The 144,179-nt window shown below is 40.1% G+C and overlaps 3 protein-coding genes across 7 annotated transcripts; 1 reads left to right on the top strand and 2 right to left on the bottom strand.

The window, feature by feature from the left end:
* Positions 1 to 8,143: 8,143 nt before the first annotated feature.
* Positions 8,144 to 49,953, top strand: fam49al (family with sequence similarity 49 member A, like). Of its 4 annotated transcripts, none has more exons than XM_036566365.1 (12): positions 8,144 to 8,637; positions 27,259 to 27,351; positions 35,584 to 35,664; positions 40,532 to 40,653; positions 40,996 to 41,101; positions 43,450 to 43,586; positions 43,743 to 43,820; positions 43,957 to 44,073; positions 44,252 to 44,331; positions 44,525 to 44,651; positions 45,628 to 45,698; positions 47,377 to 47,548. In XM_036566365.1, exons 3-12 carry the CDS (start codon positions 35,595 to 35,597, stop codon positions 47,438 to 47,440), a joined length of 972 nt encoding a protein of 323 aa, XP_036422258.1. In that variant the 5' UTR covers positions 8,144 to 8,637; positions 27,259 to 27,351; positions 35,584 to 35,594; the 3' UTR covers positions 47,441 to 47,548. The 4 variants fall into 4 exon arrangements, with proteins under 4 accessions (XP_036422258.1, XP_036422256.1, XP_036422257.1 ...); XM_036566363.1 differs by lacking the exon at positions 35,584 to 35,664 and adding an exon at positions 36,062 to 36,141 and having other exon boundaries at positions 8,146 to 8,637; XM_036566364.1 differs by lacking the exons at positions 8,144 to 8,637; positions 35,584 to 35,664 and adding exons at positions 13,756 to 13,784; positions 36,062 to 36,141.
* Positions 49,954 to 79,010: 29,057 nt separating this feature from the next.
* trit1 (tRNA isopentenyltransferase 1) lies at positions 79,011 to 125,213 on the bottom strand. Of its 2 annotated transcripts, XM_036566359.1 has the most exons (11): positions 125,043 to 125,213; positions 106,654 to 106,794; positions 103,187 to 103,285; positions 102,925 to 103,055; positions 100,720 to 100,862; positions 100,512 to 100,623; positions 94,932 to 95,044; positions 92,741 to 92,818; positions 81,812 to 81,921; positions 81,363 to 81,480; positions 79,011 to 79,616 (listed from the first exon to the last, which is right to left on the bottom strand). In XM_036566359.1, the coding sequence occupies exons 1-11, from the start codon at positions 125,199 to 125,201 to the stop codon at positions 79,414 to 79,416; spliced, it is 1,407 nt and encodes a 468-aa protein (XP_036422252.1). In that variant the 5' UTR covers positions 125,202 to 125,213; the 3' UTR covers positions 79,011 to 79,413. The 2 variants fall into 2 exon arrangements, with proteins under 2 accessions (XP_036422252.1, XP_036422253.1); XM_036566360.1 differs by lacking the exon at positions 81,363 to 81,480 and having other exon boundaries at positions 79,475 to 79,616.
* A 5,479-nt stretch (positions 125,214 to 130,692) lies between these two features.
* Positions 130,693 to 134,283, bottom strand: myclb (MYCL proto-oncogene, bHLH transcription factor b). The gene is made up of 3 exons (XM_036566358.1): positions 133,933 to 134,283; positions 132,568 to 133,225; positions 130,693 to 131,360 (listed from the first exon to the last, which is right to left on the bottom strand). Exons 2-3 carry the CDS (start codon positions 133,169 to 133,171, stop codon positions 130,708 to 130,710), a joined length of 1,257 nt encoding a protein of 418 aa, XP_036422251.1. The 5' UTR covers positions 133,172 to 133,225; positions 133,933 to 134,283; the 3' UTR covers positions 130,693 to 130,707.
* Between the last annotated feature and the right edge of the window lie 9,896 nt (positions 134,284 to 144,179).

The following is a 144,179-nucleotide window of genomic DNA, read 5'->3' as shown; positions in this document are numbered from 1 at the left end:
AATGCAATGTCCACCTGTTTTGGAGTTTCCTCAGTTGAATAAGTTGAATAAGTTCAGGTCTAGAAAAGGAAGCTGATGTCTTGTGACCAAGTTAGATGAACATACAGCTATAACACGTATTTATCCATCACTAGCAAATCGTACAGACCAGTGCAATGTAAAAAGACAGTATTTACACACTACATGCATAAATAACCTTACAAAGACATGCAAAAACACTATATTTAAAGAGTAATACAAACTCACATTATTTGTAATACAAGCTCACACTATATACAAACTCACACATTCTAGCAACCACCTAGTAACACCCTAGCAACCACTTAGCAATAACCTAACAACCAAGGCAACCATCCAAGCAACCCCTGGCAACAACCAGAGGTTTTGTAGCAACCACATAGCAATACCTAAGCAACCACCAGAAACACTGTAACAGCCACCTAGTAACACTAAAGCAACCATTCGGTATAGCATAGCAACAGCCTAGCAACACCTTAGCATCCTCCTAAAACACTATAGCAACCACATTAGATGTCACAGCATCACCCCATAAATCACATAAAGTATCATAGGAACCACACAGTAATACCCTAGCAACACACCACCTCTCAACACCAAAGCAACTGTCTGGCAACACCCTAGCAACCAAGATACCATAGCAACTGTAGCAACCACCTAAAACCACATTTTTTTCTACATTATGTGTATATTGCACACAACCAGAATCAAACAATTGTCATCTTTGTATGTGAGCAAGCAAGTCAATATAAAAGTGTTTTATTGTGTTCAAATGATATTTTTTTATTGTGGAATTTATTTTATTATTTTTTTTAAAGAAAGTGCAGGCAGGTGTGCTGTCCATTTTTCCTTGCTTCGCCATCTTTGTGGAGAAGTGTGAATTGTTTTCACAGCGGAGGATTCTCATCTCTCCCCGTTTACCCTTCATTGCTTGCTAGCAGCTCAACACAGTCACAACATTTTACACACAGGGAGCCAACAGTGTCCTGGGTAATCTGATAACAGATGAATTACAGGGATAATCCACTCATTGCTTATTACTTCACATTATGCCTACCAATGTGCCTTAACTGTGGTAAAATCACTGTACCACACAGACTCTTGCGGCTTTTTTTATCTAACTACAGGTGTCATGCTTAAAAAGCCTTGTGCACACAGTAGAATATGGTATGTGGTTGTGAGTTCTCATCTACACACTTTTTTTTTACATTTGCACATGCATCAGATGACACTCCTTTGTGGCCACCCCATTTCACACATTTACGAGTGCGATGAAACACCTGTGGACCCGCTTTGATCTAGAATAACATGCGAACGGCACGTGAGATGTGACAATTGACCCAAAAAAATAATGGACAGAACATGAATTATGGAGGCCTCAGCTTTAAGCTTTGTGGAAGTAATTCCTTGATATAAATATTTCAGCAAACAGGCACCATTTTTATGTGCCACTGCAGTTACCAAAATATGAGATGTCAAAGCACACATGCACCATTTGAAAGGAAAATAATGGATTTTGTTTCAATAAGTATTTCTAAAATATATCATTTATTTTTTATTAACCAATTGCATGGCAATGCATAATGGTTAATGCAATGCGTTTGAATTGATGTATTCTCAATACGCTGCATCTGTCTAATCAGTTGATTACCATAGACAATCATTTTCACATGTTTCTCTGTACTTACAAAAAGAAAATAAAACCTGTTGTCTCCACATGTACTCACTACAGCACCTGCCCACTGGCTTCTCCTATAGATTTGTTTAAAGTTAATGAGTTTTCTGTTCTTTGCTATGTGCAGAGAAATCATTGTCTGTGGTAACTGACTGTACAGATGCATCAGACAGTGATTGGCCTTAAAAGTGCTGCGGTATTCCTTTAAAGGGTGCAAGTAATTCAGAATTTCACAGCTCTATCTAAACAGTCTTATTCCTGGACAGCTCTCTGATTGGCCATTATAAAAAGAATCTGATAAAAATATTGTCAGATGATAACCATGTGGTCTGTGAGTGTCTCTTTTTTTCTAGCTTTACTCACACATGCACACACTCACACGCTCACACACAGCATCACAGCCAGCCATCTCCAGGATCATGGTGTGCATCCACATGAGTGCCAGCCCAGCTTCATTTTAGCACAGAGCGTCCACCGTTTTACTTACTGGCGTGAAATACACATTAGATAGGAATTCACGCCATCTCTCTGGGGTTCACAAGGAGGCCAAACACTGAAAAAATCACTCTCAGACAGCTGGGCTGTTACAGTTTCACAAGCCACTACAATATTTAGGTCACTGGGCTAATATTCCCATAATCAAGTGAGAGTGTAGGGGGGGGAGGGATGTGGTGGGGGGTGGGCATACGAGTGTTGCTTCAAAAACATCTTTGGATGGAGCCTGAAAACAACGCTATATGATGCAATAGCAAATAGTTAGGTTGTAATAACCTGTGCAGATTTAATAAAAGTCTAAATGTAGTACTTTGAAATAATCTTAACAACCTATATAACCTCATAACATTTTTGTTTTTGTTTTTGCACCAGGTTTATGTTATCCTGAGACTTGAGACTATGTGGTAATTACATGGAAAACAATGCACTGTCTATGTCTTCTTAAAGGACAATCCATGAATTTTTACAAAATTGTGCACAATTCAATCAGTGAGATGTAAACAAGGTCATTCAGTATGTTTTCATTTAAAATGGTGCATTGTGGAGAAATGTACAAGCTTAATTTCTTTACAGTGGTGGTGACAGGAGCTAGGAGTTGCAATGTCTACAACAAAAATATAGCCATTTTTACTATTCATTGACCAATGAACCTAGACATGTCTTCTGAGTTTTTCTATGTAATGTTGTTACTGATAAATAGTGATAAATTATGAGGTATTATGGGGGACCATTTGCCTTACACCCTGCATATATCTCTCCAACATGAATGTTAATAAAAGCATGCTTGAGGCCAAAGCCTTATCTCAAAACTGTCATAGAAGAATGTCTCAGACATCAAATGTGTTACTATTTCATGTAATAACTTTCTGTGACGTAGCTTTTAGAGCAATGAAATGCTTCAGACATCTGGTTCCCATCATCACCCCTGCAAACAATTCTGACACAGTAAGTTTCTCTAGAGTGTAGTATAAATCTTAATTTTTAAAAAAGAAATTTCGAAAAGTTACAGCAGAGTGATATGGAAGTCTGGACTCATCAGAGAATCCATGCCACTTGGCTGTGACCAATAATTAATGTTAATATTAAAAAGAAGACGAGACTATGTGCATAAAAGCTTTGATCACAAGGTGTGTTATGGGTTCATTTGGTCATGATACAAAACTGCTATCTTTCTTTAACACTTCATCTTTCATTTCCTATCAGCCACAAACAGTGTTATCAGCACAGTGTGGTTAGAGTCTGTCATAAAACAGAACAGCAGACAGATAAGATGATAAAGAGAAGACTAGAGCAGCCAGGAAATTGTAGGTATCCCAGTCTGGCCTTTACTTTCTGACTAATGTCACAAGGTGCAACAACACTCCTGTTCACCTGGCAACAATGCTGGTCTACCAGTGACATCAGCAGATGACATAGCAGGCTCCCCACTGACCTTTCACAAGTGTGGCCTTCAGTCAAAGCATAGCTGAGCAGTGCATGCTGGTAGGCCGCTTCACTACACCTCACGTTCGACCCAGGCGGCCGAGCTGCAACCTGGGGGTGGTGACGAGGAGGCTTGAGTAAAAAGACTGAAAAGTCTAGTTAGTTGAGAGCCACTGAAAAGTGGCCAGCTTAGCATAGCTTTGGTTTGGTTGAGTTTGTATTTATTTGGTGTGATTAAAGAAATTCGGCTACTGCAACACTGAACCCTGCCTCCAGCGTCCTCCTTGAGCCCGGGGTAGCACATGCCGTGCTACAGAATCTTTGTGTAGTTTTACTATTTTATTGTGAATATTTCAAAAGATGCTAACAATTCACATGATAAACTGTGGCAACTTGCTTGGGTAATCTCAAGGGGGCGGAAGTGATGTCATAATGAGAACATCTGGGAATATCCATGGGAGATTAGGGGGTAAGTGTGGGTGGGAAAGTAAACTTCTTAAAGTGGGAACAAACTGAATGTGAAATTTCTAAACCCATTCAAAGCCTCATGAAGACAGAGCTCAAAGTAAGGGGCGATGGTGTACTTGTCAATGTGTCTGACTACAACAACCTTGTCATTAGCCCATGGATGTAACACAAGTTCTAAAAGCTAACAATAGCATTTCTCAGCACACTTAAAAATGAAAAAAAGGATTAAAAAAGAAAGTTCAGTATACAACCATGAACACTCAAAGAACCCTTGGCATGATTTCGAAAAGGGTTCTGTATAGCTCCAAAAAGTATTCCGCTATTGTTACAATGTCATCCTTATAACAATAGAAGAACGCTTTTTGGTGCTATATAGCACTCCTTTCAAAAAGGTTCCATATAGAACCACCTACAGCAGATTCTCCAACAATCTGAAGAATGCTTTCATGATGCACAGATCCCTTTAAGCATGCCAAAAGTACTTTGAGTGTTCATTGTTCTATATAGAACTATTTTCTTAACTAAAGAACCCTTGAAGAATCATATCTTTTAAATGTGTAGCTAGCTTACTTTACTTATCCACTATGCTCTAGATGTTTAAAGAGCACTATTAGAGGAATTTGGGGGTGGGTTTTAGAGGTGGTGTACCCTTGTTTGCCACAGTTCAGCACGAAAAGTTTAACAATTTGCTCCCGACATGTGTCTTCATTACGAGATCTCTGCTGGCCATTGGGCTGAACTAGATTAAGCATGCTGCAAATGTCCAAAGCAATGCAACTCTGAGGAAAGTCATCAGTAACAACAACACATTCAAACAAGCCTTTCACATCACCCAACCATAACTGAAAATACACAATGTAAGTTTCAATGAAGTATGCTAAAATATAGTAATCCATTAAGTATAACAGTGTGTGTGGTTGATACTGACACAAGGCTAAAAGTGAAACCCCACGTCAGATCCTCTTACTGAGATAAAGAGAAGTAGACAGGAAGGCCCATTGTTATAATTAGACCCATTTGTCTCATTTGTCTATTTTGCCCCACCACAAAACTGTTCCCCGCTGAGTGTGAGGATGCCTGAAAGCATTTGTCATGCACACATCTCTCTGCAGTATGTGGGAGTTACCTTTTCAGGCAATTTTTGGTGTTTTCTGCCTTTGACATAACAATTTGCGCACTTCCTTGCTCTAGGTGATTCACTCTAGTTTTGTGCTATCACCCTGGTGGCACTGGCAAGGTTTTAAAAGCATTCAGAGTGCAAGACTCTTTAACAATGGCTTTCAACTTCTTCATCAACTACCACCTGTGGGCAACCATTAAGAAAAGACATTAACCTCCTACAATTCAATAGGAAGGGTCGCATGGTTGATTGCATTGTGACCAAGTTAATAGCAGGACAAAGGCATTGCTTCAGTGCCTGTAGTCTGGGGGGGGGAAATCCTTCAGCATTGGGAGGATGCCACAGAGGCCTGCTGCAGTAAAGCTGGGTTAATGTCTTTATGTAATGAGATACTAATGTGGAGACGGGAGGCAGCCTTTACATTTCAAGACAGGTGTCAATAGTCCATGTTAGAGATGACAGGAAAAGCAAACAATACACTTAAAGTTGTAGAATAATAATAAAAGTGATCATCCTCTGTCAGCCACAGGATTAATATTGACAATAATGACTTACATGGTAGCACTTGAATTGAAAATCAGTGATCATGCAAACTTATCACATGCAGTATCCAAGGACAGCTCAAGTTTAACAACATACAATCATTCCATATGAGTAAGATAGATGTTAGCACTGCAGGAAGCCATTGAAGCGGGCACTGTGCCAGTGCATTCTGGAGGCGTGCTCAACAGATTATAACAGTGGGGCATGACTCATATATATGCTAGATGCAAATATACCAAATAGCTGTTGCACCAACTGGTGAAGCATCAGAAGTCATGTCTGAAATAGGTCAAAGTCACTACATATGTTATATATCCAAAAGCATCCAGGCGCCCCTTCTAATTCAGTTACTTTAAGGCATGTTTACTGCAGACACAAGTGTTCCATGTACATAGTTATGATTACATAACTGCTTAGAAAAGCATTGCCAGTACAATGGAATGCTCTGGAGCACACAAGCCAAAGATGTCCATGTGCAATGCCAAGCAAGAGCTACAGGGGTGTAAAGCCTTTTGGACTGTGGATGAGTGGAATCAGGTTTTTGGAGTAAGGAATCATTATTAAACGTCTTCCGGATGAATTGGAGCACTGTTTGAGAATCAGACCAAATCACACTACAGTTGTTTGTTGTATCTAGTGGAAATCTTTCCCAGAAGAGTAGAAGCTGTTAGGGCAGCAACGAGAGAACCAGGTCCTTGTTAATACCCCAGATTGTGGAAAAAGCAGGTGGATGAGCAGGTGTCTGGATACTTGGGGACATACAGGCCCAGATGTACTATGGTTTTCACACCAGTTTCAGGCACATATAGGACTTACTCTATCTTTGCATTATGTAGTGTTAGGAGTCTTGCCCAAGAACTCCAATTAATGATATAAAAATAATACACAATAACATCTATCAGTGAAATAAAAGTGCATTTTATTACTTATTCTGAAACCATAACACAATGCCTACTGATGTGAGGTATGTCCTTCACCAGTGTTCTCCAGCAATGTAAGAACCTTGTGCTACTTTGGTTTAAAATGACATTTTACTGTGACATTTAGAGAGGCATGCAGAGGAAAATACAGGGTGTCTTAAAAAATTGACATGCATTTCGTAGTCTAATAACAGCTAATTCTCCCTCAAATGATCTCAAATTTTAAAAAAATGTGTAAAAACTAACCAAGTTTAATTTTTACTGTTTTTTTTTTCCAGGTTGAAGAATGGCGTTCACTAGAAATGAAAAGGCATTTTGTGTGTTAGAATATGCTCGAACACAGTCAAACAAGAGTGTGCAGCGTGCATTTTCGAGAAAATTCAATAAAAATGCACCAACTGTAAAACAGATTTGGACATGGCACAAAAAATTCAGAGAGGAAGGCTGTCTGTGCAGGGCATAGGGATCTGGACGACCACCAATACCGGAAGATATTACATTTGTGAAGCTGTGAAATTGGTTATAAAATCTACATCCCTCTGAATTTCATTCGAATTTTGATCTTGTATTATTCAACAAGAAGCCTATTTAATTTCGTTTGCCTGGGACATGTAGTTACTCAGATATTCACATCTCAAATCTCACATCTCGATTTTTTTGGGACACCCTGTACAGGACATGTAAAGCTAATTAGTTTGTGTATGTTTTTACCTTGTGCATTATCACACTTGGCTAAAAACAATAGTCCTTTGCGGTGGGGGAAGGGAGATACAATTGAGAAAGCAAAGGACAGAGAAGGATAGAAAAATGGAAAAATGAATGAAAGGGTGAATAGAGGGATGAGACACTCATTTGGAGTCTTGCCCAAGGACTCCTATTGGTATTGTGTGGTGTGGTGTGCTTGCCTGGCTAAATCCCAGATGAACCCACCACACTATACCAACTGCCATTGCATATGTCTGGCCCATATTACCAAACTGTACATATTGAAAGTTCAGAAGCATCAAGTATTGACATGAGCCCTGTTGTGGCCCATGCTAGGACTTGTTAACCCCAGACTGGGGGAGAATGGGGCAGGGGGAGGGAATGTGACGCAGGCTTGCCGCCGGCCACGCGGGAGGAGCAGCCCAAACAATGGCCATTGAGTTCACACACTCCAGGCCAGTTAGACACGGATCGTTTACCCAGATCCATCTCTATAGCGACCAACCACCAGCCCTGGCCTTTCTGGGAGCAGCTTCTCACACACCTGCTGGTGGGGGGCACTGTATGGGAAAGGGTTAAACACCCCCCCACACACACAACACCATAAACACACACTCTCGCAAACACACTATACAGTCTCACTCACTCCTGCCAGCAGGCTTTGGAGATGTCAGTTGTTAGTTGGGGGGAGGGGGTGTGAAGGGGATAGGCTGGTGGTGGTCTTTGTAAGAGAGAGAGAGAGAGAGAGAGAGAGAGAGAGAGAGAGAGAGAGAGAGAGAGAGAGAATGAGCGAGTGCAAGTGAGAGGGAGAGAGAGAGCGAGAGAGAGAGAGAGAGAGAGGACAGAACAGAGCGTTCTATTTCTCATAGCGGAGCAGCTGCTGAGCAGAGAGTGCAGAGAGACATTGAGAGGAGAGAGAGAGAGAGAGAGAGAGAGAGAGAGCCCTCACTCACTGAGCAGAAGCGAGAGAGCAAAGCTAGTAAGAAGGAGAAGAAGACCGACACGCGCACACACACGCACAGAGGTAGAGGCAGGCACTAGTCGCGTGTTCAGAGAAGCCCACAGTCGTGCAGCTCTACTGGGGAAGTGAAAGGAAAGAAAGGAGTGCTTCTTTTTTTCACCCCTCACTTTCTTTTCCCTTTGTGTTCTCCAGAGGGGGTCTGCTCTGTTTCTTTTTTGCCCCTCTGTTTGCTCATTTTTGTCCCCCACCTCCTCTTTGTGGCAGAAGACAGAGCAGGAGCACCACAGCCTCCCTGTAACACATCTCACCGGTAAGCACTATCATCAGTGTTCTTTCTTCAGTATTTTTTTTCAGCTCTGCAAACTGTTTCTCATTATTCTTGAATCTCTGGTTTGATTTTATTCTTGAATCTGGTTTGAGTGGTGCTGTAGATTAGACCGGTATCACATGGCTGCGACCGGTGCCGGTGTTGCTATGCCGGCATCCTCTGCAGCCAGCCATTGAGAAAGGCTAGAGTGGGCTGAGATGCAGAAAGGAGGGAAAGAGGGAGGGACGGAGGGAGAGGGAAAAGGAAAGAGGGAGAGAAATGAGTGTGCTACTTTTCATAGCCCAAAGAACTGGGGCTCGTCCTCCTTCGCTGCAGTGCATTGTAGTATTGCAAACAGTTGCATTAACACATAACATGCACACATACTCATGTGCTTGCCCACGTTCAGCATGCTCTGCAGTGTATCCATGCTGTACAATGGATCAGCATCATCCTCTATACATATACCCCTTCTTTATTTAGCCTCCTTTTCAACAGAGTAGATGCTGATTCTGATTCTATTACAACAAAAGCAAAGACACAAAATCAGTGAATCAGTGAGAAATAAATCAAACATTTAACCTAAACTGGCAGTTTCCATAACAACACAATGGGTACTGCATGCATTCTTTACCAAAGGTGACCATTCTCCAGTGTAAGAACCTGGTGTTGGTTTAGTTCAAAATGACTAAATTCTCTCATGTGACATTTAGGGGGGCATGCAGAGAAAAACACAGAGCATGTAGAGCTAATTAGTTTGTGCTTGTTTTCACCTTGTGCATTCTCACACCTAGCTAAAAACAATAGCCCCTTTGCAGGAGGGGTGGGAACAAATGGGGTAGCAAAGGAGAGAAAAATGAATGAAAGGGTGAATGGTGGTTGGAACCACTCCTTTTTTCCACTCATTTGCCTGGATGGAGAGAATGAAAGAGGATGTAATTCACACCTCAAGAGAGATGAGGGAAAGATGTGTGAATGAAGTGACAAAACAACAAGACCCCTCATATATACATACTACATGTCTGAGCCTCTGAGCCTTGTGTGTTTTGAGGAGAGAGAGAGAGAGAAAGAGAGAGAGAAGGAGGGAACATGATGGTTTTTGGTTGTAAGTGTCAAAACCAAGCCTTTCAAGCAGGCTGCAGCATAACCTGTGCTCTCCTCGCGTTTTCCCCTCAATACATTTGCAAGGGTGAAAATGTGATTAAGCTTTCACATTGAACCATTTCCATATTTTTCCTGTTGACCATAATACAATAATATACATAAGTGCCTATACAGGAATACATGATATCAGTGACCCTATCTACTGCAGATTGCACTTATACACAATATAATGAGAATAGAACAATACACCAACAGCTGTTGTTAGTGATAACTGTACTACTGTTTGTGAGAACTGTAGTACAATGATATAACAACATCTATGATTTCTGAAAAAAGTCTATATGTTCTTATATTATTATATTCTACATATGTAGCAGAGGTTTTTCCATGAAACGTTCACTCAAATGTGTGTTTCTCACATATAAAACCAGCAGAGCTTGAAAAGATATTTACTCGTCTGTTGCTAGGACACTCCCTTTGAACATTTTATAGGAATGCTCTGATTGGCTGCGGCAGCTGATGCATGTTTCTCACCCCAAATCTCTACCCTTAGTCCATGGAAACATGCCTGCCTCTGCTTCCTTCTCCTTCTCTCTCTCTCTCTCTCTCTCTCTCTCTCTCGCGCTCTCTCACTCGCTCTCTGCCACTGGCTGTCTGTCTGCCTTTCGCCTCCAGCCTCTCTTCCCTCCGTCTGTCTGTCTAGCTCTCTTCCAGCAGTGTCTTTGTAAGCATCACATTGCTGCTGGAAACATAAGAATGCATGTCACAGAGCAGGTTCATGGAGTACAACGCCTTTCAGTGCCCATCTCTTCTCCCACACTGTTTAGAATTGCCATAAGCTGTACAGTAGCTCTATTGCATGTAACAACAGTGAACATTAGATTACCTTGTTCTAAAACCATGGGAGATGATATGAATGGATAGAATGGATCTTAAAGATGTGACATGCATGCTTTTTTAAGCTAGCATTCCAATATCTGCCCTCCTCCCTTAGTCTTTCATAATCTCTCATATTTGCAAGTACTTGTGATGCACATGCAGTTTGGTACATTTGGTGCAGAGGTACATTCTATCATCAGGAATATAAGTATAGATTTCGAGCCACAATAAAATAATATTAAAAGTAAATAAAAATACACATTATATGGGAATGTAGTCAGTGGCATTATGTACAATATAATATGCAGATGGTAAGGTACAATACAGATAAGACAATAGAAGTCTATTGGTCTTATTCTTGGTCTATGATTTATGGGCATTTTCTCCCCTACTTGTCCATTTCCCTAACGCTGTTCATGGAGAGAAATGATGTTTTTCTGTTTTGTCCCAAACATGAGGTGGCACTGGAAATGCACTCGCAAATCTATCATTCATTGTTCAGAAACAGTGAATATGTAGTTCTGGCAACTGGGTTAAACTGTGTTTCTCACAGGGTTAAATTGTGTTCTCACAGGTTTAATTGTGTTCTCACAGGGTTCACTTTGAAAGAGCTCAAGACCACCTCTCACTAACTCTCTCAGTATGATTGTTTTGGTTCACACCGAATGTGATTGCAATGTTTCCACCTGTGCAGAAGAACCACACCAAATGCTAAATGCACCAGGGTTTCAAATAGATGAAATACTGTACTTATAATGTGAAAGTGACCTAAAGGGCAAAGCGATGGTGAAAGTCATTTCAAAAGTGGGTGAGAGGGTTTAGCAGCACTTCTTTACTCTGAATTTGTGCAGATCATTAGTGGACATGATAACTGATCTGACATGTTTATGAAACAATGAATGCGAAAGTGAATGGAGGGATGAATCTCTCCATTTCACAACACATTCGTGTCTGTCTTTGGAGCAGGATGTTGCAGAGCCAAACCAGACTGATGAAACACTCTAAAAAATAAAGGTGTCCAAAGTGTTCTTTGTGTGATGCTACAGCACTTGCATAAAGAACCTTTCAATAGATGGTTCTTTGGAGAACCATTTTTGCAATTGAGATGTGTGAGTGTGGAGAACCTTTTTAAGTTAATAATCATGTAAATGTTCTAGGATGAATTGGTAGAGAACCTTTTACACTTGTGACCGGTGACAGTTAACTATGGATCCAAGTGATGAAAAACTCATTTACCACTGGTTTAATAACGAGTCATTCTTTTATCGATTTGATGTCATGAAAACTACAGAAAGACACTAGTATTCCCAAATGTTTATATATTGAAATTTTAAGGATGAAGGATGAATTGATAAGCAAAATTGATATCACATTTGTTGTACCTAGCATAGATGAGATTGTTCTTGAAATGTGACTGTTGAGCTGAACTAGTTAAACGCTCTTGGTATTGCTGGCAGATATCACAGCTGTACAAAAAGCTGCTTATATGGAACTTTAGATGGCACAGACAAAACAGTTTCAGGTCTTAGGAAAAAACAGAAATAAAATCATGTCCGAGCTAAGCTACAAGGTCTCAGACATTAGAATTAGTGTAACATTCACAATTGCATTCTATATTACTAGATTAATCACAGTTTTTTGGCCAAATTGAAGATAACAATTTACTACAATCACTTTTACTGAACTGTACTGTTATTATGTTCTATAATTCCCAAAGATTAGGTTTCAGTTCACACGCTGTCACTGTGCTTTTTTGACTTCAGTGTCAGTTATCATCTCAAAATTCCCCCTCCCACACACAAACGGTTTAAGCATTCACTGCAGTTATTTTCCATCTGCTCACCTGAATAAGAAGACTCTGTTACTGGCACAGGCCTAGATCTTTTACATTTTGTGAAGGTTCTTTAAACCTTCCAAAACTTTTTCTCACTCACAAATCCTTTTTCAAGCATTGTTCTTAAGTGGTTCTTCTATGGCATCACTTAAAGAACATTTTCTGGCGCCTTTTTAAAGGTGGAGATGTGAGATCACAGATGGCTTTGTAGACCTGGACTGAGGTGAATGTTTTGTCTGATGCAGAAAAGTCAAGCAGTGCTACAGGTTCTTGGTGTTAGTGAAGATGTGTTGAGAGCATGATGGTGGACATTTTGCATGTGTGCTGGTTGTTCCTTTAATATGAGCTATAGGCTGAGCTCTGGAACATGAGAAACAACAGCAGAGAGAAGGAATGCAGTGGGGGATTGTTGAGCGATACATTAACCTTGAGATAAGCTTTAACTGTCACTACTGCAGTATGGTTGCGTATGTGTGTACGTATGTGTGTGAGCGTGGGTGTGCTCCACTCGATACAAGAAGAACTTGGCGCAAGCTGCTTGAGGGCTGGGGTTATGATAAGGTAACAAACTTTGAATCAGAATCAGATTGTTGGAGGGAAGAAAAATTTTGAATGAAAAATGAAAGGGAAGCTCATAATCTCTGAGTTTTTGAACAGGCATTGTTGTGCCTTATTATTCTTCAGAGTAAAATGAAGCTGTCAAGGTTCTGTGAAGAGATCAAATATCCATAATATTATATTCAAAATAAGTCATGTAACATAAACAATGTCATGTAATGTCATGTAACATAAAACACTCCATGAAGCAATGTAGCTAAAGTATGAGGGCAAAGTGACAAATTTTGGAAATGCAACATGCATACACCGATCAGGCATAACAATATGACCACCACCTTGTCCATTTTATCAGCTCCACTTACTATATAGGTGCACTTTGTAGTTCTACAATTACAGACTGTAGTCCATCTGTTTCTCTGCATACTTTGTTAGCCCACTTTTACCCTCTTCTTCAGTGGTCATGACCCCCATGGACCCTCACAGAGCAGGTTGGTGGATCATTCTCAGCACTGCAGTAACACTGACGTGGTGTTGGTGTGTTAGTGTGTGTTGTGCTGGTGCAAGTTGATCAGACACAGCAGTGCTGCTGGAGTTTTTAAACACCTCAGTGTCACTGCTGGACTCAGAATAGTCCACCAACCAAAAATATCCAACAGCGTCCTGTCGGCAGCGTCCTGTGACCACTGATGAAGGACTAGAAGATGACCAACACAAACTGTGCAGCAGCAGATGAGCTATCGTCTCTGACTTTACATCTACAAGGTGAACTGACAAGGTAGGAGTGTCTAATAGAGTGGACAGAGCATGTTAAGCTTTTATGTTCGTGTTTGGAGATTATTGAGGTGTCCAGAAGAGCAGAGGTAGTTCTGCCCAAAGGAAAAAAATATATACATTTTCAGGTGTCAGAAATCTGGGTTCATGTATTCAAGTCTTTTCCAGTTAACATGCTTCTGTAGTAATTTGCTTTTTAATGGCTGTAATGGACCTTGTTGACCAGATTGCTGTTTATGTCCTAATAATTGCTTCAAAAACTGTGTTTTGTCATTCCTCAGTGCAGTGCCAAGTATTGCCCCTCTATACCATCTGAAAATAGGGCAAGTTTTAAAGAGCATAAGTGGAAAAACAAAGTGAAGAAAAAACTCCAGAAACCAAAATCTTTTAGCTTGGCAGTTTTCCATATCTTACTTATTGTTAATATTTTATTAGATGAAATGAATAAATGTATTAGAAGCATTAAAACACTTCACACAACTGAAGTTAATTCCATTGGCACAAATGACCAATTAATGTTGAGGCTTAAGTTATACTACAGTAAGGAAGTAGCACACTTATCACTGATCATTGATCATGATCATGATCATATATATATATATGTATATGTACAGTGTATGACAAAAATGCATTTGTCAAATATTTTATTTTAAAAGTATTTATTTGTATTTGTTTTTATATTTTTTCCCTTTTATGTAGTTTCAGCAAAGGTTACAGATACAACTAAATAACAGAATGAACAGTACTAACATCTGCGTTTAGCATTGTACTTTGCATTAACCATGTACGTATTCAGTAAGAGCACTCACACAAAATATATTTCAAATAAACAATATATGAAATCATCAAACTGTATTTTCACAGTGTATCAATACCTGCAACATGCACTTTTCCATGGCTTTTGCCATGTTAAAGGTTCATTTGCTGATACTTAAAATTAAGATACTGGAATACAGATTCATTTCAAAAGTTATGCAAACAGTGAAGTGTGGCTATTTTCATACATTTTCAAATATATTTGAAAAATATATTTACATAAATTTATCTTTGTATGATACATTTCTGTGTGTAATATTACTCCATACATTTTAAAATAAATGTATTTTAAAATATATTTGGTTTAAATGACAGCATATTCTGAAATATATTTTAGTGTTTGGAATGTATTTATAGCAGCACTATGCTACAAGACAAGTTTACATAATCATTAAACTGATACATGGCCTAACCACGCGATAAGAGAAGCATTGGGTTTGTTCCAATTTGCCTACTAAATACTGCACACTGATTGTGACCAAAAGCAGTAAGACAGATGCTTTATGTGACCAGCACAATATTTCTCCAGTACAACAAAGATGCCTAGAAGAGAACTGGCCAAATATTCCAGTATGCAACCATATCTTCACTATATGCTGCATTCCTTAAATGCAACTCGTACATTTCGAGATGACATAACAATGGGCAAAATCCCCATGCGGTCATGAGGCCCTGTAGTACTGTACACATTGTTGATGGTAATTGTTGCACTCTCTATACTGCACTATACATTACATTGATAAGCATGCAGTATGTATTGCTGTCAGAAAAAAAAACTCCAAAAAAAGTAGTTATACAGAAGGGAAAACATTCTTAACTTTTAATGTAAGTTAAAGTAACACAATTTTATTGAAAGACATTGTTGACAATTTGTTGTTCTATTTGTCATGGAATTTTGACATGTAAACAACAGGTGATGTTTTAAAATAAAAATAAATAAAAGAAAAACAATGCAAATGGTGAGCAGTGACGATATGCTGGTACAGTGTATGCATTACACGGAACACATTATGCTATTTCAAAGTCACTGCTTAGCCGTATCCTCACCTCACCAACTCCACAGACCTTGAGCTGTCTTTGGCAGGAGGCTATGTTTTAGCACATTGATGTACAGCTACATTTGGACCAACTGCAAGATTTTAGAAAAGCACAGGTGAGAGGCTCTTCTACAGGAAGAGCTGAAAGTGGCCGTGGCAAAGAGAGGATACTGACGAAATCTCTTGTGCACACTGTGGGCACACACACAAACTAGTGTATCTTTCCTCATCCTCACCCAGGGCAGTTCAAGAGCTCTATGAGTAATGATAACAGGCATTTTGAAATACAGTGTCTTTTTAATGAGTGACACATGCATGATAATCAGCCCTCTAAAATAAGTCTGTAACCGCTTTGCAGAGCTTAGCACTGAACACCAATACATACAACCTCTCACTTGTAGCGTCAGATAAGCTTAACCCCTAGAAGTCACAGCACCAAAAAGAGCATGTTGTTTTTTATATTTATTGTCAATTATTATAATATTTTCTGCACCTAATCAGCACATTTGTTATTGTTAGTAGTCTTGTAGAGCCAGATGTGAGCTTGTAACACCATGAAGGTGGAGCTCAAAGTAAGGGTGATGGAGCGACCGACAATCAATGGACACCAAACCTTTCATTAGCCCATGAATGTAATGTGAGCTAGCATAGCTGAAAAGTCCTCCCAAAAACTCCAACTAAGCATGTAGATCATAATAAACATTGCCTCTTTCAAAAGGAAAACAGTTCCATTAAACCAGATTATACTTTAGCTTTAGAAGATGTCCGAGATAAACATTAACAGCAGATTACTAGTGGCTGTAGTTATGATGATACAGCTGCAGTATATGTAATGTGGAAATAACTGGCAGCTATGTACAGAAAAAGAAGAGCTATCAGATTTGCATTCGTGCTAAATGTACTAGAGGAACTTGGGGGTTGGTTTCAGAGGGGCTTACACTTGTTAGAGGAGGATTTCAGGGCAATTCAGTGGCAAAAGTTTAACACGTTGTCTCCAGATGTGTATATAAGTTCTGAGATCCTGACTGGCCCCACAAGAAGTCCATTAGTAGAACGGGAGATGTTTTATGATGATTCAAATTTGTTGAAATGTGCTTTTTTGTCATTTCTTGACACTGAAAAACAAAAAGACAGAGGTGCAGACTTAAATCTGTCAACACGTAAAGTGAACCAAATAAATGTAATGCATTACATGACTATGCAATATATTTGCATATTCACATTTAAATAGCACTGAAAAAGGACAGGAATGACTGTAGACTTCTAAGAATTATAAAGACAGAAAGTTTGAGGGGGAGATGAAGCAGCATCCAACCTATATTTATCCATGCATGAGTAAGCACAAGCTGACCTCCACACACAAAGTCCACCAGCTTCAGACCAAGCTCAGCAGCATAAGGAGAAGATAGGCTTTCCGGTTAAAGTTAATTAGAGATAACTGACTTTAAGGTGGGACAGTGAAGTAAGATAATTTCATAGTTACATAATGAATTACATTTGCATTCTGTTTATATTCTGGATCAGGTAACAGGTTTGCAGTTCTGACATTTTGATGTGAAAAAGGAAACAAACATGGCAAAAATGTAAACGAGTTTGTCTTTCTGCAAAACAGGAAATGCATAATAATAGTCTCGTTCTCAGAGACTCTGTCTAATTTGGCAGAGCTGACCGGCTGGTATGTATTGCACATTAAGATGGCCACAACTATCAGTTGCATTTTAATTGGCTATCCACACGTCTGTGTGGACACAATTCTGTGCTCTGGTACCCAAACAATAGTTGATGGTTGGTTATTTTGCATGTGAAAATGGCCCTTTCCTGTCAACGTAGGCAGATCTTTTGCAAATTAAGTGACAAGACTATCTGATGCACCAAACTCTGATGATAGGCAGAAATCTGGCTTGCAAGACAAGCACAACAATAAGTTTTTATCAAATTCAGATTGAAAGTTTTGTCAACACTTTTTTCAAAGGGTTACAACTAATTAAACAGTTCAACAAAATGTAAAGATAAGTTTCAAGGAATATACACAATACTGAGTTACATTCAATTACATATTATTGGGAAGGATAATTTAAGATGGGACACATTTTGGTCAGCAAGGAGGTCAGATTTCTACTTGATGTTTAATAATTTTAAAGATGAAGCACAAGCCAATTTGCAATGCTCTTTTAAATGCTCAGCTGGGGAGCCTGGCTAGCTTCTTGTATTAAAATACTTATTATCTCTTACATCGCTGAAGGATTAGATGAAACTAATCTGGAGAGTTGTGTGTGGCTCAGAGGGTTCGTGCTGGAGTGAAAGTGAGGGTACAGTCCCAGCAGGACTGCAGGCCGCACGCCCAGAGAGAAAGCTTCTCATCTCCTCTCATCTCTCATCATCCGTCTATCTGTGGGGCCCAGGGCTGTGGAGTAGCGGGCATAGAGGGTGCAGGGGGGCAGCCTGGCAGCCACGCCACCTCACTATCTGATGAGCATGCAGTGGATTAAGGAGCGAGCTGCTGGCACACACTCAAACTCAGACACACTCCGAGAGATAAACAAACTCAAACAGATACACTGAGATTAACACACACTTTTAAAGTGGGTCAGCGCATCATATTAATAATAAAACTCATATCAAAGTTTTCTCACTCTCTCACTCACTTACTCACTCACTCACTCACACAAACACACACGTAAACATACACACACACAAACATGCGCATACAGGGCTCCAGTAGCACAACCGTCTGCCCTATCATCAGGAGATCACCAGGAATCCAAAGTTGAATCTCATATGGTTTCCTACCCAATTTGCAATGCATTACATATAGTACTGGGCTAAAGTCAGAGACCACCCTGCAGTTATTTCAATTGTGGTCAAAACAGCCACTGAGTACAAGATAATCCACTTTTCCAAGTAAATGATAAATCACAGGGAAACAAGTAAGAAAAACAGGAGTCCCCAAAACTAAAACGATAAAAAAAATCATTAGAAAATGTAGAAAAAATCATGCAAGATCTGGTAGACAGTATAAACAGTAGTTAAAACTCATCTTAGGAGAATATCAAGCTCCACTCTTGCATCAGATCTAAAAAAAACCACAGGTGTTTCAGTACATCCTTCCACTGTGAAAAGACTGACCACCCCAGAGTCCAGACCTCAGCATCATTGCAAGTGTCTGGAATTCCTTGGATTGTGGAAAGCACTTTAAAAAACTGAAAGCAAGTCTCCTGAAAAGAATGAAAGCTGTAATAGAGGCACATGATGGACACACTAGATACTGAAAACTCTGATATCATATTTAATTGTCATGATTTTTTCTGTAATTTCTGTAAAATACGTCTTCTGCTTTTTTTCCTGATGCTGAAAAGGAACTTGTACTTAATGGCTGTTTTGACTAGAAATTGAATAAATGAAGGGTGGTCTCTGGCTTTTGCACAGTACTAAAATTATCAAAAAAAAATCTTCCAAACAATGTATAATATCTCTAATAAACAGCCATTTGAGATACAGTCTAAGAAAGCATAATTGGCCTCACTCTCTTTGGGTGGGTAGGATGGCCCTCCCTCTCTCCACATCACCCAGCTCAATGCTAGACAGCTCAGGTGTCTGTTAGCTGATGTAATAAAATTGGCAGTTAGTGTTCTCCTCCAAGTGTGTTGAGCTGCCCAGAGTTAGTGGCAGGAAGCATGTGCTAGCCTGCACCTTTTAGTTAGTTTGTAGCATTGGTAGCACTGTGTGGTGGAGAACTAGCTAATGGGTAAGTATTGGCAAAAAACTAAATTGAAGAGAGAATCAGAAGGAATTGATTGTGTGCATACAGACACACAGGCATATGCACACATACGCATGCATTTAAACACATATGTGCTCACAAACACACACCCTCATAAACACTGTCCTTATCATATCTCTCTCCATGTTTTGCAAACTCAGCTGTCACCTTTTGATTAGCTTGGTCATGAGTCCAGTTAAAACAATACATTAATCAAAGGCAGTAGAGTGCAAGCTTTTGTCAATGATATGCAACCCCTGCTGCTATTAATAGCTGCGTACTCTATCCGTTGACCTTGAGCAGGTGTGTTCCTCAGAGGGGGAGCGAGAGAATGAGGGAGATGAGGAGATGCACCACATGCACACACTAACCCACACCCTTCTGGGTGGCTTGGGCTCCATCCGCAGCTGCCAGAACGACTCAATCAGGAGATAGCAGAGGAGTCCTTTTATTTACACTCTTTAGTTGTTGCAAATAGTATATAGCAGGAGATAGCACAGAGGACAAGGGGCCCATAATGTGGAGAACCCAATTTTCCTCACTTTTTAAAAAAATAAAATAGCTTGATGTAGTATGTAACACTTTTCAAAATGCTGTTTACTCTCCAGTTCAGACAGTCCATATATAGAAAACTAAGCTGCAAAAACAACCCATTTTGAATCCACTGGTTTTGTGATATCACAAAAACCAACACATTTACATATGTGTGCCTATTCAGCTTACAGCAGTTTAGCCGTGTCCATTCATGCTGAAGTTATAAGGAGTGTTTCATTTGGGATTGCTTTTCGTATGAGGCACAATACAGGACAGTCAGAACACAGCTTCTTTACATATATCAGTTTTAACAGTTTTCACACAGTAAAAAATAAATTTAGCAACCCTTATTTTTAAGATTGGGCCACACAGAGAGAGAGCATGACAGAGTGACACCACAAGAGTGTCCGTGTGTGTGTGAGGGGATGTGTATGAGGGCATATTACATGCATACTGCTCATTCCTAATGTTTAATGGCACTTTCCTCACATTTACGTCAACAAAAGGGCTCCTCACTAAAAGGTCTCAGAGGCAATCTGTTCTTTGAGAATGTGGAATTTCTGCAGCCTTGAGGCTCCAGTAATGCTATTCAAATACCATCACACTTTCTGAACAGCTAATGCATGCAGGGGGAAAACCATGCATGGCAGTGAAACCGTTACAGTAACCCATTTATCCAGAACAAAGAATCTCTTTATGCATTATCATTGATACACTATTTTATCAAAAGAAAACTAAACAAGACAAACAAGGAAACAATAATGGTAACAAAATCTTGTGCATTTTGCTGCAAAACAAGCTGATTTTCAATGTTATCTATTATTATAGCTACGCTGTTGTGACATAAGACAACTAAAGATGTATAAATTCATTGAAAAATCTCAAAATCGTCTATTTCCTGCTGCATTAAGAGCCTATCGTCATCATACATTATCACTGGCTTTTTTGTCATAAGGCAGGTAAAGATGACATTGATTAATTCCCAAATTTTGCAATGAACCAATCAAAAATCACTCATTAAAAAATCCTGAGAAAAGCTTATAATCATTATGAATTATTATTGTTGCATCTCTTTTGTCACAAGACAACGTAACATGGTATCAATCTATCGCAAAATTCCAAAATCTTCCAATTTCCGTTTCAAGAAATGCTCAATGGATGAATCAAGTGAGCAGAAACATCAAGGCCACGACCCATGTCTCTGTCTCCTTGCTCTATTGTTAGCCCTTGCGCCATAGCTTACAATGCTAATTTTCAATCAGCCTTTTATCTGGCACCATTCTCTGCTCTCAGCCGTTTTCCTCCAGCCTGTGGAGGAAAGAGGGAGCGAGGGGGGAAGGGTGGAAAATGAGGAGCGCCCCCTCCCTCTCCTCCTCCTAGTGCAAGCCCTAGCCCTCGCTCGGCATGCTTCACAGTGCTGTGGTGCTGAGGACAGCGCTGGATGATGACTGGCCGTCTCAGCGCCGTTAGCTGTAGCATCGCATTACCAGTCAGTCTGAAAGGCCTGGATCAACCTAGCCCCGACACTGCCACCTCCCATCAGCTCTACAGGCAGGCTCTTTGTCAATATCAATCTCCCTCCAGCTGCCTGCTATGCTAAGCTAGTGCTCTGTCCACAGCACCAATGACCACGCTAACGCCCTGTGCAAATGTGCTCCTCTCATGCCAGACAGTGAGAAGGAAGGATGGAGGGAGAGGAGAATGAAGAACAATCAGCATCATCCTTGAGAAGCCTTGTTCAGTGACCAGAATTAATGATAACAGAGTACCTCACTTCTGAAAGATAAAAAAAAAAAAGCCTTTATGCATTGGCCGTTTTGTTCTCTGAGCATTTCTCTGTCCGTCTTCCCTCACGTCATTCTCTCTTTCATCTTTTGTTGAGAAAAAAAGAACTATACAGTCCATTGTATCTTGCATTGTATTTGTTTTAAAGGGAGCACATGTGATAGAGGCATTTGGATGGATGTGCTCATGCCATTCTGCAATAGAAAATCAAAAGAATTAATGAATTAATCAATGGGCCAGTCGATCAATAAGTACTCCACTCAACTATCAGCATATGAGGTTGTAAAGGTCACCCAGTTCAGTTGATTTCATTGTTAGTCACTGAGATCCACTGCAAATTACAAAAATGGTTTATTAACTGTTATACTAGCTCATCATTTGTTTTTTAGCATTACTGATTTAATGAAAATCTTTAATGATATCACATATTATGATATAATACTATCATAGATGTAAAAACATCTATTTCACTTATCATTTTAAAGGCTGTAAATGTAACATGTATTTGTGAGGTCCTGATGCTGTGGAGCAATGGCTGTTTCTTCTCTTTAAATGACACACAGAAGTGACTTTCATGCTTATAATTCCCCCTGGGAGAAACTTCAGACTGCCACACATGCATGAGTTCGAAATCCTTTTCTGCATGTTTTACTTATTAAAAAAAGTTCTGTGGAATTCAGAGGTAGATGCATGTGAAGAACCATGACATATTATATGTTCATAATTTAACAACTCTGACATTGTACACTGGACTCCTTAGAACTTTCCTGAAAATGACCCAGCAAAGACAACGGGAAATGTTCCCTTCTGGAACCCACCAGCATATTAATGCGCCATAAAAATGTGTTGTTTAACATTTAACAAGCTGTATGATATTAAATCAGTCATTTGTCATTAAGTTACTTGTCAATCATGGCTTATATCTAATTACATCACCTAAATGATAAGGCCTGTGCAGAACAGCTGATGCAATGTAAATGTTTATCCCATCTTTTATGTGTAGTCATCAGCAGGGGTAAAATATAATATAAAATGACTAGAATGACGACATGGATAAGAAGAAGCAAACTGAATGGACATAAAAGCAGTTACAGAGTCCTTAGTACTAGACTTCAAAAAGGAATTTCATTAGGGTGTCTTATTGAAATACAAGCAACAACATACAACTACGCACAGCCATGTAATGAAGGCAATTTACTTATGAGTTTACGTATGAGTCATGCCTTCTTTTTCTTGATTGGTTGCTAGCATAGCATGTGCAACCCATCAGACTCACTCCAGTGAATTCCGTAGTGAAAATGCACCCAATCCAGACACTGCGGAATTCATGGTGACTGAAATAGAGACTTCTGCTGCAGTAATAGTACACTGAACAAGCCCAGACTGGAAGGCAATTATATATTGCTCAGCACTAAAGCGTGCTTTAGAGAATTACTGCTGCCACTGTGATAAGCACCTTTCCACAAATATCACATACAGACCCTGGACTTCTTTTACTGAAGACATAAACATCATCGTCAAGGTCTTTATATAACTTCAGTCTTTCGTCAAGCTAAATTGTTCTTACCATGGCATTATGTTGTTCAAATCAAAGGCAAGGGGACAGCAGCTCTGGACACAAGGATAAAAGCTCAATGCAGCACATTTCAGAAAGAGCTGGTCATTTTATTGCATGCCTTTTAGATTAAGCCTCATTGGAATGACCACAACTGAACAGATTGTGGTGAGAGCATCAATATCAGAGGTTAAGGTTCACTGAGAAGTGGATGACCTTGCTGTGCCATGCAGAATCATGCAGACATCTATTTGACCCACAACATAAGAACCAGACCCACCATGATAGGCTTTTTTTTCACTATTTGCAGTTGCCCTGTTAACCTAATCTTATCATCACTGGCAATTCAAAGACTTTGACAAAATCTCCTTTAACTTATCTAAGTCTTCCTTGACATGTGTGCATGTTAGTAAAAAGGATTAGCATGTGGAAACTGAATTTTCTTTAGAAGCACTATGTTGCCTTTGTTCATGAACACTTAAAAATGTTTTCAATTACATTGTAGTAGTTACATGCATTTATGCAGTACTCTTTAAGATTACACAGCAAAAGAAATCATTTCAAAATTGCAGTAAATTACAGGCTGCTAGTGGCATTACTTTTACAGTAAGTTACTGTACCATATTAACAGTAAATAACAGTAAAATAGCAACTTTACTCTGTGACACCACAGTCACTTGGACCACAAGATTACTATGGTATAGCTGTATTCTGCTGTTCACTTACATTTATACACTAACCTGCTGTATTTTTACATAACAACTGTAAAGGTAATGCAGCTCAGCAGCCAGTAATTTACTGTAAATTTACAGAAGAAACATATTTTAGTCCTATAAATGTTATTTTAAAAAAAACAAAACATCAATGAACATATTTATACACTATGTTTTGCATTGTTTATGCACATCTGAAATATGTATTTTTAAACATGCAAACAGACACCCGTTTAACAGACATTTTAGCTTTGCTTATAATTTGCACAAACATGTCCAAAAACTTATTTCTGGAAATACCAACCAACAACAAATGTTTTTATTAAAATAATTATAAATAAAAATTTACTGTGAAACATGAGTGTTAAATATTGAGAAATCCTTAGATTCCTTTGAGGTAAGAATAACATGTTAAAACTGAAGGCAAAATGGCAAGGAATCCTGGGTGCTTTTTAAGTAACAGCTAATTACTGTAAAATTGAACATTTCAATCTCTTTAACATGAAGCCCGACACCATTTTTTCAGCACTCTGTTATATTTAGGGAATACAGTAGCTCACTGCAAAATTTTTGCAGTAAATTTACAGCATTTTTTTTTCAGTGAATGCACTTCAAGCATGCACATATAAGAATGGAATTCAGATCCCAAAGGGCCTATTATTGATTTATATCATCAGAATAACAACAAATGGTGACTGAAGTGTGAAGTGTATTCTTCTTCATAAGTTTTCTTGTTCAAAATGGTAGTTTGTGACATAAAATAAAAATCTATGTTTTTCCTTTTTTGTTATTCCACATTCTGTACATAGTAAAACAGCATTGAGAAAATACGTCGTTAAAGGAGAAGAGAAGGTTAAAAGGCAGAAATACTCATAGCATTAAAGCGTTCAGCAGTTCACTGTCAGGCTCCACAAGATTTGATTGATGCAGAAGTCAAAGTCTCAAAAACATCTTTTGACCTCTCATGACCCTTTTTGACCTTTGATATCTGTTAACAATACAGAGCAGTCAATACACTTCAATGCATTAGGCTTGAACTCTCCCTGCCCTGGCATCTGAAAAACAGGCGAGCGTAGAGAGAGACATAAATAGGAGCATATCCCCCGTCACCTCAAAACACATTGCTCTGGTTCTGTCACTCCTGCTGAAGATACAATAGATCATGTCGGTGCTGCAGGTCATGTAGAGCTGCAGTGTGGATGCTGTGGGCAGCGGCAGTGGCCTTCAGGCCGGTACATGGGCCAGAAGCCACGGCAGTGAGCCCAGTCTCAGATTTATGGGCTGGACGCTGCTGTATTATGTATAGAGCTCACTGGCTGCTGCTGCTGCTTATTTAGAGACTGTGTGTGTGTGTGTGTGTGTGTATGTGAGTGAGTGAGTGTTTATTGGATGCGATGGCTGATTTATAGACTCTGGTGGCAGAGACACTTATGAGATGAATCAAACTGTGACTCATCTGTGAAATACACCCCGCTGCCCCACTAGGGGTTAATCACCTCATTGTCTTGTAGTTGAAGTTGCATGCTTTAAAACACTGCTGAATAATAAAGCCCTCATACAAATGTAATTCAGAATTTTATAAATGTCTAATGTCTTAGAAAGAGCCATTTTATACTTATGAATTTCCCTTGTGTTCAGTTAGAAGACAGAATATTGTCTCTCAAAACAAAATCTTGTATTTCAGAAATGGTAACTTTGTAGGAGAAAGAAAATATAGTTGGTGTCCCGACAAAACCTACTATATCCAAAATGGTACATTCACAGGAGAAGAAAAAACCTTCATAACTTTGAATGAAAGCTAAGGAAAAATTGTTTCTTTCCAAGAAATCTTGGAGTAATTCTATTGGTCCATTCATCATAAAATGTTAACACATTGTATGAGGCAGTTGGTAATTTCTAATTGTGTAAAAAAAATAAAAGCGACAAAAAATGGACATAAAAGGTTTTGTTTTGGAAATGATGATATGTTAAAAGAATGGTTTGTCAAAAAATCAAATTTATACAATTTTTCACTTACGTCCTAAATGTAGTTGATCAGCCAAGATGCGTTTGGTGTCCAAATTTTGTGTCTTTAGTTTAGTGCTGGAGCTACAAGGCTAATGTTGACCTCACCATCATTGAGTGTGTTTGGGTTTACTTGGTTTGTGAAAAGCAGAAAATGCAACCAACTTCAAAGACTGAACTTTGGACGTGTTTACATAGCATGGAAAAATATTCTTGTGCTATATATAGATATAGACAGAACAGCTGAGGTTGTAAACAAAAAATAAAACTATATGCAGTTATAAGATTTTGATATGACGGTTACAATAAACAAAAATACATAAGTGCACAATTGTGTTTTTGGTAGCTATTTTGGACCCGACACTGTCTACCATGAGAATGATACCAATAAGGTCACCAGTTCTGAAGACAGAGAATACATATTGAATTGCTTGATCTTCAAGAAACTCTCTGAACTCTGGAGGTTCTTTTTTGTTGTTGAATTTATTGCTGAAACTAGAGACTACAGTAATTGCAAACAGTCTACAGGTCTCCTAGGAAACTGATTTCCTCAGAACATCCCTTTGCTTCTGCATGACGCAAGAGCAAGATGCACAGTGTCAATAATTACATCGGCACACTGTCACACCCGCCCACAACAGCATGAGCGATTGTTGAATTGGTACCTGCAGGAGTACAGTGAAAAAGGCTTTCAGCTGTTTCTGACCAATGTCCTTACAGAAGGGCCAATGGACTTTAAATCCTCCAACATACTTCTCACCGACTCTCTTACTCCATTATTCAAAGCTGTGCTGGGCTGTAGTCCAGTATAATTTGGTTAATTGAGAAGTTACCAAGTGGCCTTTCAATTTCACAGCAAATGCACTGTCTGACTGGCACTCCACAAATAAGAATTAAAAGCTTTCACTTGTCACCACTCATTCAACACTGTACCTCACTTTGCTATTAGAAGTTTGCTCAGAAGTGCACAATAAATACAGTTCTCATAACTTTCATTTTCTGTGAATGCTATACTATCCTGTATGTCCATGTCCAAGCTATTTTGTACCTTCTCTATTTGTCTGGAAAATGACATTTAATGCTGTACGTTCATGCCCTGTGCTAACACAGATCGCAACCTGGCTAAGACGAGCTCTTAACTATGTCTTTCTTGCATGGCAGGCACAAGCAACAAGAGGGCCGACACTATATTTAGCTCTTTTTCTTGTTCCCATACTTTTTTACAGTCACTTCTGGAAAACACTGGCTTACCACTTCTCCTGTTTCTTTCTCAGGTGGTGGATGCTGATGCTGTGATAGTGGTGGAGGAGCAGACGGGCCCCCAGTGGATGCAGTGAAGTGCTCTTTGAGGAAAAGTGCAAGCAAAGGTATGATCTCCCAATGGCCCAGCTGTGGCCTGTACAGCCTTCTGTCATGTGGCCATATGGCACAAGAAGTCAGGGAACAAAATGACTGGAGGAATATAAAAGAAGTTAAAGGGTCACAGTGACTTTTTTTTTTGAAGAGAAAAAAACATTTGTATTCAGCAGGCGTGCCGTATGATCAAGCAAATTTTCGGATCATTTTCTAGCTAAAAGACCATGACAGGGAATCAGATCAATACTAGCTTATCATTGCTGTAATATAACCTCATATGCACAGAATTTAACTTAATAGGGAAATTTCAAAGTCAATCTGAAATCAAAATTGACCTTTTTTCTCTTGTTAGTTCATGCTCCTGGGTATATTAAAGAGGAATACAACCAGGTGTTCAAAATGTCTACATGCCAGTCAGTAATCACTGAGATGTAAACAAAGTCATGGTTCGTGGTTCACCGTACAGAAACTTACTAACTCAGATTACATCACAATGTTGATGACAGGACCCAGAACTCGCAATGTCTATCTAATTATTAGCTTTTTCACTATCCAAAACAACCAGTGCACCTTCATGTCTTCTGAGTTTTGGGCTTTCAGAGACATTAGGTGCTTTGGACGTCTTATTCCTATTGTCACCACTGTGAGATACCCTGATTCTGCAAATTAGCCTTAGAATAGACCATATTTTATCAAACCATTTTGAACATCTTTGTTTAGATCTCAACCATTACTTGAACAGAAAAGATAGAAAATTAATGGAATTCCCCTTTAAGCATGATTCATCATATCATTTAAAAGTGTTTTCTCATAGTCTTTGATCATAGTGTAGTGGTTTTGCTTGTTTTGATTGTCACCGTACACTAAATAATAATAGTAACCAGTCAAGTCATGCGTCACCACCCCCTCTAATCAACCAAAAATTGGAAATGCCTCACAGTACGGCAGGAAAATGCATCACAGTTTCAAATTCACACTGACTTTAATACACATTCATGTAAAGAGAGTATCTTACAAGTAATATATTAGTGTATTATAATGAGAGTGTATCATAAGTAATGGAGGTACAAGGTTTGTAAATGACAGCAACATTATGCTGTATGAACAAATACTGTGCAGTTGCACAGAACAGAATATTAAATGGTTTTCTTGCTTAACTGTACTAGCACTGTGCCAAAATTCAAACAGAGACCATGTCCCTAATAACTTATGCACAAAATATTTACAGTTATGCAATGCACCAGTGTGAAAACCCAGCCAGCCTGCTAGATCAGAGTGAAGGGGTTGTGCAAAAGCAGGCCTTTGCTCTAGTTTCAGCCTGAAACAGTGGAGGCAGCGAGTGCTTCCAGCCCCACTGTGGCGAGGCAAAACCGCGCCTGCCAGCCTAACTTCCTCATCACAATCAACAGCCTTTCTGTTAGCTTCACACTGCACCTCACCACTCAGACCTCACTGCAGCAATCTGTACTACACGGATGGCATTAACGATTGTTCCTTCCTACCTTTTTGTTTACACTTGAGGACATGAACAAGCTCAAATGGCTGAAAAAAAAAAAACAACGTGAAAAAGAAAGTCAGTTTGTAAACCTGACAAAAGACAAAAAAGGAACAAAAGGTCGGGGGCTTTTTTAGCAGGGTTTTTCTTTGCGGAAGCTGAATCGATGGCCGCGTTACACCAAATTCAGCTCGGAGGGCTATTTTTTTTTATCCACAGGAAGCTACAGTTAAAGAGTTCACACAGTCAGTAAAACCAGCCCTAGTTTAAAACACCCTCCATACCCCCTCCCCTGACACAGGACCACAGACTGATATTTCTGTCAAGGGCTGAAAAACACACACAGGTTTGTTTTTATACCTTGTCAGGACATAGTGTCATATATACTCTATGTCCCTTATGTATACAGTACTGTGCAAGTCAGAGACCACCCTTCATTGATGTTAATTTACAGTCAAAACAGCCATTAAGCATATAAATGTAGTTAATTGTTTTTCTGAAGATATTTCTGGGAGATTAAGTATAAGATCTACTTCCATAAAGAAGAAAAAAGAAAAGGAAAATAAGTGAAAAACAGGAGTTTCCAAAACTGGAGTTCAAAAAATCACTAAATCATATGGGGAAAAATACCTGATAGACCACTAAGACTGTCCCCATTAGATAAACAGCACTTAAGGCTTTCATCTTTTAGAGAGAGAAGAAAATGAAGCTCCACTCTTGCTTCAGATCTGAAAAAATCCACAGGTGTCTCTGTCCATCCTTCTACTGTGAGAAGACAACTCAGTATCATGGGTCTAAAAGGATGAGTGGCTGTCAAAAAGCCATTACTGAGAAAAGTAAATAGACAAAAAAGAAGAAAATTTGCAAATTAAACAAAGAAGCTGATGGTGTTTTCAGAACAATGGACTGGCCACCCCAGAGTCCAGCCCTCAACAGCACTGAATGTGTTTAGGATTATTTTGATTGTAGGAAGCAGAAAATGCAACCAACCTCTAAGACTGAACTTCGGAGGTGTGGAAAAATATTCGTGTAGATTTTTTTGAAAAACTGAAAGCAAGTGCCCCAAAAGAATGAATGCTGTAATAAAGGGCAAAGTGTTGACACACTAGATACTGAAAAATGTGATATTATGTTGAGCTTTTGCGGTGCTTGTGTGATTTTCTTGACCATAAATGACCATTTTGACTGGAATTTAAATGAATTAAGAAATTAAAAAAAAAAATTTTCTAAAGCTTAATTCTAAACCTAGCCTTTACCTTAACCTCTCGAATCTCTGTTTCTGTCTTTTACTTAAAAAAGAAACATTGTATTGTTAGCCTGTTTTTATTGTAAAGTGAGGACATTTTTGCCCTGAAAATATATGAAAAACAAACACACGCACACACATGCACACACGCTCGCACAAACACACACGCTCACATACAATGTGCCTTTAAATAGCAGTCAGAAAAAGAGAAGTGTGAAAAGAACAGTGAGATGTTGAGTGCAGAGACATTTGAAGCGCATGTAGGACTGCGCACTTTTAAGCCTGAGTGCTGGGGACTGCACAGCACCGCTGTCCTGAGGAATACCTCCACAAGAGGAAGAGATATAGCACAGCCATAACTAAAGAGAGCAGAGGAAAGCAAACAAAGAAAGGTGGGAGAAGACGAGCAGAATTTGGCTGGTAGGTAACGGCAAAGGACCACAGATAGCATCATCCCCCATGTTACTGATAGTGTTGAAGGCTATTGCTATTCATGCATTATGCTAGTACGTGCATATTTGTCCATTGATAAAGGCTATGATGAGAAGTAAGAGGCAGTAATAGGAGCTAATGGGCTCCTAAGTGGTTCTTCGAAGTATGGTTCTAGGCAAAACCTTTAATTGGTATGTACCCTTAAAAATACGTGCCAAAAAGAGTTCTTCGTGCGATACTATAGAGGATCCTTTGAATGAAAACCATTTTTGTAATTGAAATGTGAGTGTGAAGAACCTTCTTACCATTTAAAGAACCTTCACATAATGTAAAGATTACCGAAAAGAATGCTTATTTTGATATAGAACATTTACGTTATGTGAAACCTTTAAAATGTTTACAAATCTGTTTTTTTTAACATGTTATTTTATGGAACCAAAATGGTTCTTCTATACACACACACATCATCTAAACCGCTTATCCTTCTGGGTCGCGGTGGGGTGCTGGAGCCTATCTCAGCTGTCATTGGGCGGAAGGCAGGATACACCCTGGACAGGTTGCCACTCTATCGCAGGGCAGACAGACAGACATACACATTCACACACCTAGGGGCAATTAACCATGTCCAACTGGCCTGACTGCATGTCTTTGGACTGTGGGAGGAAACCAGAGTACCCGGAGGAAACCCACGCAGACACGGGGAGAACATGCAAACTTCGCACAGAAAAGTCGGTCGCCCGGCCGGGAATCTAACCCAGGCCATTCTTGCTGTGAGGCGACAGTGCCACCCACTGCGCCACCGTGCCGCCCCTGGTTCTTCTATAGCATCGCTCAAATAACCACTTTGGCAGCTTTTTTTGAGGGTAGGGGAGGAGACAGCAGCTAAAACTTTAAACATTTGCCATCTGCTTCTTCTACTGTGGTGAAGACAGCTTTTTTAATATAGAAAGCAAAACAATCACCAAGTCTTAATGCAGTCCAAAACACTAGGCCTGTGATTTAATAGGCATGGAAGTCATTTGGCAGCAGCAAGGTGCACTGCAGCTCTAAGCAGGTGCACTCTGGCTGGTCATAATAAGTTTTGGGAGAGACGAAGAGGCTTATAGCCGATGAAAGTCCAAGCCATCCAGAGATAGAGGTGGGAGGGAGGGAAAGCTGAGCGGTCCAGCCATGGAAACAGAGCTCTACTGGTGGTTGCCAGGAGACAGGCAGTGATAAACAGGCTGGGGCGAGCCATCTCTGTAGTGTTCATGAGTGTGTATGTGTGTGTAGAGCTTAACCACACACACACTGCAACACCATTTGATGCTAGTGTGAAGCTAGCAACCATTTCAGATCATGTTTGAAAGTGTAGCCTCTTAATGCATTTAATGCTCAGTGTTTTTGTCTTTCTTTGTGTGATTGCAGTATGCAGAGGTGATACTAAGCTCCCCATGTTACTAATGATTATAAGCGCTAATACTGTACATTCATTAGGCTAATGCTAATATGTACACTTGTGTCTCCTGAGAAAGAGTGTAATCGGTTTTCATTATATTAAGAAAGTCAACTGGGAGCTCTCACTGATCTCTACTCTCATGTTGAGTCCCTTGAGATTTCAACGTGCCAAAGCGCCAGCCCTCTTACATATGGTGTAAGTGTAATCTGGTGGCTGATCCTCAGTGGTTATGCATCTGGTGCATTTGGCCCATCTTGATGATTAGCTGGTGTGAATATACATAACAGAAATAGTACAGAAAATATATATGCATATGGTCATGGTCATATACAGAAAAGTTATTTTTTTCTGGGCAGTATGTGTTTATTTGCTCAGAGAATGCAAATAATATTAACACTATAAGTGGTGGTTTTACATATATCAGTGTGTTGGCTTAACCATTTACTAACCTCTCCCCATTAGCAGTCCAGTATTAGGTGTAGTTATTATCCAAAACCTGGTTTGGCTAATCAGTGCTTGATTAAATTAAATCAGCTGTACTGCTGATGGAATTTAAAAAATATATGTAATGGCTGGAGGCATCAAGGAGAAATCTGAAACCAAACCTCTGTTCTTCTCAACAGCTCACAACATCAACTACTTTTTTGAAAAAAAATCTTGTTACTTTTTACTGTATTTTTTACTGTAGTTTATGTTTACTTGTGTTTATTCTGCCATTATATGGCGTTTTTACTGGCAAAAACATGTTTACTGTGATCACTTATTTTCTTTGGTGCCTAAGACCTTTGCAGAGTACTTTATACATGATCATGGCAAGAAAGGAGTTAACAGTCATTTTTATACGTTGCATTACCCAGCATTTTTCTCACTTCAGTTAAACATTACAAATTGTCACATAAACTAATTGGTGTAGTAACAACAACAGCAATGACTGACAAAAAGTGACCTTAATTGCTTTTTTTAATTATTACTATGTCAGAAGGAAACTTAAGTGTTGTAAACCAACAGAAAAACGCAAGTCAGTGATTTATTTTCATGTTGGTATTGAAAAAACTGCTGAGTAATGGGGAAAAGGCCCTTGCCAGACTGTGAATTCTTACAAACAGCTGTGCATAAATCCTGCCTTAGATCGCAGTAAGCAAGGATATGTTCCTTTATACTGTTAGTACACTCACTGTTTTAACCATGAACAAATAAAACGTCCTTATTTTGATTTCCACTCCAGCTAAAGACATTATGTTGCACTGACAGTGACAGAAAAGCAGCATTGATTGATGCACAATATAGGCAATATAGTATTTAGGTTCTCACACAGATTTAATATGAGATCATTCAGTTAAAATGGCCAGTCCAGTCCAATGTCACTTTATAAATGACATGAAATATTTTCTTCTTCTTCTTCTTATTATTATTATTATTATTATTATTTGTTGTTGTTGTTTACTTTTCATGGTCTCTTATTCATATTCATATCTGCTGAAGTTTGGTTTTGGAATCCATTTGGATGACAATTAATTACACCAACGATTCCGCAAAATCTGTAGCACCAGCAAGTGCTCACTGTGTGGCATCAACATTTAAATGTATCCAAACAGAGAAAGAGCAAGAGAGAAAATGTCAGCTCACCACCGAAGCTTCATTTCCTTTCTGGTTCCTCCTTTATATATAGTGCTTGCAAAAGTATTCAACCCACTTATAAGTCTGTAGATTTGTCTGGTTTACAAATCACACTAACAGATGCATTGTTTGTCAGCTGATCTTTAAAAAATATAAAACTGAAAAATACTGCTTGCACACGTGTTCAACCCCTTTAGACCAGTACTTGGTAGAGCCACGTTTTGCTTCAAGAACAGTCTGTTGGAGTAAGTTTCTACCAGCTTTGCATACTGTCTGGGTGAGATTTTTGTCCGTTCTTCCTGGCAGAAATTCTCTAGGTTGTTCAGGTTGATTGGATGACGCTTGTGGACTGCAATTTTAAAATAGTGCTATGGATTCTTGATTGGATTGAGATCTGGACTTTGACTTGGACATTGTAAAATGTTTCCCTTTATGTTGGTCAACCATTCCAGTGTTGCTTTGGCCCTGTGCTTGGGATCACTGTACTGTTGAAAGGTGAGGTTTCTCCCAAGCTTTAGTTTTTTAGCTGACTATAGCATGTTGTCTTGCAGTATCTTCCAGTATTTTGCACCATTCATATATGTTTCCATTTTAACAAGCTGCCCAGTCCCTACTGAGCACCCCACAACAGGAACTGCCACTCCCATACTTCACTGCTGGGTGTTGAAGAATATGAAGAATATTGAAGAATAGGCAGTGTTAGGTTTGTGCCACACATGTGGTTTTGAATTTTGGCCAAAAAGATCAATTTTGTCTTATCTGACCGCTAAACCCTATCCCACATTTTAGCTGGGTCATGCTGGTGCTTTCTGGCAAAATCCAGCTGTGTTTTTCCTTCAGTAATGGCTTCATTCTAGCTTCCCTCCCATACAGGCCAGTTGTATGAAGAGCTTTTGATATTGGTGGACCTTCAGCCCAGTCTCAGCCACTGAACTCTGGAGCTTTATCAATGTAACTATTGGCCTCTTTGTGACTTTAAGTCCCCTTCTTGTTCTGATGCTGAGTTTTGAGAGACAGCTTTGTCTAGGCAGTGCCTGTGTGGTATGATGAGGCTTCCATTTCCTCACAATTAATCCAACAGTGCTCAGTGGGATATCGAAACACACGGCATTACTTTGTAGCCTTCAACCATCTTGTGCCTGTCTATAACTTTATCTCTCATCTCCTTAGAATGCTCTTCATTTCACACACTTCCTTCAGATTCACAGTTTGACCAATGATACTTGAATAAAAAGGTCTTTTATCAGAAAAGGTAAACGTTTTTAATGATTTACAGGCCAATTGTAGGCCAAATGTGTCCTTGTTAGGGCAATATCTGTAAAAAAAAAATGGAGATTTTTTTCACAATTTTCACTTTTAATTAATTTTTAAGGGCAATCTTTCAAAATAAAATGAGGCAACACAACATATCAAAGTGTCATTTATAATCCAGACAAATCTTATGGATTATAGGAGTTGGATATTTTTGCAAGGCACTGTATACAATACTGACCACCTCTTTCAATACTCTGGCGCCTATAGCTTCTGCTTAGGGCTGCCTGTTTGCACCAGTACACTTTTAAAAACAAAAGTTCCTAATTGGTGCTTGGCTTGGATGCATAGTTTAGCTTAAATGTAAGGAATCATTTTTAATTTTTGCAACATATTTTGGGTTGTTTCACATGCAAAAAGTTTCTTCTCACTCATTCATGGAAATGATCATTTAAAGAACTGTCTATTTAAAGAGTCCACTTTAGGAAACCAAAAGTGGTTCTTCTATGGCATCCAAAGTTTTTTTAGTACCTTTATTTTTGATAATGTGTAGTACTGAAATGAAAAGAGAATAAACCATTGTATAATGAAATAAAGAGCCACCTGGGATGCACTTTTATGTAATGTAAAAGCTCAAGAGTGATGTCTACCTTTTGTCTCACCTTCTTTTTGTCTAGACACAGACTAATTAACCGCTCTTGTATTGTGAAAAAAGAGGTTTCATTGCTTTTGCACTGTATGCATCTATTTTCTCCCATACCCAGGTTTGCCGGCCATGGGGAACCTCATTAAGGTCCTTGGCAAGGATTTAGAGAACTGTCCACATTTTTTTCTGGACTTCGAAAGTAAGTGTCTGCTGCTGTGTGGTGTGTTGGTGGTGCATTAGTGTGTGTGTGTGAGAGATCAGGGTGGATGTGCTGAGGTTGGTGTGGAAAGAACACATACGAGGATGACTGGCAGTGTGATGGACTGGAGGAGGTTCTGTGGGTGCTTGCACTTGTTTCTGGGGAAGTGTGTTTAGAATCAGAAGGGAGCAGAGAAGAAGAAGAAGAGTTTGAATGTTCTACCATGACATCACCCCAAAAGCCCCTGCTCTCCTGATCTCTACAACACTATCTAGTCCATTCCATCCACACCCTACGCCCTGTACGTCCCCCTGATTCCACGCACGCACACAAACACACCACACACACCTCCCTGACCCTCCATCACCCACACACCTCTCCCTTCTCTCTCTTCCAGGGGGCTCATGGGGAATCTCCTGAAAGTGCTGGCTTGCGCCGAACTTGAGCATGGCCCAATAGTTTTCCTTGACTTTGAACGTGAGATCATCAGCTTCTTATTTTTGAGTTTTCTTTCTTTCTTTTTTTCCTTTTTTCAAAACATTGCTCCTCCCCATTCTCTGTCATCTCAGGTTTCATTTCCTTTTCTTCCCCCTCTATTCCTCTATTTGTGCATAAGTCAATGGCATTCAAGAGTCTCTCAGTGTCCTCAATTGTGGTCATTGTTTTTATCACCAAGTCTAGCGGTAAATATTCTTTCAAGAATGCCATGCTTCTTTAAACGGTTACACTGGGAGCTAAACACATGCACAGTAGCCTCCATCTAACTTTATGTCTCCTCACCTTTCGTCTATGCCTTTTCCAAACGCCCATGTCATCTGTTCATACCATGAGGATGTGTAGTGCGTGTGTGTGGGTGTCGGCGAGTGACTGAGCGACTGAGAGAAGGGAGCATGTTGAATGGCTTGTGTATGAACTGAGGAAGTGGGAATGGAGAGCAGGAATCTCCATTTCTCTCTGTTCTCTTTTTTACTCTCCTTAACGTTTTTCTCCTTCCCGAGTAACCACTCTTTGTTCAAAACCTGCACTCCTCTGCCAGCTCCACCTCTAACACCTCCACTTTTCTGGTGCTACACCAGCTAAACCTGCATGAGTAACCAGTGAGCTCAGACAGGCTGCTGTCCACTCAGGCTTTATGCTGTCTGGCTAAAGCTCAATTCATTAGTTGTAATGAAATAATGTACAAGCTAATGCTTTGTACCCAACGATTAGAACTAATTATGACAAAGTGGCCTATAAATCCCCATAAACATCTATCACATTTGTACTTCCATGTTACAGCCACAGCTATAAAGAAACAGACACAGTTCCGTTTCTTTGTAGCTACTGTGGACAAGATTGTCAGAATATTGGCAAACATCCCTTTCGAATGGGATTTTTCAGGAGATTTTTCATGTGCAGCAAGGCATTAAGAGAATGTCTTAATGCCTTGCTGCCCATGCTGTCAGTGCCTTAGGAGGCACTGTTCCCTTACAGAGAACAGAGAGTCACATATGTTTAATGTGTGTAAGTAAGTAAATAAATAAATAATTACACGTTTTTCACATGTGATCTCATATTTTTTCACATGCAAACACATTTGGCTTTTCTGTAAGGGTTGTGATGAAAGTACCTGCTACCAAATCATATTTAAAACATGCTTCAAAGACAGCAATATGCCATGAAGTTGACAAGATACTGACATTACCAAGACACTGACAGCTTATCAGATTAGCGTTTAGCTGTGATAGCATTTGTTTTCTAAAAAATCTTTTAGGAAGGCTAGGATAAAGTTTTATATTTTACAGAAAGTCAACATTCACCCCACAGAAAGAAGCTCTAAAAGCTCAAAAATCACCCACATTTCACTAGGTTTATTGGCATAGATACCTTAGGATTAGCTTACCATGATCTGCCTTGTATTAGCTAAATTAGCTAACACACACTTACTGCATAAAAACAGACATAATAAAGAGCTGCTGGTCGCTGTTCTAAAAGAACAAAAAAAAACTAAAAGACGACAGTAGCTGTTTTTACGAGTACTGTAACTATTAGATCACAAAACACAAATACACTTTTAAAATAACTTTTATTTACAACACAATGAACTGGCTATTTCTTGTGACAAAATTCTTAGTTGGCCAAATGGAGGAACCACAGTAGGCAGCATTTTATGCAAATATTTGATTAAGTAGGCAGCATTTGTTTCATTTCAGGCTAGGATGATTAACATTAGCATGATGGCAAATTCAACAATGTTGTTGTTGCTTCCAACTAGACTAGTTTTAATTAGCTACAACATAGTCCAGGTCATTAGCACTGCATTTTAAACTGAACGTTCAGTCTAAACAAACATCACTTTAGTCCACTGTAAGTAATGTCAGTATGTTGACAAAAGCCGACATTGTGTGCTACAGTTTCTCATTATGAACTGTGTTTTGAGTTATGCTCTCTAAAGCTTGTCCACCCCAGCAACAGTAGCTACAAAAATCCGCATTTGTGGGTAGACAGTGGATAGGTCAATCAGCATTTTGTAGAGGAAGTATGGTGATTGATGTTTATGTTGTTGCTATTTAGAGTAAAAGTAAGGCCAAAGGTAGCTTTATAAGAAGGAATTGGACAGCAGCCTTTACTGCTCTGTACTGGACAGGAGAATGGTCACCTCTGTCATGGCTCTCGTTTCCCTTTCTCATGGTTTTAATAACGATTCATCAGCCCAAAAAACTAACTGGAACTCACTGCTGTCAAATGAAACCCTGTTATCTCCAGTTTGACAGTATTAAATTCTTTTTACATAAGCTGAAAGTCAATAGTCACCTATATGCACTTTTACAAAAGACAGAGATGCTAACTGAACACTTGTGAACCTTCACAGAAAGATTGTTTTTATCTCCAAACTGTAAAGTAACCCTTCCCTAAAGATCAAATGCAAAAAAAAGCAAATAAACAGAGCCTGAGGTGGGATGACTGAGAGGATCCCACTGGCAACGATGCTCAAATTCACTGTGTGTGTGTAGGCCTGGGGTAAGCACTGCTGTATGTTTGCTCAGCTGATAGCACAATGGCTGTTAGCCACAAACATGTGCAAGTGTATCCATCCAACAGGCACAGATGGAGAAAAAGAGAGAGAGAGAGAGAGAGAGAGAGAGAGAGAGAGAGAGAGAGAGAGAGAGAGAGAGAGAGACTCTAATAGAATAATTATGCCAGGCTATATTACAGAACAAAAACTGTGACTGTCCAGTGAGAGTAGAGCTGAACATTAAATCAGGCTGTGAGATGACCTCTCTTATGCAGCTTATGGGTTTATTAGCACAGTTCATTATCTACAACACATGCCTCCACATAAAAATGCTCTTGGATATGAGGAGTCATCACTCAGCACGTCCAAAATCATCCTATGCAACTTGTGTGGGATTTTTGGAGCTGTACATTTTTTACAGTGAGTTCAAAACTCTCCCTTTTCCAATATATGTAAACACCCACGAGATATGCACAATGACAAAGACATTACCAATAGTGTTACATACAGTTGTATGCAAACTGTAAAAGTAATTTCCACAATTTCCCTTGATTTTCTGAGATTTTGTACTTATTTTCAATTAGAAAAAGTGTAATTTAACCAGGAGCATTCAAACTTTTGCAAATGACTGTATTGTGATTGCATCACAGCTTTAAATTTGTTAAAACTGCATTGTTGCATTAATAATGTAATAACAAAAGATTGGCTTTTATTATTTTGACCAAAATATTTTGCATTTGCTGGATTATGTGAATACCTTAACTCATCAAAACACTCACAAATACATCAATCTGGAACTGTGATTGGTCACATTGATCACAGCACATAGGAAAAAAAAAGCACTGATGGAGGAGAAGCTGCATTTGTGTATTACAGATTTTTGTAATATTTGTACTGGGATAACGATTGACAAACGATATACTGTGTGACCCTTAACACCCACTGGCATAAATAAACTGACCTGTATTGCTGAACAGATGAATATGTGGCCCTGACAGCACACACTGCAGAAAGCATGCTTGTGACATTGAGTATTCTTCACCTTGCTTGGAGAAAATTGTTTCCATAGTTATCTGGTTAGAAACTACTGAGAAATAACATCATGAATAAGCTTGAGTAAAACCCAATATTCGTTCAAAAATTAGAAATCCTGCTTTGGGTGGCTAAGCCCTTTCTGGGCTCCAAAAAGGAGACAAAGCAGTGCAGATAAACCAGACTTTTTTTCTACAATGTGCCCAACCAAGGCCTTATTAGTCACACCCAACCCAGACTCCCCATGGTATCTGCTCATCCACTCATCTCCCCAGATTCCCCTGAGAGCTATTTCAACTCCAACAAATCCTCCAATACACTCCAACAAAACCTAAATCCTCCTCATGTATTTCAGACTCAGAATAACACTGTAGTCATTACCAAACTAATCTGTGCGGATTTATAAAACCCAGCTCTCTATGCCTTTGGACAGACCTCTCTCTCTCATTGGGTGCCAAAGTCTGAGATGGTAATCCAATATTAACACCAAAATTAGCTCACAGAACAAACTCTTTAACTCCCTCTTTGTTCAGATCGGACTTTAAAAGTAGCCTCCATTTCTGATCAGTGCCAGAAACAGGGTGTGTTATTTGGTTCGCTGCCATCAACATGAATCAATGCTAATGTAACTACAAGGCCAGTTAAAGCCAAAGCTATATGCTGCCAGTGAGAAAGGAACGAGGCGAGCCTGTGTCTGACAGAGGTGATAAATAATCCAGGTGGCCAGAGGAACCTTAACCGGAAAGGACAATGGTTGTCTTTGACATTAATTCATATTTCTATTGACTTCTATAAATTCTGACACTCCGACCCTGTTCCGTCCGCACTCTGCTCCTCTAGATGCCCAGCCCACGGAGGCGGAGACGGCCGTTTGGAACCAGGTCAGCGCAGTGCTGGAGGAGGCTCACGGGATCCTAGCAGAGTTACAGTCCTACAATGGAGCGGGGCAAGAGATAAGAGAAGTGAGGGCGCGTCCCTAAAGGATAGATGGCTGGAAATCTACTATTTATTCCACTTTATGAATAAATACACATTAACGGGTTGGTTTTATAGGCCTGGTGACATATGCTTGGAGTACTCTGGTATAGCATAAGTGGGTACATGGGGTTTACTCAGCTGCAAAAGCTCTCTCAGATCAAAGGCAACATGCAGTGTTAGCTCAATTAGAGAAGCACAACCAACCAGTGCTGATAGGGTCTTGCTGCAGTCCAAGCTTATTTACCTACACTGGACTGGGCAATTGTATCACAGCCTCCGCTGATAACAAAATTCTAAATTGTGTTTGTTTTTGTTCTTCTCTCCAGGCTATTCAGAACCCCAATGACCTCCAGCTACAGGAGAAAGCCTGGAATGCTGTGTGCCCCCTAGTGGCCAAGCTGAAGCGGTTCTATGAATTTTCACTCAGGTTAGGTGAGTGGGCAACAATTATTTATTTATTTATTTTCCATTTGGATTTTTGTAGAAAATAGAGAAGGCACCGGATTAACTGTATTGGGCTAATAAAAGGAAAAAAATGTTAGATTGTATATTGGAGGAGAAAAAAACAATGAATCCAATCCAATCATCATCATGTTAGCTGTATATTTCTTCTTGTGGGACAGTAGTGTTTGAGCAGTTTAGCATCATAGCCTACATTTAGATGCTCAGGTGCTTCAGTTAAAAAACAGCTAAATTTAAAGCTTAGTGGTTTATAAAGAAAGAGACATTGCACTGCATCAGCAACTTCAACTGAAGGCTTCAATATTGGTATCAGAGGAGGAAAACTGGTATCGTGCCATCTCTACATGAAAGGATAAGTGGGTTTGCGTGCCCAGGGCTTGAGCCAACATGGCTGCAGAGCGCAGGGACAGTGCTGGTGCAGATGAAAGAGCGCAGGCAGCTGCTTCTCCTCCTCTGCGGCTGACCTCGCAGCAGCGTTACCATGGATACCGCAGCGGGGAGAGTGTAGACTAGGCAGAGCTTCCGCCCTCCATGCACGCTGAGTATTCGGCAGATTCGCAGGGTGATAACTGCTAGCCTGACACTTCTCCCGTGGCTGTGCTGACTTGGAGGCAGTATGCTATTACGGCCAGTAATGCCGCACTAAAGCCTTCCCCGACGGGCCACAGGAGACCACCTGACTCAGGAGAAACCCAACACACACAAAGTCAATGAAATAATGACTTTAGGAAAAAAAGACACACACTGCGCCCTTCTCAACGCATCCTGGTATCCGTCCCTCCATCGCCGCATTTCCGGTCCCCAGCTAACGGCTCTGGAGAGTCAAGTTTCTTAGCAGGCCTCTAGATAAAACATATCAGCTTGTTATTTATGGAAGGGCTGCTGCATATTTCATGAGGAGGAGGCATAGCCCCTCTGGAGACATGCTAAAGCATACTAATGACATTAATAAACAGCTCAGCTCTGATGGCTGAGCTCAAAAGCCTTCATTACAGACGGTGGAGAGATAGATACCATGAAGAGCCTCTGCATACTTTGTTACAGTACAGTTGCAGTGCAGGGATTACACTTTGTGAAATGTATCAGAAATTGTATGTATTTTCACTTTTTTTTCTCTCTTTTAAGTATGATAAGTATGATATTTCTACATATCTTGTGTTGGGGTGGATTTTGTGGAAATCTTTGCAAACTTGCAACCATGGGTTTTAAATAGGGATGCACAGCAATCGGCTAATTTATTATTTTAAGTTTGGTCAATCTGTGTTGTAATACTATGACGTAAATTACATGAGCCTGGTGCATTCACGCTGTATTTGAATACTGCTGCTATGCCTATACCAAAATAACATGACAGAATTATGCATGACAGAATAGCCAGTTTCCTCTTACTTCCAGTGGAGTGTTTTATTTGAGTTATTTAACTAGGCAACTGATTTTTCATTTCCTTATGTAAAATACCATTGCACACACTGTAGGGCAAATAAAATTGTTTATATTGAGCTAATAGAAAGCACTGGAAATATGCTAGTGTGTTTAATATGTTCTTTTAGACCATGTAAATTAAAAGGCTAATAAAAATTGGCAAAAAAAAATCAGAATAGACCATAAAAATGAATGATCAGTGTATCCCTAGTTTCATGGTGACAGAACTTCCCCATTGTATGTTTAATTGTATTTAATATAAGTGAGTCTGTATCATAAAGATGTATATTTAAACAGTAAATTTAATACTTTAAATTGCAGTAAAATGTGTGGGCTATGAATATAAAAGGGGAGTCATAAACGCTCATAAACCCTCATAAAGTGTTTGTGGGGCAGGGGTCCACAGGACTGGAGCTGGACCCATTGTCTGTAATGGAGTACTCTATTGCAGACAATGGAGAATGAGACAATGAAGCAGAAATGTTTAAATTTGGCATACTGAGAAATTCAATCATTTTTTTTCACCGCAAATGATGCTACGGTACAGGTTACATGTAGGCTGTTGAGAGATTTAGTTTTAGTGGCATTTAGTCAGAATTAAGCATAACAGAGGCTTTTAAATAACTGATACAAATTTGCAACAGAGGGTCTCTGAGGGCTAACCAAATGTTTTCATTACAAAAAGTCAAAATGTACTGTACCACTGAGAACCTGAAGACGATGGCTTCTAGTGTTCTGTCTCCTGCAACACTGCAAAATCCTGCAGCCACAAGTCAATTAAGCACAAATGGTAGCATAAGACACAAATAATGAAATCAATTTGGCTTTTAAAAAGCTACCAGTAAGTTTACATCGACTTTTATGTGATGCAATTTTGTGTAATGTTCATCTTTTAGAGAATGCCCTGCGCAGCCTGTTGGAGGCCCTGACGAGCCCTCCATATGCCCCCATGCAGCATCTGGAGAGAGAGCAGGCTCTGGCTAAGCAGTTTGCAGAGATCCTGCACTTTACCCTCAGCTTTGACGAGCTCAAGGTGAGACTATCCCACAGCTTTCTGTGAGGAAATCAACTCTTTCTAGAGAACTAGTCTTTCAGGTAGACAAGTTATGTGTTTTCTTTGTAGAGGTTTTGCACATGACATGCTGTGAGATTAGCAGATGTTCTGAATGAGTTGTATTGTCTCTCATAGATGACAAATCCAGCCATCCAGAATGACTTCAGTTACTACAGGAGGACCATAAGCAGGAATCGGCTGAACAATCAGCAGGTAACCAACTTTGTGTCAATGCTGCGCCAAGATGGGCCGACGTTTATGTTTCTGCTGATCTGGACAGGGTTATGTAAATTAGTCACGTGTGGAGCTTCAGAACCTGCAAACTAACCAATATTTGTTCTTACTGCAGTTAGAGGCAGAGAATGAAGTCAATAATGAGATGGCCAATCGGATGTCGCTCTTTTATGCGGAAGCCACACCTATGCTGAAAACCTTGAGCAACGCCACGACTAAGTTTGTGTCAGAGGCAAGTGAAAATGTCGTCTTCATGTACAGCACTGCTCCGGGGTAGTGACATGTTTGTCTAACAAAGCCAATTGTCAAAAAGGAAGAAAATCCTACACCACATTAAGAAGCTTTAATGCTGTTGCCCTCTAGAGGCTGTCACTGGTGTTGCATTGACCCTATATTGTGTATTATTACAGAACAAGACATTGCCCATTGAGGACACCACAGATTGCCTGAGCACTATGGCCTGTGTGTGTCGGGTCATGCTAGAGACTCCGTAAGTTCATCTTTCTTAGAAGTTCTTTTTCTTTCTTTATTTCTCAAAATGTTGCAGGTCTTGACTGTTTCTGTGAGCGAATGCCAAGAGTAGCATCTTATCTCGTTTCATATCCTGCCAGCATTTCAAACCTTATCTGCCTTTTGAATTTTGTTGAAGGCCTAACTGACTTGGCGCTGTTCCATTTGTGCAGGGAGTACCGGTGCCGTTTTACCAACACAGACACCATGCTGTTCTGCATGCGTGTGATGGTGGGCGTCATTATCCTCTATGATCATGTTCACCCCGTGGGTGCCTTCGCTAAAACCTCCAAGATTGACGTAAGAGACTCTGAATTCTTCATTTATTTCCACACTTTCAAAAGAAGAAAGCATTTTGGCTACAGCCACATTACAAGCCATACTGCCATGTTTTGATTTCTTGCTCAGATTTGAATCCTCTGCCTTGAAATCTGACTGTTAAGGCCATGTGATCTAATGATCTAGGAGCATATATGAAAATGGCTCAGATCTAGATTTTTGTGTTCACATAACCCTAAACATGGTCACATATCTGATATGTATCCGATTAGGAGAACATATGAAAGTGGCTTAGATTTAGATTTTTATGTTCACATAGGTCTAAAAAAATTAGATCTGCCAAACCTGATGTGAAAAAAAATTCTGAATTTGAAACTATCTGTTCTCTTTAAGGTTTCATGACCATGAATCTGATATCCATCCTATCCAGGAGAACATATGTAAATGATTTAGATCTAGATTTTTGTGCTCACATAGGTCTAAAAAATAAGATCTGCAAAAACTGATATAAAAAATTCAAAATTTGAATCTGTCTGTTCTCTTTAAGGTCGTATGACCACAAATCTAATATGTATGCAATCTAGGAGTATATATGAAAGTGGCTTAGATTTAGATTTTTGTGTTCACACAGGTCTAAAAAAATCAGATCTGCCAAACAAGAATTTTAAACTGTCTGTTCTCTTTAAGGTTGAATGACCATGTATCTGATATGTATTCTATCTGGGAGAACATATGAAAGTGGCTTATTCTCTTTCTATTCACAGGTTATATTATTGTTCTGTTTGCAGTACACAGCTATCCTTTGCCATTGCACTGTTCATTTAGCTCCCTTTAGTGATGTGGAGCAACACGTATGCTGTGCATGTGTGTGCTGTGCAACAGAATTGCTTATTAGGGCATGTGTGGCTGTGTGCACTGTCACAGTAGGGGTGAGTTTCAGAAAGAGGTTGACCTTTCTCTAAAGCAGTATGTGCTTGTGGGTGTCTGTGTTGTGCAGATGAAGGGCTGCATCAAGGTGTTGAAAGAGCAACCTTCAAACAGTGTGGAGGGACTGTTGAATGCACTGAGGTGAGTCGACTCATGTGTGCGTACTGTACTATATGTTTAAAGGGCCCATATCATGGAGAACTGAATTTTCCTTGCTTTTTGAAGCAAGAGAGTTTTGTATGATGATAGTATGTAAACCTTGTTAAAGTTGTAAAACATACAGTTCACCCCCAGTTCATACCGTCCATGTTTGGAAACTAAGCTGCAGAACCACATCATGTATCTGATACGTATTCTATATAGGAGAACATATGAAAGTGGCTGTGATCTAGATTTTTGTGTTCACATAGTTCCAAATAAAATCAGATCTATGTCAAATTTAGGCCAAAATAAACAGTTTTATTTCTGCTAAACACAAATAAGAAAATATTGTATTTGTGTGGAAAACTATTCCACTGCAAGCTGTGTAAGACTGCATTGAAATACAGGCTCAAAAAGACCACCAGTGCAGTAGTAAAGACAAAAATTCAAACCCATTGTTTTAAATTAAGGTGTGCACACTGACGCACATCACAGCGGAATGTTGGTTTATGTACATTCATTATAAACAATGGTTTTGATTTGATTAGATTTTTGGATGCTGCATCGAGCAACATAGTGTGTCCATTGTGTGGTGGCCTTTAGCCAGACTGGGTCGAACTGCTGTCTCTGAAAAGAGCAATTCCACTGACATGCAAAATGACCGATCACAGGGATCTCATTTACTTGCTACTTATTGTTTTAAACAAAATTCAGAAAGAATTTCAGGAATAACTTGAAACATAATAGCATGAATGTTTTCTGGTTCAGCGACTAGGCCTGTATCTCTCTCTGAAAGGCTTATCTGTAGAGCTGCAATTGCTTGCTTTTAGCCTTTAACTTCACAATCATTTGATTCCCATTGAACTGATAAAACAAGTGCATGGAAGCATGGATAGCCAGAGACTGTTTAATTTCTCCATGAGAGGTGAGATGCTAAGAGCAGTGGTGACTTTAGTGTGCAGTTTACACCAGACAGTCTGTGCAACTCTGTGGGCTAATGGATTACTGAAACTCCTCTGCAGTGCACATTTCACACTTTAAACCACAGCATCTGCTGGCAACCGCACCCCTTATTACACTTGTGAATGCTTGTGACTTGTGTTGTGACTAGATGTGCAACCCTATCCAAAACAAGTCTAAGATTATAACTATGAGACTGAGTTAAGACTGAAATAGAGTCCTCTACAAATATGGAAGAGTGTGATAATGTATTAAATGTAAATAAATATAACTTTTTAAAACGGTGGTCAAATTGTTCACCAATATGTTGTAGTTGGTTAGACCAGAGACTAGATTACAAATACTAAAACGAGTCTGAGATAATAGAAAAATACTGAATATGAGCCCTTAAAACATATTTTTGACATTTTATGAAAATTTAAATGTTGTACACGGATCAGGTGTCATAAGTCAGTCTCTACATGTCCTGTTAATTAATGTCAGTTTACATTATCTGCCATATATGCTGTTATTTCTGAAGGGAGGATGTAGGAACTAGGAACTCTGTGTCAGATACAACACCTAAAGGGCCTAGACCAGAATGAATTTTCAGTGGAGAGCTATAATTTAGTTGATACTCAGCTTTATGTGTTCAGAAAACCAATATATTCCAAACCCTGAAGCTTTTAAACAGGTTTCCTGTCATCTAACACTCTTCTGTACCGCTTCTCACCTGCAGGTATACAACAAGACATCTAAATGACGACAGCACCTCGAAACAAATCCGCGCTCTACTTCAATGAGAAGCGGCGCTGTTCGGGAAGAGAGGGATGAAAGCAAGAGGGAACGAAAGAGAGAGAACAGTGGAAGTGACTGACAGAGAACAAAGGATGATGGCTGGCAGTCTTGGGTGAAGCAACCTCAGAAACCTGTTTGTTTACAAGAATAAAATGCAAAATTATCTCAATTTCAATAACCTAAAAAAAGATAGAAAGAAATATGAAAAAGTATATAAATATATATACATATATATATATTGTCAATTGTTCATCAAGTCTCTGATTTTGTAAAAACATGAGAAGAAGATTACAGAGATATAGATACATATATATATCTAGGAATATTGAAGTACAAACTGGAACAGAACCACGGCCTACCAGACGTGAACACTTAGAACTTAAAGACGAAATTGAATATATTAAAACCGTATGGTCAGCAAAGATGAAAATCAACATCAAAAGGGTTCATATACTTCTGGAGAGTATTTTTGCACACAGAAAACAACGCCAACTCCCCCCCGTTCATTATACAGATTTTTGAAATGGCTTAACATGATGTGTATAGTTCAGCTCTGTTTCCATGCATCGAGACTCCATTGGATTTTGAACACGTTCGCCTCTTCATCGTTGACATGCTTCTTCCATTGCAGTTTTCTGGTACGATTGCGCTCTATTATATTTCTTCCTGTGAGTTACAGGATCCGTGACTCAATCACGTCATGCTATTTCTGCATTTCTCGACAGAAACCCACCAGTGATTATAAAAAGAGATTGATTTACGTCGCTGTATATACTCAAAAAAGCACAGGATAGTTTTGTAAAGAAGTTAAGCATTTTGTTAGACTTATTCACTAGTGCTGTACAGCAATACTCAACCGAGGTAACAACTGCAAAGGCAGTGATCCGTTTTTCGAATAAGCTGTTTGTGCCAATACAGGATGAACAGAAGGAAGGCTGTACATATGAGAACGTGTATTAGGGTTTTTCTGCTCCAGTGAATTGTGGGAAAGGGCATTCTTGAGTAACTCTGAGTAAGCCATGAAACTACTGTCTTTCAAAAGCCACTCACATTTTGCTCAGCGCCATAGCTGCTTCTGTACCACTGCTTCTCATCTGTGGCCTGATGTGCGTTCATTGCAGGGCGAGCAGACTGAGGGGTGATGTCCTAGGCCTGTGATTAAAAGAGCCACTATACATCAATCTCTTAGCAGTACGCAGTTAAAACACAGTAATGGAGTGATAGCAGTTCTGTTTCTGCCATTATAACAGATTATTGCCAAATGTAACCATGACATTGCCTTTTAGAGTACACAATCAATTGACGGGCAGGTGTAGTCTCCTAAATAGCTGGAGATCATACTGATTACTTTCACTTATACACGCATACAATACTGAGTAAAGGTCTGACACCACCCTTCATTTTTTTCATTTCCAGTCAAAATGGCCATTAAGTACAAGTTATTCATTTTTCAGTGTTACAAAAAAAAGTGGAAGCATATATTTAACAGAAAATCACCCAGAAGCCTCAACCACCAAAGATCATTTCAAATCTTTCAGTATATAGTGTGTCCAGTGTTTAGTGTTTTTCTTACAGTTTCCATTCTTTTCAGGAGACTTACTTTCAGTTTTTCAAAGAAACCTGCAGGGATATTTTTCCACATCTACAAAGTTCAGTCTTAGAAGTTGGTTACATTTTCTGCTTCTCATGATCCAAGTAATCCTAAACACATTCAATGATGTTGAGGTCTGGACTGGGCTGGTCAGTCTGTTGTTCTAAGAACACCAGCAGCTTCTTTGTTGGATTTGCAGATTTTTCTCTTTTTGTCTATTTCCTTTCTTCAGTAACTGCATCTTGACGACTAAAGAAGACCCATAGTGTTGAGTTGACAGAAACACCTGTGGATTTTTTCAGATCTGAAGCAAGAGTAGAGCTTGATTTTCTCCACTTTCTCATAGACGGTGACAGTTTTGGTGATCTACCAGGTCTTGCATGGTTGTTAGGAGTCCATGGACATTGCATAAAATGTTCTCTGTATATTTTAAACATTTAAACATTCTTTAGACTTTCCCTTTCCCTATGCAGTTAAATTACTGCATATCTACTCTCCTCAAAAATATCTATAAAAAAAGAGTAACTTGTACTTAATGGATGTTTTGACTGGAAATTAAGTGAATGAAGGGGGTCTTTGACTTCTTCACAGAACAGTACATACACAAACACACATGCATACACACACAAAAGGCGTAGAGCAGAATAAACACAGAATGTCTCGGTGTAAATACGTGAATAAGATTTTCCACCAGGTGTCTAAGAGGCCTGTGAAACAAATGTGCTTAAATTCAGCTAGAGGATGTTTCTTTTAGTAAATTAAAAATAAAAAAAATAAAAGCTTAAAAAAAAGATCACATCATAAAATGAGTGGGTATTAAAAAAAGAAATTATTTAAAAAGATTAAAACACAACAAAATGCAGTGTTGTACTTTCGATGTCTATAGCCCTTAGTCTAACTTAATTTGATCTTACAGTATATTTTTTATACAGGGGTATGTTCACAAACATATTCTGTATAAATATATAGATGGCATGCTGTACAACTTCAGACAAGATTGTGTAAATACAGTGTTTTTATTCATTTTCAATTGTTCAGTGAATCTGAATTGGGTGTGTGTTGTCTGTAAGAAACCATGCATTTGGCTCGGACTATTGGACTTGCTGTAGTCATAGGTTCCAAATCTCCAACTTCATATCGGTGGGTAAAGAGAGGGGCTGGTTGGATGGGGGAAGTGTCCATTTGCTTGTTATTTTGTACATTTTGTGCAACAATAAACTTGTCATTTATTACGTTCAGTTTTGTTTGTGATCTTCAGTTCACTTTTTTTCTGGCAGAAACTGGACAAACGTTTTTTACAATACTTCTATTTTGTGATATAATTACAACTCATGAAGTCCCAAAGGTTAATATTAATAATAATAATAATAATAATAAGAAGAAGAAGAAGAATCTTTATTTATAGAGCACTTTTCATACCAGTGCCTTAGTTCAAAGTGCCTTACTGACAGTAATAAAGCTTATCAGTAATAGAAGAAATTAGAGTAAAAAAAAGAGTATTCACTTACAATCATATAAGGCATTCGGATCAAATTGAAAACACAAATACCAAAAAGAGGTAGAATTTTAATAAAATGCTAAAATAAAAATATATGTTTTCAAATGTTTCTTAAAAATGAGCACTGAGCTTGACTGTCTAATAAAAGGTGGAATTGAGTCCCACAGTTTAGAAGCATAATAACTGAACAAGGCCTCTTCATGTTTTCTGTATTTTACAGAAGGTGTTTGCAGAACATAAACAGACTAAATACGCTGTAACATAAATTATTCTGTGATGCAAGCAGGTTCTAGGCCATTTAGAGCCTTAATAACTAGTAGCAGAACTTTAAAATATATCCTAAAAGATACAGGTAGCCAGTGCAGCTCTTTCAAAATGGGAGTGATCTGATCTCTCTGTTTTGTTTTTGTTAGAATCCATGATACTGCATTTTGTACGAGTTGTAAGGGATGTACTGTTTTCTTAGGAAGTCTAGTAAGAGGAGGATTACAGTGATCAACTCTGCTTTTAACAAATACATTAACAAGTTTCTCTCCATCACTCTGAGGTAACTTTAGCAATATTTCTCAAAAGATGAAAAGCTACTTTAGTGACTGCGTTTACACCCACACTCTCAGAAAAAAGGTATGAAACTTTCAGTGCTGTGGTACCCTCAAGGGTACATCTCAGTACCTTTAGTCAGGGAACATAATTGTACCATAATCCATTGAAATTATATAAGTTGTATTGACTCCACACACCCCGTCTCGTCCCCAGGCTATTTATTTTATTGCTCTGTTTTAAAACATTAGGTGCAAATCTGTACTTTTCACTGAAAAAACTTCTTTGAGGTACACAATTGGACCTTAAAACCATTGTTGTACCTTTAAGGGTACATTTACATTGTCTGTACCTTGATGAACAAAAATTGAACCTGCACAGAACCTTTCTTTCTAACAGAGCAGGTTTCACACTTCAGGTTTTATATACGAAGCAAAAGACCCAAGCTTTTCACAAAGCAGCTTTCTCTGTGTTTTAGCACGAAGGATCAATATTTCCATTTTTTCTTGATTAAGCTGTAGCACATTTTGTGACATCCACTAAGAAATATCTGACACACAGTTGGTAAGCCTGAGTTTCGATTTTCAGAAGGAATAGAAATATGTGATTGTGTGTCATCAGCATAGCTATTAAAACTGATATCATGTTTCCTAATGAGATCACCTAAAGCTATTCATGGTGGATAGGAATATGCAGGGTGGTAATATGCCCATATTCATAATAGTCCTCAAAAGACCGTGTATTTTTCCAGATTTACCACTATTTTACCATTAACAACATATCGCTGCTGTCGGACCAAAACCTCGTATCTCCAAAATGAGAACTTTACAGGAGAAAGAAAAAAACTTCTTTACTTTTAATGTAAGTCAATGGAACCAGACTTTTTCCAAGTCACTGTTGGCCATTTCTTTTAGTCCAGTCATCATAAAATTTACACACAATGTAAAGGGCAACAGGCACTTTCAAACTATGTCAGAAAAACAACAAAAATGGAGATACTAGGTTTTGTCCTGATAGCAGCGATATATACATACATATATACATATGCATATAAAAAGAAATTTTGAAAAATCAGTGCAATTCTCCTTTAAATGGCCAGCATCTACGGATGGCTCCAGGCTGCCATTCCATATATCAGCCTGTTTGTATTGCTTTCCATGCAGTTACTGAATAATAAGCCTTAGGATGTAATTTATTTTGACATGGGTGCTGCTGTCCATGGTACTGACACTACTGTCCTCTAGCATTTTGAGTGGAACTAATGTACAATGAATCCCTGTTTTTGAATACCGTATGCATCATTAAAGTCAACCTAAAATCAAAACTTACCTTTTTTTTACCTTGTTAAGTCATCTTGTTTTCACATAACTTTTGATTAACCATTTGCCTGCCTCTAAAACATCTTCTGTCACTGAGTGCAATCGCTCAACTACAGAATATGGACGGAAGTATTGGGACACACCTCTTAATCATTGAATTCAGTGTTTCATTTAGTCCCATTGCCACAGGTGTACGAAATCAAGCACCTAGCCATGCAGTCTGTGTACAAACATTTGTGCAAGAATGGGTCGCTCTAAAGAGCTCACTGAATTTGAGTGTGCTCCTGTAATAGGATGCCACCATTGCAAGAAGTCAATTTGTGAAATTTCTTCCCTCCTAGATGTTCCACAATCAACTGTGAGTGGTAATATTGAGAAGTGGAAGCATGTACGAACCACAGCAACTCAGCCACGAAGGGTCAGACCATGTAAAGTTACAGAGCGGGTGGGCGAGTCCCGAGGCACATAGTGCACAAAAGACGCCAACACTCTGATGATCAATAACTGCAGAGTTTCAAACCTGCTCTGGCACTAACGTCAGCACAAAAACGGTGCACCGGGAGCTTTGTGACATGGGTTTCCATGGCAAGTGCCGGAGGGAGTGGTGTAAAGCATGCCACCACTGGGCTCTGGAGGAGCGTAAATGTATTCTGTGGAGTGATGAATCACACTTCTCTATCTGGCAGTCTGATGGACGAGTCTGGGTTTGGCGAAACGTTACCTGCCTGACTGCATTGTGCCAGCTGTAAAGTTTGGTGGAGGGGGGAGAATGTTATGGGGTTGTTTTTCAGGGGTTGGTCTAGATCCCTTAGTTCCAGTGAAGGGAAATCTTAATGCTTCAGTATACCAAGACATTTTGGACAATTCTATGCTTCCAACTTTGTGGGAACAGTTTGGGGAAGAACCTTTTCTGTTCCACCATGGCTGTGCCCCAGTGCACAAAGCAAGGTCCATAAAGGGATGGCTGGGTGAGTTTCTAATGGAAGAACTTGACTGGACCGCACAGAGCCTTGACCTCAACCCCACCAAACACATTTGGGATGAACTAGAACGGAGATTGTGAGCCAGTCCAACATCAGTGTTTGACTTCACAAATGCTCTTCTGGATGAATGGACAAAAATTCCACAGACACGCCCAAAAATCTTGTAGAAAGCTTCCCAGAAGTGTGGAAGCTGTTATAATTACAAAGGGGACACCAATTCCATATTAATGCCTATGGATTTAGAATGGGATGTCATAAAAGCTCCTGTAGGTGTAATGTGTAGGTTTCCCAATACTTTTGTCCATAGTGTGTAGCTCAGAGACGCTGCCTGAATCCATGTTTAATTCAGAAACACATTATGGTTCGGAAGGAAAATTAGTCATGATTTCCAATTTACGTTGACTTAAAGCACTGGAAATGACTTTGGGGTTTGTTTATGTGATTGGGGGGGGGGCTCTCAGCTCATTTCATTCCCATTCTAGAACAGCCCACATACCTGATCAGCCATTTCTGCATCATAAATTAATAAAACAGGTCAGAAATCCAAAAAGGTAAATGTGATTTCACTGTTTAGTCCAGCCTAAACAGAACCAATTTACAAGACATCATTTTCAGACTTTCAGACAGATTTTATAACTGGTTAACCAGGCATGTCAAACTGGGGACCTTCTGGGCCAAAGCGCTGCAGATATTACCGTCATCTATACTTTGAATTCAGTTCATGAAGGCCTTGCTAATTAGCCAATATGCTCAATCAGGTGTATTTAATGAGAAAGGATGCTTAAGTCTGCAGTGTTTTGGCCCACAAGGACTGGAACTTAACACACGTGGGTTAAACCATTGGACATTGCACATATTGCACAATCTTACCTGACTTTAACCTGTTTCATCACCAGGGGGCAACAGATTCATAGTTTAGTTCACACCATGTATTTCACAACCTGCTACATACATAGGGTCTTCATGAAAATAAATAATAAAAACAGTTTAAATAATATATGCAGTAACTATCCATATCACTCAAGAACACAGAGAGAAAAAGTTGAACAAGAAAAGAAAAACATTGTTTTGTGTGGAGCATTGAATCAGAAAACGACGACACTTTGCAAACAAGCATCCTCCACAAGGGGGCAGCAGAGTATTAAGAAACCAAGGGAACCAAATTCATCACACTCAAGCATTAAATCCTCTATAAAGACTATTCAACATTTAAGATCTATTAAACTCATCATTCATTGTAAATAAAACAAATCCATCATTGTATTAAATCAAGCAGATGTTGGCATATAATTTCAGTGCATTTGAGTGCTGTCATACAGAAGGTTTGGGGACTTCAGTGGACCAGCAAGTACTCTTCTCCAGTAAACTAGGGCAGGAGGACACAGGAGATGAGATATGGAATGTGTGTGTGGCTATTACTGGAACGACATCATGAGAGGATTTGAAGAGAAAAAAAAAAGACCCAAAAAAGAGGCAGACGCCAGAGAATAAATTCCTAAAGGTACAATCTGTGCGTTAAAAAGTTCTGCTTTGGGCTGTTTAGATTGCCTGATCAAATGTCATGTCTTTCATGGTGGCTGGAAAGGAAGAGGCTAAATGAAGTCATCTTTCATCCGCTTGACCCACTGACAGACACATACTTAACAAATATGTGTGGCTACGCTTCCTACACATGGACAGAAAGCATTGTGTTGCCTTGGTAATGTGACATATTTTGGAGAATGCCAGAAAGTGAAGAGCAAAACATTCTCATCATCTTCAACATTTGCAAACAATATAACAAGAACACTGTGGCCTTCACTAGTGCAGTTTCAGTGCACATACGGAACTGAAATAGTGTGTTAACACTGCTAACAGTGAATAAAATTGTAAAACCACCAATTAGTATTGTTTCAATGACATCATGTTAATTGGTGACTACTTACTTCTGTTCATCACGACATGCTAGCATATTTGGTTAAGCTACTCCTTTAAATTGCAAAGGTCTCTCAGTGGGTGCACACGTCAACTTATACGCTGGTTTCATAAAAGTTATCAAATAGTTGAAAGTAGTTACTTGATAGGTCTTAAAGGGGCCATATCTGTTATTTTGTTTATATTTGTTCCATTGAGGTCCATTTATGGGGTCAATTTATAACTTTTGTGAGGTCATGATTTATTTTTATATGGACATTTTCCAACCTGTCTTTAAATATCATTCAATCAGGCTGTTTTGGTTTCTGTGCCTTTAAAAGTGAATGTAAATGGTTTGTTCTGATTGGCTACCTAATTGTAAAAAGCAGTCCTGGCACATCCTTACAACTTTGCCATAACAAACTATTCATACATACATACATACATACATACATACATACCACTGTTGTTGGAACAAAACCTTGTATCTCCAAAATTGTAATTTTACATCAGAAGAAAAAAGCCTACTTTCCTTTAATGCAAGTCAATGGAACCAGACTTGTTTTTCCCAAGTCATTATGGGTAATTTCTTTTGGTCCATTCATCATGAAATGTACATAAAATGTAAGGGCAACAAGTATTTTCAAATTATGTCAAAAACTGAAAAACGTAAATGGAGATACAAGATTTTGTTCTGACAACAACGATATGTATATATATATACGTATGTTTGTGTGTAAATGCTTTGGGCTTTATGTGACATCACGACAACAATTCAATCAAAATTGACTTTTTGCAACTTTATTTGAACATTACGTCTTGACAGTGCTTACGTAGTACATCAGACTCTTGTTTCAAAACACCAAGGAAAATTTGGTTTTCCATGCCAGTGGTCCTTTAATACTAATAAATAAGCCTACAGTTAAGGGTTAAGGGTTTAATATTATAGGCTGAGTGGACATGTCCAGACATGTCCAGTTTAGATGAGAGTAATACATAAGGGATAGAGAGAGGGAGGCTGAGCTGCAGCTGCCCATCGCTGAAGGGAATAAAACCCCTGGGTCAATGATGACTCATGTTTGACTGGGCTCTGCCAGCAGCCACACTTTTGGGAAGTTTCCAGGTAGGTTGAGGAGCAATGGGTCCGTTGACAGGTGCAGAGCAAAGCAAACACACGAGCTGACACGAACGCGAGCCGTTGGCACCCCCGCAGAGGGAGGGAGTGGGAGAGGGAAGTACTTACAGAGAGTTAATGGGTATCTAAAGGTGGCTAGTCCAGCACAAAGGACGGTTACAGGCTCATTTGCCTGTTAATCTGTTTCATGACAGCAGCTTGATGTTTTCGGAGCAGTTGGATTGTGTGTGCATTTGTGCCGTTTAACAGAGCTGGATAAGCCTCTTTTATCAGTTATAACCCAGAGTGACACATGCACATTGTTTTGTCTCACCTATACATCACCTTTGAACGTTTTTGCCCCTTTGTTGGAGATAAATAGTGGCATGTGACGGCAGTATTATTTTGCTAGCACCTGCAGTCAGATTACCAACAGCTGCCGTGTACCTTACCCCTACCACACCCACACAGCAGGCTTTAAAAGAGCAGGTGTGTTTATGGACCAAACAAGTCAAAAATGTTGGTGAGGGCAGTGCTGGTACACATCACCTCATACAGATACATTTAACGCTTCACCTCTACTTATATGCTAAAGTAATTGCTTTCTTTCTGGAATTAAACGAAGGATCAAAGGGCAGAAGTCATTGATTTAACTGGTAAACAGCACTAATCCTAGGCCAGTGTGTTTTCCTGGACTGCCAGTATTATCTTACTGAGTGGTATAAGCATCTGCTTCTCTCTGATGCATAACAGGGGTGTGTGTGTTAGGAGTGCGAAAATACATTCGAAGGTGGAGCTTCAACTGCATCAATTTTTGTAAAGTAATTAAGTAAAATTGATTATAATATTCAAAAAATTAAGCGCTATTTTTTTTTTTAACCAAAACAAAAGAAATGGGCTACTCTCAAAGGTAAAAATCCAAACATATATTGGCACACAGTGCTGTTTCTGAAAATTTTGGGGGGCCTAGGCAACACGCCCATCCACTCTACGCCTCTTATTTTGCATGTAAGAATGGAAAATAAGTAATACAGTGCAAACTGTAACCCGTTGAGTTTACTAAGTGAAGGAGGAACTGGTTAATTTCTAGTCGTCTACAGATTCATCTTCTGAAACTTAAATTCTTCGAGTAAAATATCTATTTGTTCTAAAATAAGTAAACTTGCTTACAACAGTAAAGTACACCACTGTACTACATACCAAGTTACCACATACAGTGTACTGTAGTTTTAGGAACAAAACAACTAAAAACTAGCGGAAAAAGAAATCTTAAAACAACTAAACTGTCTATACAAATACATTTTTCTATTAGCACCCCCTGCTGAAAAAAAACCCTTAGAGACCATTAAGAGTGTCTGTTTGTTCCTGATGATTTTGTGATGTGTTTTGGCTTTTTTTATTGGTTGAAATCACAGTGTAAAGGATCCTAATGGTTTAACAGGTGACCAATGGCTGATTCTAAATGCAATTGGTGGTTTCATAATGGAATCTAAAAGTGTTCTACAGGAAACTAGAGGTCTTTATCGGAAACCATCAAGCCAATTCCCATTAGAAAGCAAAACCTATAGGTTTCTTTTTTAAATTTTAATCCTAATGGTTTCTTATGGGCCTTTTTCAGCAGGGTTGTGACACAAGAGATAAATAATGACAGCCACGTTTACATGCAGCCTAACAATCCATTAATAACTCTACTTAAATCTCAGTAGAATGCATCCATGTATACACCTCAATCGTAGTCCGACTGAGGCCATTCCAATTATAATCTCCACTTAACTGAATGAGATGGGTAATCCTATAAATAATCAGTTATATAGAACAATAACAGACGTATAAACACCTGTATCCGATTACATTCCCAATAGGAAAGTTTAAGTACGTCCTGCGTGCGCATTTGCATCATAATGAAAGTTTATAACATTCAACATGGCAGGAGTCAGAAACTGGTCCACAGAGGAGATGAAGATCAAGATAGCAACAATGAGCTGTTCAGACAAGTGTATGTGCAAATGAACGACAGCGGCTTTATACGAACAATAGAGCAAATTAAAAATGCCAACTGAAAACTTAGCAGCTTGTAATGCTTGTTGTTATGGTAACATCTACACTAAGTCATACTCCATGCATGACTTTAATTGTAGTTCTGATTACTTGTAGTGTGCATGTAAACATTCATCAGATTGCTGTGCGCGCATATAAAACCCCCCAGTGCTAACCTGTAAATGGAGTGAATTCAGTCATATTGGCAAAAATCTTTGCATGCAAACACAGCCAATAATCACAACAAAAATAGGGACCCTAAGCAACAGCTTTTACTGCTTATAGCATGAAAAGACTTTTACTAAATGAATAGTTCCACTACTCACATGGATTTTAGAGTATGTTTAATAATAAAAAGGAATTTTGAACTTTTAGATTTAATGATGCACACAAATGTTTCCAAATAATCAGTGGCTTTTTAAGTAAAGTTTTCACTAAGAAGCTTATTATTATTATTATTATTGTCATTATCTTACACATGTGTGTCTGTATGTACACAGACAATATGCTCAGGTCTTCTGAAAAGCACTTTTGTTTTATCCATAGGAACTAATAGAGCAGACAGGGAAGAGGCACATTTTGTGGTATGAAAAAAGCACAGCTTCACCGAAACAACACACACAAAAAATTATACACCATCACAGACAGTTCGTTATAAACTAAATAATAAACTAAAGGAAATTATAGGATGAAGCTCAATAGCCCACTAAGCTCATGCCAGTAGGCTTGTCAGTCCTCGGACACTTTTGGTCTTTCAGGTTTCACTTTCCACTTTAAATTAGTAGCATGTTTAAAAACATAACTTCAAATTCAAATCTGAACAGCAAAACATCTGAGAGCAAGAAGCGTTTCTAAAGTCATCTGTCTGGTGTATGGCTGCAGCAAAAGCCAGTGAGTTCTTCCAGTGAGAGCATGTGAGTATGCAAGTGGAGAAACAGCTGCTCAGTAATGTGCCAGTTACAGGAGACGGGCTGTTTTTCGGTTACATAAGTCTGAACATAAAGGTGAGACCATTCGCTTACATAACATACACTTGAGACGCCGTGTTGGGACGAGCACTGAAAGGGTTAACGCTGCCGCAGTCGGCCGTTAGCCCCGCCCGCCACGAGGAGCTCATTTGCATGCGAGCCATTTGGCGGGAAAGGCTTGTGCGCGCTGTCTTTGTGCCAGAGCTCCGCCCCCTGCGCCCGGCTCTAAACGCGGGAAAAAGCAGCGCGCGAAACTGCAGCAAGAGTGCAGCAGAGCGGTCCTGACCACGCCCTCCACCGTCTCCCGCGGCAACCGCCGGCCAGCCGAGCACGCCGTAACCAAGCAACCGACAAAAACACTCAACCGTGCTGGCGAGAGTGGAAAAAGAAAACGACAACGAACAAAGTAAAACAGACAGACAGAAATATTACAGTACGCGAGCACGTTAAATAAAACATGAACACATGAAGCAGAGAAGCACAAGCAGGAAGCCGTGGGGACGAAGGGGCGTGTGAGGGAACGCCCAGGTTTTTTCCCGGGTTTGGGCGCGAGACAGCCGGCTTCAGAGATAAACGAGTGAGCCAAGCGAAGAGAGGAGAGAAACATGGGAGGCCTCCGAAGAGAACACTGCAGTGCAGACCAGTTATCTAAGACGGAGTGTAAACACTGCTCTAATCTCCCTTATAACCAAAAGAAGTACACAGAATACTCGCACTGCAGTCATTCAGCTCAGACACCACATTCAAATCACCCAGACAAGGACACACACAGTCATGTGGTGCAATAATGTGAAGGAAAACTTGGTAACAGAAACAAACTCGCACCATATATTTGCAATAAATCAGACATTTTATTTAGAACATGTTTATTTTCAAAATTCACCAACTGACAGCAGTTCCAGCGAGAAGCTGGCACTGTTTTTTGTACCAACTGCAAAATCTTTTGTGTGTAAATTTAAATATGAAGTAGCAAACTGTTTTGAACTGAACCTTAAGTCATGTATATTTTCTTTCCTCTTTAAATATTCAGGGTTATGCTGCAAAGCTTCCTGCCTCATTTCCTCTAAACACGCACTCATACACAAACACTGTGTGAGTATTTTATAAATAACCAGCGGTGCTATGAAGTGAATGTCAGTCTGTACAGTAAAGAGGGGTTGCAGTATGAGGAGCCCCAAAGGCAGCAAACATCAAATTTAATCAAGCTATAAACAAAGAAATATGCTTCAAAGACCATGAGCTACAGTGATTTTACCATGGTTAAAGGGTGGTGTTAGGCATAACACGCAGTGGATTTATCAAGCGAGGACAAAATACAATACTGTAAAATACAATGTTCAATAAGCAATTTAATATTCATAATAAAACATTATAATAATAACGAACACTATACGATGTAGTTTGTTGACATCAACCTGTGACTGCCAAACAACATAATGTTCAAAGATTGTACCATACACAATAGTTTTTAATACCTTACAACATTAATCCAGAATTAAATTGATAAATGTGTTCATATGTGCATACTGGAGCAGGTTAGAACCGTTTTGATCATACTTAAGAGACTTAAAGGCGCAGCAGACAATTCTGGAGAATGATTGTTGATATTTGAACTCAACAGCAAAACCACTTCCTTCAAACTCCTTCAGAAGCTCCACCCCCCAAATTCATAGACGCGCAGGATCGTGGCCATAAAACCCTTCGCAAACATTGTACAGATAACATGAAGTAAGAACAAACAATGGCACGGCAAGTAAGGTAACTAAAGTTAGCTATGGTTGTGGGTTAGCAAACTTGCTACAATTGTTACTGCGAAGCTAACTAGTTCCTATCAAAAACATTAGCAAATGGGACAAAACAGTACTGACCTACTGGTTCTGTAAAACAGCAAAAATAAGTTAATGTTACCCACCTGTCAAGCAGAAACAGAGCGAACTCCTAATCCCTTTTCATGCCTTTTAAGCTGAAGTCAGCCTCTTTTTCACCTGCTTCCTGTTCTAATTTTTCTGTTCTACTTTAAACGGTGCAGCAGTTACATTCCGGCACCTGAGCTTCTTGTTCGGATTTAACTGTTCCACCTTCAATGGTGCAGCAGTTAGGCTATATTCAGGTGCCCCAGCTTCTTGTTAGAGTTTTCCTGTGTCACCTTAAACGGTGCAGCAGTTACATTCAGACACCTCAGGCGCCAGAATGGAAGTCCTGCATGATTTAAGGTGGAACTGGAAAATGTGAACAGAAAGGCAACTTCAGCCTCGGCAACTATTGGAGGCCTCTCCACTGAAACGCCTCACTGGCTATGTTTACATGCAAAGATTTTTGCCAATCTGATTGAATACATTCCGATTACAGATTAAAACTGAGGTGTTTATATTCTCCCTCTACTCAACAATCTGATGAAAAATCTTTGTTTACATGCACAGTACAAGTAATCCGATCCAAAATGAAGCGCATGTGTGGAGTACCACTTAGAGTAAACGTTACCATGACCGTGAACATCACATGAGGTCCAGTCAAAGTGAGATGAGTTTTCAGTGGGTGCACTTGTGTTTTTAATTGCTTTAAAAATATGTCAGATTCAGAAAAATGTACCTCACATGTACTTATTAAGAAAGCGGCGCGAGGAAGATGTCGTTTTCTGAGACACATAAGATGGACGCCCGTCCCACTGCCATCTTTTAAAGTTCAAAGCGTAAACTCCATCTCCTCTGCAGACCATTTTCTGCTCTCGCCATGTTGAATGTTATAAACTTTTGCTATGATGCGACAACGCAGAACGTACTTCCGATTGTAATCGGAAATGTATGAATGTAATCGGATTAAGATGTTTACATGGCTATTATTCTTCTGTTTAATGGATTATTTAGAGGATTACCCACCTCGTTCAATCGGACAGAAATTGTATTCCAAATGGCCCCAATCGGATTGGGATCATCCGATTGAAGTGTATGAGCTATTAGTTGGATTATTAACGGATTGTTAGCCTGCATGTAAACGTGGCTACTGTCGATTTTCTGTGGTCTCCTCATCATTGAAACACCTTTGTCTGATCTAAAAACTTCTTTCTCAATCTTTATTCTTCAGATCTTCTCCTCTTTGACATCTCTCCTTCTTGACAATGCATGGAGTTCAGCACTTAGCCCTTCCTAGCATGGCTAGCATGTCGTCTCGACAGCAAGTACGATGCAAATGCAACAGCTAATTTATCTTAAATTGTCAGCTAATCTATCTTAAGTTAGAGATCACATTCCTTTTAAAACTTACTAAAACTTAAGCTGGATTAGCTGTTAGGCTAGCTCGGTAGCATGCCTACTACACAAACAGATTAACTAACCATTTCAAACTGTACCGCCTCTTTCCTTTAAATACCACATTCACTGTGTTGCACACTTCAGTTTGTCCTTCAGATTAAAAGTTTTTCTATAATGAAAGACTGAGTTATTTGAAGCTGCGTCAGACCTGACAGGTTTTTAGAAAGGGTTCACTTTTGTGCAGTTCAATGTCTGCTATAATGGGCCTCGCATGAAGCAACTTGTGAACATCTGAGTTTAGAAAACCGTGTCAATGTAAGTAACTCAATTAAGACCTAAATCTCATTACGCAGAGGTCTCAAAATATGGACACTAAACCACTTAAATGTAATGAACACTACAACCGCTGAAATAAATGTTTGGAACGTGGCCAAGAGGATGAATGGCATAAGAACATTAAGACACACAAAGACTGCGGCTGAAGCCGAAGCCTAAAGCTCTGCAGGGGACGTGTTTGTGTGTGTTTGTATGTGAGTGTGTGTTAAGAGGAGGGGGGGGCTTCTTTACAGCTGAGCAGCTGCCTGCCACCCCACTTCCTGTCCCTGGGAAAGGGTTCAGTGGGCCACTGTGAAAACAGGAAGCTGAGGAGGAGAGGTGCGGCGAGCAAGGAAGAAAAAGGAAAAAAGAGTGAAGGGAAAAAAAAAGCAAAGCAAAGAGCGGCCCCCGCATTACATAACCACGCAGGAAATCTGCAGGGCTGCTGTAACATTCTCCACCACACACGCACACACACACACGCGCACACACACACACACACACACACACACACAAACTAAAAACTTTATACACACTACAAACAAGCCACTTACCAAACACACACAGACAATATACAGTTTAGCATGCACCATTGTTTGATCATGTATTTAGGCACAACACACAAATACGTCCAAAACACACACACGCACACACACACACAAGGCATGGGGCCAGAACATCAGCCTCCTTCAATGTTTCTCACATCTGCTGTGTGACTCTGTGTGCAAGAGAAAGATACATTTTCAGCATATAAACAGAAAAACTGGGGTTTCCTCCAATAACAAAACCAATAGGACGGTCCAAACTTTGTATGTGTACTACACAAACAGACAAAAGTTCCATGTTACAAAAGTTCCATGTTTGCTTTTTGAAAACTGAAAGGGTAAAACCATTTGTTTCTGGTTAACTTTGAATATTATGCAAATTACCAACCTTTCATTTTCTTTCATGTGCCAAAAGATATAGATTTTTTTTTGGACTATTGTTTTGCCCTTATTTAACCCCATGCTTTCTACAACCATTGTAAACTATGGATAATTTAAAAATACATACAGTAGAAAAGACTGAACTTCATTGTAGGCTACTTAAACAGAGCATTACAAACCAATTAACTACACTTGGATAGATTATGACCAATTTTTTTAGTCCGGTAAAGAATGCTGGGAACATGCAAATGACACAGAGAAAGTACGGTACGTAAGATCTACTCTGGTAGAGAGGAACATGGGTGAGCTTGTTCAGAAGAAGAGTACCAGTTCACCAATGCTTTGGTTTTCAACAAAATGAATGTAGAGAACCTCTGGATATCAAGTGTTACAACCCGTCTCTGCAGAATATAGTCCATGATAAATTAAGCAGTATTAGAAGCCAGTCCATATGGTCATTATATGCCAATTATATTTCCACCACCACAATGAAAGCTATAGAGTAAAGCTCTGTAATGCTCATATTTAGTACTTTGTATGCATAATACAAATGGAACATTTGTATGACCCCATTTCCTGACAAGGTATAAAAACAACGGTGTGTGTGTAACTGGGTGTGTGTATGTGTCAGCAGCATTGAGAAATCCACTTCATATTTGTTCCACTTCTCTATTGCAAGTCACTGGCTTTTGTGTCTAGCTCTCTACTCACATACACTGATTTTACATTTTTGACACAAAAAATTCAGACCTATTCTGAATCTCATTTCATCTTGAAACACAATAGACCACTAAATTCTCAAACAACCTAATCTCCTGTACAACAAGGAACTGGAGGAACCTGCTGGTTGATTCTTGTTGAACCTGTGAAAACTGTGAAGCCTGTCAGTCCTGTGAACCTCCTTAGCATCTTATTACTAGGTCACGTACCTCCTTTCTCCCACTAACCCACTAACCACACACCGTCATACGCTCGTACAAATCCATTTACTCATTAGGCTGCTCAAGCTGCCTAAAACAGCCCCGGCTCAGCTCGGTCTCGCCTCTGCGTAATTAGTGCAGCGAATGCAACACCGAATGTTAACCCTGACCTAATGACTAACATTCGTCTGGATTTAATTTGAAGGCGGAAACGATGCTCACGGGGGTGCTGCTGTGTGAGAGAAAGGCAGAGATAAAAGTAAGGAAGAGGACAGAAAGGGAGCTGATTGGATTTAGTTTGTTGGAGGATAAGAAGCAGACGCCAAAAACAGGGCTGAGCTTGTACTCATCACAAATTAGGCCTTGAAATTGTCACTGTTGTAAGGAAACCTTGGCTGGCAACTTTATAAGGAAAGGAAAATATTAACATTGGTCAATGTAACAGGAATTTTTCCAGGTAATTCTGGACCATCGCTATTGATCAATTCATTGCAGCTGGTGTTTTTAAATGATGTTAAAAAAATGTCAAAAATTGGAAGTTTTCTTACGAAAGCAATTCAAACTTCCCCTTCAACATCAGAATGGAGGAAGGGAGAGAGTTAGAGGTATATAAGCCATATAAGCTATGGAAACCCATTCTTTCTCTCTGTATAGTTAACATGGAAAATCTCCCATACAAATCCAGCTGGCAACGAAGAGCGAAAATGTGTCATTGTTTGTTGACCAGGTGGTTTCCTCGTGTACGTGTGTGAAAGCATCTGAAAACACTGCGAGCCTTTATCTCCTGGATCCAAGAACATTTCCGCAACAAGGCACACTAAGGCCAGCAGAGAGAGAGAGAGAGAGAGAGAGAGAGAGAAAACAAAGGGAAGGCCTGGGGAGGAGGTTAGACTTACAGCAGGTGTGATTACATTATTGCTCTATTGAATGAAAGCGGTCACATAAATCTGCTACTTCTATTGCCAGGTTTGTACACAGTGACACATATTCAAATACACAAAACATCGCTCGTGCATCACTGACATTAAAAAAAGTTTACCCTAACTTTTAATGTTATAAGGTGTCCTATCTCACATACACACACAGGGTGTGGTGATTCTTGGGAAACCAGTTAGCCGTTGCTCTGTGGTTGTAATCAGAGCCATGCAAATAAGATGACTGCTAAATGATTACAGCATGCAAACAGAGCAGAATACAACAATACAGCTGCAGAGAGGCCCACGGAGAAACTCAATCTGAGCCTGTTTTACTGGACACCACAGAAGCTACTGCTGGAGAAGGATAGAAAGGAGAGGAGAGTGAGAGAGAGAGAGAGAGAGAGAGAGAGAGAGAGAGAGAGACACTGTGACAGCTCTGCTACAGTAATGGCCTTCATTTTCCCCCACTTTGACACTTTTGTCAACTGTGAGATAAAACGAGGAAAAGAAAGAGATGCCATGGATTATCTAAATCATGACCTTGTGTTAGAAAGAATACGAGTGAGAAAAAGAGCGAGGGGAACAGACAGACAGACTGTCAGAGAAAGGTGGGAGTAATAAAGAGAGAGCACACACAGACAGAAAGAAAGAATATGGTAGAGAGAAAGAAGATCATGCTCCTCAATGATGGTCTGAACACGGTTACGGTATAACTGCTAAAAGTGTTATTGCGAGTTGACTGGGCTCTTCTCAAAGTGGCCTTGTGGCCTTTTGTGCGACTCATAGAAAAAGAGTACAGAATTTTAATGTTTTGTTCTTTTTTTCCTGAATATTCTCAGCACTGCTAGAGTTCAGCATTCCTTTCGTTGCTTTGGTAACAGCTCATCCCCTTGGAATTATAAAGTTCTGACATTTTTGTCAAAATTCACATATTCTTATTCTGTGACCTGTTATTCTCTTATTCTGTAACTCCTTAATATTATGTGAGCCGTTTTTTAAGTTGTATACATTTTTGGACTCTTTAGAAAACAAAAAAGGTTCCAACTCCAAGGTCAAACTGTAACTTAGTTCTATTAGGTTCTATCTGTGAGCCAATCAGCACTTCGAATACACATGAGAGGACCAATCAGGTGCTGCTTCTTTGTAATGTTGCCACTCTGCTCAGTGACTGCAGGAAAAGTTTATAAAACTTTATGAAACATGAAAACATGTTGCTGAAACTCTTCTTGCAGTGCTTTAAAAAGTCTTGTTATAAATATTGAGCCTTAAAGGTAATTAAATAGTAAACATTTGAACTAATGGTTCTTAATTACAACATAAACATTCATTTAATTCATTCACCCATCTTTTCTTTTTCCTTCTTTCTGCCAAAACAAGACATTCATGACCTGCCACACTTACTTGCTGGGACAGTTTATTACAGTAGCTGGTTGCTGTCTGACCTAAAGGAAGCTTAAACTAATGGTTTCTACCTAAAACTGACTGGACAAAATATTTACCTCTGACCTTTAAACTTAATCTAGTACTCAGTGCTTTTGAATAAGAAAAAGATGATCTGTCCTAAAACAAGAAAAAAAAAGTCATAAAAATAAATAAATGGTAAAAATACATTCCATAAAAATGTCACAGAAAGCATTAAATCTAACTTTAGGACATGCAGACACTCTGCTAGAACACTAATTTTATGTTTTAAAATAAATTACAAGTAAACTGTTTGTGTTCCTTGTAAATCGTCATTTCTTTTCATGTTTTTCCAGATAGAACCTTATAATTCCAAACAGAAAGTGAGTTCTTTGGATTAGAGGGTTCCATCTGCATTTGACCTCTTCCAAAAAAACCTCATTTACAAATTTGATAGGATTTTGAAACAGTAAATTTAGAATATATTTACAGTGTCTGTCATTGTCATGTATGAAAGAGACGTCTTCCACTTATCAGTTCTGCTGTTTGGAGTGCCAAATTTTTGAAGCTCAATATCTCAAAACAGCCCAGAACGCAGATAGAACCTTAAAATTTTAAGGGGACGAACTGTAAACGAACCTGTCTATGCTCCACCCACAAACGTGTTCTTTCATAGCAACTGTTATGAGATTATATAAGCATTACAGAATATTTGCAAAAATCTCATTCGCACAACTCTTTGTCAAAAAAACCTTAACTGAAGCATCTGCAATTTATAATAAATGGAAAAAACAAAACTACATCTCCAAAACGGCGTGGTGGTGCGAGTGTGTACTCCTGATCACGGTTTGCTCTGAGACTTCCTCCTGACTGTGTCACTGTACAGAGTGGGGCTCTAACTATGCAGAGTCTCAAAGACATACCGTTCTTTTTAAAGGTTCTATATATGACATTTTAAACATTAATATAGCAGCAAATAACTATTTTTGTGAAATGATATAATGGAGTAATGGCATCCTGAGCAGAGAATGAAGTCAGACCCCCTCTGTGTGTGTTGTAACCAGAACTTCTGTTTTTTTGTTTGCATGTTAGTCCCGTCCTATGAAAACGCTGGTCTTGCACGTTGGCCGTGCATCATGTGTGCAAGATGGCAGAATACAGTAGGAAATGTTCAGATGAAAGTGATCTCCCGAATATTCCTCCACAGAAGAACCCATGTTTTTTGGCTAAAAAGGCCTCTGACAAAGAATGAGATAAAACAAGGATTAATATATTCAGGTGCCACAGCTTCTTTTTAGAATTTTCCCATTCCACCTTAAATGATGCAGCAGTTACATTCAGGTGTTAGATTTAAGTTGGAACTGGAAAATGCAAATAGGAAGCCAGCTTTAGCCTTGTCAACTTTCAGAGGTCTTTCCACCACTGAACAAGAAGCTGAGGCTCTGGAATGTGACTGCTTCACCATTTAAGATGGGACGGGAAGATATTAACAGGAAGCTGGTGAAAAAGAAGCTGATCTTAGCTTCAGCGAGAGTTGAAAGGTATGAAAGGGGATGGGGAGGTTCTGCTTGACAGGTGGGTAACATTCATTTATTTTTGTGTTTCACCAAGCCAGTAGGTCAGTACTGTTTTGTCCCGTTTGCTAATGTTTGTGATAGCAACTGGTTAGCTTCACAGCAGCAATTGTAGCAGCAATTTGCTAACCCACAACCATAACTCACGTTAGTTACATTACTGTTACGTTGTTGTTCGCTATTGTTATGTCATGGTATTTGTTTGCTAGCCCAGTGTCGATCACCTTGGCAATGCGCATCCTGGTTGGAGCTTCAGAAAAAGTAGACAGCACCTTTAAGTATAGTTATGACAGTATTTTTATTTATTTATTTATTTATTTATTTTTGCAGTTGAGCAATTTTGTCTATAAACAACATTGCTGAGTTTAACATACTAGAAACAAAAACAATATAAAATGTGTCATATCTTTTACATTTTGCTACATTTTGTATTTTTTTTTTCCAATATGTTAACAGTAACTGTGCACCTTAACTTACTTTCACTTAGAAAATCAACAAAACACTTACTTTGACCAGGGTGACCATAACTTCGGCTGTATCTGTAAAAGGTCAGACCGTTAGGACAGATCAGATTTTTGTTGTTGTTGTTATGTAAAAGAGCCAACATTAGCATGATAGAGTTGCTGCTGTCAATTTCAACCTGCCTTGTTATTATAAAAAAGATCACAACATTCCTCTTTAGTTTGAATGAGATTTTTGCTAACATGCTGTAATGTTTGTCCACCAGACACTCACAGCAGCTACAAAGTAACACATTTGTGGCTGGAGCACTGATACAATGATAAATGTGTTACAATAAAACCATTTATATCAGAGCCTGAATCAGAGGGAGAGGGAGGGAGAGGGAGAGGGAGAGGGAGAGTGATACTTTGCAATGTGTAATACTTACTGCAGGAGCGATTAGTGAGGAATAACTGTGCTGTGGTATTTAAGCAAACAAAATATTGCAAGATAAAAACTGAAAAACAATACTGGCTGATTTAACGATTACAGATCTGAGGTAACTATTAATCCTCACTGACCTGTCGCTGAAGTCACAGTCTGTGATGTGTGAGACAGAAATGAACAGGCAGGCTGAGAGAGAGAATGATTGAGAGCGAGCAACATATTTATTATGGTGAGGAGGGAGCACTCGAAACCAGAGTTCAACGAGGGGCACAGAGTGGAGCAGGCAGGCAGGCAAGCGGCCAACTCAAACGGGGAAAACGCATCACCCAGCAGCCCTGCCAACCACCCTCTATCAGCCTGCCACACACACACATACACAGAGGAAGAGAGCAGGGTGTGGAAATCAAAGCCTGCGCCAGTGTGTTTCACTGCATTTGTGTCCACAAACAAGTGAAGTGCTTATGTATGTGTGTTAATGCAGAGAAAGCAACTGTATGAGCTTCTCTGTGTGGAGTCTCCGCTGTGCACATCATACAGTGGAGGCATATATGATGGGACAGAGGGAAAGGGAGACAAGGAAGACAGCAAGAATTGGCACATTGTAAGCATGTTTTTGTGGAGCGCAATGACTCAACAATTCAATTCAATTATGATTCTTTAGAAAATAATTCAGTCCATCATCACAATTCAATTAGACTTAATTTAATTCTTATATGCACACACAATAGTGAAACATATAGATTCAAAAAGCTACAACAACATAGCCCAGCTGTTTAAACTAGAAACTCAACTTTATGTAAAGACTCTAAATAAAAATCAATACAATTTCTCATTAGGTTAAACAGAATTTTTGCCAGCTTTTTGAGAAGCTTCCAGTGGTTGCTACAAAAGACTGCATCTATGCTCGGATTACTGATAATGCAATTACAGTTTATGCCAATAAATCCATTTCAATTTGAATTAGAGAGAGAGAGAAATGAGATGTCACACTGCAAGGTATGATTCTTACTGCAGGCCTTGAGGAATAGCAGCACTGAGGAATTTAACTGATTATAATCAATACTAACAGTCCAAAATCAATGCCATTGAATCACATCTTCAAATCGATCCATCATGATGCATCAACGCATTTTAACACTCCTACTTAGCAACGATGCGCAACCTCACATCAACCTGCCTGATGCTGATGCAATGTGAGGTCTGTTATGTAACTGGACTCTAGTGCATCTCGCAGGTGATGCTGCCTCAGACAGCGTTCTACTAGCAGTGCTGTCTGATCTCCCAAATGAGACTTAAACCACAGAAACTGAACAGAATCTCTGCTCAATGCCCAGAAACCCCCAACAAAACAAAATAAGGCACAGACACTCATACCAGACTAAACATCTGCATGCATGCCTGGAATTCAGCAGCTCAGAGTTCAGAGACTAAAGAATGTTACAAATACTAGCCTTGGGATGGCGAATACAGACAGATAGCAAGAGTGACCTTCTTGAATGCAGGGTAAGAGTTCACAGATGAAAAAACTTCACCGTTGAAAAGCTGTGAAATGTTTTTATTCAGGGTCACAGAGATTAAAATGTTTCACAGCTTTATGTATGACTCCAAATCAGCAAATTATCCTTATACCACCTCTGATCAAGCATTCTAACAGTTCTGTAAACATTTCACCAACCCTCAGCATCTCAATACACATCTTTCCACCAATCTTCCTTACCTTCCTTAACAACAGCAACAATAGGCCTAGAACAACTACTTGAGCTCTATCGGTGTTTAGTTCCACTATCCAGCCAATTTAAATGCCAATTTGGTAATAAATTAGTTTACAAAGTCCACTTATTATAAAAACAATAAAAAAAAACACTTCAACTGCTTTGGCTCATGTTTTTATCTCACCAACAACAATCCAAAGGAAGCTGATACGTCAGAAAAACTTTAAAAATAACTAATCAAAAGACAGTGTTTTGTGAGCACGGTAAAGGTGAGAGGCTACAGCACATCTGTCTATTTAACACTTCCTGATCCAGTTCTGATCCTAACTTAAAAGACAAGCTGCACAATATGAGGGAGGGAGAATAGTGGTGAGGTGTGGAAAGAAACATTTCGCTAAATTATAATGTTTTTTTTAAACAATTCAACAGTAATTAGCAACATGTTATTAGGTGGTTATATTAGTCAGATCTAGTTTGTGAATTAGAACACTCAAGCTTAAAAAGTAATCCATTACAAATGACTAATAACTTCTCTCAAACTGTAATAGCATTACTTATTAATTTCTAGTAAAAGTAATGTCATTACTTATAACTTAAAACCCTCTAAAACCCATACAAATCTGTACCAACTGGAACTTAGAAAGGAAAAACTTCAGTATCGCCAATCACAGTAAATATTATATAATTAAATAAGATTAAATATCAGTACCCTGCATATGAATAAATGTATCATTAAAATTATGAACAGCTAATCTTGTTTGAAAACCTAGCTAGTCTGAGAGCAGCTGCCTCATAATAACATCCTGAAGTATAAAATGTAAGGCTTACAGCTTTATTGTTTCTGAAGGAAAATCGAATCTGGCATTTAGGGACAGACCGATATGGGAATTGTGAACCAATGCTGGTAGGAGGTAAGGAGGTAAGGAGGTAAGATCAGGACTATGATGTAGGCTTAAGTGTCTCAGCCCAAAGAAGGTTTTCACTCACCGCTATAAAGTTAGCTCCTTGCCAACCAAGAAAGTTTCGTAGTCCGAAGGACATTTTAACTCACCACTATAGAGCTAGCTTGTCGCCGGTTGAGAGAAAGTTCCTCAGGCCAAAGAAGATTTTCACTTGGGGCTACACAGTTTGTATTACAGAGGAACTGAACATGTATTGGAATAGTGCTACAAATGCCATAACATAAATAAAAGACAGACATTTTACTGCAGAAGCCCGGCATCCCAAGCATTCTGCTTTTCTGGACTACATTAACTACGTGGTTTGAAATATTGATCAAATCTAAACATCAACCCAACATCAATATATTTTTCTTAAGCTGTTATCTGCCAATACCGATATTATTCACGTCAGCGTTCATCGCTACGGGCCCGTTTTGACTTGGAGATTTTTTTAACGTATCAGTTTCGCATCAGCATGATTGGAGATTAGATGCTCGGAGAAATCACTCTGCAAGTTTACAGCGCTTTCTATGCTCACGTTGCACAGGTCATATTCACAATCAGATCTGCGTCAGCCATCACCGGTACCACACACACATGAGAACAACGTACAAGGACAGGCATTGAAAACCAATACAGAGGAAATGTATGTGTTAAATGCACTTCACATAATTAATATTGCTCTGTTAGAGACATATGAGTAACTCAAAGCACATCATTCTTATTAAGCCTGTGCAAGTACTTAAACTGCAATGTGCTCAGCTACTTTGTTAAAGGAAAAGCAATCAAATTATTGTAATATGTTACTCCTAACATTAGAACACACATACAGAAATCTATGTGCAAGACGCGAGTTACACACTGTTATGTTTGCTGTTTATCACTGTGTGTCTGTATTGTGTCCCCACAATCTACAGTTATCAACAGTTACTCACAGTAAACAGTCAGACTGGTGGAAACTGGTGGAAAAAAATCTCAGTTCTGAACTGCTTTATCAGGCCTGTTGGGTCTACTTATCTGTTATATTGGTACCATTATCTAATCGGAATGTTTGTGTTGTGCTAAAAAAAAAACTCAAGTTTGTTTATAGATGATGTACTTGTGTTTGTCCGTAGTGGCTACACAATATCTGGCCATGTCTGGCTGTGGCCAGTGCGTGTTTATTAGCCGTGTTCGTCTCGCCAGCTCCAGATGGCTGCCTGTTTTGTCTAACGGGATTAGGATTATCTGCAGATTTGACAGGCGAGTCTAAAAGGCATCCCACTGCCTCCACGAACCCAGGCCTTCTTCAGTCAAAGCTCTAAGAGAAACAGAGAGAGCGAGCGAGTGAGAGAAGAGAGAGAGCGAGTGAACGAGAACGAGTACAGAAGGAGCACTAGAGACCACTTGACCAGGATTCACTTACACTTGCGCCCGCTGACCTGCCTACACAATCCCCACTGCAGCTACGAGATCCAAAATTAGAACAGCAAGTACATCATCTCTGTCATATCAGAAGATTTTTAGTACTACTTCTTTATTTGGCCTTTTACTTTTATAAAGTTACTGTTTCAGAGATCATGTTTTGTTAAGTCAATGACAATTAATCAATCACTGACTCATATTTTCTCCTTATAAAACATCAACTGTAACTAACAGTCTATGTGCTCTGAGGAGACGCTTCTGGAGAACAACATTCAGAAAGTGCTAGGAGCTCACTTACGCAAGAGCTCGCGTCTGTTGGTGCACCTAAACATATGTTATGTAACACATGCTTGACAGTTGAGAGTGCTGTCTGTTGGAATGTCGAGCGGGGTCAGACACTGACAGAACATCACGAAGTGGCCCCACGGTGGTCCAACACCAACCATGACTGACAGACACAGTTCAGCAGATGGTTAAAAGCCTTCAGTGTGCATGACTGAATAAATTACAAACACCACCATGACCCAGTGCATATTTCTACAGTGAGAGCTTTGAAAGTGATTTCAGCACAAAATACAGTGCGCATCTAATTACTGAGAGAGAGAGAGACAGAGAGAGAGAGAGAGAGAAAGAAAGAAAGAAAGAAAGAAGAGGGGTGAGACAAGGAAAGACGCAGAGATACAGAAAGTGAAAGAAGAAATATCACAACACACTTCTAGATCTCTCTCTCTCTGCAACCTGCAGTGTGCATCCATTACTTCTGAGAGAGAGAGTGAGAGAGAGAGAGAGAGAGAGAGGAGGGAGAGAGATAGAAGAAGAAGAAAGGGACAGATATTGAAAAAAGAGAAAACAAATGTAAAAGAGAAAAGAACTCTAGAAATAGACTCTTGCTCAGAGTAATCTGAGAGAGAGAGAGAGAGAGAGAGAGAGAGAGAGAGAGAGAGAGAGAGAGAGAGAGAGAGAGAGAGAGAAAGAGAGAGAGATTGACAGAAGAAGGGACAGAGATATAGAAAAAAAAGAAAAGAAAAAGAGAAAAATACACTCTCCTTTTCAGTGCAATCTACAGAGTTCATCCACTACTGCTATGCGAGAGAGAAAGTGAGAGAAAAGAGTAAGAGAAAGTAAGAGACCGTGATCTAGAAAGTGAGAAAAAGACTAAACGAAAGAAAGAGTTCTGATACTGTTTTTCAAAGTGCAATCTGCAGTGTACATCCATTACTGAGAGAGAAATACAGAAAAAAAAAAACAGAGAGAGAGAGAGAGATAGAAAGAGGGGGGAAAGAGAGAGAGAAAGAAAGAAAAATGGAAAGAAAAAAAGGAAAGAGAAAAAGACAGAAAAAAAGACACAGAAGAGACTGGCTGATCCAATCTCTCTCTCTCTCTCTCACACACACACACACACGTTCCTCTTTCCAAGAAGTGTTCCTGAAATAAACTCCAGCCTGGCCCACTTACACAGCTGACTCTGAATGCAGCACTCGTTTCTCAGCATGCTGGTGTGTTTGGGTTTCTAACCAGGTTCTGGAGCTGCACAGCCGTCCAATCAGACTGAGGCTAAACACTGAACAGGTTAATCAGTCCTGTGATTAACTTACCCAAACCCAACTCAGTCCTACACACAGTGCAGCGTAACAAACATTACATGACAGTACAATATGCCACAGCCCTGAGCTTTCTTTTATCAGAAGCTTGATTCAGCACTACTGAGAGAGAACAAGTGAGTAAACAAGGGAGCGAAATAAAAAGAAAGACTGTAACACGTACCAGAGTGAGAGCGTACTGGAGCCCGCCAGGTTTTAATAGGCTAATCAGCACAGCAGGAGGTAAACAAATGCTCTTTCATAACATGCTCGCACTCCACGGCATCTACTGCATCACCCAATCGTAATCTGATAAAAGACTCTTCTTCTGGAAGTTTGGTATCCAAATTTTGTTTCTTTGGTTCAGCACGGGAGCTATGAGGCTAACGTTACTAACAAACACTAGAAGTCAATAGTCACCCAAATCCTTTCTGTAAATGCATCCCCAAAACTTCGGTCAATCTGCGTAAACTGCATGTAAACGTCTTCACTAACGTTACACAAACTTGTCCATGTGGTTTAGGACACAGTATGACTTATTATGAACTATAAAAATGAACAAAACGTCAATATTTATGAACATGAACCAGTTAGAAAACCTAATATTTACAGTCATTTATATCAATAAAAATTGCAAACGTAATCGACGTGCAGTCGAACACCTACTCGCATCTTTTGGCTTAAGTGGGACGTTTTTTTCATTTTTACAGTTCACAGTAATACATACTGTCTCCTAAACCAAATCAACGAGTCTGAGTGACCTTAATGAAGGCCTAGATGTGGTTTGATAGCAGGTTGAGGGACGTTTTAGGGACGTATTTCCGGAAAAGATTTGGGTGACTACTGACTTCTAGCGTTTGTTAACAATGTTAGCCTCGTAGCATCAGCACTAAACTAAAGACGCAAAAATTTGGACACCAACCATGCTGATCAACTGCATCTGGATTAAGCAGAAAACTGAACTGCATTTCTTGGAGGACACAAAATAAACCCAAGGATCAAAAATCTCATCAGTTTATGATGAAAACAAATTCTTGAGAGGCCAGTGATAACCTTTATGTTTAACATCGAGGAGGTCGGCGCACAGTGCCTCTATTCTCTATTCTCAAGGCTCTATTGGCCTTGCTGTTTTTACTGAGCGGTCAGCCGAGTGACCTCTGCCCTTTATTCTTGACCATGCCCTCTGCTCCAGATTAGACGTGTTATCAGTTCAGAGGAAACTCAGCTGACCCTCTGAGTGTGGCTTTCCTGCTGTGGCTCAAACCCAGCAAGACAAAAATAAAACACTTACACACAGAAGGCCAAGAGTGCAGGCATGGAGGCTCCCGTTATCAGCCCTGCTTTCACAGAAATCACAGACACCCACTAAGCCAGGCCGCAACCCAAATCAGCAAGTAGCAGCCACACACACACGCTCGCACACAAATGTAAACACGCTCTCTTCCAGCTATTGTGTAGCTAAAGTTTATTTATCCCAATACTGAGTAAGAGAGTTATGAACATGGTCCACTCAAAATCAGAGACAATCACAGAGAATAAAGGGAGGATAAAATGAGTAAAACTAACTGCCCCAGCAACCATCATGACTGGACGCTGCTGAATTGTGAACAAATCGTTCTTTTAACTAGCTCTTTTCAATGAACTGAATGAATGTCCAGTTGAGTCACACATTTCTGTAGCATCTCTGCAACGTTGACACCTGTGTTACAGGCTTAACAACTCTAATACTATTTAAATAATAATCTTTTAAAATGTACCCTCACAAAATTCAAACCCAAAACACTGTATGTTCAGAATTCTTGCTGAATTCACTTATGTTTCCTGCTTCAGACGCCGACCCTGACAGCCACCTTGGCTCTTTCTGACAGAAGCAGTTCATCAGTTCTTGAAAACGTTCAACTCAAGGTAACTCCGCTGTGTCCGCCAGATGAGCCAATTTCTGTCATGTTCAACTAAAAGCCAAAAACTCAAAAGGGACAATCTCCTAGAGCACTGCGACCTTATAAAAGCACTGAGACTGATAACAGAAACGTGTAACAAAGCACAGGATGTTTGTCATTTCATTAACCTTACATTTTATTTACATTAGAATTAGCACGTAAGTTTTGCGTAAACAGAGACATTTTAAGCTTTGAACAGACGTTCAAGGACAAATATTTAACAAATATTTGAATCTAAACCCTCCCTTTGCATATTATTGGCCTTTAACGTCTGGCGACCTGGTTAGCCTACTTAAACGAGGGCAAATACTGAACACATACAAGCTGCGTTCCAAAGCTTAGGCTGCAGCCAAGGTAGGCTGCATTTCTCGGCCGCTACGTCAGGCCGTTCTAAAGCGAAGGACCCTTCGTACACAGCCTAGAAATGCAGCCTACATTCTGAGTGATTTCAAGGACGCATCAGATGTATCCTTCCAGGCCTTCGGTTCCCACAGTTCTCTACGCATGAACGGAGGAAAGGGAAAAAAAAAAACAAACAGCACCACAAAAATGGTGGAAAACAAAGCCGTTGGAGCGGAGTTTGTTTTAAAATGCAAGTTGTTCACATACTTATAATCGTCTTCATTACCTTATAAAGGGTAAAATGACTAACTAAAGCATTTGTTCATATATCGTATATCATCAATATATCGTATTTTATTTAGAAGTATGTGTATACACTGATCAGGCATAACACCATCATCACCACTTTTATTTATATAGCACATTTCCCATGCTCAAGGACGCTTTACAATAACATTATGACCACCTCCTTGTTTCTACGCTCATTGTCCATTCTATCAGCTCCACTTACTATATAGGTGCACTTTGTAGTTCTACAGTTACAGACTGTAGTCCATCTGTTTCTCTGCATACTTTGTTAGCCCCTTTTTACCCTGTTCTTGTCAGGATCCCCAAGGGTTCACAGAGCAGGTACTATTTGGGTGGTGGATCATTCTCAGCACTGCAGTAACATTGATGTGGTGGTGGTGTGTTAGTGTGTGTTGTGCTGGGACGAGTGGATTAGAAACTGCAGTGCTGCTAGGGTTTGTAAACACTGTGTCCACTCACTGTCCACTCTATTAGACGCACCCGCGTTGTTGGTCCACCCTGTAGATGTAAAGCCAGAAACGATAGCTCATCTCTTGCCGTGCAGTATGATCTAATCATCCTCTAGTCCTTTATTGGTGGTCACAGGACGCTGCCCACAGGACACTGTTAACTGGATAATTTTGGTTAATGGACTATTCGGTCCAGCAGTGACACTGAGGTGTTCAAAAACTCCAACATCACTGCAAAAGTACGCAGAGAAACAGATGGACTACAGTCTGTTATTGTAGAACTACAAAGTGCACCTATATAGTAAGTGGAGCTGATAAAACAGACAATGAGTGTAGAAACAAGGAGGTGGTCATAATGTTATGCCTAATCGGTGTATGTAGTTTATCGTACTACATAAGAACATCACCATCTCTCACCAGTTCATAGGACAGTCCTACTGTGGACTTACACTACCTCAGCTGCAGCCTAGGCTTTGGAACGCAGTTACAGAGAATATAATGCAGACCAGATAAAGACAGCCTGCTTTTGATTAGATTTCACAGCACACGCTCTTTCTATGTGTACGTTTGTACACTGGCAATAATGAACTGGCTGAATCGTTCATTAAAACGAACACTTCAAAACAACCAGCTCGTAAAAATGAATCAAACTTCAAATCATTATTGCAAAAGTCACAATCTGCTCACATAATTCAAAGAAATTCCACACACTGCTGTAAAGTGACTCAGGATATGGATAAATGAAACCAGGCAGGAAAGGCAAATGTAGCACTTAAAAAATAAAAGTCTTTAATTATAGAACTTGTCATATAAGCAAAAATATATTATACACTCTAAAAAACTGTCCGAAAAAAATCAGACATTACCCAGAGTGGCCAAGACTTCCTGCAAGAACAGTTTGACCGACACTGAGGAGACAGAAAAGTCACAAAAGAAAAACGGTGCCGTAGATGAATGTTTCTGCATATCTGTATATAAAGAATAAATGTTCCAAAGAGACTGAGACCAGTCAAAAAGGTTAAAAGGATTGCATACATCATCCAGATTTCGTCCTATTCCAAATAGGCAGTGTAATCCAGGTTTAGGCCACTCATGTCACTTCATGACAAAATAAAATAAAAACTTTACTTATTTTCACATTAAAACAGTACATGGATGCAGGGTGCACCTCAGAGACCTTGCCTTTCAGTGTCCTCATTCCTCTCTGTGTCTGGCTCCAAGCCGGCCTCATCTACAGCAGCAGAACTTGCCCGTTTCAGACACTCGGGAATGGATGAGAGATCAGATGCATCATCCTGGTGTGGCACCGAGCTCTCTTCACCTTTCCTCCTCTTTCGGACATGATACTGGTGGTTTTTAGACTTCAGATGAGCTGAAAGGGAAGATACATGTCATGACTATCTGAAAAAATGCCTATAAATGGGCGTCCACCCGGCTCTGTTTCTTCAATGAAACATTATCTTGTTAAACTGTTCATTTGAAATGGAAAAGGAGGAAAAAAGAGCTGATATTTGCACCTACAGTGTTTTATGCGTCTGAGCTGATCTAGAGGCAACGTGGACTGGACCTACAGTCGTTCGTGTTTCATATACGCTTGTTAGAGCTAGGCCTTCAGTTCAAGCCATGTCAAAACCTGGTTTAAAAAAAAAACAAGGAGAACCCACCTCTACGATTTCAATTTCTGCTAGCACTCCTGTGACATTCAAGGAGCATGTTGATGGCAATTCACATGAGCATTTTTTGGCCACTCAAGATTAAACACATATGTCAAGTTTGTATAAAGTACAGCATGTTTTAGTTAAAAGCCCGTAATAGACATTTTAATGTATATTTTACCTTCTAGCAGTTTTACAGAGACTGCTTCAGTGGCATAGCTGCCGCTGTTTTTTTCGGTTCTAAGATTTGACTGAAGATGGTGACTGTTCATTAAAGATTTATACAGTTAGATTTCACGCTATATTCCTGAACATTTTAACCATAAATGTAAAAAGAATTGCTGTCCCTCTTTTTTCTAGGGACTAGAAAAAAAACTGAACTGTTTGGCCTACCTTGGACGAAGCTTCTTATTTGCTTATTTGCTGATTCTTGTTAGAATTTTCTGTTCCACCTTAAACGGTGCTTCAGGAAAATCTGAATAAGAAGCTGGTGAATAAGTAGCTAACTTCAGCTTCATCTCGGATGGCTGATTAGCGAAGCTGTTTAAAACGGTGAGTGGAGAGAGCTGGAACAAGCAAAGTTCATCTCCTGTTTGTGAACACTGTGGTTTCCCAGGCGAGTACAATCATAATAGGCAAAGAATGGTAGACCGAACTGTGACAGTGTGCCGACACTGAGTGAGTATTAAATACCCATGTTAATACCTCAACTATGCTTATTCATTTGTGGAGACATCACCCAAATGAGTCAGTTACGGGAGTGAAGGGGGAAAACACGAACCACAGCAGCTACTCCTCCACACGGGATTCAAGCAGCCACATAGTGCTCATTCTAAATGGGCAAAACAAATAACCCAGATAGGGATGTTTATAGCTTCCAATAGCTGCTTCGGTTGTAGAGAGTCCTGGATTCCGCAGTTTGCTGGAGTGATTGAGCCACGTTAGAAAATCCCCTCTCACTCATTTCAGCCAAAAGGCAAGAGTCACACTGTACGTAAAAACACAAGATCTGACTGTACGTGAACTTGTAAACCTCAGTTCATTTAACGTTGAGATGTAGCCTTAAAGTGCACATATTTTTGTTTACTTTTATTATTATGAGCCATAACACACAAGTGTTAGACAAAGCATATGTGCCACATGTAATATACATCTTGCAACTTCAGTTATAGCATTTTTTTTTTTTATGTCTTCTAAGAAAACAGCAGTGCCAGTAATCCCTTCAACAAGCACAGCTGCCCTTTTTAGGGGGAAAAAAACCTTTTGGGAATTTCCAATAATTAAATAAATAATTGCCAAAGTTACGTTAGCATTTCTTTTCTAATTCTTCATCAAAAATGTACTACATTGTGATGCAAAATTGGCAATACGAATCGTATCATGAAACTGTACTGAAATATTAGGGGTATATCAGTGGATGTGCTATGACAGTAGAAGACTGCCTTTGAGGCAGTAGAACTCACCTGTCCACTGCAGGTCACCGATAATTATTTTGTCACACAGTTCACACATGTGGCGACTCCGCTTGTTACTAGGTCCCTCTCCTTCAATCCTCATCGGCTCGACGGATGGCCGCTCTCCCTGCCCGGATTGACAGAGAGAGGAGTGATGGAGTTCAATCGTCCCAGCTAATAGGCTGTCCACTAGCGTGTGTGTCGGACACTTTCTACCCCATCTGATGTAAGTGCTTACCAACGATATTAATCTGATGGAGGAGGTCAGACATGAGTGCTGCTTTAAAAGCCTGCGCTAATAATGGCATCATTAGCTCCGCCACATTTGCTCTAGAGATGATATCAAGAAACTGAGCTGCCTGACAGGAAACCAACAACAAACTCTGTGAACTGAAGACAACGTCACAAGCCAAGTCATGGGTCGTTTGAGGTAAATGTGCCAGAAATAGAAATCAAACCTTCCGTAAGCAGTCCAGTACGTCTAGGGCAGGATTGAGGACCATTGGCTCCCAGCGGGCCACATCAGTCACATCCAGGCCATAGACAGGTGGGATATTGGTACCCGGTCCTGAGAGTAAATAAGACAAACAAGCAACTTTTAAGTAACTATAAGGAAAAAAAAAAACAAATCAGAATGTACAAATATGAGTGACTCTATGGAATCTGCCTTACACATTATTCATGCACTTATAAACAAGGCGGAAGTGGAACCCTATGAGAGTGACAGCGCTGTGGCAGTGCAATGCGCAGCACAGTGGAGCAGGCAGAGAGCAGACTGAACCTGCTGACTCACAACAGCTCCATAATCTCTCTCTCAGCATTCTGGCACAGTCAGCAGCCTCAGCCTAACCCAGCCCAGCCCAGCCCAGCTCTACCGCAGCCTGCACTCTCACTAATGAGCCACAAAGCAGAGCACATACACATACAAGCAGAAACAGGTGGGGTAACTGCATGGAGGCATCCACAGAGGGGCCAACAACATTTAACTCAATGTAGACATTGACTGTCGAAAACGGCCTGACAAAGCAAGATCAGACAATCAGACAGCAAGAAACAAATACCTATTTATTCCTGTGTGCTCTGTGCTTAGGCTCCATCTTATCAGACTTGGACAGAAGGTGAAATGCCTTTACTACTGCACATGCCTCTAGGCTGAAATCATATGGTGCACAAACTAAAAAGCAAGATTACTACTGCAGGCTACCTTTGCTTTAAAGAGGAAAAAAACAGACTTTGAAGAAGTCTTAACTCTTGATAAGCAGTGGCTGAGAAGTTAAAAAATCTTGAAAAGAAAGATCATATAGGTCTGTACAGCCTTCATGCCCAAACGGATCTCTTATTACTTCTGCGTTAATCCTATTAGTTACAATGGCTCAATTATTGAAATTAATAACAGGTTGATCTGCTCCTAACAGCCTGAAGCAAAAACTCTCTCATAAGCTGTCCCACTGCCTCACTGGGCTTATCCAACCCTGCACTGTGCTACACAATACGAGTGCCCACTTCACCCACCTCTACCAAAGTGGGTGGCCAATCCTTCTCGGATCTCAGTGGAAAAATCTTACTGATAAAATCAAACGCCTATATCCCCTCTTAAAGAGTAACGACAAATGCCCTTTCGCTTTATCTAAGCAAGCCAGTCCAGCCAGTGAAGTGGCACTACAGCAATTCCTTTGGTCAAAAAAGCTTAATTACTTCCTGAAAGAAGTGATAAAAGCACAAGGAGTCTCAGTTTTCCAGCTCAGTTCGCCTTCCCTATGGCCACAGGCTATCATGTGGAGGCCCAGACACATTCAAAGCAAGCCTTAAGATCGGTTTGCCTATTCAAATATATTCAACGTCTTTGTTTTATTTTTCAGTGTAGGAAATCCCCTTTCAAAGAGGCAGATAACTGTTGGTAAAGTGACACACTTAACTACAGACTTAATGTTACTTATTACTGATACACAACTGTGTGTAGCACAACTCAATGTCAAAAAAGTGAAGTCATGTAGGTCATGTGATAACAGTAGATATATGTACCCTTTATGTACAGAAGGAATATGTACTACATTAACATTAGGACAATTCGAAGTAAAGTATTATGCTATAATTACAATTAATCCTAAATATTCTAATTTTACCAAACATTTACACTGTTAATAATGCATAATAATGCTTTTTCTCAAACTACATAGAAAAAGCTGCAGTTTAGAACAAGTCAAATTGTTAACTATGTAGTTCCTCTTGCAGGCTAGTAGAGAGTTTGAGAAGTTTTGTTTTAAAAAAAAACAGTCCATGTCCATATCCGTATCACTCTCAGTCAATACTCAAATCTGACAATCATGGTCAGCCAAGGCAGAAGAGGCAATGGGGCAGTTGGACCCCCAGAGACTGACCCCTTGAATGACTCAGGCCCATGGTGTGTCAACCAGGAGAGAGTGCCGCCACAGTCCAACACCCTTCAGTGAGCACGAGATGACTTCACACATTCCTCAAGCTGTGGAGTTTCTGCTTCATTGCTTATTGAACAGAATGGGGAGTGTCCCAGCAGGCAGAGTCCACTTCACTGCATTATAATTACCAGCAAATATGAATAACAAAAACATTTATATGGAAATAAATATGCAAATGAAAAAGAAAAATGCTCCTTCTAGGGCAGTGTGTCCATGCCTTGGGAAAAAGTTCACCTTCTTTATTGGTCATTTGTTTGTCTTGGTGTGTATATAGATAACATATCAATATTACCTAAAAAAAAAGCTTCCTCATATAAAATATAAATAACGTCAAAAGATCTCAGCGCATAAAAACTCTGCCCTGTGTTACACTGGTCACAGATCTGAATCACAGACTGTCTTTCTCTTTTCAGCCTGCACTCTTTTTGTCCTCTTTCATGCTCTTCAGACAAGAGAGGCAGCAGGTGGACCTAGTTTGTTTACAACTGGAGTGTATACAGATAACATCAATATTACGGAAGTAAAGCCACAATGGTTCCTTGTGCAAAATCTAAACACCATTAAAAGAATGTATAAGTCAGTGTTTAGAGGGTTTAGAACTTCACTGATTTTTCAAGATTTCTGCATATTACAGTCACAGAAACGAGAACACTAATTCAAAGTGTGTGTGCATTGTTCTTTACAGTAGTGGTGACTGAAACCAGGGGTTGCAATGTCTACAACTCAAATACAGCCATTTTATTTACTATCCAAAATGACCAGTGAACCTACATGTATTTTCTGGCTTTTTATGTGTAATGTTGGTTTTCTTTGTGGACTATTTTGCCTTACAGCAGCCTAAGTGTACCTCTCCACCATGAATAGACTTTAAAAAAATAAGTTTTAGGCCAAAATTTTATCTCTAAACTTAAAATAATCTCTCAGGCATCAGATAGCATATTCATAATGATTTCATGTAGCAGTCTCCAGCACTGTAAACAATTCTCACTCTAAGTTTCTCTAGAGTGGAACATTTCACATCAAACCGCTCTGAATGGCTTTGTTTACATGCAGAAAAATCTGCGGGATTCCCCTTTATTTGCCTGAGCTGCTCAATACAATGAAGCATCACTACGCTAAGCTTTCATACAGAGCAAACAGCAAAAGTATCCAAACAGCTGAAACTGGCTATAAGCAGAGGTCAGGCTCTTGTGGCCTTTCTCCCTTTCTCCCACCCCACCCCACCCCACGCACGCACACACGCACACGACCCCACCTGGCTCGTGTAGAGCACACCTTGCCCTCCTGAGCCCCGCGTTGCCTCTCGCCTGCCGCTGCTCTTAATCAAAGATTGGGTTTCTCTTTTCAGCCTGTGCTCTTTTTGTCCTCTTTTATGCTCTTCAGACAAGAGAGGCAGCAGGTGGGCTTGTGCTGGAGCACCTGGCCTACCTGAGCCATGTGGGGAGCGGAGGAGCATGCCTCTGTCTCTCTTTTCTTCACATTTCTTTTAACTTCTCCTCTCTATGGTTCTGTGAGCTAAAAGGGTCAGGGCAGAGGGGCAGTGCGGCTTGCCTGCGGGATGGCAGATGCTCGACGGGGGGTTCCTCCCCTCTTTTAACTTCAAATCTCAGTGAAATCTAAGTAAAATAATCCAGCAGGACGTGAATGGAAAGGAAAGGAGAGAAAAAGGAAAAGAACAAGGCTTTCTGACCACAGAGCTCTCGAGTAACGACCTCAATAGGGTGGTGCCACTCCACAAGGGCTACAGCAGCGTCCAGTGCTGCTGCAGGGAACAGAGCTGGATGTGTGCGCTGCCAGAGTTTACAGCCTGACAACAGAAAGGGCCATCAGAGAGCAAACTGTGGCATCACACCTGCTGCCACTTCTGTGATAAGAGCGACTGCGAGAGGGGAAGAAGGGGGCTGCGGATTTTTCAACATTTCAGCACAGCGCACCTGTCGCCAGCTCACAGCTACAGCTGTAGGACTTTGACCCTCATTACTATAAGTCTTCATTCTCCTGTGAGTGTGTGAGAGTATAGAGCATGTGTGTTTATCTAAAGAGAGAGCATGAGAGAAGGACTTTGCACTGGCCACTCATGCCTCTAAACTTTGGTACAGTTTTCCCCTTGATACTAGACTCTCCAATTCCATGACTAAAGACAGTTTAAAATCCATTGTTATTGTTTAGCTTTTATGAGTTGCCATCACAGGTAGCATGCTTAACTGTGTGATTTTGTCATGTTCATCTTTTATGATCTTTTTATTACTTTAGTTTGTTCTAGGTAGTCTTAATGTCCTTTGTTATTGTGTTGTTTTATTTCATTTTTGTTTTACTATTTTACTGTAAAGCACTTTGCAGCCTTGGCTTAGAAAACAAAAGGGACGGACGGACTGACGGACTGACAGACGACTGACTGACTGACTGACTGACTGACTGACTGACGGACGGACTGGGTACACAGGGGGATAAATGATTGTTGGCCAATGAAATCAGGTAACCATAAGCATGGATGATACCTCTTTAAATGTTGTAGAAAAAATCAGAATGTGCATGAAAACGCAGTAAAACTAGTCTTGATATCAGTCACATTAAGCTTGTTTACACCTTGCACTAATATACTTTCCTGTGTAAAAACAACAACACATACACTGTTTCCCTTGTACCTCTATTTCCTTTTTCACCACTATTATGATAAAAATCGTCAGGTTTGGCTCAGACTGCACACTTTCATGAGTCAAGAATGTCATTTTCAGGATAACTCCATTTCATGTTTCCTTGTTTATCTTCTCACCTGCTAGTCACCACTCGGCAGGTGCACTTTTGCTAATGGTACTGTAAGCGGATATAGAAAAGAAAGCATTCCGAATCTGGTCTGAGTGATCCGATCGTAATCCAAATGTCTTTACACCTGGCTTTTAATGCAGTCAGGCGAAATCTGAATGTGATCTGATCATCAAAAACACATGCTGATGCGAGAGATAAACAGCCTGCTTAAGCTCCTCAAGAACATTTGATGAGAGAAAAATTTACAGAATTGACTACAGTGGATCTGATTGAAAAAGGCAATGACTTTTTGATTCTAATCAGATTCAAGACTGCTGAAGTCTTGCCTGTATAAAGGATGAGGCCATCTCTCAAACAAGCAAGTGACATTAGCTTTAGTTAGACGGAATTTAAAGGGCAAGTTCAATATTATCCTTTAACATGTAGGCTGGAGTCATTTGATTGACCTGATATATCCAAAATACTGAACAGTTTTGCTGAAGGTTAATGATTTTGAAAGTGGACATATTTACATGTTTTCCTGAAATTATTAGAGTCTGTTATATTTATATAGTTACTATTATTGTGACAACATTTTTATGTTGATTGGGCCCTAGCAAAGAGATGGCTTTGCTCTATAGAGCGATCTGGGACACACATCACCTTCATCAAACAGCCGTACTGAATGCAAGTTATCCCGTTTGGTCAATAGCATGTGTGTACACACATGCACATGTAAGTTGACAGCTGACAGCCTTAAACACTGACCAGATGTGTTCTGTTTGGGATAGCCTGTGTAATATCCTCTAGAGAAAGACAGAGAGAGAAGTAGGTGTTCGGCGTGTAAGGGGACACTTTTCGGTGTCGCACCTGTTACACATCCTGCTCAAGTTTCCCCTCCCTCTGACAAAAGGAGAGGAGCTGTTACTTAATGCTCACACAATCTCCCCACAGCAGCCTGAAACTGCTGCCTTATGCTTCATCAGCACAGAACCCACCACTGCCTCCCCACAGACACACGCTCACACAAACACTGCACAAAGAAACTCACAGTTGGACAGCAGAGTAAGCACCAATGTCCACAATAAGTCAATTAACTCCTGTAACGTGTGAGCTGCAGCGCCTGCACGTTCCTCTCCATTACAGACACACACAGACCATTCTGTGGGTGGTTTTCCCCTCCAAGCCACTGTGGGGTTAGTCTGGGCCAGGCCTCATCATTCAAAACACTGGCTTGTCTAATTCAGTAACAGTCAGTGTACAGTTCAATACACAGCCAACAATGGCCATTCAGAAAATGAGTTGTCCATTCTTTGCCAAAGAAATGAAACCTTGTGCTCAGACAAATAGTAGCCTGCCTTCAATCAAACACTGATCCACACTTATTAGAACCCAACACAGAGTCCTTGTGCTTCCTATGGACACATTCACATAAACACATGCAAATCCTCAAGGCTGGAAGCAATACATCACCGCAGTCGGAACAAAATTTCTCCAAAAAAATAACTTTACAGGAGAAGGAAAAAACATTTGTAACTTTCAATGTTAGTTAATGTAAGAAGATTTTTATTTTAATGAACTTTGAACCATTTCTATTGGTCAGTTCATCATGAAATTGTAACATAACCTAACATAGCCTAACAGAACGTAAGAAAACCTAACAAAGCCTAACAGAACCTAACACAGCCTAACAGAGCCTAACAGGACAGCTGGTATTTTCAAGTTAAATAAAAATTTCTAAAATGGAGAAAAAGGTTTTGCTACAACAGCAGCAACTGATTGGTTAATGAATAGAAACTCAGTTTACCAGTGAAGAAAAAAAAACTTGGAGTCTCGTTACAGGCTTAATGTAGCACATGTTGGCATCATTATTAACATATCAGCCCAAAAAAGCTAAAAGATTTTTTTTTTTTATCAAATGCAGGTCTTACTGTCAAATACAGGGAAAAAAGGGAAGCTTACAGTCCTTTTAAAACATAGAACTTGCCTTTAAATTAACTGTTGATCTGCGTATTTTCTCCCTGAATTTGACTGATGCAACGTAACAAAAGCTTGAACTGTAGGGAAGTGCATGTGTGTTCAAGCGCGTGGTTAACCAATCCAGTTACCAGTATTCCATTCCCGAAACCATTTTTCAGGTTTTCGTAACAATGCTTCACAACAATTTAGTGAAACGCCACCAAGTTTTAAGAGTGCTGTAAAATATGACAGCTTTGGTCATATTCAAGTTTAAGTAAGTATATTATACTTTGCCATTACAAAGCATGAGTGCCTTAATGTGAGTGTGTCGCCAAGGAAACAATGTTAAGGATGTGATTGAGAAGGCAGAGACCAGGATAACTAATCTAGATGACGCAAGACAGCCTAGAACCAAAAACAATTCAAAGATATTTCTTTGTTTTCAATATTTCCACAGCAAACACATTGGAACATCATCCATTGAAGAGAAAAACTGTGTGTGACGGATGATGAGTCATCACCGTCTACTACTACAGATCTAGTGTGTTAGCTCATTAGTTCATTCAGAGCAAAAGATTTAACAATAAAGCATGTTATCCGCCTCTGTGAGCTGATACGTTCCGTTTATATACCACTATATTTTTAGCCTAACAGCATCAGTGTACCAGTACAGTATCTTTGTGTATTTTATAATAGGTTAATATCAAGCAAAAATAAAATTAATACAATTTACATAAACTTCTGGAAGTCCAGAAAAAAAAGAAAGAGAGAAACAAAGACAGAAAGAAAGAGAGAGAGAGAGAGAGAGAGAGAGAGAGAGAGAGAGAGAGAGAGAGAGAGAGAGAGAGAGAGAGAGAAAGAAAGAAAGAAAGAAAGCAAGAAAGATAGAAAGCAAGAAAGAAAGCAAGAAAGAAAGCAAGAAAGCAAGAAAGAATGAATTCAGTTTTCTCCTTCCCAGTAATGACTTCAATATCTCCCCCTGCCAGCGCTGCCCACCACCAGTATGGAGGACAATGTTCCAAACACTTAGGATATAACCTTAGCACCCCAGGTGGTACTAAATCCCTCCAGGCCTTCATGCTCCCGACTCCCGCCACATAGGCAAATTCCAGGCAGCCGGCTAATGCTGACCAGATTAGAGCGGTCAGCTGAGGGCCCCATGAGGCCCTGGGGTGGGAGGGCTTAACTGTGACCAAAAGCAGGTCAGGAGCCCAATAAAGGCAATGTAAGGAAAAGGAAGAGGTCTACTGAGGACAACAGTAGTGCAGTTCTAATGGCAGGAGGGCAAGTGGTCAGCTGATCATGTATGGAGTAGGGTAGTGGGTCAGCACTGAGAGGTGGTGTAAGAGACTAAAGGCTTAAACACAGCTCACTGAGCTGCTGATGGAGGTGCTGATGCAGGCACAGAGAACCAGGGAATATTAGTGATAAAGAACTCTGTGATGTAATTATAATTAACGGGGATTTGTCGGGCTAATGTGTGGGGCCGGTCCTTCTTTCGGCCCCAAAAGGTGGCTACTGTGACACAAGAGTCTTGAAAGTGTGTCAAGCATCACCCAAACAAACCTACTGCAACTCAAATGCAATATTTCAGAGGGTGGTAACTCAATTGAGTTAAGATTTCATCATGAACTGAATCATTTCCTAAAGAATCGTAATTGCTGAGAATCAGAGTAATGGATTTACATCAAAAAGGCCATCATACACGTCTCCATACATTCAAAAAGCATGTATTACTATTTGTCAGTACGTTCTCACCTCTGAAGCAGCCTTCCACACCAACCCAAAAAAAGCCTTATGGCAGGCCTAAGGGCAGCAGGGTGTGGGGCCATATGGCTGGAGACAGACAAACACTTAATCAGGTTTAGCCACTGTTTCCACTCCATCCTTTTAGCTCTAACTGGATTGCTAATAGGCCAAGAGGGAGTGGACAGAGGGCCGTCTCCAACACTCTGGCCTCAGAGCACAGCGGGCAGAGCCTGCAGGCGACTCTGGGGAAACAATGGCGGCTTGGTGGAGGGGGGTGGTTGGCTTGGGAGATAAATGACTAGCACAGGAAATCCGAGACACTCTCGGCTGTTGTGGCAAAATAGCAAGGAGATGCGGTGGTGGCGTGGGAGGAGGAAGGGTTGACATCCAGTCAATGAGCAGAATGGGAAAAGGATCAAAGAGGGTCCCACAGGATGGTGGGCCATTACAGGAAGAGTGTGGAAAGGATGGATAGATGGATAGATGGATGGTAGGAGGGGTTGAAGGAGGGAGGAGGAAATGCATGAGGGCAGAACTCAAGTTCAGAAAGAAAATAAGCCTCAAGCATATCCAGTTACGGACGACCAAAGGCTGCCTGGTGTTTGTCTTCATGACACACTTTTTTGTCTCCGGACTTTATTTTTTTTCTCTTTATCTGTGCTGTAAAGTTTTACTGTAAGAGTTTTACTGTTACTTCCCCATTAAAGGAGACAAACAAAACTGTATTTCACATGCATGTTACTGGTTACTGTATCCTAAAATCTTTGCCATTTCAGCAAATTGCTCTGATTCCACAAGCTGTTAGGATTGCTGCTCGATGCTGCGTCCCACTGAGCAAATGTCCTGCCCCACTAAATGACCACGCCTACTCTGCAGTTTCACATAGACTTCTCTGATACCTAAAACAGTGATGTATTATCACTTATCACAAACATTACATTTCTGTGTTAGTGACTGATTCAGCACGCTCTTTTCCGTTGAGCTTAAGAGGCTTTCTGTGTGCTAACTGGCCCATATTCTATGCTCACTAGAGTAAGTCTGGAATATAAGCTAACAGGTTCCATAAATATTCTGAAAAAGTCTATGAATTTAAATTTTACTGGAGGAGCCAACACCCAAACTATAACATCAGAAGTATGATGCTAACATAACACTGAAACCCCCATTATCAGGTTAGCAGAAATTAGCATTATCTTAGTGATGGCAAAATGGGTAAACGAAAGCTACTTACAAAGCAACTTACACGTTTTCTACATTAAAAACTGCAATGTAATGACATGCTTGACTAGCACATGTCCATGAATTAATTACTGTATCTGGCTCTAAACATACTTGGTGTCTTTATATTGTGCTCCACGGCACATATTGAGCTCCCCAACACAGCACTGTGACCACACCCCTTATCCTGCCCCTTTTACTTAGACAGCCAATGAGAGCAGTGGTGATTAGCATATAAAATCAATACCTGGGAAATTACATAAAAATATAAAAAGGTCAAAACACATATTAAACTGGATTTAGGTGTTATTTGTTTTATACTCTTCAGAGTCACTTAAGAGCACAGTAACCTATATTTAATTCAAAAATATGTCTGCTTTATGTACATGGAAGGACCAGCAAAGTTAACAATGCACACACACTAAACATGTTTCTACTATAATTCATTAGCTTGGGTTGAGTAGCTGGTGCATATTTTTTAATTCAACTGCTCATGAGCACTAATAGGTTAATCTACTACAAACCTAAAAACAAAACATGCTAATTTGTATTAAAGATACTTCAAAAAGTCAAAGAGGTCAAAGAGGCACTTGCTAATGTACCATTCGTGAAAGAACAGCACAGATCATCCAGAATGGCCATGTGTGCCTCTATCCCTTCTTTACAGTTGGCTTCCTCCTTTAGTCGGCCAGCAGTGTGTACTGGGAGGCCAGCAGCCCAAGGCAGTCAGAGCAGGAGACCCATGCAGGCTGCGGCTGCTGCCTTGTTTGTGTGTTTAATGGTCTGTGCGAATCCCATCTCGTTAAAGGCGGCTGTGATTGCCTGGCCATTAAACCATGCCGAGAGTGGACGAAAAGACACTAGATACACAGACACATGCATGACACCAGTGTGTACTATGGACACATCAAGAGCCTTCAGCCATCTGAAATCTGCATGTGCTGTGCATTGATGTGCTCAACAGAGCAGCTTCTGAGGCAGAGAGAGATATACAGAGAAAAAGACTTCTAGCCACAGCTTCCCCTGATGTTTGCAGCATACTCCAGAAGGACAGGATCTACTGTGTGTTACGGCACCTTGGGCAGCAGTAATAAACCTCTCCCTCGCTTTCAGTCACTCATACATGACATTAAGCACTAAAATAGCGAAAAGAGCAAAGGAGGACAGCACAGAAGAAAAGCAGAGCCACGCTCACACTATAACTCAGGAGCTCACTCTGCTCTACTCTGCTAAAATGCAAACGTTTTCTTTGGTAAAAGGGTGAAAGTGCTGCACTCTTACTCTTGAGGAATCGGTTGCGGACCCACTTGTTCTGTTTCCGAGCATAACGCCGCACTGCTTGCTTAAGGGCTTCAACACCTGTGAAAGACAGAGACAGTGACAAACTTAAGTCCACATCTTTTTGTAGCAGACAAATGGGACTGTCAGTTTTCCCCCAAGAACACCAAAAGACCTTTTTTCTCCCCATCTCCCTGCATTATCTCCTTCAATAGATTTGGAAAGGGGTAGGATGCATGAGCATGTGTACAGATCCAAAATAAAGCCTCAAGCTTCAGTGGCTTACAAAATAAACATAGTTGATTCCAATGGCAGATCAATAGAATCAGACTAGGCTGTGTCCTCATTTGTGATCCCTGACTGGGGGGGGCAACTACAGTATTACAACTAGTGGTGTCATAAAATGGTAAATTATTAAAGCCAAAATGTATTTATTTATTTATTTATTTATTAATTACAGCATTAACGCCTACAGCTATGCTGTTAACTTGTTCGTCACTGAATGACAGAACCTGTTGATGCGGTAATATCACTAAACTTAGCACTGGAGGACGCCTACAGCAGACCACACCAGGCTGTGGGAGAGCTGTGGATAAATCAACAAGCAGCAAACTAATAAAAACAACAGCAAAGTGGAAAAACTGCCCCAAAACAAAACGCAGTCACGGTAATGTTGCGGGTCCAGACACGATCTTGTAATGAGAATATACATCCGGGACAACTTGTTAAACTTTTGGTGCTGAACTGTGGCACCAAGCAGCGGTATGTCCCCTCTAAAACCCACCTCAAAAAACACTTTGACATTGCGCCCTTCCTTGAATTCTGCTTTAACAGGGCGATGAATTGGTTTAGAAACCATCCCAAATAATAAACCTTTCCACCCACATTAGGCCCAAAATTTCTTACTGGTGGCCCGAGACATTTTTATTACAACCTCAGATGGAAACTGTCTTTACCTTATTTTCATGTCCAGGCTCACATGAACCCTGATGGCAATAATTGATTGAATTGTTACTGATACTAATAAATACATTCTGATGAGGCTTCTTTTGTCCATTCACATGACTTTAAGGAAATGCACTGCTTTTGAAATTGAAAGATTCTCACAAAGTCAAGCAATTAATTGAATGATTATTTGAATCATTTGACAGCCTTAAATACAACACTACTGCATTACAACATTACAGCAGTACAGAACTGCAGCAGTACATAAGTACAGCATTAATGCACTACAGAAGAACAGGCACAAAGAACCAGCTTTGAGACAAATATTTACCAAAATCCATCTCTGGGGTCAGACAGCTCTGACAAAAGAAATATTACAGAGAAAGTCAGCCGCCTGAGAATGAGGAAAGTTTGATAAGCGTTTGCAAGAAACTTCAAGAACAATCCGATCCTTCACACTTTCTTCGGTCAAAGTCTGAAACTCTATCCAAGATGCACTGGGGCTGCAACAAGTCTTGGTTTAGATATTTTACACTCAGTTTGTTGATGTGTTGTTTTGTTGTCGTGTCTAGTTAGTGGTGTGTATTTACTGTCCTGTGAGTTTATTGTCTTGTGTATTAATTGTATATTCTAAAGCAGTACAGCATTACAGCAGTTGTGGAGAACAGCACTACTGCTCTATAGCATTACAGCACTACCGCACTACAGCAATACTGTTTAGACTGCATTACAGGTGTACAGCAGCAGAGCATCTGCAAACCATACATATCTCAGACACGCAAAAGGGCCATTTAGCCACATTCTAATTCTGATCTTTTATAAATCAACCATTTTCTCTTTTAAGTTCAGTGAGAAGGTTTTGTTTTCCTTTAAGTGCTCTCCATTTTATTCCCTCTGACTATATACCATTTCTTATGCACAGCGCAAAAAGGCCAGTACACTGAGACCGTGACTGAAGAGACATAAAGAACCGCCTTTGACGCAAATATCCACCAAAATCCATCTCTGAGGTCAGACAGCTCTGACAAAAGAAATATTACAGAGAAAGCCAGCCGCTTGAGAATGAGAAGCCTCTCTTAAGTGTTCGCAAGAAACTTCAGGAACATTCTGATCCTTCACACTTTCTTAGGTCAAACTCTGAAATTCATTGATTTCTCTCCACAAGACTCAATGGGACCCTGCAAAATGGGTTCTGAACAAAACGATCTAACTGTTTTAGAGTCACGCTTGGTGGCAGATGGGGCCTCACCTTTCATTTTTAGCTCCTCTCTTTCTTCCTGGCTGATGTCTGCTCCAGCAGTGAGGTACTCATGGAACTCTTTAAACCCAATAGACTGGAAGATGCCATGCTGGTAGTCCTGACTGAAACACAGAACATGACACTGCTTTTTAAAAAGACAACATGCTGAACTTAAACCAAGTCTGCTAAATAAAGAGACTGCATAGCCTTCAGTACATGTCAAATCTAGACAGTCATTAAATACTTGCTTTGTGTAAATATGTGTATGGCTTGAATTTGTTAGGTTATCGCCACGTCTGATCTGTGGATCTCGTTTCAGAAAAAAGGAGTATGGTTTCCATACGTCTACTTCTTTTTGGAAATGAAAATGACTTGATTTCAGTAACGATAATCAATAAGAATTGCAAAACCTACATCAGCTTCATGTTGCCTTTGCACACATCTGAAACGACAGTAATGATTAGTTCAGGATCACAAATGCCACCCTAACTTAGCCCAAAGGTATGTGATGGTTCTCCATCTCTCCAAAGCACATAATCCCACTGCTACCTAGCCCACTACTGAGGGCAATCAAACTCTAGCCAACACTCGGCATTGGCTATAGTGAACTAAGGCTCATGTGCACCTGCTCCAGAATGTCCTGTTCTATTGGCAGTGCTTTTCTATGGCGATCCTAGATGGTTACATAATTACCATATAATTACAAACCGGTCTAGCTTCAATTATTACTGCATTCAATTATTACTTATTCGCTCATAAACGGTAACTATATTCTGCACGTTCAGCATAACACTGTTAACAGCCAGTGGTTTTCAAAATATTACCAAACTGGCACATTGGTACCCTTCTTCTGGACAAGAATCCATTTCACTCTCTATCGAATAGCGAATCTCATGTACTGGATTTTTTGGTTTATTTAAAAGTATTCCAGCATTCTTAGCAAGACTTACAATCTGCACAATAATATTCTTTTTTTGAGTGACGATCAAAGTATGTATGTGTATAGTCAATTAATCAGTGATGCTCTGCTTGTACAGCCTATAATTAAGTGCAGTCTTTTCTATTGCATACATTTTTGAACTAGCAATAGATTACAATGCTTGTGCAATGGGAATGGTTACATAAGGAAGAACAATATTCAATAATAGCAATTATCAGCACAAAACTGTGCTATATGTGCATCAGTGCATGTGCAAGAATAAACTAAATAAATTATGAGCTATAATTCCAATACTGGACTGATAATAAAAACAGCCCCATTTATCTGTGAATAATATATCGTGCTCCTCTAGTATTTCATTTTGATGTCTTCTCACCTACGCTGAGATTGGAAAGCATCATAATCAGTATATCAGTGGTGGCTGTCCACAGAGAAAGACCAGAGTGTGTGCGTCCATGTGTGTGTGACACAGAGCGCAAGACGGGAGAGCAGAGGAAGGTTTGACCTTCCTGCTTTGTGACGGCACCATGTGAAAGGCGAGACGCCCGGCGGAAAAGAGGCAGACAAAGGCAAAAAGGAGGGACGAGCGCCGGAGAAAGTGGGGGAGAGCATGCTAGTGAAAGTGGAGAGGGAGAAAAGTGCTTGGATAGCCAGTTTGCGCAGCCAGGGGATGGTCAGCCTCTGCTGCCCTTAGCCTGAGTGAAGACAGTAGCTGATTGGGGGGCAGGGAAGGTCAGGTGGGGGCGGGGCTTTGACTGTCGCGACAGAACTCCGGGCAGCTAGCCACCAGCGCATCAATTCTCCGCAACCCCACCCATCCCCGGACCCCAGACAGCGCTGTGTCATCAACATCCACCCGCAGAACGCACACACACACACACACACACACACACACACATATTCCGCAGTGCAGCCAATCATCCAATATCACTGCACAACCAGCAAGCAACAGCACACTACAATATCAATAATTAATTGTCTAATAGACCACATTACTTTAAGTTCTCTGCTAGAAGAGGGATATGCAGAGCAGGGAATTGACATTTTAACTGTATCTGCAATCAGGAAAAGTGTTTGAATATCATTCTACCAGTGAGAAAATAATTATACTTTTACGAATAAAGAATTACATTTCACTTTTTATCTATATCATTTTTCGCATAATATATTTGTAATGTTCATTTAGTGTGTGCAGCCAGCATAAGAGGTGGTTCACAGTTGGTTTAGTGATTTTGTGTTTTTAATATATGCAAATACACTATAGACTAGCAATGCACTGATCTGATGCACTGGATCAGTAGCAGCACCAATACTGACCTTATTGAACATATTGGGTATCGGGTAGATCTCAGTGGGGGCTTGCCCTTTTGCCCTTAGTCTGTACAAGTGCCCTCTTGGTCATTAAGTATAATAACTGTTTTATATGGCCATTTTTCAAGATCTAGATCTAAGGCTCAGCGTCATGCCAAGAATAGAGCTAGAGGGTCCACATACTTCATACACTCCTGTTGCCCCATGAGAATCCACCTTACTAACAGCGTTTTCAGATGACAAGCATTTTGTGCTTGACTCACATGAGGCAAGTGTACACTGCTGCTCTACTCACTATTGTGTTTAAGCGGAGATGTAGTGTGTAGATTAGTGGCCAGTGAAAACCATCCATTCGTCACAGTGTATTCACTTACAGTACTGCAAAACATTTAAAACTAAATAAATGTGACAGCTTATCATCTGAAGGCGCCCAACCTGCAACCTGTCAAAGATGCCCCACCACAGCATTAGAAAATATCAAGTGTGACTCACTTTAAAATTTCTTAATTACCAAAATTTCTTAAAATATATAACATGTTTGGGAATTAACTCTTCAACTGTATTAGCAAACTATGAGGCAAGCAGATATTACATTGAAAAAGCAAAACATATCAGATCAGTACTCAATGTCAGACGGTATCCTGAGTTCAGCTATCAGAATCGGTATCGGAAGTAGAAATGATACATCGGTGCATCCCTGCATATTACCTACAAATGATAACTGTAGATGTGTACAACACTATACAAACATTGCTTCTGTTTGAAATATCTCCATACATAGAGATTTCACTTAACCCAAGGCACAATATTAGCTGCCTGCTAAAATGTCATAAATTTCAGTGCAATTCTATGTCACAACAATGTGTCATGTACATCCCTGATAATAGTCATTTTGCTATATTTAGAGACGGCAACCCTTTGCTTACCATTTTTTTTAACTTTCCATTACTGATAATGATATTTCATCTTTGAAAACTACTAAGCTTTACTATGCCCTATTATTACTGAAGCACTTCACTTAGGACGAGTAAGTAAAAGTCATGCTCAACCTACTGAAAAAACTCCACTAGCTTACAGGAGGAAATACTCAGCTAATAACAGCTTATCACACAATGCATGTGTAGTATTGTAACAAATTTTTGTTACAAAACTGCTTCACATTCATTCCTTTTTTCCTTCCAAGACCCTATCTAACACTTCCTGGTGATATTGATAAGCCCTCTCTATACAGACTCTATAACAGTGACCAGACTCCTGCACTCCGTTAAAAAAACATTTCCAACACAAAAGGGAAAGTGTACTCGCTCACCAAACAGCATATCTGTGATTCAGTCATTCATGCATCCACATCACTGATTCTCTCCCCGACCACACCCTCTGCCTAACAGCACACACAGTGCACTAACACTTTGCATAAAAATATCATCATAGCTTTTCCCTGGACTTCTAAAATATGCTTACAATTAGAATTTTTTTTAAAAATATTTCTTTTAAAGTGAACATAATATTCACTTTAAAGCAAAAGTAATACTTCTTTTATAATGAATAATGGGACCTCTTGCTTCACTCTCAGAGAGAATGTACAACTACCAAATTTCAGGCTGTTGAGATCACAGACTACTACACCCTGTACAGTGTCCTCAGTGATCACTTTCAACAAGGCATCATGGTCTCATGAGGCCCCGTGGCACAACCCGCCCTCACACTCAAGACAACAACACAAAAATAAGTAGACCTCAAAAAGAACTTTAAAAACAGCTTGTTTTCGTTGGTGTCTGCTTTGAATGCTATTGGAAAAAAAATATTGTAAAAATTATAAAATGAGCAATTAAAGTGTAATAGTCTATTATTTCCAGCACATTTTTGGAATTATGTGGCTTTTAGTTTTTTTTTTAATATGGTGGAAAGGCATGGGCTGAGAGGCATTAATTTATTTAGTCATCATATATGCAAAGGCTAATTTATGCATTTGCAGTGGACTGGCCCAGCCCTTTTAAGCTGCCTCGAGCTTTGTGGTGTGAGGCCCCCTAAACACTCGAAGTCAGAGGCCCCTGGGCACTGGTCAGTAATCAATACCGGATTTCAACTCATCAACCTCAACTAGAGCTGGGAAATATGGCAAAAACATAACATCCTAATACACGATACATAAAAAACATCAAGTTTCATTTTACCAGATTTTGATAAGGTGGAACAGACACAATGGAGCAGTTCAACAAAAAAAAAAAACGACAGTAACTTCTTGCATACCGTTTCATGCTGCATTACTACAATCAATTAAACAGAGCTGATTATTGCTCTGTGGGACTCGCAGCATCGCTGGGATTTCATCTTGCACACTCGACAGTACAGCGTACACCACTTGGGAATCCTGTGTAAACCTCTTTTTAATAAAAACATGCAGTTGTTCAGTGTTCCTCGAAAAATGATTCACTGATTATTTGGACATAGTTTGTCAGATTTTTGTCTTCATGACATTCGTCTTCCTTGTTCAAAGTTCAAAGCTTTACAGAGAGCTTCAGTGATCAAGCCTTAATAAAAGTTGTATTGTACAAGAGAATTAAGCCCAATATAGATTAAAATATTTCTCATTATGCCACAGTGACTCAAAGCCTTTCTGCCTGATTGAGCCTCCAGCTTCTTCTGAATGTAAGTTAATGTGAATGAGAACATGATCCCTCTGCTCCTCCGTGCACTCTGACCCCAATACCAGAGTCAAGTTCCAGACACTTTATGTACCTTTATTAATAAACCACCAATATACGCCACAGAGTGGTGTAATTGGAAGGCCTAGTGGATTCCCACTATATTTGAAACCAACTGAAAAAAGGCTTTTCGTTGTATGGACATATTTCATTTGTTTTTTGTAGGAAATCTGTCAGTTTTTCCCAGCTCCTCAAGAACTCCTGCATTTGGTCTAGCTAGTAACATGAAATACTTACGAAAATCTTCTATATCCGAATATGTACAACACTCTATAATGCTACAGTTTATGTAAAAGGAACCTACAGCACAAACCCGTCATGGAAATAAGGAAATGCATGTTAAGCACTCATTCACATCCTTTCTCCCTCTGCAAACTAGAAGAGCACAGAGTCCCAGTGACAGGCTAGAACACGTTAAACACTCAAACTTCAGTAAACAGGTTCTGCCTGTTAAATATCTCATTCATGCATTTCCTTGACTGTCAAGAAATTTTGTGGCTATTTTTAGATGCTTATACAGACGACAGTTCTCATTTGGCACTTTGACAAGAAACGCAGAGAAAGATATCTGTGCTGACTGAGGATATTGACTACATCACCTGAATTCCAAGCGTTCCTGCTAATGTTAATCACCTGTTCTCCTGGATTTTCTTCTCATTGAAGCGCTGGTGAAAATCTTTCAGTTCTTCTATCAGTCCTAAAGACAACATTTCGTCCACCCTATCGTCCAGTCTCTTATCCAAAACTAAAAAAGGGGAAAAGAGAAGTGAAAATTAAGAAGAACTTGTCATAATCATCCATGACTCTGATCAATCTAAATGATCTAGTGGATCTATCATACCTTCCATGTTGGAATGAAGCCAGAAGATGCAGGGGTCAGAGAAGCGCAGAGGACCTCCAAGATCATCTGCCCCATCTTGCTCTCGCTGCTCTTCCAACAGACGACTGTGTTTGACTCCAGTCTCCTGGTACACCTGAAGACTCCTGCCAATCAATTAATCAACTGTTGAGTCAACGAATTAACTATTAACTATAATCAATTCAATACAGAAAATGTCAAGCCTGCTCCATCGATACATTTACACAACTATTTCCAACAGTTCTGGACTCAAAAAAAACTCAAGCTCAATTGTGAATTTTAGCCAAATTTCTACATAAGAGTGTCACACTGCCTTTCTTTCAGGCTACACCTCTGCAGATTTTGTTCTGCCTCATTAAATGCACCTGATTCAACTCATCAGCTAATTAACGAGACTTTCATGAGCCATATTCAGAGTGTTAGAAGAGGGAAAACGGCCTGGAAGGAACCCAACCTGACACTTCTGACACCCATTTCAATACCATTTTTACCAAGTCTTCGCCAGCATGGCCTCGCTATTCGCCTTGCGGAGAATTCCCAACGCTGCCTTAATTCTTAGTTCTTCACAAAAAGTTATGTACGTTAGATAAGACTTTTTAAAGCATTCTGCATTACGAAGTTTGCATTGTAGCGAACTACTTTACTTACTACGGCCAGTGCAGTCTCATTCAGTAACCCACTCCTCCCGGCCACCCCTCACCCCTCACACTCGAAAACAAGGGGTAGAGGTAAAAATAAGAAATGGGATTAGGTCAAAGTTGGTGAGGGCATGTTAAAAAAAGAAGTACTGAAACGAGGGGCAGATCTAGATAAAGAATTTTAGGAAATCTAACAGCTGCTTAGCTGGCAAACAGTTCATTAGAAACAGCATGAAAGAACTCAAAATAAACACGTCCTTATTTGAGACGCAGTGCTTGAACTAAACACCACTGAGTATCGTTCAACAGCTTCACCTCATAAAATGCTAAAGAAACTTCAGTACTCCATCTGTGAAGAGCATTTGTGAAAGATCAATATCAACATAAAACCTCTTGATATTGAACCTTCAAAAATAGAGAGGTGGAGTTCACAAGTTCTATTTCAAGCATGTGATAAGATTGACTGGATCCTCAATTCGCTTACAGAGACATCTCAGAGTGGATCTTCAAATGAGGCATCACCACGCTCTCCCAATTTAACACCCAGCTTGCTGCCATTTTGCCTGTCTATCTACAAGGCGAAGTCACAGCTGAGCAGCTAATGTGGTGTCAGAGGCCACCGTTTGAACAGTGAATAAGGGGGCAATTTCAAAAGCAGTAGATCTACTGCAGACAGAGGGAGTGCGGGACTGATCACCCAAAATAAGACGCAGCGGCAAAAACGGCATCAATTAGCCAAATGCGCTGAGCCAGAATCGCAACCCAAAGAAGAGGTGCTAATTGGCCCCTTGATAGCGATCAAGCACCAATCAAAGCAAAGCAAAGTGAGTGTGTGACACGGCAGGCTAGCACACCCCTGGGCAACTCTTTCACACAGGTGGAGAGACAGATTTTATCAACTGGTGCCAAAATTAACCATCAAACTGGATTCAGTGTGAAAAAAAATACTGAGATCATCACATTCATGACAGCTTACTATATCTTCTGTTCTTATTATAGAGGATTAAAGGGGAATTCCACAATGTTTTGAAACTGCCGGATAATTCAATCATTGAGATGTCAACAAAGTCATTCAGAGTCATTCACCACTGTTGTGAACAATTCTGATTCAATACGTTTCTCTAGAACGACACATTTGACACAAGTCAGAATGACTTTGTTTACAACATTTTAACAATTTAAACAATGAACTTCCCCTTTATTAAAAACTGTAACTGTAATCACAGAAAGACTAGGAATGACATCTCGTGTAGTGTTGAAAACCATTTCACTTCATTAATACTACTGGTGAAGAGTCTGTAAATGACTTGAGTGTGAAATAATTCAGCAACTGAGGTTTACTTTCTCACCAGAGTGGCCAATTCTTTCTCCTGGAGCTCTGTCACTTTGCAGTGTCTTGTTCCAACCCTAATCTAAGCTCATGAAGAGCTTGATGAAAATCAAGGTGTGATAAATTAGAGCTTCAACTAAACCAAGCAGTGAGTAGATCTCCAGGAGCAGGGTTAGATAAATCTGGCCATAACACATTCTGGACCACACCACCAGCTACCTTGCAATCTTGCGTGCATCATGGGGATGCAGTGTGGCTGCCATTTCAGGGTCCACTTCCATAAGTCGTCTATGAAGTTCAGGACCCCCTAGCTTCTGAAGCTCGGTCTTCAGGTCAGTGCCATTCTCCTGCTGCAGACCAGACACAAGGACACTTATTTACATGGGGGAAGTTTGAAACGACAAAAAATAAATAAATAAATAAAAATTCATTATTTTTACCCTAATTAGAACATACACCATATTCCTATTAATGTATTTACCCCAGTGTCAACAAGAACTTTCCATAAAATAGATTCAATGTAGTAGTTTGTGCCTCCAACAATGATTGGCAGTTTCTCCCGGCGGTGCATGTCCTCTATGTGTTACATATTAAGGAACAATTCCAGATTATTTTCCAAATTTTAAACCTACGTGAAACTTTGTTATGTGAAGTAAAAAACCATATAACTAATTACTTCACGTCACGGTACCAAACAGCAGTGTCATTTGCAATCCACATACACTTTGCCCATCAAACGTTTGGCAACATTTGCCTTATTTTGAAATTTGAATTTTCTCACAGCTCCTTTTTAATTAAATAAGAAAAAAGGAACAGTTCACCAAAAACCCCAGGTACTGTCAAAACATGTTTGGTGTCCAAATTTTGCTCCTTTCGTTTAGTGCTGGAGCAAGACTACAAGACTAATGTTGATAAACACAAGAAGTCAATAGTCACCCAAATCTTTTTTTACACAAATACAACCTCAAAACCTCATTAAGGTCACACAGACCGCAGTAAGACTTCCTGTTATCTAGAAAAATGAACAAAACTTCACCATGCAGCACAACACTCCCTCATCACACCCGCCATCGCATGCACTCATGCCACACAGACATATGGACTTTTGTTTTTGTTACTTTTTATAGTTCACAGTAGGTCATACCAACATGTCAACACCAAACATGGCTGATCGACGTGTGAAGCGTGTGAATTCCTTTAACATAATGCAGCTCTTTGCTAACAGCATTCTACAACACTCAAACTGTCCACATTTGTATGAAATGGTTTTGACTAAATAATGACCATTTACTTTTCCCAACTATTGGTAAAAGCACACACTCCAAATCTTTTGCCCCAAAGATGGTTTATACACCTGAAAGATTTGAGTGTTGAGTGCTAGGGTATGTGATTATTCCAGAGAAAGTACTGTCACAAATATTCACGTTTGTTTAAATTTGTCTTCCTCAAAAGAAACCTGTTCAGAATTTAATGTTAGTACAACAAAGAAAACATCGAACTGCATTAAAACTTTTTAAAGCTAGGTGTCCCCAAACTGTTTAATGCAGTGTATAACACTAAAACTACGGCTCAGAAACACACCTGGATGGCTCTGTCTGTACTGACAATTACCTCTGCTCCTCCACACAGCTGTGAAGATTATAATAAAGAGCAGCAGAGCCTCCCTGGAGTAATTAGATAACTGATCTGACAAAGCAAGGCCCATAAGTGCTCATACTCCAGCACACACCCACAATCCCCACCCTGCATCATTCTGTTCTCCTCAGGGGCCACAGAATGAGAAAATGAGGGAGGGAGAGAGAGAGGGAGAGTGGGAGAGAGAGAGAGAGAGAAAGAGAGAGAGAGAGAGAGAGAGAGTGGGAGAGAGGGAGAGAGAGAAAGAGGGAAAGAGAGAAAGAGAGAGTGAGTGAGAGAGAGAGAGAGAGAGAGAGGAAGAGGGAAAGAGCGAGCGAGAGCGAGAGAGATTGTTAATGAGGACAACACCCTTAGTTTCCTGTGATATCATAAGCATCGATTAGACTGTGTTGCACTCCTGTACCAGAGTAGGGGAGAAAGCAGAGTAATTCAGCTACAACAGCAGCCACTACCCTCATGGTAAGAGCGGCAATCTGTGGACCCAACAGTGTAAAATGTAGAACATTGGTCAATTTTATCTGTGTGGGGAAGCACTGGGAGTGTTAGTGCCTATATGTGTCCATAATACCACACCTCCAGTCTCAGAGTGATGCCTCCTCCCTGCCATCAAACACACAGAGAGCATCTCCCCGATCTATTAATATCCTCAACGATCAGCGCTCACTTCCCTCCAAAACACTGCAGCAGCAGCAGGCAGGCAAAAGAAGGACAGGCACACACAAACTCAGGAACCCAGTGCGCATGGCAGCAGGAACACAGTTGGGGGCACATTCACAACCCACTCCAAAATTCCACAGCATTTCATGTGAAGTGCAAGATCTACACAAGCCAACTAAATAGACAGAAATGAAAACTCTGTCACTAATATACAGTGATGTAAGCAAGTATTCAGACACTGTTTTAATAAGCATATAGTGCATATAATCCACTGTCTTTTGACTTTGTGAGCAAAAAACATATGTCTTCATAAACAGACAGATATATCTAAAACATAAAACTCACAGAAACAAAAAGTAGACACCGTAAATTAATAACATCAGTACTTTGCTGCAAAGCCGCTGTCAATTACAGCATCAAGATGTCTACAGTAAGAAGTCATTTGCTTTTTTATAGCCTTGTGGTTAAATTTTTGCCCACTCCTCTGGGCAAACCATCTTCAAGGACACAAGGGTCCCACTGATGGAAATTGGAACTGATGGAATTTGGAACTGATGGAAATTTCTAAATTGTCCATGTATGTTCTATGGGATAGAAGTCAGGCCTGGCCTTCACCCTCTTTCTGAAGTACTTTCACCTTCTTTTTTAGAAACAAGTTTTGAGTTATACTGGCTGTTTCTTTGGGCTAGCTGTCTTGATAAAATGCCCATCTTTTCCCCAGATTCAGTTTCAGTTCTATTTTTGTCCAGTGGCGAGAAACTGCCCACTGATGAAGGACTAGAAGATGACTAACACAAACTGTGCAGCAGTAGATAAACTACCGTCTCCAACTTTACTTCTACAAGGTGGACCAACAAGGTAGATGGACAGCAAGTGAACAGCGTTTCAAAACTCTGCTGTGTCTGATCCACTCATACCAGCGCAACTAACATGCCATGTCACTGCAGTGCTGAGAATGATCCAGCTCTCAAGCAATGCCTGCTCTGTGGTGGTCCTGTGGGGTCCTTACTCTGCATGAACAGGATAAAGAAGGGCTAATAAATTATGCAGAGAAACAAATGGACTACAATCTGCAATCGTAGAATTACAAAGTGCACCTCCACTCAGAAATATTTGGATGTCAAAATGCTATTGTCACTTTAGTTGACTACCACACTACCATGCATACTGGAGCTGAAGTAAAATAATTAAATTCAGCCCAGATTTTCAGCTTTAATTTGTAAGTATTCACATCCAAATCATGAGAAAGCAGTAAAATTACAGTCATTTTCATACATGGCCCACCATTTTTAGCCCTTTAAGGCAGTGACTACAGCAGATTTTCTTAGATTTTTACTGCGGCAATGCTTACAAAAAGAAAGCATGTCTACAGGGACGGCCAAACATCTGATCTTAAATTATTCACACCTGTGAAGGAGTAAAGGGAGAAACAGACCACCCCAAACTTCTAAAACACGAACAGAGAAGTACTACTCCAAAACAGCCTTCAGTACAGTTGACTGTTTTAAATTTTTTTGTTTAAAAATAATGTGCGTATGCACTGGGTGGTTTAGGGACATGGCATTTATAAATAAATTAATTAAAAAAGGTTACATAATAACTCGTACAGACTCTTAGGTCTCACTGTGACAACAGCATGTACAGCAGAAAGGATATTAGAGACAAAACTCTGTTCCTGAAGTCCACTACTGTGTAGCTGCTGACCAGCGGATCCACAAAGCTGATCATGTGATGGGGACACTGCGCCTGCTCCTCCGATGTTACCTTATTGGTGGCAATGTCCAGTCCTTTATACACCTGTGGAGTCAAACAAACATTCACAGTTTACAGAACAGAAAAAATGTGATGTGTAACAATGTGTGAAGTGTATTACGAAACTCTTATCAATCTGAGTTGTCAGCTAAGTCTTGTATTAACTAATCAAAATTTCTGACTTCAAAGTGAGCACAACATTGGCTTACTGGCCTATAATTCCAGCTATATATTCTATTTGTGTGGCAGTTAAACCACCAATTTCATTCAAACTACCATTTCATAAAACACATCTTTTCTCACACAGTACAACTGGCTTTTATAGCATTGACATTTTCATGTTCTAACAGGACGGGGGTTCAACTTTGGTCATTATATTCATGACATACACAACAATGTTCTGTGATGCACTACGACTGACACATAAGCCAGAGTTGTCCAGTATGTCCTTACATTCATTACCAGTGGGCTTTCAAGGGCTTCAGAGAAGGCCTAATGATTTTCGGGAACCAATGAACACAAGCCTGTAATTTTTAACTAAAAGAAATATCATCCTTGTTGTATTTGAACTGCGCAGATAATGTAGTAATACTTGGGCATCAGGAAGTTTTGGTTGGAAACAAAAGGGTTAAAATCCTTAAAAACCCAACAGAAAAGAATCCAATCAGGACTCTGTAGTGTCTTGCTAAATAAAGCTAAGCGAGCTCTCCCATAAGTTAGCCCTTAAGGAGATGGACTGAATGTCTTACATGTCACATAATTAGGAACTGAAAGAGGAATCAGCCAAATGTTTTGAGCTACAGTGAGCAGGACCAATTTTGTAAGAAGAAAAAAAAACAAACAAACAAAATATCTCTAAGTCTTCACTCTAAGTCCTAGATACATCACTGACTGAATACATTCGGTAGGTTAATCAACGGGTTTCAGTCAGATGTTCAAGATAGAAAACAAAAGCAGGCATAGGTGTAATTTCCAGGTAGAGCAGGGGGTTACATCTAATAACTATAATATGGCCATGTAACCCCCTAAATAATTACTTATGTGGTTATTTAACACAACAAAAATACTGGATTTACTGATTTAATAAATGCTACCATAAAAATGCATCACTAATAATAATACTATAAATATTGTTGAAAATATGTTTGTTGCCCCATCCTTCGGTTCTAAAAAACGGTTGCGTCCAGAGCAGAAAACTGGAGCCTAAACGTACTCACTGAAGTTCCTTTGGCAAACATGTCATATTTAGCCAGAGAAGGTGTGTCCAATCCTATTCCTGGAGATCCGCCACCCTGCAGAGTTTAGCTCCAACAATAGTCTATCACACCTGATCCAGGTAACAAAGGCCCTCAGGGGTATCTGAATAACAGAGCCAGGCGTGTTGGATCTGAACTCTCCAGGGTGGTAAATGTCCAGGACCAGGATTCGGCACCCCTGAGCTACAGAGTTGCTATGAGTAATGCTGTCTTAGTGTGTTCAGCAATGTTTTCAATGATACTGCGTAATAAAGATGTTTAATGACGTGCAGTAGCCAACACCACAAGAGACCGTGTAGAATACGTATCATCTGAAGACGAGACCAACATTAGTTAATGCTGCATTAACATTCTGGGGTTGTGGTAGCGAAGCACTAATAGTTTAAATCTAGCTGACCTGACCATCTTTAATATATTTTCCCTCAGTTATGCAGTTCATAGAGCAATTGGATGAGGAGCAAATGGATGTGGTTTTGTTTTGAGAGCACATTAAGCATTTACCTGATGACTAACTGTCCAATTTATTTAACATTATTATCTATTTATACAACAGTTAGTTCTGGCCACGCAAGCTGATTGGTTGAGAGGCACTCTAACCGTGCTGTTATTTCGCCATAACATCCCGGGTTTTTCCACACTGTATCACTCCGCTGAGACGCCGTTGCTAAGCAACAACTTTGACCGCTGTAGGAGACGCTCAAGCCATTTGAACGTTTTGACTTCTTACTTTGCCACAAACAGAAAATGGATACTTTTAAGATCACATTTGACCGACAGCCGATTTGGTCAGACTCTGAAGATGAGACTACACTAAAGGCGGGGGCAGATTTTTTTGCAGAGGCTCCAAAGAAAACAATGAAATATCCGGTTTGCCATCATCCGTCTACCGCAAACACGTAAACGCAGCATCAGAGACGGTATCGAATGTGTATCGGACACGTCAGGCTATCTGACTTCTTTAACAATGTCAGTATTGGTGCCGATCCTCAGCCGAAGCTCCTGTTTAAACAATGTAAAGCAGCTTTTGGATGTGCAAAGTGTAAAACGCTACTATAAACAGGCCATCAACTCCTCACACAGCAGCATACTGAGAACTTCGAACAAGCTTGTCATATGCTCTTTTCTGGTATGTGGCAGCTGCCTGCTAGCAGTCTCCAATGAGGCTACCGCACACAGTCTCGTCACAGAATCTCCAGGAATGTCAAGAGGGTGTTCAGTTTGTGTCTTGTGATTCCTGTGATTATGCTCGCCTGCATTCCTAATGACTAGGTTACCTCCAACCTTGCATGTCGGCTTCAGCAAGCGAAGAAACTGTTGCTGAATTATTAAGATTCTCCTCACTAGAGCTTTCTCTACAGGGCACCACTGCCTGGCAAATCTAGAGGGGAGTGGAATCAGCAGTAAACTATTGACAGAAGCCCCCTCCCCAGAACTGTATGTGATAAAAAAAGGCACAGATGTCTTATCATTCCCTCCCAGCACTCAGCAGCCTACTGTGGTGTTACAGCTCCTATAAAATGCTTGCCTCGGATTTCCAGAGAACGCCTCCACCTTCACTCTGAGGTCCTGAAGTCTTTATGAAAGCTTAAAGTCAATAACAGTCATTTTTATATTTGGCAATAAAGGCAAAACAAGACTTCTCCCGTAATCCTTAATCACACTCTATTTTCTTCTAACAGAGTACTCAAGTGAACCGAGAAACACATCTAATATTGATGTACGTGTAAAGATCTACTACTTTACTACATGTAAAGGTCCATAGGGCATGACAGTGATCTTGTCTGAGCCATTACCAGCTGGAATTCTTTTTTAGAACGATTGATTTAATTTTTCTGTATATGTATGTGAGTGTGAAAAAGAAAGAGGCAGACAGATCGATACATCAGCCGCACAGTCTCCATCTCTGTGTCTCAGAGGGGTGAGAGCAGCACACTGGGCTTCATGTCTGACCCAATCACAGCTCATGAATCCAGCACTGGTATTGGACACAGACTCTCATGCCATCCAAGGAGAGAAACGTTTGAACTAGAGCTGCACAATATGAACCAAAAAAACGTTGTGCAAAAAAGTCACATCAGGGTAAGTTACCCGAGTCACACCCACACACAGCCACATACACACACACACACACACACACACACACACACACATATATATATAAACAAGTATATGTTTTACAAATAAGCCACAAGCAATGGCTTCTCTGAGCCTAGCAAAAATGCACATCTCAAATAAAATTTTTGGTAAATAAGACGAAGAGGGGCCACAGAAGTAAGTGACCGCACACTAGCCTACATGCTAGGCTAAAGGCTAACCACACCAGACGTTCCTCCCACTCTCCTATGTCCAATACACAGTACTGTGCTATATATGGCAGCAGGTGAGGAACTGTGTGTTCATTCTGGCATTCAGCTAAACAGCCTCCCCCCCACCCCAGTATATCAACTACTAATTCCAACTTTTTTCAGGTTTATTCAACAGTATGTAACAATTATTGTATAATATTCTGCAGTTCCATTTTCCTGCACTTCTTACTGCAAAGTAATTTTACTGGTGCTATTATTTCCAAATATGAATCTCATTCTATTATTACTCCCTTTTACATTTTCTTTAAACTGGGGAATCTCACACTGCAATAACAATAAAAATAAGATACACTGTGTAGCTGTAATATGAACAGTAGCAGAGCTCATCTGTCAAGCCCCTGTAACTGCACACACAGCCCCGCATGGAGCCACGGCTTTGCCTGCAACACCTGCCTTTAATAGAGCCTCATCTGGATCCACTCGGCCGATATGCCGGGGCTCTGCTTACATTAGCTGGGATCAATAGTGTTTTATGGGTTTGGAATGCAGCAGTAGGATGTGAACATGGTGTATGATCACCACACTGAGAGATACACTGCTGAGCTTTGTGACAGGGCCACAGCAGGCTGGCTCTGTCTGGCCTGAGGTGACACTTTATTGAGGCATCATCACTGATATGGGCACATGTTAAAGCAGGACAGTAAATCTGAATGGAAGCAGGTCCTGAAAAGCCTGTCTAAAGACCAAACAGCAGCAGAAAACCAGAGTCCTGCTTGGCAAAGAATTCATGCATGTTCACTGTGTCCTTGTCTGTCTGGGGCCTTCAATTCCAGGGCAGTGTGTAGCTGAGTAATAAATAGTTCAGATTCAGATTTACTGTCCTGCTTTAATGCTCACCCATATCCTCGATGATGAATGTGGCTACTGGTAGGGATGGACGAGGTCATTTGAATATATGGCTACCCAAACTCATCATAGCTTGTGATATTTGGCTGTTATTAGGTCAACTAGTCTCATGTTATATTAAATAAGCCTAAAATACATTACTCAATCAACCAAATGTTCAGGTACAGATCACCTCTTTAGTATTATTTAGTACCTGAGGAGGTGGAGTATAAATGACAGAGATGAGAGCGGCTATGTGTTTGATGTATTGTCAGACCAAACTGCAGGTCACCTAGCAACGAGGTTTCGCCTGGCTAGTAGCGAAAGAAAAAGGAAAAGAGAAAGACGGACGAACATTTGGAGATGAATGGACTTGTTCGCATTTATAAGCAGCGCACTTGGTTTCCTCTTACGTTAAATCTGCAACGAGAGGCTGTCACACACTAACTAAAAAGTTGCGAAGATGAAGTCGCTTCTCTAATTCTCTAATAAGATGGAACAGGAAAGTTCAGCAAGAAGCTGGCGAGTGAGAAGCGACCTCAGCCTCGTAAAACAGCGGAACACTGAAAGACATTTTACAAGAAACTATTCAACTTTTGAGGAAAAGTTTTCTGGCGGAGCTGGAAGAAAAGCAGCTTTAGCTAAAGCTTAAAGCAGAGCGAAGTAAATCTGCTCCATTCATAGAGAAACTTATTAAGTCAAAACTGCTAACAGTGGTGGTGATACAAACCGGACGTCACAGAAAGTTCTTACATCAAATGGTTAAGAATGTGCAGCCTGATGTCGGAGATATTGTTTTACTATAGTTTTGAAATAAATTAAGTTTTGGTCCAAAACACAATTTTTCATATATATTCAAACCAAACAGCTGCATGTCAGACACTGTCAGGCAAAGCAGTTTCCAACGAAACCAAATTATTATTATTATTGTTACTGTTATTATTAGTAGCAGTATTGGTATTATTATCATTTAGATTTAACATTATTTTACCATGATCAACATTACATTTAGAAACTCAGAAGACATGTATATACTCAATGACTTTCAGACAGTAAATAAAATGGCTATATTTGTGGTACAGACTATCACTATCACCACCAAGGTTAAGAAATCTGTGTTGACAAGTTTCTCTACAAAGGATCACTGCACATCAAACCTCTCCAAATGACCTTGTTTACATCGCAATGATTGAATTACGAAGAAATTTTGAAAATCAGCGGAATTCCTCTTTAAATCACTGAGAAATACAATAAAAACAATTACATTACCATTCATAGCAAATAAATGAATGGCTAAGCTTCCGCATTTTTGCTTTTCTTTTGTACTGCATCTCACGTAAAGTGAGACAACACCCAAGCAAAGCTATGTTTGGAAATATTTCAAACAAATACATGCCAAATTGTACAGTGGAAGTTGTACAACTCTGAGTTGTCACTCTGGTAGTCGACCACATACGGCTAAAATACAAAAAGAAAATCGACCCTAACAATCAGGCGTTGATCATTATGCAAGTTGCTTTTTAAAAATTAGTAGTAAACCTGCATGGCTTCATTCTCTTTTCATAACAATATCACGTTTTCTTGTTGGCATATCCAAATACTATTAGCTTAAAAACATTCAAAGAGAAGAAACATCTAAAACCCCTGCATCTCGTAGTAACACAGGAGGAGACAGACGGCAGTACGAGTGAGTGCGTGTGGCAAAGCTAGACAAAAAAGCCATGTGAATGCCTAGTCCAGTCATGTGGCTCTCATTTGGGGCCACGCTCCTCAAGTGCTGCCTGCATTAGTGGGTTTTGTTCCCGGCGCCCATTCCCCTTTCAGCATGGTCCGTACCAGCCTCCCAACACCACCGCACCCTCAGTAGCCCCCCATCCACCCCTCCACCTCTTTTTCAGGACTTTCACTGCCTCTCTCACTTCCTCTGTATGTCTGTGTGCGTGTCTCTCCACCAGCTGCCTCACACATGCTGTTTGTCCTCTCGGCACACACGCAGTGCCCTGTGCCAGAGCGCTTGCCCAGTAATGCCACTCGTCCATGCCTCGTTTGTTGCTCTGAACACGCTAGTTGTTTAGTTACCATGTCTCAATCCATCTCTCTGCTATTCTGAAGATCCTGCTGTGGATTCTCAAGCTCTTTCATGACTCGTCTTCTTTGACTGGGAACTGCATGGGTGGGTGTGTCTGACTAGGTGTGTGGGTGATCTATAAAGACAAGGAGCAAAAATGCACCAAAGCATCTAATTGAAACACTTCATTAATGAGTCCAACTAATCCGTGGAGAGACGAGAAAGAAAGGAGGAAGACAGTGGAGCGACCGAAGGCTTCATCTGTGTTTCACTTTGTCAAATGATTGACGTTTCCAACTGGTGAAAAGGACGTTACTGCTCTGAAATGTGTCGGCACTCACTTACACAATCTTTTAGTGCTGAAAGGAAGAAAAGCCTGAGAACGCGTGTCTCTCTGTCAAGGCTGCACAATATATGGTTTGCTAACTGTTATTGTTATCTTGGCCTTTACAGTGCTGATATGACAGAAGACTGCACAATCCAAACGAACCAATTACTAAATATCTTGCTGTTTTCTGCAAGAATCCTGACCAATCACAGATGCTCTTTGGCAGTGATGCACCAAAAAGAAAATACTTGACAAAAACACGTCCCAAAATTTTGCCTTTGAATTCACATCACACACATAAAAACTACATGGTAATTAAGAAAAAACAATTATTTATAAAATATGCTTCCAAAAGGACAAAACTGAGCTGAAAATAAATAAAAACATGTAAGCTAAAATAAATGTACCAAAATGATAACTGTACGTAGGCTACAGTGTATGCCACAAATTCCAACATCCTCGACAACAGAGAATGGCCGATCGTTTAAGGTAATGAATTTTGTTATTTAATTTAGTTTTACTTTGCAATCAGGATTTGCAATTTTTTTATCAGACAGCCTCAGCATGCTAGCGAGGCTTGTTTTGGATCACAATGTCACATTTTCAAGTAATATCAGACCTGTAATGAAGAAGGTTGTGGGCAATGCACCCCCTCTTGTTACCTGGCATCAACAGTGATTCCAATTTACTTGTCTAATGTACCTTATAGAAACACAGCTCACATTTTCACTGTTGATCTGCAGTCGCTCTAACAGTTCAGATGCGTCTGCTCTGACCAGCGCAGAAAAGCAAATGAAACAAAGAGCATTTTAACCACTATTTCTCATTCATTACTGTTAAAATTATTTCTTAAGTCTTAGATTTAGTTTTTTACGTCAGTATTTTATGCTGTTTTTGACCATTTTCGGCCAAAAAGTCTGGTGGCCGAAATTTCGCATAAATCGCAGCAAACATGCGTGAACAAATGAAACAAATAAAAGTCATTGTGGTCAAAAGGTCACAACGGTACATCAAGGGTTCATCAATCACAATCATAATAGGTAGTTTTTGAATGTTGCATAATAAGAACCGGCTCATTTTATTATTTCTCTTTCGGACAGTCTGCTTGACCGCTTTATGATGCAATTAAGGAGAGCCGAACAAATGTATGTATATATGAATATTAAGACTAGCAACAAGCCTGTGTGTCATTTGACTGTTTTCATTTAGCAAGTAGGTGAAGACGAAACACTATTATATTTGTTTTTAATAATATATTATTGTTGCCTCGTGCTTTCAAACTTTGGGCTAATAAAAATCAGCTAAATAAATCAGCAAATGTCCAATATATATGTCCTCCACATAGAGCAGTGAGAACGAGTGGGAAAAGACGCAGGGAAAACAAAAGGGAACGAGTATGTGTGTATTTAGGGGCAGTGTGACTCCACGTGGTGGGACTAGCTCCTCTTTGTGTTCATGTGTGTGAAAGAGAAAGAGAGAGAGAGAGAGGCCCAGGTCGGCCCCCACCACTCTGTCTACACACTCTCAGACAAGCCTCCAGACAATGGACTCAGTGTTGGACGACTGCAGCCCGACTGCCATCCACACCCAACCTCAGGCCATGCACAAGACAGCTGCTCCATACACAGAGAGAGAGAGAGAGAGAGAGAGAGAGAGAGAGAGAGAGAATGAAAAGAGAAAGAGGCAAAGAGAGAATGTGATAGAAAGAGGCAGAAAGAGGGAGAGAGAAAGCGAGACAGAGTAGCAGTTTTGCAATGTTTAGGTTGAAGCTTAATTCACTTTTTCAACAGAATCTTTATACATTTAATATTCCTGAACTTTGCAAACTACACTTTGAATAAAGACTCATAGGAAAAAACAAAGATGTGTACAGTTGTGTGCAGGAGTTTGGATGTCCCTGGGCAAATGACATTTTCTTGATTTTGTAAGTGAAAATAACACATCCTCTACAAAGAACACACCTCTCTGCACATCTTGTGCAACTACTGTTTATTTGCTGAGTTTAATATACTGATTACAAATAAAACCTACAATGTAATTTACAGAAGTTACTGCATTTTTCCCAACATGTTAAACTCAGGAAATAAATAGAAATCATGCATTAAAATTTGCAAAAATGGGCCTTTAGATTTAAGGTTCCCTGTAAAAGAAAAAGTCTACTTTTTTCACTTAGAAATTCAGAGAGAGAGAGATAGAGATAGAGATAGAGAAAGAGAGAGAGAGAGAGAGAGAGGAAACAAGATGATTGAGACAAAAAAGGCATATTCTGAACAAAACCACAGGCTAAAACTTCAGTATTAGGAAAAGACTTGGGAAGTGTGTGGGGGGGGGTGTCAAGTAAAAATGTGGAGAGAGTGTAAAGTGTGTGCAATAACGAGAGAAAGAAGACACCCCCTACATGTCCTCAGGGTGACCTTCATTTCTCCATTGCCAGTCCTGAAGACTCCCTTTAATAATTGGGCTCTCTCCATCACTGCAAGTCCCTCTGCACACCTCCACACCTTCCCGACCGTCCATCCATCTCTTTCCCCTGCATCCCTCCATCCAGCCTTTCCCACAGGGAACAGCTCAGAAAATCCAGGCTAATAAATCATTCATGACGTTGATCTTTTCCTCCACCTCTGCGCTTCCATTCTATCCACCGTTATACAGTACCACAGCACTCAGCGCACCACTCACAGCCTGGCCCCATTTCCGCAGCCCAGCCCCTTCTGTGCCGTTCTTAGAGAGCAGACAGCAGGCGGAAATCAGGGAGTTTTCAGGAGGGGCATACATGGACTCCAGCACTGCGGTCAGATGAAGGTGATCTATAAACTAGAAAATGCTCATATGAAACCACACCCTGCACTGCACCATCGCCACAATATCATCCACTCAGTCGGCCACTCCTGCCCCAGACGTTCATTCAGATCCAGAGGTCAGTTTGATAGTGATCATAATACTGATATCACTGAGATGCCTGTTTAAAGGACAATAGCTTTTAAAGTAAACAATGGAAAGTGGAAAACTGTTTACCCTGTCGAAAACAAAAGTTGCTCATAAACAAATGAGATTTAAGCTATTAGGACAGATTCTGTGACTTAAACAATAGTAGATCAGCACAAAAGCAATGTTATTTATTCCGTGTTCAGTAACTAGACACAGCCACTGGAAAACAGACTTTAAGGAGCTAAACATTCAGATCATTGATAACATCATTCAAAATACTCCTAGTTAAACACTGCTTTACTTATTATGATCGCGGGTTGTCAATGTATGACTGCCAAGGTTAGGTCTGGATATGTTTTACAGGTTTTTGATATCTTGACTAAAGCCTGACCAATATTGATGACCATTAATTTTATCAGTCAGCATCTGGTAAAAAAAAAAATGGCTGATAATCAGAGTCCTTATTTGGTTGTGGCACTGACAGCATTTAAGCTCACAACCTCCTGGTGAAAGGCTCAAATCTAGAGACAGTGGTAGAGCCTGGTCTGAGACACTTAATATTTAACTATACGACAGCAATACAGATTGAATTGGTCAATCTGAACACAAAACAAGGTCATGGTTACAATAAAGATGTATCAAAATAAACAATGTAGCACAAGAATAACATGTTATAACCTAAAACCTTTCTCTATAAAAAGAATTGATTAAAAAAAGAGGCAATTAAGAAAGCAAAACTGCAAATATTTCCGAATGGCCTTGCGCCAATATTTATAAGACTGTGAGTCTCTGCTGTTAAATAAGCTTTAGGAACTTTGAACATTGAAAACAGACCATCAAATTTCCCAACTCACAACTGACAACCAACTGACAATCATCAGGCATATCAGTTGGGCCCTAATCTTCACCATGATGTTTTGTGTTTAACAGACTTAATTGTCTGTGCAAAGACAAACATAAGAACATGAAACTATTAGAATCCTGACTAATGAGACGTTGTCTTGTGATAAAATACTACAATAATATTAGTGGATTATCTGCAACATTTTGGCCTGATTAAGGCATGCAACTTTGTTATCGGTTGATATCATCAGCCAAATGATATACTAGTGATATATTGGGACCTAGTCACTCATTTCACAATTCCTGAAGATCAAGGCAGAAATAGGACAGCGCCAGCCTCTGCATTGTGCACAATTAAGGAATAAAAGTCCACATTAACGCTCATCTTTGATAGTCTCCCATCAAAAGGCACAGCTATCAGGGGATCATGTAACACTGCTACAAAAGGCATCTTTCCCACTTATCTCAGAAAGCAACTGACCATCCATAGGTTATGAGTAGCTGACCACCTCTATTCTTCCAGCCCCAGCTGGCACTGAGAGAGTAAAACTGAATAGCCATGATAACACGCTCAAAGTAATTATCTTTCTGACGAGGTCAATGAGGTAATGTAGACTCATTAACCAAGTCTCTCCATGCAGAATAATGGCCATGGACATCTGCTGATGAGCCCACCTTACAACCAGTATTTCAAATTTCAGATTATATGGTCTATCAGAGGTTCTATCAAGCTCCCTCTGAAGTCTGGGTGAACACAGACGTCACACCAGGCACGTGCCTTGACGCCAGCCATGGCACCAGACAGACTGACACAATTGGATTTTCATTCATTCAGCACAAATTCAATTTAGCTTCTGGTGTTTTTGGAGTGATGGAAATGATTCAAAAAGCTTGAACACTTCAGTAAATATGGCTTGGGCATAGACAAAAGATGATAAAGCCAGAATATTCTCCACTTTTAACATGGATCTTCAGTGCAGCTAAGGACTGGTGTGATTTATGTTCCTTTCATTTTAATTTTCAATTATGATGATTAAAGGCCTACTAAGACCAAGACATCATATTATTTAAACCAGCTCTCCTGTCTTATAGGAACCAAGATGATCTTCAAGTTTGCAAGAACACAGCACATGCAATGATGTCTGCACCAACCAGTCAACAGTTTTTTTTGAAGGAAAGTATGGCAGAATTACAAAAAAAGGTTACACCAACAAGCTTAAATGCAATAAATTTACTATAAAAACATATGTGCTATATATATATATATAGTGTCTCTACTACCTAAGTAGAGGTGTGCATTCTGAGTAATTTTGATATATGAATATTCATAACTGTTCATGAATGAAAATCCATTTAACTGTGGAGAAGGGAAAAATGGATTTTGGCTAAAATCAACGTCGATCCGTGGCTTACCTTTTTAAATGCCAGCACTGACTTATCATGCAGAGGAAGACATTTCAAAACACATTTTAGTATCGAAAAACAGCTGAGCGAAATCGGGAGGTTCTCATGTTGGACGTGTAACATAATGGAGACGAGCTAATGAGCTAAACTAAAGCTAACTAGTAAGACTAGATGCTAAGACTGAGGACCTCTCGTCTTCTACAGGTGTTTTCTTGGCTTCAGTGGATGATGTACCAACATGTTCATTTGTCAGAGAAATATATTTAAACTGTTTCCGGATCTATGATCTAGCTAGGCTATTCAGCAATAAAAGCCGCACTATCTTTGCCTTCTCAATCACTAACAACATGCCCTTAGCAATGTGCTCACATTAAAGCACTTGTTTTGGAGTAGCAAAGAATAACATAACGTACTAAATATGAGGAAAATAATTCACATCTTACTGTAAAACATAAAATCAGCATTTCACTCAGTTGTTGGTCTGTATATTTTCTCCAGCCTCCTGTAATGAAATGCAATGACTAGCCGAATAGCGATTCAGTATTCGAATATTGACATTTTGAATGATTGACCAGGATGTGCAGGTACCCGTGCACATCCCTATACTTATACCTGGCATCCATGAGCCAGAAACCATGCTTGTCCCAAGATCTAGATCAGCGCCTGGCTGTCTGAATTATATACCACATGCATGTTAACAACAGTGCTTCTTGATTAATCTGCAACCCACCCTAGTCAACAAATACAGCCACTTCCGGCAGCTTACTCACTTGTGGTTTAAGCCACACACACTTCTGGTTTGTAATTTAAAGAAGGTATCAAAAAATGCATCGGAATTTTAAAGTATATCTAGCCCTACATACAGCTAACTGGGTATAGGTGGTTAAGAACAAGCTGTGCAACAAATGCAAAATTGTGCAGTAAATGCACAGGAGTCATGGGTTTTTAAATATAGGTATTACTCTGAAAGCTTTTAGAAACAGGTGAACATAATTGTAATTTATGTTCCAAATAAGCACAGGTGACTTTATTCTTGGGGGTCTGAGTAATGGTTTTATAGAAATATGGTAAGTCTGGCCATTTTGCATTTGCACAATAGAATTTTGCTGTCCTCCAAGATCACAAATCAAATTCTGATGTGCAGGTCATCAGTAATAGTGGCCAAAAGTCTACACTCTAGCCTACTGGAGCACAGACAACTTTTTAAGGTTTGCCGTCATTTGGGGATTCATATCATAATGGTTTCTACAATGTTGTCTGATTATTTTAAAAAAATACAAAAACAAAAACAAGTGATAAAAATGTAATTTTCCATAATAAAAGCTCTTTAAATTAGCCTGGTCTCAAAAAACAGGTGTGCTTACATTTGATTGTCAGTTAGGCCTATTATGTCAAATTATGGCAAATTTTCAAATGAGTTCATAATAAATTATGTTCTTTGCTTTTGTGATACAATGTTAAAAGCTGTTGAGGTGTAATTATGATGGCGCTACATTGCAGAGTTTTAGCCACTCTTTGTTCTCTGAAGAGAGACCGGTCCTCATTTTCTGAGGATGATGTGCTGCGTGACTCAGATCTCCAGTCAAAATGCCTAAATATTTCATGCACTGCAGTTTGAGTCATGGAAGTGTAAGTGCAATGCAGTGAAATTCCCTTGAGGGTTTCATTGTGAGTTATGCATCACTCAAGGACAGACAACTAAAAGCCACAAATCAGAAGCTCATGGCAATCAGAGCACCTAGATTGAGTCACAACAGACCACTGAGATCCGTGGTCAGGTCAGTGTAGTAGGGAGAAGACTGTGGGATCTAAACCGCTGCACTGAAAATACAGTGCATTCTGCGCCATAATAATACACCACCACTTGTTCTTTTTATAGTACAGCGACTTTCACATTTTCACTGAAGCTGAATTATGAACAAAATATTATAAGTGGCAAACAGCCATCATAAAGCTTTCGTGGCACTCATTAGGGTTGGAACGATCATTGCAACACCATGAACATGACTGAAATATGTGAGCATGACACCAGCATAACCCTGCATTCTTTCCTTTATTACCCATGCAAGCATTTTGTATGCTTAAATTTATGTTATGTTTAATTCTGGGTGAAAATGATCGTCACTGGGTGCAGCTGGTGGTGGTCTTTCAAAATTGCAGTTTCCTAACACAGTAAAAACATTGTGATTTAAAGAAAAAACACCACTGCAACAGGCCTAGTACTAGTACACTGTTGCAAAGATTGCTGTACAAACTAAAAATAACAGCAAGTTGCTCACTTGGCCTAAAAGCTACACTGTAAACGTACTAAGTGAGGTCTTTTATAAGCGAACAGTGCATTCCTCTACTACAATACAAGATCTCCAAGAGCTCTCGTCACTTTCACGCTGATCCAAAGCCGACACCAGCAAAAAGTGGTCCGAATTGGTTCCACACCACTGACGCTAAAAGCACAAAGGTCTTTCCATACCCTTGTGAGTTAAATGCAGCCAGTCTTTCAGTTCTGCGAATGACCCATTAAATTGCCCTTCAGGACCTCAAAGACCTCGTGTGAAAAGAGGGATACGTCCAAAATCCCTTTTCTTTCCCACTCTCTCGGCAGGCAAAGGCCCATCTATGAGGTTCCCATGAGCCCTCGCTCAACCCCATGTCCTTTGAATTTTGACCCCCCTGACCTTTGGTGTCAGAGCTTCTCTGAATGGCCAGACCGCGAGTGTCCGCTGCACTATGATTAAAATACGAAAACTTAACACGGTCACATTAACAATCGCTCTCCCGCTTGCTCTCTTGCACCCTTGTACAGTACTGCTATTCAAAATGTAAATAATGTCCTATGCAAGCTGCAGAGCCACTGAATGCAAGGGGTGGCCGACGGAGGCTCCTGAACACAATAGGAGTGTGGGAACCGATTCAGCATGACAATGGTGGCTTCCCAATGGCGTCTCCGCAACACTGATCACATCGCGACAGTCGTCCCGCACAAATCCCTCTCCCTCTTGCACGAATCTGTACTCTCCATCTTTAATACAAATGCAACTTCTATTCGCACCCATACTTCAACAGGAATCTGAGAGCCAGCTTGTGGCTTGGTGTGTGCAGTGCAGAGGCAATTCCAGTGAAGTGGAGGGGCAGGAATTTTATTAGCATAACCTAGTTAACTGTACCAGGTGACAGCCATGGACAAACTCTCAAAGGAGCAATACTCCTCAAGGTCAAAGAACAAAAGACAAGGAGAGTGTGTTCCTGAATTATCAAGGTGCAGAATGAAATAAAGGTTGAAAGGATGATTGTGGCAGCGACACTGATTGAATCTGACTTTCAAGGGTAAAACCTCAGAACCAATTTGCCTATAAGAGACAGTATTAGATGAATGGGGACTTGTCTTATTATGAGACAACCTTTCTTAAAACCACCTCCTAACCAGCTTGAATATCATTAAGTCCTGATGTTAACAGAGGTATACTCAAAGGGATTTCCTGAGTAGAACAAATATTCCACTCATATTCACAAAATATGATTTACTCAGTGGACAAAATGATGGTTTGTCAAAGATCTACAAGAAAATATCAATATCACATTGAAATTTAAAACAGCAATGAATGGTTTTCAATAGACATCTTCCAACTCATTTCATCACAGTCGTTTGTGTGGCTATTATGTATAGGCCAGCTTGAGAGACTTGCAGTCACGGGTGGTAATTATGAGAGAGTAGGAAATTGGCAAAGAAGATTAACACTGTATGACGGTCAATACAAGGTTCTAAGGAAAGATTTTGGCCAAGGAGGACTGCTGATCTGAAATAAACAGAAGCACACAGAAAGATCTATTTGATTCTCTCTTTTTTCTTTAGAGACAAATGTTTAAATCAGCAAACAGTTTTCCTACATTGTCTAAGCCCTTAAGGATTACCTGAACAAAATTAGGAACTATCATTTTCAGTCATTCAGTACCTGTGTTGTGTAAGAGCGCTGATAAATGTCAAGTTCAAGTTCCTTTTTACACACTACTAGTTTACAATTAATGAAATAAAACCTTCAAAATCATTTATCACACCTGTAATCAGTTCACAGCCTAGCTGTTTTTGAGCTGAAAGATAGGAGGTGAAAAATAATAAGGCTGGTGACGTTAGCGGAGGTAACTTAAATTTAGCACTTGTCTGTATCGAAAAGACTGAGTGCCCCTCTCTGTGTAAATTTCAAGCCACATGTGATCTGCTGTGGCTTTCTGTGGTCCTAATGTGGCGTTAATTTAACATATTAACGGCAAATTGCTGAGTGGTACACTGAGAAACTGACCACTGCTCAGAGTCGTTGAGTATCGATGTGAAATGTGGTGTCGGTATGAGCACTAAAAAAATACGTGTGAATTTTTGGACTTCTGCGCGACACAACAAACCTGGTGTGCAATGGCCTTCATTGGTGAGCTTAGCCAATTGATCAAACACACTGAAAAGAGCCGGAATGTCCATTACTAGTGGTGCGAGTGTGCATGCTGCTTCACACTGCATTTTCATCTCAAATAGCCCTGACGCTGCAATCTTTACAGCACATCTATGAACTCTACAGAACACTTTTTCCCCTAGTGTTAACTTTTCAGTGGAATCAAATTAAACACTCAATTCTGGAGATTCTTCTGTTGTGAACAAGGGCTGTTTAGCTGCTAGTTGTTTTGGGTCGCATCTGTTTTGGAGTCCAACGTTGACTTTTTTGTGACACCACTGCTCCGCACAGTAAAACTAATTTTGAACCTGATGAGATTTATATTCACTGCCTTAAGACTGCAGCAAAGGCGGAAAACATGAGTTTTACAGTAAAGCAGCGATTCTAAATTAAAGCACGAAACTTCACAGCTGCAGGTTAGATAGGCTCTTTGTGACATGCTTGACAAGCCAATAGGTTAATACTGAAAAAATGAAAATATAGTAGTGACATATATATTAGCATTTGAGGCCAGTGGCAGGCATGTATACTGAACATGGGTAATGAAGCGGTAGGCTCCTCAGATCAAAATCTGTTCTCGCACAGGTGCTCCTAAATCAAAATTCTGATCGCATTTTTAGGGAAGATGGTGCAAATTTTGCATTTTGCTTGCACTGTAAAACCCTGCAGTATAGGGGACAAAATAAAATAAATGACTGGTGCTAATTAGTCATATTTGACATAGTATGTGGCCTCTTATTTCAGTCACATGTCCAAATGGACTAAAATGGCCAATTACCATTTTTCACAGAATATACTTTTTAAAAGTGGCCACTGGGAAACTTAGAAATCAAAGTGTTGACAGAAAAACCTTCTGAGGTTTCCTCTAAATTCCTCATTCATTAAAACCACTATGTAATTGCTGACTGCTGTTCAGAAACAATTTATAGTTAGAGAAGCTGCTTAGACACTAAATCAAATTAATCAGTCAGAAGCCACTTGATTACTCTGATCGAATGCTTAAGGACCTAAGGTCCCAATTCACTCCTACAGCTTAAGAGTAACTCAGTCAGTTTGCATTGCTTTCTGTGCTACTACTGAATAAAATGCCTTAGAATGAAATAAGCCTGGGAATCTAAGAGGTTAGCCAGCCACATTTGAAAACCATTATTTGATGACACTTAGAACTGACCTTTTCTGAACACAGGCCTAAGAAGATTCAACACAGCAGACATATTAGCCTGAACCCCACACTGCTGTGATCTGAGAGCCGCTGTTAGGATTGAACACAAAAGCTGTGATGCTGTAATTCAGCCACTCAGCCCGGTGTTTCACTAAACCCGGCCCTACGAGCTCAAACTGAGTGCTGCTAAACGTGAAGAAGCACTCTGACTGTTAAATTCTGTACAAGACAGAGAGCATCCTGTTTATAACATGCAGCCAGGCTGCTGTTAGCTCGGCGCTGATAGCAGAGCAGACATGCAGACTAAGGTTATAAGCAGCGAACTACGAATAAGGCGCAAGAAACGTCTTATAAACCCTGTACAGTCTCAGAAAGATGAGATACAACCGAACATGAACGGATAAACGTGGCTGTAATCTGACAATCAGCACACTGTAAAAATGCGCCATCATTTGCACGATGACAGCTCACTCTTCTAGGTCAGGGGTTAATTTACATTTAACCAACGCTGAAACGAGATCCAGTGCTTAATGCCTAACAGATGTGATTGTTAAGTGTTGGTGCATCCAGATGCAAACCACTTCTAAAGCTGTCTGGATGTTTCTGAATGTGCGCTCGTGCTGAGCGCCATGGCCTCGTGTTCCAGTCTTCATGTAGCAGTGTGGCGAACTCACCTGCATGGAATCGGCGCTTATTATTTCCCCTTGCACTCTCTTCCCGAGCTCGATCGCCAGTTTGGACTTGCCGGTACCGGTAGCCCCTAAAATCACGACTAAAGGAGGGATGGCCGCTTTCCCCAGCGCACGCTGCACAGCCACAGTGGCGGCGGCCATGACGGAAACTCCACAGAGCTCCAGACTGCTCTGAGCATGCGCGCAAGCCTCGGCGAGGAGGAGCGATTCGTATCCTAGGTAACCCGAAGCTGTTTCCATAGCAACGCAGATTTAGCGCCGATCTTCAAGTCAGTTTCTGTAGTTCAGAAAACAACGTGTGGAATCTGTATGTTGTGTAGATCGCACTAAACGTTCAGCGTCTGAAACACGCAGAAACAGAGAGCGGAGCCCTTTCGACGGCCGTAGAAATGCTTTGTAACTCTCATCAGCTTTAAACTCTCCAGTACGGACGTCCGGTACGGAGCCCCGCTGGTGACATCCTGTATAAATAAAAATAATGCGTGGCCACGACTTAGTAAGCCGTGATCTCGTTCCCATGCCTTACTAAGTCGTGGCCACGCATTAGGATCTTGTTCCCACGCGTTCCCAGGCCATGCATTATTTTTATTTATTCAGGATGTCACCAGCGGGGCTACGTAGTCCGGAGAGGCCATGGGGTAGTTATAATTTCCAGGATTGTTATCTTGAGATAACGAGTTAACTATCTTTTGATCTCAAGATAACAAAGTTATGAGATAACGAGTTAATTTTCTTGTGAACTTCAGTTAACAACGGAGCCCTGATGAGGACATCCTGTATAGATAAAAATAATGCGTGGCCACACCTTATTAATGCATGGGAACGAGATCCTAATGCGTGGCCATGACTTAGTAAGGCGTGGGAATGAGATGATTAAGTGGTGGCCATGACTTAGTAAGGCTAAGTCGTGGCCACGCATTAGGATCTCGTTCCCACACTTTACTAAGTCGTGGCCACAACTTAATCATCTCATTCCCACGCCTTTCTAAGGAGCCCCGCTGGTGAGATCCTTTATAAATAAAAATAATGCGTGGCCACGCCTTATTAACGCATAGGAACGAGATCCTAATGCATGGCCTCGACTTAGTAAGGCGTGGGAATGAGATGATTAAGTCGTGGCCACGACTTAGTAAGGCGTGGGAACAAGATCACAGCTTACTAAGTCGTGGCCATGCATTAGGATCTCGTTCCCACGCTTTTCTAAGTTGTGGCCATGACTTAATCATCTCATTCCCACGCCTTACTAAGTCGTGGCCACGCATTATTTTTATTTATACAGGATGTCACCAGCGGGGCTCTGTAGTTAACAAAGTTGTCATCTTGAGATCACAAGTTAATTTTCTTGTGATTTCAAGATATCTTGAGATCACAAGATAATTAACTCATTATCTCAAGATAACAATCCAGAAAATTATAGCAACAACTCATGGCCTCTCTTACGGAAGTCCAGAGGACATGAGGTAGTTATAATTCTCTGGATTGTTACTTTGAGATAATGAGTTAATTATCCTGTTGTCTCAAGATAACAAAATTGTTATCCTGAAATAACAAGGTACATATCTTGTTATCTTGAGATAACAAATTATTTATCTTGTGATCTCACAATAACAATTTTATCTTGAAATAACGAGTTACTCATCTTGCTATCTCAAGATAACAAAATAGTTTTCTTGAAACAATGAGTTACTTGTTATCTCAAGATAACAATCCAGAAAATTATAACTACCTCATCATCTCTATGGACTTCCGTACTCTCCAGACTTCCATATTCCAGCACTCCCAAATGCCTCTTACTCATTCACTCAGTGTTAGCTAAAGCCTTAAATGAGCTTTTCTGCATTCTCACTGAGACACAGTTGGTTCAGGAAAAAAGGGGGGGGGTCTTTTTGGCAAATCAGAATTGCCCACATCCTCAATAAATTAGTGCTTGTCTAATTCATACTCTTATGAAAACATATGTTGTAATACTACATTAATTTCTACAAGTTTCCTATATGAATCACATTATAAATCTGGCAGTTACCATTTTATACTTCAAATTTGGGGTGTAGCAAGTCACAAAATTCCTAAATGTGTATCCAATACATTGAATAATATATGGTGTCAATACGTTTAAAAAAAACTTTTTTTTTTCAATACAACAAAAATAAAAAATAATCTCAAAATGTGCCTTGTGTTAATGTATCGATTTTTAGTTTATTAGAGCATTCAGCAATATAAAAGTACAATATCTGTGTGGAGTTAATGTTAGCACCCTGACCAAACATGCTTGTCACGGTTTAGTTAGCCACGATTTAATGTTAGCCCTGAGCTAATGCACTGGTTACAAGCTGAGGTGTTACACCAAAGCTAATGCACTACTTGATATGTTAGCCATGAGCTAATGTGCTAGCCATGGGCTAAATATTGGCCATGATTCAACAAGACAGTTCTATTCTATTATTACTGTTCTATTATCAAAATGTTTACACACACTTTTGCAATGTTTTAAATCATCATCAATTCTTACTCAATTTGCATTTTAAAATCAAAGGCAATTATAATGTCTTAAAAAAGCTACAACTTTAACAGGTTAGAATGTTTTTATTCTATCAGTTACCATGAGTGCACTTTAATTGTAGCCACACCCACAGCAATGACAGTTCATAAATCTAAAACATTCATTCATATTTATGCTCACACACGGCAGCATCTACATCAGTGTTTCTCAACCCTGGTCCTGGAGGCCCATAGCTCTGAACTTTTTAGTGTTTTCCCTGCTCCTAACACACCTGATCCAACTGATCAGCTCATTAACAGACCTTTAATGAGTTAAAGTGGGTGTGGAAAAGCAGGAAAAGCATTAAAATGTGCAGGACAGTGGGCCTCCAGGACCAGGGCTGAGAAACAATGGTCTAAGTAACACTCGTTATCATTGGCTGACAAAAGTACAGAAGCACAGTGCCACTAAGCTGAGGAGTCCAACTTTATCTGATGTCCTGCTTAACCTGAACTCACCCTGGCTCATGCAGTCGGGTGGGTTTTACACTCCACCTCGCACACACTTTTGTTGACTTTCTGAAGCCCGTTGACTCAACGTGAAAGAAAAAGAATAGCTGCTTTGTTGCTATGGAAACTGAACGACCTGCGCCATGGAAAAAAAGAGACACTAGTTGCCACGGCAACCAGTGTACTGCAACCATCCGCGTGCATGAAATGATCCAAACAGGTTTCCTCACCCTCACTGATACAGGTTAGGGACAGAGGAATATAGGCTGCTTATTACATATAAAATAGGAAACCCGGTCATTTTATGCCTGTGAAGATTTTCAGACATCCAGGTCATTTGAATTGTCTGGTAGTAGTCAGGGTGACTGGACTGAGGAAGGATTAGTGGTGCCACCTTCACTTAGTACTCAGTACTATCTTCCCTATCATCTACAGAAAGTGGGTCTTTTAAATATGGGGAAACTAAATTGGGACAACAGCCTTCAGCATTGTTCTCTCAATTTACAAAATTGGTACAATTTAGTCCTATTAATAGGCCATGATTCAACAGACTACACCCTTTCTTGCAAAAAGTTCTCATTCTTGGTGCGTCTGTTGTGAGAAGTTAATAGCTATCGGCACATTAACGCATGTGTTTAAAGAGAGTTCATACCCATACTTCGACACAATACTGAATGCCATTAAAACTTTTCAAACAACGACAAAAAAAACACATCTGAATGATTTGAGTTTATTAATTGTCTGACTTCTATAGGCTCATGAGGTACTGAACACAAAGTGCTTAATGCTGCTGCCATGCTCCCAGTGTATGCCCACCCACAAGGACCACCTGTAGTGGGCAAAAGAAGCATGAAAAAAAAAGATGAAAACAAACAGGGGGAAAAGAGAATGTAACAGAAATCAGGCAAAACACACTCTTAAAGCTCATCTCTTCCCAAGGAAACAAAGACAAAACACAAAACAGCACACTGTTGGTGGCATATGCAGATCACAGCAGTTGAGAAAACAATGTTAGGTCTAATGGAGTGTAGCGGTGTATAGTTGAGTAAGTGGTCAGTGATGAGCTACATTAAAGAGCAGCCATAGTCTTTCACTGGGCTGTTTTTTTCCCAGATACAGATTAAGCCTATTCCTATACTGAACATAACTGAAAAAAATCCCACTTCATACTATACATCCAAGAATAGGAACAAACATGCCAATGAAAAACTGAACATCCAATCAATCACATCATATGCCTGAGAAAGAAATGCAAACTGGCTTCTGGATTAAGGCTTGTGATATAAGTACTACGGCTTTTTATGGTCAAAAATAACCAGGCGCAACTACCACAGGATGTGAGGAACACCCATGGTAGAAAATGACGTTGCTAATGTAAGGATAATGCAATATGAAATGGGGATTAGCGATGGAAGAAAACATATGCCACCAACACTGAAATAAAACAAAAGAAAGAGGGGAAAAAAAAAAGAACACAGAAAATGACAAATATTACAAAAACACAAGAAATACTGAAATCTGTAGGAAAATAGAGTACAAAAGTATCTTTAAACATTTATGACTTACTAACCTATTAAGATTTTACACACCCATCCACAAGATGAAATGAATAGGCAGTGAAAACAGCATCAAAGTGGCTAGTGATAAAAAGTAAAGTTTGATAGTGTCATTTTATTTTTTATGCCTTTTTATTTTTACTTTTCTTAACAAAAATAGAAGCTTTGATATTCTCATAGGAGTAAGCCAAGTGGGCCAACCATGTTTAGGTCATGTGAGGGAAATAAGGGACGAAAAGTTAATCAAATGAACAGCATTGATTTTGGTATTAAAACAAAAAGCATATATAATATATTTTACACATGGATCTACAGCAGAGCTATTATGTACAATTATGTCACAGTTTATATACACTGCAAGGCTGTGTAAGGCATTGACTCAAATGTGCATCAATAGAATATTTACTGAGAAAACAAGTATGTGAACTTTATAGACAGACAGCCAAGGGCAATGCAACTTTCTGCCCGTTAGACTGCCCGTTAAATCCTGGCAGAATATTGCAATGGGCACACAAACTTCACTTTGAAAATTGTTTAAATGATTTTGAATGTTAGTAATGGCACAGCAGGGCATTCAAATTACACGTTTCAGGTTCCACTAAGCTTATGAAATCAGATTTTTTTTGCAAATTCTATCACACAAAAACCATTTTATAAGGGTAGTTAAACATGCATACAGGCTAAATGCTACATTTCAAATAATGCCTAAATGGCATGCTAACTCAACATTACAAAATATCCTCAGCCAGGATTGATTTAATATGCGAGAGCAATTTGGGGTTATTATCTTCAATCTTTTCAATTCAATTCTTTTACATAAGGTACAAATACTCAGCAGGGCTTTCTTTGGGAAAGAGAGTGAAGTTTATGTAATCCATAACAAACCAGGAGAAAGAGCCACCTAATAAGTCTGTTTGAAAGTATCCATCTCCCCAACTCCAGAATCAAATGTGCAAAGAACATAAAAAAATAATAATATTTAGAATAATATTACAAAATAAAGTACAGGTGTCCTTGCTTTTAAATATCTCCATTTCTGTGAGCAGTTCTTGTAACTGGACTGGCTCTGTCAAAGTTGGGCCTTTTTTTTTATTATTTATTTACTAGGAACGTTTTAGTTCTGCTAGCCTCCGAAGTAACTGCTGTTGCCTGTTCTTCAGCTGCTTCTTTTCCTGGGCCTTTTGCTTATCAGTGATGTGCAGTAGACGCAAGTACTCTGTCGCTTTGGTCAGGATCACCACCTTGGGCGTCTTTGGGCAGTCCACCAGGCTTGGAATCTCATCTCTCAGGGCCAGAAAGCGAGAGCGCAGGTCATTGCGTCTCTTTCGCTCCAGGAAGTTGTGGTTCTTGCGTCTGTCCATGTCTTCGCTGTCTGAGCTCTGAGGGCTAGAGGGCTGGGATTTGAGGCTGAGATGGGATGAAGCGTGGGGTGGGGAAGTGGCCATGGCCTGTGCTGGCATGGAGACGGCAGCAACAGGTAAGTGGGGTTTGCTCTCGAGCATGTGGGGTGTGGAGCCTGTCCGTGGTTGAGAAGTCTCCTGCCGGACCCTCTTACGAGGAGGCTCTGCGTCAGCATGGCTGTCAGGGGAGGGGGCGGCATAGTTGTGCTGCTGCTGGTGGATGGAGATGTGAAATCGCTTCATGCCGGGGTCGTATGGGTCAGCACGCACGGTGATTGTGACCGGCTTACGGGAGCTGACCAGCCGTGGCTTATTGTGCTTATGCTCCACTGTCACCACATCGATCTCTTCATCATCTGAAAAGATCAGCACAAACAGATATTACTAACCAAAACTGGAGTCATTATTCTAGCACTAATTTAGCATGTATCAGTTGCCATTAATGAGATGATAGGCTTAATTTTAAGTGCACATCTATCCACAACTCCTGTGACTCAATCAAGGTGAAGGTTACGGTTATGCAGAGGAACTAATTCAACTGAATTCAGTTAAATTGAATTCAAGATTCCAATGAAATGCTATTCTCTGTGGGAGGAAATCCTATAAAAGACCTCTGCCTGACTTGAAGTGATTTTACAGTAATAAACTATGACCAAAGAGCTGTTTGTCACCATAAGTGTTGCACGTGTTCAGCAGCGCAGTTCTGTAAACACAGAAGGGCTAACAGAGTTTGAGGAAACTGTTCTCAGTTTAATTCAAATGCATTCAAGGCCAACACCTGCATCATTACAGCTGAGCATCCAAACTACAGCTGAAGGCAGTTAAAAAGCACAAATTACACAAGGCCATAAACTAAGAGCCTAGCTAGATACTTAAGAGCATTAACCTCCAGACAAGCTGCTGTGCTCCAAAATTATAATGTCAAAACACTGCAGTTCTGCTGTGAGGTCAATTCCTGTAACATCTAAAGTGGGCATCTTCACTGTGTTAGACACTGGCTTTTAAAGGCTATGATAAAAACAAGCCAGTTTAATCTGTACTCATGCAACTTTTTAAAAAGATCTTTATTGTTCCTTCAGGAGCGGAGAAACTCTGTGGTCCTCCTCAACTTAAGTTTAACTATACTTCTCACTGGTTCCTCTTTCAGCTGATCGTTCTCTATTCTCCGCCCACAAGTAAAACAATCCATCCCGTTGTTTGAGTTCTGGAATGCAGGACTATGGCACAAGTCCACACAGACATTCCACACATGATGTCAACCTCAAAACTTAGGCATTATTGCATAACTCGAGTAACACCTCTACAAGACTGTTACTGATTTGACTCTTTAAAACAAATGAAACCTACAGAAATATAACTTTACACTGAAACGTCACATAAGCCAGTGTTGCCTGAAGAGATCAGTTTAATTAATAGTTATCAGGGTCTTATGAGGCAAATGATAACATTAATGCTATTTAGCACTTGAGTAAGAACACTTGTGAGAAAAACAATCCTTGAGGGAGTCTAGAAAACTGCATGTACATCTTGCACTTGGACCAATGTCAAGGACTGAACACCTACCAGAGGAGTCGGTGCGTGACTCTGACCCGGACGACACCTGTTTCTTGCAGCTGCTGCTCAAGGGAAAGGTCAGGACAGCCGCTGGATCCACACAATCCGTCGCCAAGCTGTTGAGAACAGGCGTGGCGTCTGCAGGGACACCCTGCGACTTGCTGGGCTGCGTCGAGTTAGTCTGGAGGGTGAAGGGCAGCTTGGACTGTCCCGAGCAAGATAAGCGCTCACTGACCACTTTCTCTAGCCGCTGGCTGGCGGAAAAGCCGCTCCACATGCAGTCCTGGATAATGATGGAGCTCAAGTTACCAAAAGTCTTCTCCGCACTGACTTTGCATTGTCCCTCATGCTCTTCGTCCTGCCCCAAGAACTGGGACACCCACTCCAGCTTGTCCCCTAGCGATGGATACACTGCACCTTCCACTGTCCTGATGGGTGACATGGGCGGGGTTGGCACCAGCTCGAATTTCTTCCAAATGTCCTCGCTCGGCGCGGTGGATTTGAAGAAATCCTCGTCCAGGTTATGGTCATCGTAGAAATAGTGTTGGTACTGGTCACATTCCTCCATCTCCCACCTGTCACACGGCAGAACGTTCGCACTGATTCCTGGCATTGGTCTCCTCAACCACACAACTTCAGACTCTGACACAGTCACAGCACACAAGATCTGAAAGGGAATAATGAAATCTCCTTTAGAAATGGAATTAGGTGGCATATATAACTAAGATGTATCTCACAACTGTCCTCAAGTCACAGGTTGTGCTGTCTGGGACCTGAATAAACATCATGGGAGCATCTCCATTTGCTGTTTTAGTCTCAAAATAGGCCAAAGTACACGGTCTACCCAGAAGAGAGAGCAAGTTCAAGTGGTTGCAGGTTTACTAAGCTAATGCACTTAATCCATTATTCAAATTGGCATGACCCACTCATGATGTGTTCACCTCACTGCAATCCTAAATAGAGGAAGCTTACTAAAACGCCTGACCAATAAAAGCAGTTTGCCTGCCTGAGCTCACACTTTTGGTGGTAGAACTTAAAAGTTTCGCAACACACTTCTATTACACAACACGATGCAGTGTGTCAGTGGGGTTTATGCTACAGCAGAGCTGCCTCACAGCTCTTCAGGGAAATTACCTTGCTGCCCTGAACGCCGCAGCCTTCAGCCCCGGTACTTTCTAATATGAACTACTAACTCAGCTGATCACACAAAGGTATCTACTTGGGCTTCAACTGGGGATTTCTGCTAAGGACCACAAGCTACTGATTTCTTAGCTGCATCCTTAGAACAAAAAAACACAAGATACGACTTAAACTAAGCACAACAATGACTTCTACTAGGGTCAACTAAGGATATAATGCTCTCTACACCCTTACCGTAAATCAATCTCAAGCGTCCGTATCCTGCAAGACATTTGAGTCGTGAAAATCCACAGCGAGACTTTGTTTGCTGCTCGGCTCAGGCAAGAGCTCCTCCAGGACGCCGACAACACTGAGCTGTGTTGTTTATTCCCAACGCCTTCACTCTCGCGCATTCAGGAAAGAGTGCTTTTCCAGCAAAAATGCTAAATCCTTTTTATATGTGTCCAAGTGTTTCGGCGTAGTTCGTCTGCAGGGTTCTTTCCCTCGAGGTTAAGCTTTCCCAAACAGAGTCTGTGAAGAATCCCAAACTGAACGCTGAAACAGTTGCGTCCTCACTGCGGCTTCCACTCACTCTGGATCCTTGAAGCAACTCCAGCGCGGTTTAATCCAGAAGAGCGAGCGGGCTGTTTTGCATAAAGGCTGGTAGTAGTTCTGTAGCCACGCCCCTATTTAAAGAGACAGGACCGAGTAAAGCCGTTCAGTTTGGCCTGTTTTGAGAAAGAAGAATGTAGCTGCATTTGTTTACCAGAAGTCTCAAACTGACACCAGGCATTCACGCGCTGCTGAAAGAAGCTTTATTGCAGTCTAAATAATATGATCATTTTTGTAGAGCATCTATCTATCTATCTATCTATCTATTGCTGACATTTTTTTTATTATTGTTTTTCACTTTTATGCACTTTGTCTTTATTGTTTCCTTTTTATTTTCCTTTTTTGCTTTTGTTTATGTGTGAAATGTGCTAAATAAATAAACTCGCCTTACCTTGCCCTTCTATGCCGATTTTTTAGAAATAACATTTCTCTATATAATTGGAGATCTGTGCACGGCTCATGTAGTCAAACCATCAAGTCACAACCCTCAAGGTCCAAGTACAGATTTTCTATCTAGGACCCAATGTGGCCAGCTAGCTACATTCATTTCTCATGTAACTATTAGCAATTACAAAGGCCAGGACTGGATTTGAGGGCAACATTCTTAAACACAAAGGTGCCAAAAAGGGTCCTTCAAAGTGATACCATAGAGCAGGGCTACTCAATCTTGGTCCTGGGGGTCTACCACACTGGAGAGTTCAGCTCCAACACACCAGGCTCTGATGTCCCTAAAGGCCTTCGTTACCTGGATCAGGTGTGTTAGATTAGGGTTGGAGCTACACTCTGCAGGGTGTTAGATCTCCAGGACCAGGACTAGGCAGTCCTGCCAGAGAGGAACCACTTTTGGTTTCCCAGAGAATCTTTCAATGAATAGTTCTTTAAAGAAGCTCTGCTCTGCAGTGCTATAAGCTATCATGAACACTTGTGTGCCTCACCTCAGATAGGCTACTCTTAAAATATTTCTGCAGAGCTGTGTGATATGTAGGCTACCAACACTTCACAGCGCATGAGTATCTGTGTGCAAATACACGTCATAGTATGTGTATGCAAATTTGTTGAATTAAATATTGTAGTCTTCCACGAACCACACACAAGCCTACGTGTGTAACTCGGGCCTTTGCCGTTTAATACACAATGTAGCAGTTCCCATAAGTTCTTATCAAAGCACTGTGTGCAGTTTGTAGACTGGAAATCTGAGCCACATGCAAACATGTGTGAACACACTGCTAAGCTGAACTAACTTGAACCATAATTCCCCTTTGCATTGGAAAAGGAGGAACTAAAGGACATGGAGCTAGTTGGCTGTATGACTCTGCAGACAATGGGTAAGTGTGTGTGTGTGTGTGTGTGTGTGTGTGTGTGTGTGTGTGTGTGTGTGTGTGCTCGTGTACATGTGAAAATCTCTTTCAGATTTCCACACTGGTATCACACTGGAGGTGCTAATTAAGAGATTTGCCCTCAAAACAGTGTGCCAATAACCAGAAAAGCAAAGCCTGAATGGACAGGTTGAGTGGGTGAAAAAAACTGGAAAGATGGGCCCAGTATCGGATAAGAGCATGCATCAGGAAGGAGATGCACATTTAATGGTTTGGTACAAGAAAGAGTGTTAATGAATATACTTTTTTGTATTCAGAGGACTAAGTTAATTAATTTCAATTTTTTTTTTATTAGATACTTTATTAATGCAACAAGCCTGAAAACTGTGCATAAACATTATGAATGAGATGATTCCTTTTCCACAAGAATGTACAAAAATGGGGTACAGTTTATAAAACATGCTTGAATTTCATTTTAAATTTGTTAAATAAGTTCACATACGTTTAAGAAAATCACAGTGTCATAAAATCTTCGTGTTCATTTACACACATTTTCACGCCAAACCAACATTATAAATCACTTCTAAAATGTGAATTTTCACCTACGATCTCAACCTTTCACAACTATGTGCATGTGTGTGTGTGCATATGAACACACACAAGCATATGTACTGGATATACTGGATATACATTAAGGATGATTTGATTATTCAGGCCCTTCTGTTCCTTTTGCCTCTTGCAATCCATACAGCACTGTGACTCTGATTGAGATGACTCTGTCACTCTGCCTTCACTGTGGTGAATGTATCACTGCATGACATCACTCACTGCCTTTAGCTTGAGGCTCAAATGGTCAAGTTGACGGAGTGGGTTGAACACCATCTGGTGCCTTTTAGCACACAAGATAGAGAACAGCGGGTCAAAGCACAGATAATGAACGGTCAAAGTGTCTCTCATCTCCTCATGATTCTAACTCATCTCTAAAGGCTGGGACCTGTCTGTTTGATCTACGAGCACCTGGAGTAATTCACGCCTTTCCCTGGCTAAATCTCACATTTAATCTGGAGCAGTGATGAGGGGAGGGAGACCAGATAGTCTGATGCTTCTCACTCTTAATACACACTTATCTCTAAAAATGGCACCAGTCTGATGTCTGCTGCTGGTATCAGGCCTGTATTGGGCCAGTAACAGCAGAAAAGGTTGGATCAGATATCAGAGGGGAAAAAGGAATGAATCAGGTTCGATCTTGTGATAAATATAGCCTGAAATACCACATTCACACTGTGTGATGTGATATTGTTAGCTGTGTGTTTCTTCCTGTGGGGTAGTAGAGTGTTTGAGCAGTTTGAGCATGATAGTCTACTGTTAGATGCTTATACTAAGTGACATGCTTGAATTAAAAATAGCTCAGTTTAAAGCTTGGTAGCTTTGAAGAAGAAATATTGAATAAATATTGGTAGATTCTCAAGGTTTAATATCAATATTGGAAAAGAAAAAGTTAATCTGTACTTGTAATTCTGTCTTTACATACAGGTACATTAATATACATTATAGTTGTAGATATAAGAAAACTACATATCTATAAAATTGTAACTTTTTAGAAGAAGGATAAAATATGGATGATCATGTTAAGTAATTTAGACAATTCCTGTTGGTGTTCATCAACACCGCTGATACCTGTATAGTAAAGCTTCATACAGCTATTAATGGCATCTCATACTTAATGCCATTACTGCAACAGATGAATAGTACTACAGTCATGCCATCAGTCACATGATCAAATCGTCTGCTAAGTGCTATCTGTGATCAAGACTGGAGATCAACACGTTGATACTAGATAAACAATAGTGTCAACAGTGAAGATCATGATGAACCGAATATATGTAATATGACCAAGCCTTTCAAATACACTTAGCCAATCTTTTACAGATACAAAATAAAGACATCAATTATATTACACATAGTTTTAAACAATACTGTGATTTCTTGCAGAATTACAGCGGCCCTGAAATGTTATTGAACATTTGTGTGATAATTACAAATGTCATACCATGTGGAATTTCATTTAAACATACCCCTCCAATTTTCACCTGCCCAGGGTGTTTCCTGCCTTTCACCCAAAGACTGCTGGGATAGGCTCCAGCTCCCCTCGCGACCCAGAAGGATAAGCGGCTTAGAAAATGTGTGTGTGTGTGTGTGTGTGTGTGTGTGTGTGTGTGTGTTTTCTCTAAAACAAACATCTTTGTTGAAGCTACACTGTGTAAGTTTTGGAGACCTCTCTGGTAGAAATGTGTAACTGCAGTGCAATGTGTGGGAGAATATCATCTGTTGTGCTTTGGACCCCTTCCCCGAGCAGATGAATCTGATTTGCGAGCATGTTAAAAGAGTATTTAAAGAGAACTGGAGACATGCGTTCCAAAGATGTAAGTCATTTATCTGCTATTGTCATCATATCCTCGGTATAATGTTGATTTTGCATTTAAGACCTAAACCTTGAGCCAGACCTTCTTTTTGAGCCTCTGACTTTCAGATCTTCAGGGCCTCATCAGCAATACACAGACACCATATTTTTGTATGTTTTTTCAATCTCCTGACTCAATAATCCTGCTTCCTTCAATTTTAACAAAAAGTGCAGCTTTAGTGCAGCTTCAAACATTTTATGAAATAACCTAAAGAACTTATTAAAGTTTCTTAATAGTGTCCAAGTTCTTTGGGGGGCACTGTATATTCAGATGTGTCAAGAGAGAGATAAAACACACTACTGAGGCTATTTCTAACGAGAGGCCCTGAAGATATCCTAGTGAATGACAAGAAAATAATAATTTGACAGTGAAAGAAAATGTCAGTACCATTTATCATAACATCAGGATGCTTCTGATAGTCCTGTTAATGAAATACATGAACAACATAAAAAATCACATCTCATTAAGTCGACCACATGCAGAGAGTAGGCTGAGAACTCACCCCCTGCAGTAGGCCCCCACCACCCACACACACACACACACGCACAGATCCCTCCTCCAGAGGTGGGCATGAGGAGCTTTTGGGGGTCCACTGGCCCCTCCCTATCAGGAGGTCACTGTTGTTTCCTATTGGTTGTTTTTTAAAAGATGCACAGCCAGTGGAGACCCTCCTCATTCCCTGCAGGGTCCAAATGCAAATGAGGAGTAATGCTGAGTGGGTGGGCTTCTCTCTAATGTATCTGTGTGATGGAGAGAAAAGGACATTGACAGCCCACTATGTAGTGATCTATCTATAAATTAACTGATGTCTTTTGTGATCTCATATTCAGAATCTTAGCAAACAGGGTTCTATGTAGTACCAGAAAAAGGTTCTGTGACTTGTAACAATAGCAGAGCCCTTTTTGGGCTATATAGAAGCATTAGAAGCATACAACAGGTTTTACATCATAGAGAAGAACAATTTAACCACACATGCTACCATCTATATATAACAATTGCTGTAACTAAAGAACCTATGAAGAACCAGTAATGTAGTTTCTCTTAAAAGGAAAGGTCATGTACAAACGTAATAAATCTAAAAAGTAAAGGGTCCAACATCGTTTTCGCTTTAAACTTGTTCTTTAATTGATGTAGAACTTTAATATTAGTTTCTTTAAACTTCAAAAATGTTCTTTACCATCACACATCCTACTTTCTAAAACGGTTCTTTAAAGAACTATCCATTGAAAAGTTCTTTATGGCACCAAAGGTGGTTCTTCCATGGCATCAGTCCAAAGAACCTGTTTTAGAACAGGTTTATTCAACATTATTTTTAAGAGTATATGCCAGGGGGCTGGAGGTCTTCTTGCAGTAAACGAACAGATGTTGCTGGCCATCTGCATGGGAGTGAGTGAGTGTCCTGCCCTGGGCCGCAGTGGCAGCGGCAGCGTGATTATGCTGATCAGTCACTTCAGAGGCAGTGAGGCCCTCGCTGCTGATGCCTGACAGGCGTCTGAGAACAAAACCACTGTGCTGGCCTCCGGTTCCCGTGGCAACACCAAAGCCCCGGCACAGGCCAAGCTCCTTATCAAACACACAGAGTGTCCCTGCCAGCATGTCATGTGTGACTCAAAGACTACTTACATGACAGCCACTCGAATCTGTACATGTGATTTAGACATGGTGTGGAAACATGGCCTGACCAGCCCAACTGACAGACAGTCTCACCACTCTGTGAATCACATGCTTGATCCTTGTTCAGGCTGGATTAGTTTTACCTGGGGAGCTTTACTGTTGAGATCTATAATTTTAATCCAATACAAATCTGCAATCTTCATGGTTTTTACAAGTCTGACAGTAATAATTTCAGAGTAAACGGCCCTCTGAACATAGAGTTCCCTCAGTAATAGTAGACCTGTTCAAACCAACCTAATGGTAATGTAATGTAAAAGCAGGAAAAAAGCATAGCCATGCACCATGTTATTATTGTTATTTACAGTGTGTTTGAAATGGTTCTCCAATCGCTATCCCCTTCATTGGAAAATCAGTGGTGCTATATTTGAGCATAAAACACAAGAGAAAGCGTGTTATTGGGAAAAACATCACAGCTGTGATTTGGTCTAGGTTGCTACAGCTGTGATATTATTTGTGATAGCACACAGCTGTGAGTGCTCTTTACGTTTGTGCAATAGTACTGGAAAAAAAATAAAGCAAATAAGTCTTAAACGTTGTGTCAAATGTGCTTTAACAATCATAATTCCTACTGCCGGAATCTGATGTAAACTGGCTTTCACAGTTCCTTAGAATATGACCAAACAAGCTGCAGGTCAAATTTTATCTCGTAGAAGTTACCTAATGTGTCAATTTTCTACTTTTTGTATGTGCTAAAGTAGTAAACAACAGCAGACAAATAACAATGGTTAGCAATAGCTGTAGTGTAAAGCAAGTCATTGATTAGCAACCAATGCCCAATGGAATGAAACAGTTATTGTGAAAAATGTGCAATTAGATTGAGAAGATTGAGCTGCACAGTGTGTTTTCCTTTACAAAGTCACCCTCTATTTTAGCTTCTAATGACAATACATTACTGATTTTGGATTTCTTGGAAAATATTATCAATAATATAAACTATGCGTCTTGTGATGGACTGGCGACCTGTCCAGGGTGTTTCATGCCTTCTGCCTAATGACCCCTGGGATAGGCTCCAGCAGCCCCCGTGACCCAGAAGGATAAGCGGCTTAGATAATCTGTGGGTGTGTTTGTGTATAAACTTTGCACTTTTTGACAACCAACCCCTGAATTTGCACCAGTGCTGTTGTATAAAGCACGCTATTTGTGGAAGTGAATTCATGACTCAAAACTATTTCATACTATAACATTATACGAGTTTGCTCCTCACTCCAGGACAGCAGTCACATCCTGTCATTCTTGACACAGTGTATGATAGGTGCCCGCTAGGGTATATCGTTTGTGCATTTCCTGATGCATTGTGAGAGTTTAGTAGCGCATAGGTTGTTCTCTATTATATTTTCAGCTAGATTTTGTACACTGCTACAAAATGGCAGATTCCCTAATATAGTGCCCTACACAGAAAGGCATTGTTTCATACATAGCGATGCGCAATCCGGAAATGTACATCCAGGTATGATGTTTCAGTTCATGCTATTAGCAGCAATCTAGATAAATGACATGGAAACTTTGTGTGGTACTACTTGACCAGTCAATTCTCTTTACAAATTACATTACAGAATATTGTCTGGTAAAACTAATCCAGTTTAAATCACACTGTGTTCACATTAGAAGCCTTATTGCTCAATTCAGATTTTTTTGTTCAGATATTTCTGCCTTCTGATTCATATTTGTGTTTGCAAGTGATCCAAATCTGTCACTAGTGCAAACACATTGCCGTCTTCTTCTTTACTAATAATAATAATGATGACAGTGATATGCAGGACCATGTACACTATATGGCCAAATGAATGTAAACACACCTCCTAATTATTGAGTTCAGGCGTTTCAGCCACACCCAGCAGGTGTATAAAATCAAGCACACAGTCATGCAATCTCCATAGACAAACACTGGCAGTAGAATGGATCACACTGAAGAGCTCAGAGACTTTAAACATAACACTGTCATAGGATGCCACCTTTGCTACAAGTCAGTTCACATAATTTCAGCCTGCTAGATCTGCCCTGGTCAACTGTAAGTGCTATTATTGTGAAAGGGAAGCATTTAGCAACAAGGTGCAGTCGAGTGCTGAAGCATGCGGCATTCAAATAATCGCCTATCCTCTGTTTCGTCACTCACTACAGAGCTACAAACTGCCTCTAAAAAGCAACATTAGCACAATAACTGTGCCTCAGAAGCTTTATGATATAGGTTTCCATGGCCGAGCAGCAGCACACAAGCCTAAGATCACAATGTGCAATGCTAAGCTTTGGCTGGCGTGGTGTAAAGTATGCTGCCACTGGACTCTGGAGCAGTGGAAATGTGTTCTCTGGTGTGATGAATCATGCTTCACTATCCAGCAGTCTGATGGCTGAATCCAAGTTTGGCAGATGCCAGGAGAACTTGACCTACCGGAATGCACAGTGCCAACAGTACAGTTTGGCAGAGGAGGGACTGTTTTTCTCATTGCTGTTTTTCTTGTTGTGAGCCAGGCCTTCTCATCCAAAATCAGTGCCTGACCTCACAAATGCTCTTTTGAATAAACGGACACAAATCCCCACAGACACACTCCAAGATCTTGTTTAAAGCCGTCTCAGAAGAGTGAAGGCTAACTGCTGTTAATGCCCGTGGTTTTAAACTGGGACGTCCAACAAGCTCATTTAGGTGTGATGGTCAGGTTTCCACATAATTTTGGCCATATAGTGCATCTGATAACCAATGGACCTGTATCTATCTTAGAAACGTGGCTCAAATTTAAAATTCAGATTTTTGTGTTCACACAGGAAAAAAAAATCAGATCGATGACCCTTTCAGTAAAGTGTAGTAGGACAAGCATCTTACGTTATATGAATAAATATTTTTGGGCAAAACACTCAACACTACTATTTTCACCCATCTCTGTTAAAAATGATCACATTGTAAGTCACCCTGGATAACTGTACCTGCTGTAAATGTAAGTGAACGTAGCCTTGCAACTCCAAATTCTGAAGAGAGAAAAACACCTACAGTTCTGCTGAATTTCAAGGTGTTAGCTGTGCACATCATTCAGCCCATTTCCTCTGAGTCATCAGTTCACTGCATCATTGACATCTTAATGAATACAGCATTAAGCCAGCAGCAGTGCCTCATATCACTGCTATAAGGTTCTACTTTGCCATGCTTGAATTAATATTTAGGCATCATTTGAAAGCAACTGTGAGACCTCTTGTGCAGAGTGACCACTGTCGCTTTGTCAGCTGGGTTGTGGAGTGCACAGACTATTGACCAGCAGAGTGGAATGTGAGTGGGAGGGTCATGTGGCCTGCTTGATTGATAGGCCCTCATTAATCACAAAAGCTCCAAGGTTTTTATTGCATTCCTGTGAGAATCAGTCCTGAGAGAAAGAGAGAGAGAGAGAGAGAGAGAGAGAGAGAGAGAGAGAGAGAGAGAGAGAGAGAGCGAGAAGAGGGAGAGAAAGAGTGAGAGAGAGAGAGAAAGAGAGAGAGTGAGAGAGACAGAGTAAAAGAGAAAGAGATATAAAAAGAGAGAAGAGGGTGACAGAAAAAGTGAGAAGAGAGAGAGTGAAAGAGATTCAGACGGAAAGAGATGAGAAAGTGAATACGAGCGCAAAAGAAATGGGAAGAGAAAAAAGTAGGCGAGAAAGAAGGTGAGAGAAAAGAGTAATAGAGACAAAAAAGAAAAAGAGGAGAGACAGAGTGAGAGAAGGAGGTGAGGAAATAAAGAGAGGGAGCGAGAGAGAAAAAGGAGTGAACAAGAGATAGAAGACAGAGTGAGGGAGAGAGAGAGAGGAGAGAGAGTGAGAGAGAGACAGAGAAGGAGCAAGAGAAAGATATAAAGTCGCTGAGAGATATAAGAAAGAGAGAGATGTATGAGAGAGAAAGAGATAAGAGAGAGAGAGAGGGGGTGTCAGCTCAGCTCTTGGTACAGCTTGTTCTTGTTGTGAACTGTGCCTTGGCATCAGTGACGGAGTGAGAAAGAGAGAAAAGAGAGCAAGACAGAGACAGAGAGAGAGAGAGAGAGAGTGCAAGGAGAGGTAGAAAGACTAAGAGAGATGTAAGGGAAGAAGGAAGAGAGCAAGAGATGGGAAGGAAAGAGAGAAAGTGAGAGAGTAGAACAGATACAGATCGAGTGAGAGTTGGGAAGGGAGAGGGAGGTGGCGCGTTTCACAGCAACAGACTCTGTTCAAAGATTTCATAATCACTATCTGGTGATGAGAAATACACTATTAAAAATAAGAAGCAGTACATGGAGAGTGTTGGCATTGTCCAGATATCACATTACGACATATGTTCTTAACCTTATGGCTGAGCAGAATGAGAAGATGAGATAATAAAAGTCCTTATGTTAAATATTCCTGACTATTTTGCAGATTGATCTGACAATACAGAATCAAGAGACAAACATCAGAGGTGCTCCTGGAGGAAAGTGTTGCTTTGATGGCTCAGGAGAGTTGAGGATGATTCT

This window comes from Colossoma macropomum, unplaced genomic scaffold (genome assembly GCF_904425465.1).
Source record: "Colossoma macropomum unplaced genomic scaffold, Colossoma_macropomum, whole genome shotgun sequence".
NCBI lineage: Eukaryota > Metazoa > Chordata > Actinopteri > Characiformes > Serrasalmidae > Colossoma > Colossoma macropomum.
Note: the sequence above shows the minus strand (reverse complement) of the source record. Positions and strands in the feature narration are given on the sequence as shown.

Coding starts and splice junctions, on each gene's coding strand:
- fam49al (XM_036566362.1), top strand. CDS start 36,069: ATGGGGAATCTCCTGAAAGTGCTGGCTTGCGCCGAACTTGAGCATGGC. Junction 40,654..40,995: donor CGGGGCAAGAGATAAGAGAA/GTGAGGGCGCGT, acceptor TCTTCTCTCCAG/GCTATTCAGAACCCCAATGA. Junction 44,074..44,251: donor CGACTAAGTTTGTGTCAGAG/GCAAGTGAAAAT, acceptor GTATTATTACAG/AACAAGACATTGCCCATTGA.
- trit1 (XM_036566359.1), bottom strand. CDS start 125,201: ATGGCCGCCGCCACTGTGGCTGTGCAGCGTGCGCTGGGGAAAGCGGCC. Junction 103,286..106,653: donor GGAACAGAGTTTTGTCTCTA/ATATCCTTTCTG, acceptor AATATGTAACAC/ATAGAGGACATGCACCGCCG. Junction 100,624..100,719: donor GCTTCATTCCAACATGGAAG/GTATGATAGATC, acceptor CCCCTTTTTTAG/TTTTGGATAAGAGACTGGAC.
- myclb (XM_036566358.1), bottom strand. CDS start 133,171: ATGCCAGGAATCAGTGCGAACGTTCTGCCGTGTGACAGGTGGGAGATG. Junction 131,361..132,567: donor GTCACGCACCGACTCCTCTG/GTAGGTGTTCAG, acceptor TGATCTTTTCAG/ATGATGAAGAGATCGATGTG.